This window comes from Trichosurus vulpecula, chromosome 2 (assembly GCF_011100635.1).
Source record: "Trichosurus vulpecula isolate mTriVul1 chromosome 2, mTriVul1.pri, whole genome shotgun sequence".
NCBI classification, from domain to species: Eukaryota; Metazoa; Chordata; class Mammalia; order Diprotodontia; family Phalangeridae; genus Trichosurus; species Trichosurus vulpecula.
Genome location: NC_050574.1, coordinates 443,291,367 through 443,418,760, shown reverse-complemented (window position 1 = coordinate 443,418,760; position 127,394 = coordinate 443,291,367). Strand labels below are relative to the sequence as shown.

At 36.0% G+C, this 127,394-nt stretch overlaps 1 protein-coding gene across 5 annotated transcripts; it reads left to right on the top strand.

Moving 5' to 3' along the window:
- Positions 1 to 18,464: 18,464 nt before the first annotated feature.
- On the top strand, positions 18,465 to 103,531 carry GK (glycerol kinase). 5 transcript variants are annotated; one of them, XM_036742989.1, is made up of 21 exons: positions 18,542 to 18,820; positions 33,231 to 33,304; positions 36,451 to 36,557; positions 39,188 to 39,265; positions 48,556 to 48,632; positions 50,660 to 50,797; positions 60,029 to 60,138; positions 61,032 to 61,098; positions 64,478 to 64,495; positions 66,034 to 66,069; positions 66,345 to 66,412; positions 71,647 to 71,689; positions 72,199 to 72,279; positions 87,146 to 87,224; positions 88,474 to 88,570; positions 89,085 to 89,169; positions 89,644 to 89,764; positions 89,891 to 90,034; positions 93,407 to 93,487; positions 99,504 to 99,593; positions 101,273 to 103,531. In XM_036742989.1, the coding sequence occupies exons 1-21, from the start codon at positions 18,743 to 18,745 to the stop codon at positions 101,281 to 101,283; spliced, it is 1,683 nt and encodes a 560-aa protein (XP_036598884.1). In that variant the 5' UTR covers positions 18,542 to 18,742; the 3' UTR covers positions 101,284 to 103,531. The 5 variants fall into 5 exon arrangements, with proteins under 5 accessions (XP_036598887.1, XP_036598886.1, XP_036598888.1 ...); XM_036742990.1 differs by having other exon boundaries at positions 18,573 to 18,820; positions 99,507 to 99,593; XM_036742992.1 differs by lacking the exon at positions 99,504 to 99,593 and having other exon boundaries at positions 18,465 to 18,820.
- The last annotated feature ends 23,863 nt before the right edge of the window (positions 103,532 to 127,394 follow it).

The following is a 127,394-nucleotide window of genomic DNA, read 5'->3' as shown; positions in this document are numbered from 1 at the left end:
ACTCAGTATCTTTTTTGGTTCCCCTTTCATAACTTTCTCACTCAGATTTTCATTCTTTCATTACTTAGTTTCATACTTAAAATCCTAAAGCCTTTTCACTTGTTCTCCTACCAAAAGCCTGTTCCTCTGATCATTCTTCTCTTCCCTCTAGTCAATTTCTGACCAATAACATAACCATTCTCAAAATCCATATTTGCATCAAAAGTATATGAGGTAATCTCTCATCTACAATTGAAAAATGATAAAGCTGTGATATACATGTGAATGGAGAGGGCAGTGCCATTCATTATGTCTCTGCCATGTATCTCTAATTAGTGTGCCCTTTCTATAATGATGTGGAGTCCCTACAAATTAAAAATATATGCTTTAAAAGTCTTCTTTAATATGTGCTTTTATTTGGTTGGTTGAATGTCTAATAACTCTTGGACTAAATTCTGGTAAAGAGAATTAAATAAATAATGTAAAATATATAAAAAAAAGAGAGGCAAGAATATAACTTCAACATTCTAATTATACTTTTTCCACTTTAGGGTCACAGAACTAATAAGCACCCAGTACTTTATCCACTGGGTCTTCTAACTAACTAAAATAAAATGTGCCTAACAGTTGATTTATGCATTTTAGAAGCTTGTTTGGGGACAAGTGCTTTGTTGTATAAAGTGGTATATAAAAATAAGCAAAACCTTTTGTTTTGTCTTTCCTTCCCTGTTGCCTAAAACAAGGCCCTTTACTTAATAAATATTTAATAAATGTTTGTTACATTAAATTTATCAATAAGCATTTGTTAAACACTGAGTACATACCACATGTGAGCTAAAAGCTGAGAATTCAAAGGAAAAGTGAAAACACCCCTTGCTCTCAAGGAACTTACCTCCTAGAGGAGGCAGAGATAGAGGAATGTACAAAAAAACAAAACAAAATAGAAAGTATATTGAAGGCACTAACAGGTACTGGGAAAGATCTCAAGCAGAAATTGACACAACTAGAATCTTGAGGGCAAAGAAGGCTTCTAAAAATAACAGATGAGGATGGAGACATTCTAGGCCTGGAGAATAGCCTCTACAAAGGAAGAGAGACAGGAGATGGAGCATCATGGATGAGGAACAGTACGTAGACCAATATGCATAGACAACTGAATGCATGGAGGGTAATACTATATATGAAGACAAGAAAAATAGCGAGAGGCAAGGTTATAAATAGATTTAAATACCAAATAGAAGATGCTACATTTGATCCTATAGGTAATAGGGAGTCACTGAAGTTTATTGAAAGAAGAAAGAGGTGAGAAATCAGGGAAAGAGATGGCAAACTTGGCACAGGGGCATGATCTAGTAGGGATGGCCAACCTCATTTATCCAGATATCTAAGAGTCTCTGACAAAAGCAGGGCAGTTAATAACTTTTTGCTTATTTTAGTGATTTCATCCTTCAAGAGTTGGAGGAACTAACAAGGGAGAAATTCTTTTCTGTATCTGACTCTCACTAACAAGGAGAATCTGTGTTGCTGGAATGGATATGCTGGAAACATTGGAGGGAATGACCATGCCATCCTAGAAATTGTCTGACATGCAACCTATATTGTGGGAAAGAAGATTTCAAAGGGTTCTGAGGAAAGATAAGGTAGGAGCCATGGACTAAGATGCTTCAGAGGAAGTTAACCAAGGAAGAATTAGATAGATATTCTCAAGAATGAAATTCTGAAGATGCAAAGGGAAGCAATTTCAGTGAGAGGAAAATGGGGTTTGTCTTAAAATACCAATTTGGATAAAAATCACCAATCAACTTAGATTTTTTTTAAAGAAAGGAACAGGACATGGAAGCAAGCCAGGTAATAGAAGATGAATCTAAGAGCATGGGATGATTCAGTAAAAATAGAATCAGGAATGAAACTATTGTTGGAATAGTAAAGCTTAGTTGAAGCTAAGGATGGGAGCTATGGGTGACAAAAAAGGTTCTTTTTTTTTTTCTTTTTGTTTATTTTTAGCTTTATTGAGAAAAAAGGGAGGATCAAAGAGAGATTCTTTGTGTGGGGTGGCTGGGATGATGATAACTAAAAACAGTGAGAATACAACATTGTTTAATTCTCTTTTTGTTTTCTCTGCAAAAGAGGTTGGTATATACACTGAAATGACAGAACAAACGTAACTAACTGACAGTTGATACCCAGTAAGTAAAGAGATGGTTAAAAAAAAAGAACATATCTATAGATAGCTATAGCTGTCCTTGAGGAATTCAAGTCACTTGACCCAGATGATCTATATCCTTGAGTCCTAAAAGACCTAGATGTAATTGCTAAGCCACTGTCAGTGATATGTAAGAGGATGGAAAATGGGAGCAGTGCCACAAGATGGGTGGGTAAATGTCCAGATTTTCAAAAAAGGGAAGAGAAAATGGTCTACAAACTAGTCCAGGGAGCTTGAGTTATTTCCTGGGAAAATTCTGAAACATTTTAAAGAAATGGTTGGTAAACATCTAGAAAGGGAAACAGCGATTGCAAAGAACTAGCATGTCTTTAATAGGAACAAGTCATACCAGATTAACCTCATTTCCATTTTTTAACACTCAGTAGATGTAGGAAATGCTGTGGAATTTACTCAAATTTTAGCAAAAATTTTTATAAAGTATTTTATCCTGTTCTTATGGAGGAGGTAAGGGGCAGATTAGGCAACAATATAATCAGGGAACCAGAACTGATTGGATGTCTGGATTAAAAAAGTATTGTTGTTAATGGTTCAATGTCAATGCGATACATCCCTTAATATCATCCCTAGGCAAACTAGGAGACAGGTAGTAGTGGAAAACAAAGTACAACTATTCCCATAGTAATGTTTCAGCATGGATCGGGGACCTCTTTTTGCCCTGGAGTACTCACCTCAGACCTCTTCCTCAGTGTCCAGATCTCTCTCTCTCTCCCCCCTCCCCTCTCTCCCTTTCTCCCTTTATCCCTCTCTCCCTCTCCCTATGCCAAATTGGGATAAAAAAGTTATTGACTGTAACTTTTTCTTGGATTTCTCCACCAGGACTCAGTCTGATATACTTTCTAGGTCTCTCTGCAAATTTGAAGGGTATTTTGTTTGTATTTGATTTGTTTTTTTGAGGGAGAAAGCTTAATGTATTTCTTCCTGTTACTCTGCCATCTTGACTCTGCCTTCTATATTATGCTTGAAGATACCATTGATAGAGAAAATACATTAATAATATCTATTTACCAAATGGCATATCATCTAAGAACTTAGAGGGACAGTAAATCAAATTACAGAGGAGAAATTCACAGCAAAATCATAATCAATAGGTTCACTGTGTCCCTTTCAAATGTAGACAAATCTAACAAAATGATCATCCCTAAAGAAGCTTAAAATTTGAATATAATTTTGAAAAACTAAGACATGATAGATTTTTGGAGATTACTGAATGAAATAAAAACAAATATGCCCAATTCTCATATTGCATGGTAACTTTAAAAATTGACTATGTGATAAGGCACAAAAACTTCACAAACAAGTTTAGAGTAGCAGAAATACTAAATATATTCTTTCCTGATCAAAACCTAACAAAATTATAACCAATAAAGGGCCTTTGAAGAAAGGATTAAAATTTAAATTGAGATTAATATATTTAAATAATTGAAAGGTCAAAAGAAAAATAATGGAAAGAAATAATTTCATTAAATAAAATGACAATGCAGCAATATACCAAAGCCACCTTAGGAGAAAATTTATATTTCTTGACACATGCAACAGAAGAAAGGAAAAATACTTCATTAAACTAGGCACATAACTAAAAAATTGGAAAAGCAACAAATCAAAGAAACCAACCAAGTACAAGAATAGAAATTGTAAAATTCAGTGATAAGCAAAATTTAAAACTAAAATTAAAAAATCGAAAACTAAAATTATAAGCTATTTTTAAAATAACTAAGTAAGTAAGCCATTGGCTAATCTGATTTATTTAAATTGGAAATCAAATTACTAATACAATACATGAAAAAGGACAACAAATTAAGAGTCATAAAGGAAAATATCATCAGAAAATAAAATGCACAAATATTTACAAAAATATAAACTAGCCAGGGTCACACAGCTAGTAAGTATCAGAGGCCAGATTTGAAATCAGGAAAATGAGTCTTTCTGACCCCAGGCCCTTCTGCTGCCAGATAACAACAATAAAGAGTTAACATTTAAATAGCTTTGCAAGATTTGGAAAACACTTTCCGGTTATCCCCTCGGGATGTGGTGGAGGTGTTATGGATGTGGCACCCCCAAGATCTGGAAAATCCATGTAAAATTTTTTGGCCCTCCCTCCATACCTGAGAAGAAACCTGAACTTTTTTCTTTTTCTTTTATGGGGTGTTTGCAGTAGCTTATTTTAAAATTTGGATTAATATTATACAATACTACACATATATTTTGTTCATTTCTGAGTTTCTGAAGTTTTCCTGTGTCATCTGCTGGCCTTCACATGTCCTCTGCAGCTTCTGTAAAACTCTCTCAAAATTCCCACTTTATTTCTTATGCCCACCTGTGATATACCAAAACCATGATGGGGGAAGTTGTGAGGTGGAAGGGATAAGTGTATATACATAAGCTTTAAATTCACAATGACACTGTGACATAGATACTGTTTTTACCTCAATATATAGATGGAAAAAACCAAAACCAAAGCAAAACTGAGGCTCAGAGAGGATGAGATTTATCCAAGGGCACAAAGCTGACAGTGTCTGAGGTAGAATTTGAATTCAAATAAAGAATCCAAAGAAAAGCGAGAAGACTTGCATGAAGTTACACAGAGTGACAAAAGAAAAGTCAAAAGAATAACTTTGCAGAACAATGAATGGAGGAAGGAATGAAAAAGCATTTAAGTGCTTAGTATGTTCCAAGCCCTGTGCTAAACATTGGAGAAAGAAATAGAAAAGAAGAGAATAAGACAGAAAAACTTTTCTCCAATAGATAAGTGGACAAAGAATATGAAAAAAAAATTTCTGAATTAAAAATCATCAGCTATTAACCAACATATTAAAGAATGGTCCAAATCACTAATAATAAGAGAAACACAAATCAAAACAACCAATAGGCAAATTGACAAAGATAACAAAACTTGGAATAGTTAATGTTAGAAAGGTAATACTTTTCTATTACCATTCTAGAAATCAATTTGGAAGTATGTGAATAAGTGTTTTAGTTAAGATGTCCATACTCTTTGGCCCAGAAGTACCTTGCTAAGCATATAACCCAAGGAGATCATTGATGAAAAGGCCATATATACACCAAAATATTTACAGCAGCACTTTTTGTGGTAGCAAAGAATTGTAAACAAAATAAATACCCACTGATTCAGGAAGCGTTAAACAAATTGTGGCACACTAATATCATGAATTATTAATGTGCTATAAGAAATAACAAATATGATGACTATAGTGAAGCAAAGAAGTCTTTAATGAACTGATGCAAAGTGAAGTAAACAGGGCCAAGAAATCAATATGCACAATTTATATTGATAAATTGAAAGAACCACTATAAAACCATAGAAAATAATGCCACAAAGTTGTAATGAATAAACTTGGTCCCAAGGATGAATTTTAAAAAGGTACCTCCCCTTCCTTTGCAATACTGGGGAGGGGGTCTATTGATGTGGAACAATGCACATATTGTCAGATATATAATTTTTTTTGAGATATTGATTGATTTTGCTGGGGTTTTTTTCTATTCTTCCTCTTTTTATTTAAAAAAATGTTTTATGTATGAAGTGGCTCTCCGGGAAAGGAAGGGGAGGGTTGCAAGGATAACTTTAGGCAATGCAGAAATAAAAGATATCAATAAATATTTACTTTTAGAAAAAAAAAAGAAATGAAAATCAAGACAATCCCTGATTTCAAGGAACTCACATTCTTGCTGGAGGAGACAATTGGGAGACATTTAGGAGAGTTAAGCTGCAGGGTAGATAGAGAGTAAGCTGCAGGCCTGGTGGGTGTAAGGGCATAGTCACAAGGAGAGTGATAAGCTCCAGGGAGCATTAGGATGTACCAGGGGGTCAGACAGAGGTGCCTGGGGTTCTGGAGGATGAATTGGTAGGACACATATAAAGGCCCAGCAGACCTTAGGACACGGTAGAAGAGCAGAGGGTAAGATCCTGTTGTTCACCTTACAGGAAGCATTATAGCTGATGACTCAATTCTTATCCAAGTGAAGTAACTGAATCATGTACATTCAGCCCACCACTGTTGGGAAGTAGAGGGAGATCTAGGAAAAGATGGGAAGTCAGAGTCCAGTCAGGAAAAGAAAGGGAACATTGCCAAGAAGAGCACTGGGAGAAAGAGCTCCCATAGATCCTGCCCCTCCTGGACCAGAGCTATGGTATCTAGCTAACCCAGTGAACCAATAATCTAGGGCAAAGGACAAAGAAATGTCAAGAGACTCTAATCAAATACAATGTTATCACCATACTACTGAAGTTAAGGGACTCATTCTTCCCAGAGGAATTCCAGTGCTTTGGCCAGAAGCAGGGGTGTGGAAGAGACCCTAGTGAATAACTGAAAGCCTGCTATTGGCTAGGGTGCAGAAAATCCCTGGCCTCCTGTTTTGTTGTTGTTCAGTTGTTTCAGTCATGTCCAGCTCTTTGAGACTCCATTTGGAGTTTTCTTGGCAAAGATACTGGAGTAGTTTGCCATTTCCTTCTCCAACTCATTTTACAGATGAGGAGCCTGAAGCAAACAGGGTTAAGTGACTTGCCCAGATTCACACAGCTAGTTAGTGTCTGAAGCCAGATTTGAAGTCTCTCTGACTCTAGGTCTGAAGCTCTATCCACTGGCCTCCTGTAGCTTTGAGGCATCAACCTTCACCAAAATCATATGGTCAGGTGAAGTTGCCCTAGGAAAGGGAGGCCAATTCCCTAGAATGCATGATCCTAAAAGCAGACAGAAGGTGGGGGAGGTAAGGTAGCCCTAACATCCTAGAGTTTAGCAAGAATGGTATATGTGGTATACGAATGTAATGAAATACTATTGCTCCATAAGAAATGATGAATGGGTAGATTTCAGGAAAACCCAGAAATACTTACATGAACTGATGCTGACTAAAATGAACAGAACTAAGAGAACATTGTACACAGTAACAGCCACATTGTACGATGACCAGCTTTGATAGACTAAGCTCTTCTCAGCAATGCAATGATTTCTAAGACTGCTCCAAAAGACTCATGATGGAAAACGCTATCCACATCCAGAAAAAGAACTGTGGAGTCTGAATGCAGATAGAAACATACTATTTTCTCTCTTTTTTTTTCTTTCTCATGGTCTTTCCCTTTTGTTCTGATTCTTCTTTCACAACATGACAAATGTGGAAATGTATTTAATATCTAATAGCCTGTATCAAATTGCATGCAGTCTTGGGGAGGGAGGAGGGATGGGAGAAGGAAAAATTTATAACTCAAAATCTTTAAAAAGTGAATGTTGAAAACTAAAAATAAATTAATTTAAAAAAAAAAGAACGTGCGGTGCATATGACAATAACTCACTGGGCCTTGGACAGGGGATGTAATAGGGTGAAGGATGGGTATTGGGGAGGTAAATCAAAGCCAGAGAAAAGGAATGGAAACAGTTGTACTACAAAACCACAGATGGAGAGAGGGGATAGATAGAGTACTCTGAGGTATGGCACCCAGGGCAAAGCCTTGGTTATTCAGTCTAGTTAATGTTTCTAAGTCTTCATTCTATCAATGAGAATGAACAAAAACAACAAAAAAAGCCTAGCTAAACAAAAAGACTTAATTAGAGGAAGCTGCCACTTGAAAAGTTAAGGTGACCTCTTTGGAGTGTATGTCTAATAGAGGGATCTCTGGGTCAAAGCATTTGGATATTTTAGTTGCTTTTTTTTAAGTGTAATTTCAAATAACCTTCTATAATGGTTGATCAACTTGCAGCTCCACCAACTGCACCTTAATGTACTTGCTTTTCCAAATGTCTTATAATATGGATTCTTTCTATTTTTTATCATTTTATCCATTTTGCTGTGTGTGACGTGAAACTTGAGAGTTGTTTTGATTTGGATTTCTTTTATTATTAGTGATTTGGAGCAATCTTTTTTTGCAGTTGTTAATAGTTTTCAATTTTCATTTTGGGAAATGTTTGCTTACATCCTTTGACTAAAGAATGATATGATTAGAATAAAATATTTAAATTAAAAAGTAGATTCTTGGTGAGTTAGTATAAGGAACTTAAATGTGAAATTTAAAGAGAATTCTATAAATAGGATTTTAATAAAAGACATAGAAAGCTAAAAGGACTACATTGTAAGAAGGTAATGACGTTTGCTTTCCATTCTCCCAGTCTCATGCAATAGGAAACTTTTGATTTAAAAATTCAGCAAATGATTGTATAGACAATATGTTGAATACTTCAAATTAATTAAAATGGTCAAATTAATTAATTTTAATTAAAATTAAAAGTCAAATTGAGGTTCCTGGTTGGGAACTCTGGATTTGGGGGCAAATAAGCAAATTAAAAAAGACAATCTTACTTTTCTTTCAGAACCAAGGGAGCTCAGATGTATCATTTTACTGTGATCTACTACAGGAAGGGAGAGAGATGGCCTAAAGAGCCAATGCATTAATTTCCCTTATTGGCAATGCGTTTGTTTTCAAATCCCACCTAGACACTTAAAAGCAAGTCACTTAACCCCCTTAGAGTCTCAGTTTCTTCATGTATAATGACGATAATGATACTTGTACCTCACAGGATTGTTATGAGAAAAGTACTTTGTGAACCTTAAAGTGCTATGTAGGTAGGAATTGTTATTTTTATTGTTATGGTTTGATATTGCTATCCCATAAAACTCAGGAACAGCTTGGAAGACAAAGATTATTGTACTAATTATAGGACTCCTGGGTTATTACTGTTCTCTATTGCATTTATTCAGAGGAGCAGCCCACTTTTGCCCTATAAACACCTTTAAGTAAATTTGTTCTGTTCATTGCCTTTCTGAATAAGTATTTTATGTTCAAGTGCCTTTGGAGCATCTGACAGTTTTCTGAAATGGAATCGGATACCCCTAGGGAAGATTCTGACTTTTCCCTAGGAGGGATCTGGCTAGGGGTCCAAGCCCCATAACATCACAGCAACTGTAGAAGTCTTCTCATTCCTGCTTATTTGGGAGAATGTTGTGACCACCATTTATGATTTTAAGGATGGTTTAGAAATGAAGAAATGTTAAGTCAAATCAACAAGCATTTATTAAACACCTGCAGTGTTCTAGGAACTGTGTGCTAAGTACTGAGGGTACAAAAAAAGACAAAAACAAACTCTGCCCTCAAGGAGCTTAGAATTTAATGTGAGAGAAAACATGTAAACAAGTATATATGAATACGATATATAAAGGATAAATTGAAAATAGTCTCAGAAGGAAGGCTTTAGCATTAAAGGGGATGAGGAAAAGGCTTCTTCTAGGTGGGATTTTAGATACAATTTGAAGGAAGCCATGGAAGACAAGGGGGTGGAGATGAGGAGGGAGAGAATTCCAGCCACGAGGAATAGCATAAGATTGGGAGATAGATGGTCATACACAAACAATAGCAAGAAGGCCGATATCACTGGATCACAGAGTAAATGGAGGGGTTGGTAAATAAGGTGTAAAAAAACTGGAAAGGTAGGAGGGGGGCAGGTTGGGAAAGGTTTTAAATGCCAAAGTGGAGATTTTCTATTTGATTCAAGGTGATAAAGGAGTGATAGGAGTTTATTTGAATACTGGGAGAGGGATTGTCATGCAGACTTGAGCTCTAGGAAGACCAATTTGACAACTGAGTGGAGGATGGACCAACCATCAGGATACTGTAACAGTCTAGGCCTGAAGTGATGATGCTACCATGATGGTGGCAATATTAGAGAAGAGAAGGGAATGTATATAAGACCTGCTGAGAAGATAGGAATTGGTAACAAATTACATATGGGAGGTGAGAGAGAGTAAAGAGTTGAGTATGACACTTAGGTTGTGAGCTGAGCAACTTGGAAGATGGTAGTGCCTTCAACAGTAAGAGGGAAGCCTGATGGGGATGGGAAGGGGAATGATGGGTTCAATTTTGGCTGATTACTTCGGATCACCAATCATTACCATCTGCTGTTTTTGTCATCTACACACAATCAGCACTTAGACAAACCTGGATTTATGCTTTATTCAATTTATTTTTTTAACTTTCGTTTATTTGAAGTAGAGGCATTGTTTTTAAAAAAAAATGTACATTGTGTAAAATAAAATTAAACTCATTTGAAAGAATTCCTTTTATTCTAATGCTTCTTAAACTCAAATTACAGTAACCTCCTACAGTTTTCCTCAAGGATCCCCATAGATGTTATTGTGTGGTATTAGATTACTTGTTAGTTAAATCTTATTTGATTAAGTGGAGAGATGCCCTCAGTGAATATTTATACATTTCATTTAATTATCTACCAACCAAAACAGAGTTAACTCTGGAAAAGATTACCCAAGCTGAATAAAAGAAAACCACATAAACTTTAAAGTGTGTGTGTATATGTGTGTGTGTGTGTGTGTGTGTGTGTGTGTGTGTGTGTGTGTGTGTGAAAGAGGTGTTGAAGGTACTGGAGTTTGGGAAAATCACTGTTATCTTTTAAAAACTAATAATAATTCTTAGAATTCCTAGTTCCCCATCAGTGAGAAATTTGTCATTGATAGTCCTTCCTTACCTTATACTTAGGAAAAAAAAAAGATAATCTTGTCTGCCACACAGTAGAGAATGAAAATGAATGTTTTAAGAGCACAGATTTTAAGTTGGAGGGGACCTTAGACATTATAGAGTCCAACCCACTCATTTTACAAATGAGAAAATTGAGATGACACCCAAAGGGTTAAGTAACTTATTCTGAGTCACACTAAGTATCTGAGAAAAGATTCAAACTCTTCCTGATTCCAAGTTCAACAACCAATCAATCCTCCCTGCCACACAGTTTAATAATAAGGCAGTAATTAGCTATATAATTGCCTCCTATATTCCATAACTAATCAAATGTTTAGTTAATATTTTCATTTTAGTATCTATCCTAAAACAATACTTGCCTTCAAGAAGTTTACATTCTAGTATGTTAAACAGAATATAAGATTGAAAAAATACAGACTGTCAACAACTTATTGTGGTAAGAGCAATGGATCTAAAGTCAGAAGTTATTGTTCAGTTGTGTCCGATTCTTCATGACCCCATGTAGGGTTTTCTTGACAAAGACATTGTAGTGCTTTGCCATTTCCTTTTCCAGCTCATTTTATAGATGAGGAAACCGAGGCCAATAGGGTTAAATGACTTGCCCAGGGTCACACAGGTACTAAGTGTCTGAGGTCACATTTGAACTCAGTTCTTCCTGACTCTGGGCCTGGACCTCTAACCACTGCATCATCTAGCTGCCCCTGAACAATTAGTCAGAGGACCTAAGTGCAAATTCTAGCTATGCTACATGCTACCTGTATGTCCTTAGGTGAGTCAGATGGCCTTTTAGGACCTCTGTTTCTCATCTTTAAAAAATCTGAGGAGTCATTGATGCCTGAGGTCCCTTCCAATTTTATAGCTATGATCCCATTATTTCTATGTAGCTTGTGACATTATCAACCATTCCCTCAACTCTTTTTCAGTCTCTTCTGCTGCATTCACCCATTTCTAACTATGGTAGTTCTCTGAGTCTCTTTACTCGGTCATCTTCTCATACTCCATATTAGCTCTTTCTTACTGATCTTATCTGGTCCTATAGATCCTATGGTTAGCTCTATGTAGACCCCTAAATCTGTACATCCATTCTTAAAGTCTTTCTTGAACTCCAGTTCCACACTGCCAACTACCTGTCAGACATATGCACCTGCATGTCCTGTACAACTCTCAAATTCAACTTATCCCACTTAGAACCTTTTATCTCCCCTCTCCCCCCACTTCCCTATACTTGATTCTTTCTGCTGAGGACATCATCCTTCCAGTCATTTAGTTATGCAACCTCAGAGTCAAATGTTACTCCTTCCTCCCCTTCATTTCCCATAACCAATCAGTTGCCAAGCATTGTCAGATAAGTTAGCCACTCACCCACAGTCACTATCCTAGTTCAGGCCCTTAGAATTCATCCTCATATTTGTTCTCTCTCTTTCTCTCTCTCTCTCTCTCTCTCTCTCTTTCTGTCTCTCTCTCTTTCCCTTGACTATTACAATATTCTCCCTGCTTCCATTCCAACCCTTCTCTTATCCATTCTCCATAGAATTGCCAAAATATCTTCCTAAAAGTCTGACCATGTGACTCATGCTCATACATCTTCAGCAGATTCCTTTTGCTTGCAGGATAAAATTCTAGTTCTTCAAAACTCTCTACAATTGGGCTCCAAATGGCCTTTTTACAGTTACAATACTCTTCATATAGTCTTTGTTTCATCTAAATTGGGCCTACTCAGTGTCCCCTGAACTTGGTATTTCATCCATCGTCTCCAAGCCTTCACACAGACCATCCTCCATGCTTGTGACATAGTCCATCTTCACCATTTACAATCCCTTGTTTTTAGTTAGTCAGCTAGTCAATAAACATTTATTAAGTGCCTATCCTGTGCGAGGCATTGTGCTAAGCACTGAGGATATGATACAGACAATTCATAGGAAGACAATACACAAAAGGCAGCTGGGAGTGGGGAGTGGGTGGGCCAGAGGGTACCTGGTGTAGTTTAGGAGCATGATGCTCCAAGTTGGAACCAAACAGAAATTAAGAGAATGGGAATTCTTTAGAGACTCCCCTCCATAAAGGAAGGCTTTGGAAGGAATAAGATTTCTGGTGTTGAGTTTATCCTGAGGGAAACATAATGTTCAGAGTCAAAATCAAGCAAAGCATCTCATGGGAAACACTTCATTTAAAGCTCTGCTTAGTGCCGTCTTCCAAACCTTTCCTGATCTTTCCAGTTGGTAATACTTTCTTCCTATTCAAATTAACTTGTTTTCACTTATTTGTGTACATATGACATCTTCTGGTAATAGATGAACACATGAGGGGCAAGGATTATTCCATTTCTTTCTTTGTATCCTAAATGCCTTGTCCAGAGCTTTACATGTAGTAGTTAATTAATAAATTCTAGGACTATAGGAAGGGATGAGCTAGCCTTCTAAATAAGGTCTCTTTAGCTTTACTTCTTCCATTCTGTGTTTAAGAAAGAAAGTCGTCAGAACATCTGCAAGAAGAATTATTTTGTCTACCTTTCCATTGAATTTTATATTGAGTAAGCAGCTATTATCTGTCAGACTCTTCTCTAAGCTTTGGTGAAACAATGACCAAAAAAAGAAAAAAGAAACAGTTCTTGCCCTCAAGGAATTTTACCTAATCTTCCCAGATTGTAATGCTTTCTTCCTGTTTGAATTACCTTGTTTTCACTGATTTGTTATCTCCCAGTGGTATGTAAGCACCTGAGGGGCAAGAATTATTTCATTTCTGTCTTAGTATCCCAAGTGTCTGGTATAGGGGCAGAAAACACATACAATGATACCAAATACAAAATAAAATACAAAGTAAATACAAAATAATTTCGGGTGTGTGGGGATTAGGAGATGCCTCTTGTAGAGAGTAGCTCTTGAATTGATCACTGAAGGCAGTCAGGAATTCGAAGAGGCAGCAGCATGGAGGTGACCCATGACAAGGCACCAGACTGGGAGATAGAATGCCAGGAACAAAAAGTAGCCCAGTTTGTTGAGTGTGTGTGTGTGGGGGGGGGGTGGGGTAGGATCATGAAATCACTCTAAAAAGCCAGACTGTGAAGAGATTTAAATGTTAAACAGAAAATGATGTGGAGCATGGATTGTTTGAAAACTGCAAAAAGAACAAATTTGAGAATTATTCATCAACTCATTTCTCACAGATGCTACAATTTCTTTCTTTACAGGTTCTACAATTCTTTTCTGAGTACTGTGTCCTGCTAAACAGGGAATAACTTCCCTTCACCAAAAACTAAAATGTATTACTGTCAAGAACCAAGTAATAGGGTCTGTTTGAATTTATCGAGCATTTTTACTGTTGGGATCCTAATATTATAGAACAGGAAATATGGGGCGGTGTAGTGAAAAGAAGAATGAATTAAGAGTCAGAGGATCTCTATTTGAATCCCAGCTTTGCTGCTGGTGACCTTAGGAAAGTCACTTGGAACCAACCTCCTCAGGTCTTGGTTTTCCTTACTTCTAAAATGTGGGAGTTGGATTAGATGATTTCTAGAGCTCCCTTTCAATTTAAAATCGATGGCTCCCTTGAATTTACAAATAAGAAAACGGAGGTCAAGACATATTAAATGGCTTGCTCAAAATCACGAAGATACTTAAAAACAAAATATATAAAAAGTAGGTACAAAATCATTTCTAGTGTGTGGGTGGGGATGGCGGCCACAATTAGGAAAGTGTGGGGTGGATCAGGAGAAGCCTCTTGTAGGACATAGCATTTGAACAGAGCTTTCAAGGGAGCAAGGGATTTGAGGAGGCAAAGAATAAATATGGAGACAGCCTATGAAAGTCATGGACGGGAGATAGACTATCATGTTCCAGAGAAGCACCAGAGCTGAGATTTCAACCCAAGTCCTCTGACTCCAAATTCAGAGTGCTTTATAGCACACCATATTAATGTACTGGATTTGACATTTTTTTCTTCCAGTATTTCCCAGGCTCAAGTAATCTTTTTCTATGTAAATCTTACAATTGAGATCTTTTGAAGTGTGAAAGGTCAAGTTGATCGAATGTTTCCACTTAACTCTCTCCCATTTGCAGCATGAAACTGGAAATACAGAGATGTTGGACCCACTGTTGTAATATCATACCAAATCTGCCATCTCTAAAGGCACATTCCGCAATTGTGCCTGGAATGTGGAATGAAATTCCCATAGTGAACTTGTTAAAGACAATGAGTTAAGAGAAAAAGGGGGGTAAGCAATAAGAAACAGGACCTTTAATTAAATAAACATTTGCCAAGAATCTACTATATTCAGTGAACTGGAAAAGCAAGAGAAAAAAGATGTCAATCAACAGAGGGAGTAGAAACAGGCTTTTTTTTTCTTTTGGGGGTCAGAGTCTGGAAGCAGTAATTAATGTGACAGAGAAGTGGTGCAGCAGATAGAGCCTAAAGTCAGGAAGATTTGAGTTCAAATATGACCTCAGAAACTTACTAGCTATGTGACCCTGGGCAAGTCACTTAACCCCTGTTTGCCTCAGTTCCTCATCTGTAAAATGGAGAAGGAAATGGCAAATTGCTCCAGCATCTGCCAAGAAAACCCCATGGACAAAGTCCAAGGAGTCATGTAGAGTCAGATATGACTGAACAACAATTGTTCCAAGTGATAGGGATAAGAAGAAAGGCACAAACAGTTCCTGCCCTCCAGGAGCTCACATTCTAAGGGAAAAGACTTGAGAATACACATACATATACATAAACATACGTATGTATGTAAACATATACAGGATATATATAGTAAATCCAAAGTAACTTTAGAAAAGAAAACAGTAGCAGCCGCCCTCTTGCAGAAGATGCCAATTGAGCCCAATATTGAAATGGAATAGAGATTCCAAAATGTGGAGACGTGGAATGCAGTGCGAAGGTTCCCAATGGGGAGGGAGGTGAAGTAACCTTTACTAGGAACAGCAGGTAGGTCAGAGTAAGTGGATCATAGATTTTCTATATTTTAGGAGTAAAGTGTAAGAAGACTGGAAAGGTAGGAAGGCAGGGTCTAGGTTGGGAAGTGTTTTAAATGCCAAAAAACTTTATATTTGATCCTAGAGGTAACAGGGAGACTGTGCAGGTTATTGAGTGGAGGTGGAAGGGAGTGGTATGGGTAGGCCTATTCGGGAGAATCACTTACAAGATAAATGGAGAATGGATTGGGGTGGAAAGAGACTAAGCAGGGAGAGTAATCTAAAGATTGGGAGGCTATTGTAATAGTCTGGGCAAGAGATAATGAGGACCTTCACAAGGGTGGTGGCTATATGAGAAGAAAGAAAGGGATTTATAGGAAATAGAAGAAGACAAGATTTGGCAACAAATCATATTAAATGGAAGGATGTTAAGGTGCTGAGGATAAACAAAGGATGTGAGTTTATTTTGTATAAGAGGAGGTTTGCTGTTTAGTCTTTCAGTCATATTGAACTTTTTGTCTTCAATTCTGTGTGTCCTCCTTTTATGGCTTTGGCAGAAACAGCTTGGCAGAAAAGGGAGTACAGGCTGTTAAGGATTACACAGTTTTTAGACCACCTATAAACATTAATTTTACTGTTTTTGTTGTTCAGTCAGGTCCAACTCTTCATGACCCCATTTGGGGTTTTCTTAGCAGAGATACTGGAGTAGTTGGTCATTTCTTTCTCCAGCTCATTTTACAGAAGAGGAAATTGAGGCAAACAGGGTTAAGTGACTTGCCCACTTAGGGCAAGTGTCTGAAGCCAAATCTGAATTTAGGAAGATGAATCTTCCTGACTTGTGGCTTGGCACTCTATCCACTCTGTGCCACCTAGCTGCTGCAAGAAGGGAGATAGGAGTGATATAAAATAGTTGGATGAATGTAAAATGAGTCTTCTGCCTCCACTGTCTTGAAAAAAGGGGGAGGGTGTGGGGGATGGGAGGAGATTGTTAAGTATCAACAAATGCTTAATATTTATTAGGCAATAGTAGCATGTATCAGATGCTATACCCAGTGTTACAACAATGCTACTTGCAGCTACTGTTGCTGTGTAAGGCCATTAATACCAGCACACAGAAGGGCTGCTAGCACAGATTCTTTGATCTGCTTTTCTAAGGAAAGCAACTTAAAGGGGTTTACAATCTTGTTTTAATTAAACATACATATATCATTCACTTAGTTCAGGGGAAAAATCCAGCACCCTGAACTTCAGAGCAAATACAAACAAATTACAAGCAGAAATTACATAAACAGAGCAAATAACCACCAAACAGCAGACAGGCTTCTAGCCGTCTGGCCAAAGCTATACATACGTAGTAACCAGAGAGAAGCACCAACATCTGGGTTTTCAAGGGGGGAGGTGCTCCTTAATGGCTACCCAGAGGCTCCACACCAACACCCTTCCAATGAGTGAGCCCCAAACAAAATGCTAACCTCAGACTATTTATATACTTCTTCAGTCAGAGCTCTTTACACCTCTGGAGTGCTTCACACCTCTCAAGGGTTTCACACATATTGTGACCTAACTAGCAAATGGGTGAGGGCTTTCCTACAAACAAAGGCAAGCCTCAATCAAAGGCACTTGATCGCTTTAGTGCTGAGAAGCACTCCAAAACAAAAGACAACAAAAACTCCCACTTTGCTTGCCCTTACACTGAGCACCTTATAAAAAATACCTTGTTTGACCTTCACAATTATTATAATCCCTATTTTACAGTTGAGGAAACTGTAAGGCTAACTAAACTATAAGGTCAGGTGACTTTCCCAGAGTCATATAACTAGAAAGTGTGCTAGGCCTTATTTGAACTGTCAGTCAATAAACATTTATTAAGTACTAACATTCAGAGAATTAGGGAAGCCTGCTAAGAACTTGTCCAGTTTTTCAGTCGATAAAAGGTTTTTGCAGTTTGGGGTGGGGCCTGAAAGGGCTTTACTTCGTTTTTATATGATATTCTATCTTAATAAATCCAAAACTCTCTTCTTTGAGGGGGGATAAATTATGTTTTATTATCTGTTTTCTGGAACCTTCATTGGTTCTTCTTGGTGAAAGGCCTTATCTTTGAGCACTTTTCTCAAGTGCTGCAAACACTGAATGATGTTCAGTCTCTGAGAAGACTGCTAAACACTGCGTGAGAAGGGGCGGGAGCTCATACACTAGATTATATGGAACACTTTGCAAAGCGCAGCGATATATACATGAGGTTTTGTTTTTAATCATTTCTATTGCTCCAACATCACAGGTACGCGAGTGGGAAGGATGCGGCTGGTCAGCCACCCTTATCTAGCTCAGAGTTCACAGGACTGATTTAGGGGAGAGGGGAAAGGTGGCCGGGAGGTCTCTGCTTTCTGTCCCAGGCGACCAGTGCGGTTTCCCACACGGGGACTTGCGCAGCGTGGCGGCGAGAACGGCTCGTTCTGCACTTTGGAAGCCGAGCTGCGGGCGCGTGCAGTCCCGGGCACAGCGGGTGCCTCGGGGTGGGGGGGGGCAGGTTCCGATCCCCGAGGCCATACTCTCCCCAGACCAAACGACCCCTCCACCTGCCATTTAAAAGGAAATGCTACTTAGCCTCCGGCATGTCCCCCCACGCCCCACCAGCCGCTCTGGCGCTTCTCCCGCCCCCCACCCCAATCCGTGACGTCCTACCGGAACGCAGGAGCTTCCCCCAGTCCCCTCCCCTCCCCCTCACGCCCCGCCACGCCATTGGCCAGCCGCGCTGACAGCGCCCCCAGTCACGCCTCCGGCCGGGCGAATTCGAGGCGGCGAGGGGCGGGGCGAGAGCTGAGCGCCAGCACTGGGAGCGGGAGGCTGGGGGGGAGGGGGCGGGGAAGGGGGCAGCCCGGCGCTCGGGAGAGGAGGCGGGGGGCAGAGGAGTGGGAGTGGGCCTCGTGGATAAAGGGGGCGGTCCTGACCGCGGCCCAGGATTCCGCCCGCCGCGGGAGAGGCTGAGAACTCGCGCCCGGCTCCGCCGCTGCCTCTGCCGGTCCCTCGCCCGCCGCCTCCTCCTCTCGCGTTCCACCTCCCCCTCCTCTCGCCCGCCACCCCCCGTCGCCCGGGAGACGCGCCGCGAGCGCCGGCCGAGTCGGAGCCGGCTTCATGGCAGCCGCGAAGAAGGCGGTCCTGGGGCCGTTGGTGGGGGCCGTTGATCAGGGCACCAGCTCCACGCGCTTTCTGGTGAGTCCCAGTACCTGGGGGTGGCATTAGGAGGATGCCAGGGCCCGGGGAGGAAGCGGGCGGTGGGGGCGAGAGGGCCTTGGAGGAGAGGAAGAATGACAGGGACGCGGGGGAGGGAGGGCGAGGGCGCAGGGACCGCTGACCTCCTGCTCCCTGCCGGCCTCCCCCAGTCCATCCTTGACCCCAGCCCGGGTCAGCGCCGGATCGCCCGAGGGAAGGGCTACCCTTGGGCAAGGAGGAGGTGACTCTCTGGGACTCACTGCCCCCTGCCCCGCACCGCGTGCTCTCGTACCCTGTCAACTCCCCCTCCACCCCACCCCTTCACAGCCTCCGCCCCTTTCCTGCACGGGCATGACACCCTTCCCTCCTGGGCACGCTTCTGTACGAAAGGGGCCTTGTGAAATAAGACTTTATCACCTCCCCCTTCCCCCCCCCCCCCACCATGCTGCATTGTTGGCTCCAGGAAACAGAGGATTACGGGGAACCCCCGGGCTGTGGGAAGGGTGTACGAAGGTGTGGGAGGGGGCAGGGAATCTCGCAGGGTGGCGTGTGAGGGAACTTTGCACCCGGATCCCTGCCAGGGCCACAATGTATGACCTGCAGATTGTCCTGCAAGGCGACTTTGGTTTCTGGATGTCCTTGGGTTGGGGGTGAAAACTGTGTCATTGACTGTGGTAGCCTAATACGGTGCTCCCCTAAGAGCGGCAGAAAGAATCATTATTGCACTGTCATGCTTGACGATAAGAAGGAATGCTGAGAGAGAATAAAATACGAATTTGGTCAGTGGCTGTTACTGTGCATTATTTATGTCTGACTTTTTAAGAAAACTCCGACACTTCGAAGGCTTCCATGAGTTTGACCGCTAGGAACAGATGATTTCCCTCTCGACTCAGGACAGCACTCCATAAATAAATAAATAAATAAATAAATAAGTGTTTTATTTAGCGTTTATGACATTTTTATGATACTACCCATTCTAAGATTAACCTGAGTTTTATACAGTAAGGAAACACGTCTTAAATGCCTTAAAACTGAACTGGTTGCAATGTTACTAAGTTTATTACACAAATGAGTTGTTTGAAATTGCTTATTGCTTTCAGTGATACTGTGTGACTACCAGCAAGTTAAAGTATGGATATTAAGTATGATCTTTTTTTTTTTTTACTTCCCCATTCAGTTTATTTCTTCTTCTACCACAGATTATTTTTTTCAATAGATAAGTATTAGCAAAAGTTTTTGTATAGTACTGTTTGCTATGTTATTGGAATTTGCACTTAGTTTCTTGATTCAAAGATCAGCCTCATGCCTTAATCTCTATCTTGATCCTAATAGAGAATTTCAGTCCAGTTTTTGTTTGACTAAGTTGAAACTACCAATAGATGGTCATACTGCTTTCCAGATCTCTTCAGTATTTTTTGGGTAATCTAATCTTTGGGTAAGATAAGCTTAATTTTTCATTTTTACACTTGCAGATACAATCCTAATTCATAAATAAGATATAGCTTTACAGTCAAATGTACGTTAAATTGAAATTGTTGGTCAAAACCTGATGGTTTATCTTCTCCAATGAACAGTTACTAAGTTCATGTTAATCAGGCACAGCATTTCAGTGGTGCTATAAATTTGAATTCATCATTTGTATTCTTAACTAAACTTTCTTATGTCTGCCGTATTGCTAAAAGAAAACTTGAATCACATTCTGCATTCAAGTGATAAAAAATCATTGTTTTTTGAAGTAACTGTCATTTTTGAATATTTCTGTAGAAGGGAAGGTAGTTAATCATTCTAAGTCTTTTCAGATAATCTATTGAAAATGAAGTTTTTAGGTCCATCAGGAAGACTTGTGTCTACTAATGTATACAGCAAATGGTTTTCAAAGAGGAAGATGGATTCTAAATTCCTATCTTAACTATAAGATACCATCTTCTATAGTGCTTTGCAGTCCTGTAATTTCAATGTATTTTTGATAATAGTTAACAAGAAGATTTAGAGCTCTTGTAGGATAATTGATAAGTAGGTGAGGATGATGCTTAACAGTTGATCTGCTGTGCCCTAAACAAGATCCTGCGGTACAGCTACTATGACATAGTTCTATATGTTGAATTGTTTTCTGAAAACATATTGAATGAGTCTGGAGCTAATTCCCAGAAGTTATTGCATTCAGTGTCCTGTGGTGCAATCATGTCTCAAAGTATAATTGTTAATCTCTTCCCTTGTTAAGAATGAAATGAGTAATAACAATCATGTATAAGGAAGCTTTTGAATATCAGGTATTTGCCAATCGAAGATTATAGTTTTTATTCCGTTTTCTTGATGGATTCAGTTTTTTGGACTCTTTGCACTAGTGAAGACTGAGAACATAGTGGTAACTGTAAGGTAGTTGAATTTTTTTATGGGTCAAATGAATTTCACACGTAGGCAAAGTTCTGTTTCATTTATATCACCTCAGGAAATCTGTTTATATTCTCTAACTAGATGTGTTAAGCTGAATTACTACAGAGAAATATAATAATTGATTCATAATTTCAGAAAGTTCTCATCTTCCTCAATTTGTTATTCTATTAAGTGAAAAAGAATTAATCTTGGGTCATTTTGCAAATGCTTTTTGTCATGGGAAGGATTTACAACCCTTTTATCTTTACAGTTAACATGTATCTGTTTGGCATGTAAAGTATGAACTTCTTGGAAAAGAATTTAGTGTGATAGATTTTAGGGAGGGACCATTTTGTTGTTGTTGTTGGGACCAGTTGGGTTCAGTAGAGATAGGTCATTGTTTAACAACTTCCTCAATTCAGTTCGGTCACTTAATTGTGTGGGTTTTTGTTGTTATCATGGGATAGATTTTTGTGCCCTAAAACTCTGGCATGGCTTACCAACCTGCAAAATGTATGCCTATCGTTTGAAGATCTGCATATCTTAGTTTAGAGAACCTCTTCACCAAGTTGGCTTCAGGGTGAGGAGATTTTTTTTTTCAGTCCTAGCAATTCTTGGAGACTATCTTATCTCCTAAGTCCCGAGAAGGATTTTCTCCATTGTTAAGGGAAATACGCTAAATTACATATGCTGGTAATATTGACACATATAAATGTTACTTGTGTTGAGGTTTGCTGAAAATATTAGTCAATTTTATTATAATAGTCTGAAGTTTAAACATTAACAGATGGGACTGTTTGTATGAAGCCATTTATTTTTGGTAGTATTTTATGATTTTGTAGTATTTTTTTAACAGCTCTCTATAGAGAAAAGTTGTTTACAAGTTTTTCTAGTTGCTATTTTGTATAATGGTACCTTTTTTTCTATTCTGGCCATTGTTTCTGTACTTGAATAACCCCTACTCTTTCCTTTCTTATTCCATATTTGCTAAGCATTCTATTTCCATCATCCTCTATGCAGGACTGGAGCTTTTTGTAGTGTGGCCAGAGCTTCATTAAAAAAAAAATTAAAATCCTCTACTGTCCCATTCTATGATATATGTCATCATAATTAAAGAGTATGGACTCTAGATTAAGGTATCTCTAGAATAATACAACAGGCCACAGTTACAGAATATCTGTTACTTGAGAGGGCCATCACGACTAGGATTAACACATTAGCATGGTGATTCATCATACTCATCATGGATATCACATTGTCCCTACCATTGTTCTTTACTTTCCTAGAGTAGGATACTAGAAAGATGAATTTTCCTTTTTTTTCGGGGGGGTGGAGGTAGTATTCTTTCTATCTGTCTGTCTGTCTATCTACAGAGAGTTGTAGTAGGGGATGCTTACTTAGAGATTGAGGCAGGGAGGAGAACTGTGCCAAATTTGACAGGAACAAAAGCCAGCTTCACAGTCTTTCCGAGATCTGTCTCTTAATAGATGTGGTTTTAGTATGAGAAGGAATACAGCTTAGGAGTCAGGCTGTCTAGAACTGGAGACTCGGCCCTGCCGCTACTTAATAGCTCTACATTTTTGGGGAAGATTTCATTTCTTTACTCACCAGAAAAATGGCAATAATACAATATAGCATATGAGATTTTTCTGAAATTGGGTACTATATATAAATTGTAAAGAACAATATAAATATGTGGCATTTTTATATATGGATTCTGTCTAGTGAATCGTTAGCATGGAGAAAAGCTCTTCCTAACCAGAGTCCCACTCTTTTACAGGGGATTTTTTTTTTTTTGCTTGAGTACTTACTCTACGAAGTATCTGTGGGAGAACCAAAGCAGGGTGAAAGGCATGGATGAGTTATAATGGAGGGATTATACACATTGATGAGTTTATAGATCCATTAAAGTACAGAGGAAGCAATTAGGTCGCATGGCAAGAGCACTGGCTGAGGAAGTTGGAGGACATAGGTTCTAATCTCAGCTCTATATGAATTACCTGTGTTACCATAGGCAAGCCATTTAACTTCTTTGGGCTTTACTTTCCTCATAAGTAGAATTATGAAGCTGAGCCAGATGATCTAAGGTCCCTTCCATCTCCAAATCTTATTCTAATTATTACTCTTGATAAATCAGTGAATCAAACTGCTGTAGTAGGTCATACAGCGCACAGGCATTACAATCACAGTGAACTATGATCATGGGTTAACTGTTTTCTCCTCAGTATGAAAATCTTTTGGAACATAAGTTCCATTGTCATAGTTTTCCAGGATCCAGAGCCACCTGCATGCCATGATGACGCTTTGGAGTTTGATCTCTATAGATGTGATGATACTACATGGCTGTGACCTAGAGAATATCACAGTCTTGGAATAGTCAACACTACAGGCAGTCTTAAGAACAATATGAAAAGGTGCATAATTTGCATAAGTGGTCTATAGAATTATATGAGATGTTATCAAGGACATTTTGACCTGAAAAAGAGTTGGGCTGTTCATGTTGTGAACATGAAAAATGACAGAAGCAGACTAAATGTTACAAGATACAAAAAGAACTAGAGAGAGGCCTCCAGCCTATTAATGAAGGATCTATGGAAACAGATGGAAAAGAATGACTAAGAAGTCATGGAAAAGGGGCAGTTAGGTAGCACAGTGGATAGAGTCAAGAAGACTTGAGTTCAAATCTGGTTTCTGACACTTGACACTTACTAGTTGTGTGACCCTGGGCAAGTCACTTAACCTCTATTGCCTCCCCCTTGCCCCCAACAAAAAAAAAAGTCATGGAAAGGTTATGATAGATATTTTTGTTGTAAATACCAAAACTGACGAAGTCACATATTTGCAAAATATCAAGTTAGGACTTAACTCTGTGTATCAAATATATTTACAGCTTTCTGGGTTGTAGGCAGATGTAGGCTTTATGGGTTATCTATATATTTTTTTTTTTTGTTTTTTGTTTTGGGTGTCCCTTTAGTGACACAATGTCTTTCTTTTATTTTCTATAAGTTAGCCACATGATCTAGATAAGATAGGTAGGAGTAGATTTAGAGATTTAGTCCCAGTATATACTTCAGTATATACTACTAGTGAAAATTTCTAGTTCTAAAAAGGAAGAATTTGGACTAGGTGATCCCAGATGTCCTCTAAATCCTAAAATCTTTTAGGTGATGGCAGTAATAGCAAACCACACCTACTCCCTAGGCTGCTAGCTTAGAAATTAGACTTTGCACTGTTATTCCTGTAAAGAATCCACCCCTGGGCCCTTGGTATCATTGACCTAAAGTCAGTTTTGCAAGAGTGGCAACCTTTCTTGCAATCAGGTGATATTTTCCTTTTGGCCCCTGGCTTTTCACCTTTGCTGACTTTCTAAACTTCCTTTGGTATTGAACACCAGCTTGAAGCATCTCGCCTCTTGGGCCTTGTCCTGAGTCCTGATCTGCTTCGACATTCTTGAGTCAGAGAGCAAATCCTAATTAACTGAACCTCTTCTTCTGCTCTTGCTACCATATCTAGATTTAAGCACATCTTTTCCACCTTTCCTTTTACAGCTTGTAAATTCTAAAAGTAGAATTTTTTTTTCTGACTATACACCAGGATAAGAGAAGAATAAACTGTTCAATCCCAGACCCAGGGGAACTTAGCTGAAGTTCTCTAGTCTTGGCTGGCTTGTGGTCCTCTCAAGGGTGGAAGGCACTGGATCATCAAGTTCTAATTACTTTTAGCACTATTCCTCCTTCCATACTAATTTTGAGATTTGCTTATCTGAGTTCTCTGGATCAAACTTAATACTTCATTCTTTAAAATTCTAGATCCAATTGGGAAACTTCCTAATCAAATGGTATCCATATTAATATATCATCTTTTAGTTTATTAACTCTTGAAATCCCCCCACTCTCTCCTAAGGGATAACCATGGAAATGAAACAGGTAAATAAATATAATTAAATGAAAACTCAGAAGAATCCAACTACTTAAATCATTTCCAAAGTTTACCATGTTCGTCAACAAGCATTTATTAAGCATTTGCTGTGTGTCAGACACCTAGTAATCTCTTTCCTCACCAACTTAATGCTCAAATATTTCTTCAGAGTAACCCTCTGATTAGTGGGTAACTGAGAAAAAGCATGTGAATGGCTGTATTCCTAACTTAGCCCTACTTACTGGTGGTGTAAAACCACCACCATGTAATTTCTTCAAAACATCATCATTTATAATTTGTTTTTATTCCTGCCTATTTCATTTAGCTCTGACTTTCTGTACTAAATAGAAGTATAACTATATTAATTCTTGCCTTAACAGTGTAACTGTTATGTATTAATGAAAAGCTTGATAGTTTATTATTTTTAGGTTCTGTTGGTCGGGCTTCTTTAGCATATTGAACAGTGCATACAGAATACTGAATGTTAAAAACATCATCTCTTCTACCCTTGCCATGGGTTGGAAAAATTCAGGACCTTCTTTATATAATGTAAACATTATTAATGGACTTTTTCTCTCCTATTCCAGCTTGTTGTCTCTATACATATACTTTGTCTTACTTTGAAAAATTCATTACACTAGAATTAGAGAACTCTAAAAATCACTTGCTTTACTCTTAAATAGTTCCTGAAGAAACATATGAAGAGCTTGCAGTGAATGAATTTAGATACCCAAAGGCTCTTATAGGTATGATAGAAGAGGAAGCAGTATTCCCTTATTAGTAGAGGAAGTTAGCTGATTAGAACTGCTGTCTGAGAATATTCTGATAAATTTTTTAGATGGGTATAACCACTCATTTTGGATGAAAGTATATTTATGGGGAAAGGAAGAAATAACTATTGCTGTAAACTTTCAAATACTATGGTGAATTACATCCTTTTTAATATAATATTAATATTAATAACCCTAATGCCACAGTTTTTTTACCTTCCAAGCATATACACATATGTATGTCTGTATTTATATGTTTGTATCCATATGAAGTTACCAACGCTAACTCTGACTTTTTATTTTCATAACATCCATGTTTATTCAAAGAAAATTTGTTGTTGGACTCCATGTCTACTTTACTTTTCTAGAATATGGAAGAAGGCCTTCATATAAGACTTCCTGCAAGCCAGGCACATAGTGAATGAATTTGAGTGTTTTGTAGTTCTTGAACTCTTCATCAGTCAAATACTATTTTGCTTTCCAGTTTTTGATCTTGGAAAATCCAGTGTCCACGATATGTTATTAGAGGAATGAAAAAGTCAAAGGGTATGCACATTTTAATGAATTTAATTTTCATACATTTTAATTTAAAGTTATAGCTCCTAATTGATTTCCAAAATGACTGGACCATTTCGCAACTCTATCAGCAGTACATTTCTGTGCTTGTCCTGCTGGATAGAACTTCCTCCTGTCTCAACAATAGTCATTTTCACTTTTTTATCATCTTTCTCAAGCTGATAGGGTAGAGATGGATCTTCAGATAGTTTATTAGTGATTAAAACTTTTTCATGTAATGGTTGGTAGCTTGCTTTTCATCTTTTGAAAATTGCTCATTCATATCCATTAACCATTTACCTATTAGAGAATTATTATTGAGCATATATTTGAACCTGTTCCTTTTTTATTTCAAAATTAAATACAAAATGAGAAAAGAAAAAAAATTATAAACTTAAATACAAAATAAGAAAAGAAAAAAACATTGCCATGTGCACAGTAGAACTTAAGAGAGGATTCATTATTTCTTGTATTATTATATCAAGGTTCTTTTCTTGATAGTAGCCCAATTTATTGTAGTACAGTTATTCTTATGTTTTCTTTATTTGTTCTCTAAATCAGTTGTTTTTCTTACAAGCTGTTTCACAAATATTTCTTGGTCTCTAAATTTTCTGGCTTCTTGTTGCCCAATTCTAGTTTTCAAGGAATTGTTTTCTTCCTTAAGATTCTGGATCTCCTTTTCCAATTGGTTGGCTTTCTTTTCATAATCTTTCTTGGATTGTTCTTATTTAAAAAAAAAGTTCCTCCATCTCTCTCATTTGATTTTTTTTTTTGGGGGTGGAGGGAGGCAGTCATGGTTAAGTGACTTGTTCAGGGTCACACAGCTAGTAAGTGTCAAGTGTTTGAAGCCAGATTTGATTAGGCTCTCTTGACTCCAGGGCTGCTGTTCTATCCACTGCACCACCTAGCTGCCCCTTTTGTTTGGTTTTTAAAGTCTTTTAAAAGTTCATCTATGAATTCTTTTGGGGCAGGTGACCATTTGACATAACTCTTTGGGGTAGGAGAAGCTTTTTTTTTGCTCCAGTATCCTCCTCTGAAGATGAACCCCAGTCTTCTCTATTCCCATAGTAACTTTCTATAATTGGGTTCTTTCTCCCTTGCTTGCTTATTTTTTTTTATTTGTAGCAGCTCATGGTACCTCTGGCCTTAGATCCTCCTTTTGTTCTCCCCTCTGGCCTGGAACAGAAACCAAGAACTCCACCCTCCTGTTAGTGTCCACAGCCAGTAGTCCCTACCCTACTGCCTCTGCACTCACTGGGGCATGTGCTCATTCCTTCTCGCCCAGGCCTGTATCTTGTCTCAGAGTCACGGTTGGGCCTGGTGTCTACCCATCTTCCCTGTTCAGACACTGATTCCCCACACCCGGAGGTGAGAATTTCTGGAGTGGGGTCTGAGGCTACCTTCCAACCCAACTAACCTCACTGCTTGGTATTTCAGTAGAACTAGCATGGAGGTGTTTACACTTCAAGGGGACCAAACTTAGGTCCTGGGATTTTTCTTCCAGTCTTCTCAGGTTGTCCCAGAAGAACCACTGTTCTGTCCCAGCTCTTGTTTATTTTTACTGCTCTACGTTTGCCCTGAGGTGCTATTTTTGCCTTGTTTGTGGGGGGAAATCTGGAGACCTTGGAATTTTCAGACTTACTCCGCCATCTTTCCAGAATCCTCTCAAGCCAGTTCCTTTTATCAAACCTTCGTCAGACCTTGCTACAAAGATTTTTTTCCCCCTGAGTTAACTGTTTTCCTTCTGTTTAACTGCATGATTTTGTTTGTGCAAAAATTTTTCAATTTTAAATGATCAAAATTGCCCATTTTATTTTCTGTAAGAACTCTTCCCTTCTCTGTAGTTGTGAGAGAGATCACCTTCCCCAGTCCTCTGTTTGTTTAGGTAGATAGGTTATGTATCTACTTAGAGCTTATTATATATGGTGTGATACAGATGAAACCTAATTTATGACAACTTTCCAATTTCCCCCTTTTTTTTAATCTTTTTGAGTCCTTACTTGAAAGAGTAGTTGGATTCTTTGGGTTTGTTGAACACTCTAGTATTATTTCCTTCCAAAAATCTTATGTACAGCATCTATTCTACTGTTTTTTAAACTAGTACAAAATAATTTGGATCAATGATTTGTAGTATGGTATGAAATCTGATCCTGTTACGTTCTCTTACTTCTCAATAAAAAAAAAAAATTTTTCCTTGAGAGTTTTGACCATTTTTTTCCTTCAGTTGAATTTTGTTATTTTTTTTCCTACTGATAGTAAACTTTGGTAGTTTGATATGGCACTGAATAAATAAGTGAATTTAAGTAGTGTCTTTTTTATTATGTAAGTATTGTCCAATCATGAACAATTAATATCTCCAATTATTTAGGGCTCTTCATTTCTGTAAAGTGTGTTTATAGATGTATTAATATAATTCCTGGTTTTCTGTGTCTCAATAGCTAGATTCCTATTTTAAAAAAAATTTTCAGTTCTTTTATATGGAAGTTCTACTTCCACCTGTCTTCTATTTTTTTGGAGGGGGGAAGGCAGGGCAATTGGGGTCAAGTGACTTGCCCAAGGTTATACACCTAGTAAGTGTGTCAAGTGTCTGAGGCCAGATTTGAACTCAGGTCCTCCTGACTCCAGGGCTGGTGCTCTACTCAATGCACCACCTAGCTGCCCCCTTTCTACCTCTTTTCACCAAGATTTTTGGTCCATATTGTATATCCTGGGAGGTTGCTGAAGTCAGTAATCATTTCAGTAAGATTTTTGCTGAATTACTGAGTAGACTATCGTATTATCTGCAAAAAAGTGATAATATTCTTTTTTGTCTGTTTATTGCCCTAATATCTTTTTCTTATTTTATTGCTACAGCTAACTTTTCTAATAGTGGTGTTGAAGGGTTTTACCCTTCATCTTATCGGAAAGAGTTCTGGCATTTGTTCATTGCAAATAATGCTATTTGTGGGTTCAAGGTATTACAGAAAGATCCTTTTTAATGTTATGAATGGAAATGTAAAGCCTTTTATTACTTTGCCATTAATATCGATTGTGTTTACATTCTTTATCATATTGTACAAATCCTACACTTAATTGTACAAATCCTATGCTTATTATACAAATCCAACCTGATAGTGTAAAATAGTGTAAAATCTTTTCAATGTTTTGCTGTAGCCTCTCTGCTGATATTTTGTCTGAGATTGGACTATTTCTGATTCTGTTCATTGTTATAAGTTTTGTTTAAATCTGTTTAGGCAGAATTGTTTCTAATGCTTTCCTTTATTTCCTCTTCATTAGGTATGAATGATAAGCAAATATTATCTTTTTTCTTCCTCCAAAAATTCCTAAATTTATTCATCAATTCAGCAGGTTTTTTCTTTCTTTTTTTTTTTGTTTCTGTTAATCTCTCCTTTGATTTTTCTAAATTTCTAAGCTAAGGAGCCCAGGAAAGGAGGATGATGAGGGAGAAAATTCAGGAATGGGCTATAACTAATGAAAATATACATTCAGAAGGGGGAGTGTCCTTTAGGAGAAGGAACAGTAAAGAGGCCTAGTGTTACTAGATCTCAAAGTACGTGGAGAGGAGAGCAAGGTGTTAGAAAAGAAAGGTAAGAATAAGAAAGGGAGTCGGTTCTGAAGAGCTTTAAAAGACAAGAATAGAATTTTATATTTGACCTTGTTGTTTGTCCTTCATTCTCGAAGAGGACTCTGACATCAGGGAGGTGATGCCATGACATACAAGTGAATTGAATTTAAGTGAGAGAGGCTGTGCAGAGTTACCATCCTTACTTTTCCCCATTTGGGCCATCTGGGTCCAGTGGCAAGATATGGATCAGGATGACTAGAGATGTCCCTGGATGCAGGGGAGCTCTTGGCCTTTTTAAGGTAAGGTCTTTCCCAGGTCTCAAGCCTCATTCAGTGATTAGGGCTAGGCAAAAAATGAGGCAAAGAGTATCCTCTTTTACCTAGTTTAAAAAAAAATCAATCTGGGAGGGGAAGGCCTTCAGGGTTTCTGGCCCAAATAGAAAAAAATTATTATTTATATTCACTCTGAGCTATCAGGGCCCAAACAATGACCACTCCATGAGGCTTGGGCTGAGACCTATTGTTGGCCAGTCTATGAGAGCCAAAGTGATTTGGGTTTAAGGCATAGTCCTTAAGAAAGAAAATCTAGCCCAGAAACCCCAAGACAGAGCTTGAGAGGTTTCAGCGATCAAAATTTATATCCCTTTGGGCAGAGCACCCACAGATAAGGGCATGATACCCTATGTGGGCAGAGGGAGAAGAAGGAGAGTTAAGTGAGTGAGAGTGAGGCTAGTGACTTTGTATAGCCCTCCCTCACTTAAATCTTTGATTTTAGAAGTAATAAGGAGTCATTGAAGTTTGCTGAGTATAGAGGAGGGGAGAGTGGCATGTTTAGATCTGTGTTTCAGAAAGATCAATTTATAGCTGAATGGAAGATGGACTGGATTGAGGAGAGGGATGAGGTAGGAAGGCCAACAGCAGACTACTGTAATAATTCAGATTTTAGGTGATAAACCTGAGAAATATAGTTCTAGACATCACCTATGTATAGCATATGTGTTGAAAGTGACTTTACAGGATTGCTATCTTGGAGTGATGTTTGTATACTTTTTTGTGTACCTCATCTAAAAGAGCTATGTAAGATTTGCCCATATTTTTTGGGAAAAGTAAAGATTTTGGTAGTAGTGATCAGTATTGTTAGGGAAAATGTATTGTAAATATCGCTAGATTTTAAGAAAACATGAAGACTCAAGTATTCACAAAAGCTATAGTCATGACGAATCCAGTTATTCCTGTTGTTGACCTTGGTTGCTGGTTGCAATGGCTTTTCAAATGAGATTGTACGTAAAGTGCTTTGCTCTTAAAGCTATGTAAATAGTAGGTTGGGGTGGAGATAGTGATGCTGCTGCTGTTACTGTTCATGAAGAAATGGACAGGATGAGTGTGGGGTCAAGGGTGTGGGCCAAAATCTTTGGATTCTGAGTCAGTGAGACCCTGGGGAAAGCAGAGCAACAGTATCTGCAGTAGATGGCACACATGATTTGCTATTGTATCATTTTCATGTAGTAGCAATACCATTTTTTTTTGTTAACCAAAATCATTGGATCTTAGGTTTAGATCTAAAGGAAGCAGCAGAGCTTTAATTTAACCCATCCACAATAAAGATGAGGAAACTAAGGTGCCTACAAAAGTTAAGAGACTTGACTTGGTCACATATGGAATAAACAGCTGAGACAGGATTTGAAACTATGTCTTCTGAGTGCCCTTTCCATTGTTAATACATTACAATTTTTCGTAAAATTATTACATTTATAGATTAGTACGTTTGTTTTTAGTATCTACAGATCAATTAAATTTGTCCCCTTTTGGATGCCCTTTGATATCTTAGAAAGAGGTAAAGTTTTATATACTAAAATCTGTGATTTCATCAATGTGGATATTCCCTCCAGTGGTGCAAATTGTATCTATCTATCTGTATGTATATGTATATAGGTGTGTATATACGTGTGTGTGTGTGTGCATGTATAGACATAAGTATATATGACATTAAATACAATAAACTCTTACTCTCTCTACCCCTTAGTTGATTGTATGACTATGAATACGTAATCTCCTGTTGAACTTGGTATGCATAAACCTGCCTGTTCGTAGAAGTTTTAATGAAGACAATCTTCAGTGACTGCATGCAGATGGATCTTTTAGGCATGAGAAAATAGATATTTGGGTTCCTGGCTGCCAATGTTGTCATGGTTGAATTATTTTTTAAAAGAACTGTTTAAGATTTTCCCTATTTATTTGAAATTCTCCTTTCCTTGAGGTATCATGTAATTCATTCCTGAATGCTTTTAAAATTGTTCTGTTTTCAGAATGAGTGTCTCATTATATGCATTTGGTCAGGTAAAACTTCCATTTTATGTTTGTTCTCAGTTCTCTCAATTTCATCTGCAAATCCCCTTGAGGTGGTCAGCTTAGCTCAGTTGTGCTAAGGTTTTGTAGGCTTTTTTCTCCCTCAACTGATTTTGGATGTCTTGTAAGGCAATAGTTGGTCAAAATCTTGTACCATCATCTTCTGTAAAATTTTTACAAATAAACTGTTACTCTAAACTGTTGTTGCCTTTGGATATTATATCTCTCTCTTTGGCAAGAAGATGAAGTGTTTTGGTGGCTTAGGTGGTATAGCAATGTAGAAGTTATATTTATAACCTTTACAGCACAATACTCTTTAATACTATCTAGTAAACTTAAAAATGGAACTAACATTCAGAAAAAACCTTTCTCATCTCAAAACTTAAAGTTAAGTATTGCTCTTAAATTTGGTCCCAGTTCTAAGGAGAAAGGAAAAGAAAAGCCCCTATTTGCCCCATACTTTTGTCCCTAATTTTGGTCCATTTTAAATGATCATAATTAAGCAGTTATTTCTAAGGCCAGATTTAGTCTTTGTATCTTTAAAGAATGTTTTAATTAAAGATATCCCAAATGTTAAGTCATGAATTTACAAACAGTAGTATTTCTGAAAGTTCACCATATTTTCACATGATATATTTGGTTTTCTTTAGTGATAATGATGTATAACTTCATCAATATTTCCCCCTCCCCGCCTCTCCAATAAGCAAAGCAGTGTATCTAGTATAAAATTTTGGCCTACTCGACTCTTATCTCTGAATAAGATGTTTTCATAGAACTGGATTTAGAACTGGAAAGAATTTTAACAGTTCATCTAGTTTGTCATTAACATCATATTTCACTATTTATTAACATCTTCTCCCTAATTTTTTAACATGTTTTTTCAGGTTTTCAATTCAAAAACAGCTGAACTACTTAGTCATCATCAAGTGGAACTAAAACAGAAGTTCCCCAAAGAAGGGTATGTTTGTAATTTAATGGCCATGAAGTTTTCACTTTTTATAATCATTTTTGCAACAAGATAAATTGATAGTTGCAACATTTTTGTCATATGTATTTATAACCACAGTATGAGGAGGTTTGAAGTCCCCAGGGAGAGAGACCCATTTGTTAGTTGTCCATTTTTGTTCAATAAAAGATATTTGATAGCTTAGCAGTGTTAGAGAATATGTGTTAAAGCACATTGAAAAGTACAAGAATATAATAATCGTAAGTGTAGGATTAGTGTTTCTAAATACTGTGCAGTTATGTACAGTCTACAGAGTCAGTGTAAACAGTACTATACAATTAGAATCCTGTTTCATTAATATACTTGTGACATTGAATTCTGAATAATAAGAGTTTCATTCTTTATTATACACATCTTATCTCTAACATTATTTTCAGAATTGTTTATCTTTGTATTTCCTACAACCTCTAGAATAATGCTCTTAAGGTAGCTATTCAACAGATGTTTATGTGAATGAATAAATATGTGGTTTCTATGTTCAATTGAACAGGTCATATTAATTCAACTTTAGTTCCACAGACATTTATTAAATGTGGGATCTGTGGGATCCATGGTCCTAGATGGCATAGATACAAAGACAAGACCTTATACTCTGCTGGGGGGATACATAGGTAACTAAATACAAGATAGTTTAAAGAGGGAGAGGACAGTGATAATGGGGGAAATCATGATGGTGGTATTTGAGGTGAGCTTGAGGGAAGGAAAAGATTCTGAGAGGTAGAGTTGAGAGAGCATTTTAGGTATGGGAAGCAGCACATGTGTGATGTGCGATGCTGAATTTGGTGACAACTCGAAGTCCAGTTTGACTAGAAGGTAGACGGCATGAAAGACAGTTATATGAAATATATCTGGAGAGGTTAATTGATTCTGAAGGGTCAGTAATGCCAGACTGAGTTTGAATTTTATCCTTGAGACCGTAGGGAGCATCTGAAAATAGGAAGTATCAGAGCAAAGACTCAAACCCAGTGATATAACACCACTATCCTTCCAGGTGCCCAAGCCCACAACTTTGGAGTCACCCTTGACTCTTCACTCTTCCTTATTTCTCATATTTCCAAGTCTGTCATTCTGTCTCTACAAAGTCTCTCTTATCAGTCCCGCTTTTTTCTCTCTTCACAGGACCACCCCCAGCCAATTCAGATCCTCATCATCTCTCATTTTACTACTGAAATAATCTCCTAAGTGGTCTACTCCCACCTCCCCTATGCATCTTTCATATAGCTGCATCTCTCACGTCTGTGCCTTTGCAGCAGCTTATCCTCCTATCTTGAATGCTTTATCTTTCCTTACCTATGCGTAGGTAATTGGAATTCCTATCTCCCTTCGAGGATCTGCTCAAGTGCCACCTCTTACTTCCTGATTCCCTTTTACCCATCACTACCAATTGTTTGTGCTCTTCCCTTCCCTGCCAAGGTTGTGAATATTGAACTGGCAGGTTTGGATTTTTGTTGCTGTTACGTGCTTTTTTGGTTACAAATTCCTCAGTCTCTGTGTAAGGTGGGTAATACAGTTATAGTTATCTCCATTTTACAGAAGAGGAAACAGAAGCTTAGGATACTGGATAGCTCAAGGTCACATGCAGTTAGTAGGTATCAAAATGTGGCTTTAGAATGAAGATCTCTCCTGACTCCCAAGTCTAGCATTCTTTCCACTACCTCATGGTATTTTACTGATCTAAGTACAACAGATTGTATTGAATGAGGGTTCCTGGAGGAGAATAAAAAGATAAATTGATAGGTTTGTATTTAGCAACCAATTTATTTAGCAAAAATGCCATCCTTTTGAGCACAGTATTTATATATAGTAATTGTATTTTGAATATAGTATCAAATATAGTGCTCTTAATAAAATTTTGTATGATTTTCCAACATTGGAATATGAAGTTTTCGTAGATTTACACAATTGTAAATTACGCAACTGCCCTGCCACGTCTCTATATGTTGTAGCAACAAGTTTCCATTTTAATGAGATTTGATAGCTGGCATTTTGATACCCTTTTGAGTTTGTTACATTCTAATGGGAAGAAAGATGAAACAGAATCATGCCATAACTTAATTAAAAGCTACAAATAGTTGATTCTTTTTAAATGTGTATTACTATACCCAGAAAAAAAATAGTACATTAATGTTTATACACTCTGCTTGTGACATCATTCTATATGTCCTTGTACTGAGAGGTCTTTCAATAAGAGTGTTCCTAGTTAGAAGATTTTCTTGAATATTTTATTTTTAAATTTCATTTTTAGAAGTTGACATGATAGTTCTTGCTTATCCATATGAAACAGAATTTCTTTTCCTCCCAGAATCACATTTTCAGTCTACTTAGGAATAACAAAAATTAATCTTTAAACATCTATTGAATTCTCACAGGGTTTATTGTCTTTTGGGCAAGGAATTACTTTCTTTTATTATTAAACTAGGTTTCAGAATCGGTCTTATATATAATTTATGTATTTCTTTTTTGCTTTGAATTAGTAATATACTTGTAGGGAAAAATCAGTTTTCTGTTTAATTTCTTTAGTTTATTGGATGTATTTTGTCTTAATCACAAACTAGAAACTGCTTTGATCCTGATTGTGGGTCTTTAGATGAATCAAGTACAGTTTTGTGCTGGTAAACGTTTAACAACCAGATCTCTTGGGCAGGGTTGGGGGGGAATGTATTCACAATATACTTTTGAGTTTAATTGGAATTATTAACATTTTCTCTATCACTTTCTTAAATCTAGACAATTAAAAAAACAATAAATCAGTCTCTTGATTTGTAATATTTGCCAATTTCTGAAGTTTAAATGCTCAAACTGAAAAATCAACACTTCGCCAGTTCAAGCTGTCTCCAGCACACACCTGGTCAAGTCACTCTGTAGATAGCCTTACTTAATATTGTGAGGACTGAACAATTTTATGTCAAAGCCTTGACCTTATAAATTATGAAAGCACTTTTCCCCCTTATATTCAGTTTTTAAAAACAATATATTTCCTGAATAGTTAGACATGTGGTACCCTTGTTAAAAGTGAAGTGATTTTTTTCAACCTCTTACTCAATTTTATTTGTAACAGATTTCTAAATAAATAATCAGATGTGTTTTTATGTTCAAAGATGGGTGGAACAAGATCCTAAGGAGATTCTCCAATCTGTCTATGAATGTATAGAAAGAACTTGTGAGAAACTTACCCAGCTGAATATCGACATTTCTGCTATCAAAGGTATTCTTTTTGGGGTTTGGAAATGGATGGAATGGGTCTTAACCCATCAAAATTATTCAATTTGATATGCTTACCTTCCATCAGTAACAGTAATAAGGAAATTAAAAGTTTTCTACAATGATAAAGTGAATCACTTCACTTTCAAAACTTCTATTGAAAAAAATTCCAGTTGACCATGATTATTTATGTGATCATTTGCACAATTCTGATTTTTTTTTACAAAGAATTCATTTCAGTTTAACTTTTTGTGTTGAAACAACTTTAATTAGGTTATTAATATGATTTGATTTGATGTCTAAATTAGAAAGGGATTTCATTCTCTGACTACCCAACACATTTCTTCCCCCACTGGAAACTTTTTTGGGTATCTTTAGGTATTTTGACTGTGGTAGCAGAGACCTTAACTCATGGTACCTTAATATTAACCTAATACCTAAAGTGAAACTGAATTTTTTAGAGCTAATGGTTCAACATAACCTTGAGCAATAGCTAGGTAATTACTACTGAAAATGTATTATAAAGATACAAATATATGATGAAATGTATATGATTTGATGTGTGTATAATGCAAGGAGCACTGAACTTGGAGTTTGAGTAATAGCTCAAAAACTGTGTGACAGTGGGCAAATCACTTCACCTTTGAGACTCAATTTGTTGTTATTTTTTTCAATTTAAAAGGTAGACAGTGTTAAATGCCCCCTCCACAATTTATTGTGAAGGAATCACTTTGGGAACTCTAAGTTGCCCTAGAAATACAACTACATTGTTAATAATACATAATCATGATAATGATACATTTGTTCATTAAACAGCCATTTAGTAAGTACTTACAATGTTTAAAACCCTCTCTGTTACTGGTAAAAGGCATAAAGATAAATAAGACTTGGACCTTGTGCAATTCTTTGTAATTACCATTCTTAGTTTAATGTAACTCTGCTCCTACCTCAAAATGTTGCATTTCAAAAAATTATTTTGAAACCATGCAGCATTTGATTTTAAATTTCCTCTGCATCCAAATACTTCCTTGCTGTTTTCTTTAGCTGCTATTAAATCCTTTCCATCTAAGACACATGGTCTGTTCATTTTGCTTTGTCTGTTAAAATTTAATTTTATCAAAATAATTTTTATTGATACTCTATATCAATCATTTCCTGATTTAAAATTCTTCTTACTCTTTAAAACCTTCCTTTTAACAAAGAGTTAAGCAAAATGAACCAAAAGAGTAACCACATGTGCGCTATATATGTAATGTTTCTTATCTATAGCTCTCTTGGCATTAAAAATATTCCTTTTTATTATAATGAACTTGATAAACATCAACAAGCACGAACATGCAAAGGAGAACAGAAAAAGAGAACTTACACATGAGGCCATGAATTTCCTCTATGTTTCAAGCTTAATAATATAGATATAATGCTGTTAGAATTCTTTACAATAATATGTAAATTTTTTTGTTCTAGTACCATATGTTCTTACTGAATATGGAAATAATATAGTTGGTTATAGCAATGTGTTTCAGAATATTTTCTGATTTTCCCCTTTCTCATTTTCAGCTAAAGAGGAATGGAACCTATTAATTTCTATGGAATTATTTAATCAACTAACATTTATTAATTGCTACTTATTTACTGTGTGCTGTATGTAAAGACAAAAAATTAAGCAGTTTCTGCTCTCAAGGAGTTTATAGCTGAAAGATATTTTTGTTTCTTTGAGATAGTTCCTAGCCAGTAATGTGAAGGTCATAGATCACTGAAGCTCATGTGATTCCTTCTGCATTTCCAAGTGGTCAGATCTTGTGGGGCCTCTGGAAGGTAGCTTATTTAGTCACACCCAAGTTCTGGCCTATACTTGAGAGGTGTATATTTGGTAACAGTGACACCAATATCACCAACTTTTGAGATTGAGTCTCCTGATTACACATCCAGTACTTGACCACAATGTCACACTCTTAATTAGGTTTTGCAAGCTTGCTGTATATATTTGTGTCTCACAATTGCTTCAAACGATTTAATGGTAGTTTGCCCATGTAGTTGTATGCCAAGAGAATCCTGTGAAAGATTGGCATCTTAGGAAAGGGGGAAAGCATTTGGACCCCAAAAAACAATCTTTGGTAGGTTCAATATGTGATCAATTCCAGTCACCACCATCCAGGGTAAGTTGTGATGGAAAAACCAAAACCACCCAAGAGCAAAACGGGCTTCTGTCTTTCACTTGGGATTTACTTGAACTCATTTTTTAGCATATAATATAGTAGAATCATAGATTTATAAGTGGGATAAGGACCTCAAAAGTCATCAAATACCATTTTATGGATGATGAAGCTGAGGCATGAGAGAATAACAGGTTAACCCAAGGACATGTATGTAAAAGGGGAGTTCAGGATTTGAATCCACATGCCCTGAATCTAAATCTACCATTCTTTCTATATATTTGTATATTTTGTTTACATTACAAAATCATACCCTTGGGTCATCACTAGTCTATTTCATAGGTCACTGAAGAGAAATAAACTAAATACATGATGTAATAATCACTTATCTCCAATTATGCTAACATTAGATTTAAAACGTACTTTATGCCAATTTTCTATTTATGTTTTTATGCTATCTTCTGCTTAATTTTCTTACAAGCTATTGGCGTGAGCAATCAGAGGGAAACTACTGTAGTTTGGGACAAATATACGGGAGAACCCCTCTACAATGCTGTTGGTAAGGTACTAAGTATATTGTTTTAGTTAACACGCACATGTGTGTATATGTATATATAATACAGATATTTATATGTAATATATGTATAATATAGATATATAATAAAACAATTCATGTTTTTCTACATTTATATTATGAGATAAAGGAAATAAGTTAAATCTCTTATTAAACTGTGATAAGTAGTAATTTCATTCATCTTGTAATTGTATTAAAGAAAAAATTCATTATCCTCTTTATTAAAACAATTTAAACTTCATTCTTATGTCTGCTTCCCTTTACTCTCCAGGTTTAGCACTTTAAACAGTTACAATTTAAGTAGCATCAGTCAATAAAAATTGCAAAAAAATTGTATAATTTTTGTGTGGGGTGTTGTCAAATGTTGAGTCACTCTTTGTGAAAGTGTTATATTATAATCACATATGACATTTTTGTATTCATCAAGATAGAACTTCAGATAGTGATTTCCTGACTGGTTTCATTTTGTAGTGTTTTAAGTATGTTTCTCAATTCTTTTTTTAGTTTTTGTTTATTTATTTATTTGAAAACCATAATGTAGTGAGGAATGGGAGGTTTATTCTTTTCCTATTTGCTATAGGAAAGAAAATAAAATCTAAAAATCCTTCTGGCTTCTAATACAAACCTGTATCTGTTAAATAGGAGTTAGCTCAAATACCTCATTTTTATTTGTTGGCTGTAATCCTATTCAATGGAAATGATTGTCAGTACCCTTTGAAATTTCTATATTAGCCAGGGGAATGCTGGTGCTGACAACCACTGTAGGTTGCTAGGAAAAAAGGATCGTTCCTAAGCTACAGCAGCTAATAATATTTATACTTTTAAAGTAATATCTCAATTCCCAGTCCTATCACTAGCAGTAATGTGTTTGTGGAGAAAGTAGGAGAAATGATAAGAATATGTGTAATGTGCAATTTGCACTATTTCGCATTTTAGAGTTAACTTCAGTGAGGGACATACTTGAGTATAGTTCAAATGGTAATGCTGTTAGCATATAAAATGACCAAAGTGGTAAGTACTTTTTAGCGTTGTAAAATTGCTATGAATGTTTGTACATATATACTTTTAAAAAATTAATAACTAATGCTAGTAGGATTCCTTTTCTTGTTTAATTGAAAAATATAGTAGTATTTTTGAAGATAAATTCTTAATGTATTAAAGAGCTAAGCAAATTTTAAAAGATTTTCGGTTAAAAGTGTTCTAGTTACTAAGGGATATACTAGGAGACATAAGACAATCCCTTTAAAAAGCTTTCATTTTTTTTTGTTGGAACCACAATGTTAGCACATATGAAACAGTCATTAAGCACTGATGTGGATTACTAAGTACAGTAGAAGTTAAAGATAAGAAACATCAATATAGAACAAATAGAACATGACCAGGGACAAAAAGAAGACAGGGTTGGTGTATACATGCCAGTGATGTGGGATGTGGAATGATTTGGCAAGAAGTGTCAAATTATATACAAATACAATAATTTTCCAAAGATGCCAGTAGGAAAGGAAAATATTAATATGTGGACATTAAGACACAGAGTATCTTTGTTCTGGTAGCTCTGTCTTTGGTACCTTTGTTAAAACTCCTGTTGTAGGTCTAGGATTAGCTAGTTATTTTAAATTTGAGTTGTGTCTTCAGCATTTTTTTTGGGTTAGAGAGATTAATTTTTTAAAAATCTAAATGGTAAATTATATTGATCATTAATGTTTTTAAAGAGGCATGATGGTATAATAGAAAAAATGGTCATTGGAGTTAGAGGATCTGGATTCTAATCTTGGTTCTGCCCTTTATCATTGAATTTCTTAGAAAGCTGTATTTGGGAAAGGGAAAATACAGAATTGGATAGTCTGACCTATTTCACTTAGTAATGTTTCTGCTTCTCGTTAGCTTTTCATTTCAGAAAGAGGTTTGATATTCTTTGGGTCCATTTTGAGAGTCAGGCTATGTTTTATATAATTGCTTCCTAAAATTGTACCAGGATATATCAGTTTGTCAAGACCTCATTACTCTACTGTAGCAAGCTGTAAAGCTTTACCTCTCAACCTGTATAAACTGCTGGACTTCTGAGCTTATCCCTTTACCTTTGCATCTTAATTTTTCTCTCTTCTCTCCAATTGTATTCTTAAACTTTCATTTTTGAAGGTTATCTACTCTGCCTTTTTCATGAGATTTCCTTCCTTTCCCATTCCCCACATTTCATCAGTACAAATAAAGATTCCCTTTTCCTCCAGATACCAAAGGAAACTTAGGAAGTTTTAATTTTGCCATCAGAAAGTAAGAAGACAGTGGACACAAAAGGGTGAATTAGTGATTCAGTGGTCATTAACATGCCCAGAATTTTCATGTTCATTTTCACCATCCTCCGAATCAATCAGTCTCAAGAATCAGACATATTAAAAACAGCAAAACTAATTTTATCTTTCTATTTCATAGGATCCTAGAACTGCAGATTTAGAAATGGAAGGGACCATAGAGGTTTTCTAATCAAACCCTATCTTTTTAGAGATGAGGAAATTCAGGCCCACAGAGCCTGAAACTTGCCATTAGTCACACAGGTACTAAGTAGCAGAGCTGGGATTCCAGCCCAAATTTAGTACCCTTTCTTACTTTTCCTCATCATTCTCTCTTTAATTCTCCCACTTCCTTAGTCTGTTTCCTACTAGTGGTTGATTGGCAGATGTGACAATGCAAAAGTTACATAAACCTCATTCAGTTCTTGCCACATATAAACAGTGCCGGTTACTAGGTAAAAAAAAAAATACCTTTGTAAGTTTTTCGGCGGTTTCAATTCCCAGAGAGTCAGAGATGACTGACTAAACTTCCACAATTTGAAATTTTACCCAAAATAACTTCATTTTGCCCTAAAATGTTCTTTTCTTGCTGTGTATATAACTTGTTATTTAAAAAAAAACTTTTTTTATTTTGACAAATGTTTGATTTTGTTTGCTGTGGTCTCAAAGACTGCTTACTAGTTTGTAAAGAAACTGTAGCCAGTATTAATGAAGTACCTACGCTGATGGAACCTTGAACCACTAACAGAGTTTGGTTTGGTAGCTCCAAATAGATAAACACTCTTGATTTAGTGTATTGAATATTGAAAGGTCTTTACTATATTATGTAGAGTGTCACAGTTCAGAAATTTGAGGCAGAAACTCTAAATCAGAGGTTCCCAAACTTATCTGGCCTACTACCCCCTTTAAAAAAAATTCCTCAGCTCCCCCCTGGAAATTTATTTTCTTTAACCCTTTAATGGTTTGGGTTTTTTTTTTTTTTTGAAATTTGCATCATTTCCAAAAAATATATATAAGATGTACTTTTAAAAATGAACATCTTAAATTTAATAGTTTATTGTAAATTTGTGTTTTTTTTCCTGTATGGAAATTTTGATGATGTAATATTTTGTCATATAACTGTATAGTATCTTGTTATAAACAAGTCATCACATGCACGTATTTCGTCTGATGGCATGGACACATGTGGCTCGCCTGCCAACAATTGCTTGTTAAAGCATGTCAGCAAACTTGACCACTGATCAGTTATAACTTGCATTTTTTTGTGTTTATTTGGAAAATATGATCACTATCATTTTAACTGTTAGCCAACAGATAAAACATGTACGAATGGTTTTTCAAAATTTTCTACTGTTCTCTTCTTTCCTTATGCTTCCATTGCCCCCTTATTTTTATTCAATGCCCCCTCAATTGCACAGAGGCTACTACCGCACCACCCAAATTGTTCCAGCAATATCACCTACTTGGGGAACCTCTGCAAATCATTCTTACTTTTTATTGCACAGTTGGTTAACCGGTGATTGTACCTGGCATAGTCATCAAATCAGGGCAAGAGAAACTTTGTGCTCCTTTCTCTTTTCTTTTACGCTTGAAACAGGACTGTGCTTCATAGTCTTAATATCAAAGAAAATGATAAAAAATACAAATGTTGGAGAGACAGAAGACTAACTTTGGAGTCAGAAAGACTGGGGTTCAAATCCTATTTCTGATATATCTTGTGTGACCTTGGATAAGCCACTTTGTAGTGCCTGCAGGCAGCTCTCTAAGATCGTATGTTACTGAGTTGTTGATCTGCCTTGGTAGGAGTTCCCACACTAGAAGCTCCCCACGCTGAGGAAAACAAAGGCCTAGACCCATCCCCCACCGAAAGTTACCGAAAGTTACCAAGTATCTTTGACTTACTTATTTAGCTCTGTCAGTTGTGTATTATATTGTACTTAAATTTTTTTGTTATGATGAGTAGGATTAGATGGACATTGGCATTCCTTCCATTGCATAAATTCTGTAAATTATAATACTCTTCCAATGCCACATATACTTTAGTCTTAAATTTGGTCCTAATTTAAAATTATTGCATTCTTTGATTCTAGGGAAATTTTTTTATTCAATTAGAAAAGTAGTTTTTGTTTTGAATTTGTAATATCTGCTCTTTGACTGTACTATTTATCTATTCAAGAAATGTTCCTCTTCAACTATTTGTAGTCACATCAAAAACATACTTGAATATGTTTATTCAGTCTTTCTAATTCAGATATAAAAGCGAACTATAAATATGACGGGCCATAAGCTAATTCCAGTTTTTCTAAGGCCATTTAGACATTTAAGAAATGAAGAATATTTTAGCCTTTGAAAATTTTCTGCTTTTCACTTGGCTCTGCTTCATTTGAGAAAATGAGAACAGGTGAATACCATGTGAAGTAATAAGGCTTCCCTCCCTATTCCTGTACTTGTTTGATCTAATTAAGCATTTCCAAGGACCATTTACTTGGGCTAAAAAGTTATTTATCTTTTGGTGATAGGAAACTAAGAAATGACTTTTGGCAATAGGAAATATACATTGGTTGTCTATATTGCTACCATTGTCTCACCTATGAAGAAATATGTCACAAGTAGTTATTTCATTGTTGTGGGAACTCCCTCTGTCTCCACATATCACACAACTTAGTGTCTTATAGAATTGCCTGAGTCTCCGCAAGATTATAACTTCCTGATAGTCATATAACTAAGTAATAACTGTTTAAAGGCAGTATTTAAACTCTTAAGTCAGTTTTCCTGATTCCAAGTTCAGTGTACTATCCATTGTCTACCTTCTCTCCCTGTAATGAAAGAAAGATTGAATTAATCTATAATCATTGTTAACTGTTCTACAATCTGTTACTTCCTTATCTTCATCTTCAGAGGCTGCTGACAAGCTTTTTTCATACATGAAAAGATTGTTTCTAAGATTGCATCAAAGCCAAATATATAAAGATCAGATTGCCCATATATTTTATTATTGCCATCTATTTTCCCTCCTATTACAAACAAACAATTGAATTCATTCACTTCATTTTAAGAGATATAAATGCCCACTAATTTAAAGTTCTATGCTTTATGCACTGCAAACTACTAAAGATTTAAAATAATTTCTTCTGTACATGTGCCACAGCTCTAAGTGATATAATGTAACCATATACATAGATGAAAGACTTATTTGACTTTATGAAGTAAAATACAGAATATATGTTCCAATACATCATTAGCTACTAATTAGGACTGCTTTGGTGTGATATGAAATCTTGTCCAATTTTGTCCTTCTGTCATAGTTTATTCGAAGGTTTAGAGTAGACCTTTAAAATTTACTTATTTTTAGAAAATTTGCATGGCCTTCATTGTTGGCACACTCTGCAGAGCTTTAATACCTTCTTGGTTTCAAAGGGTTTTCTTTTCACTTTGGCCAATACTTCTAGCCTTACCAGATGAATTCATTCTTAGAGATATTACTTTGTTAGACCATTTTTACAAATTTCCACACCAGAAATCTTGGCAAAATACTTAATGTTCCTTTCCAGCATAATATTCAATTGGAATGTGCTCCTACAGTGTTCTATTAATTGTTTCATTACAATTGTATTTTTTAAAAATAATATTTTATTTTTTCCAATTACATATTATGATAGCTTTCGACATTGATTTTATAAGATTTTGAGTTCCAAATTTTTCTCCCTTCCCCCTCCTCTAACAGCAAGCAATCTGATAGTCATGTTGTGAAAGAAGAAACAGAATAAAAGGGAAAAGCCACAAAAAAATGCAAAAATTATATGCTTCAGTCTGCATTCAGACTCCATAGTTCTTTCTCTGGATGTGGATAGTTGTCTTGGATCATTGTGTTGCTGAGAAGAGCTAAATCAGAGTTGATCATCACAGTGTTGCTATTACTCTGTACAATATTCTGGTTCTGCTCACTTCACATAGCATCAATTCATGTAAGTTTTTCCAGGTTTTTCTGAGATCTACCTGCTCATCATTTCTTATAGCACAGTAGTATTCCATTCCATTCATATACCACTTACATTCATATACCACAACTTGTTCAGCCATTCCCCAATTTCCAATCTTTGCCACCACAAAAAGAGCTGCTATAAATATTTTTGTACATGTAGGTCCTTTTCCCTTTTTTATGTTCTCTTTGGGACACTACAATTGTATTTTCACTGATGGGAGATAATCAAGCCCATTTCTTGTGCTTTTCTCTTATCATTTAGCTAAGATATACATTTGCCTTATTTCATAAGGAAAGTTATATCCCTCCTGGGACCACAAAGAGACTGGTCCTAGTCAGCAGTTTGGAGGGCTATTAAACAGGAGAGATTGTGCTTCTCCAAAGTTTTACTTGTTTTCCTTTCTTTTCTCTCTCTATGTAAATTTATCTTAGTTAATTCTTCTATAAACAACTTACTCAACTAGTAATTCGGTAGGTGGTGGACAGATGAGCTCTCAGGCCCTGAACCTGGCCCATTCTAGTTAGAACTGCCATTATTTCTTCTAATGCTCTAGCTGCTCCAGTTTCTCCTGGTCCTTCAGTTCCAGTTGCTGTTGTTCCCTCTGGTTCTTCAGGTCCAGGTGCTGTTACTTCCTCAGGTATTGGTGCTGTGGCTATTGCTGGTTTGTTTATCTTTTTCTGAGCTTCAAACTGGCTGGCACTGGATCTGCTTTTTCTTAAAAATCTACTTACTCAATGATGTAATGCACTTTGCTCTCAGTCTTGCAACTTGGGTTCTTCTCATGGTTTTGGTCTATTTGACTTCCATTTTGTGAATCTTACTTTTCTATTCAAGCTTCTTCCATAATTAAAAAAACAAAAAAAAAAAAACAAAAAAACCCTAACATCCATTTCTGATTTCTTGCAGAGTTCTAATTCAATGAATATTTGCACATCCATGAAGTCTACCAATTACTATAGCAAATAATCTTTTTCTCTTGATAGTTCTACTAATTATTTCACATTCTCTTTCCTAAATCAAATATCATTGCCACCTTCTATAATGCTAATAGCTATGTTCCTTTTGGCGAAGGATTCTGGATCCCACTACTTTTGGTTAGTGCAGAGCAATTGAGAAGGCAGGTTCAAAGAGACTTAGATCTTAAAGTAGTCCTTGATGAGGAACAACAGGCCAGTCAGTGAGGAAATCTAGAATCCATCTGATGTCTAGAATTTCATTAAAGGAAACAGCAGAAACTTCTAGAACCTCGAAGACCATACTCTAGAAGGAATTTTTAAGTCATTAAGTGATAGGAATAGAAACAAAACTGTACCTTGATAATCTTGAAGTTTATTTTCTTGTTCTCTAATTATTCCACTGATCACTGAAGCAAGTAATATCTCTGTATGTATGAATCTAGCCAATAGGAAAAGTTCACATATGCTACACTCTTTGCATAGTTTAGTGCCAAAACCATTGGGCAATTTTGCGTAAACTGCTACTACAGTACTACAGTTTCTTGGTTGTGAAATTTCTGATCATGTCCATGATCATGTTCCCTATTTTTTGTAAAAATTTCCATTTATAGGCACATTATACTATTGCTTCTTTTTTCATATACTAGGAAACCTGTGAAAGAGTCCCTAAATCCCATTACAATCTTAAGAGGAAGTAAGGGTACTGTCAAAGTTAATCACCAGTTCTTAGGAGATTACTTTTTAAAAAGTAATTTAAAAGGACTAAATAGAGTACCCCATGGGAAATAGTGGATTTTTAAAGGAACTGAAAAATAAAGGTTGCTACACTTAATCAAACTAGTTACCAGTTAATACCCAAATGTATTCTAGGAAGCTTGTAGAATCTCCTTCCCTGGAGTCTTTTAGAAAGAGAATAGACAATCATTTGACTAGGATGTTGCCATTATTAGGATGGTAGGGTTAGCAGTATGTACTCGATGACTTAATATCATAAAAGATGGAAGAGATCTTAGAGATCAATAAGTCCAAACCCCTATTTTTTTGATAAGGAAATTGATTCCCAGAGAAGTTGTTACTTAACTTGAGTCAAGAACCTAAATTTCCTGCTTCTAGGTCTAGCACCCTATTTACTATATACAACAGTGCCTCTCGGTATATACTTCAAGGTATATTATGAGTATAGAGGGTGTCCTAAAAAATGTTGTCTTGTATGATAAAAGTAATGAGAAGTAATTGTAAAACTTCAGTAAAACTAGAATAGCTTGGGGAATTCTATTTACCACTTTTCGTAGTTGCTTTATGCAACTTCTGGACTTTAAGTTACCTCTCATGAACCAACGTAGAGATGCCTCTGACCAAAGTGAGATTTTTGTTTAGTGAAAGTGATTTTGCTGTTTGAAAACACGAATAGTTTCTAAATTCTAATAATTTTTTTTTTAGCTAGTAAAAAGGAATGAACTTTGACTCTTATAATGACAATTCTGTATGCATGTTGTTTAATGGGTCAAGAGACCAATATACTCAAGAATGTTTAATGTTTGAAAGAGTGAATGGCATGTTTCCTTCTCTAAGTCTGCTAGAGTGATCCTTAGAAATTAGAATTCAGTAAGAAATTTTGTAGCACTCCATATACTTGTTGGTACTTTGTACAAGGCATTGACCTTTGGCCAAACTGGACTGCTTAGCCTTTTGTATTTATTTGAAATTTGGCAAATCCAGTGTAGATAAAAGACATATTCTATCTCTTTTTTTAACTACAGAAGACTGACAAATATCAAAATGTTATTTGGGACCTGATATATCAGTCTTCTAACTTGAGACTGTAAATGTGTATGAAAAACTTTAAAAAGATTCTTCATAAAATGCTTCCATTCTGATATATTTCCTTTCTTGATAAATTTCTAATTCTTAACTTTAAAAAATTTTGTAATTTTAAGATTTCTGTAATTTATAGAAACTAATTAGTATACTACTTTGGACATTGATATAAAAAAGCTACTACTTTTATTTATAATGATCTTTCATATATATTATATTTTGATTTCTAGTGTGGCTTGATCTAAGAACCCAGGGTACAGTTGAAACACTAAGTAAAAGAATTCCGGGAAATAATAATTTTGTCAAGGTAAGGGGTGTTTACATGAGTATCTTTTATAAAAGGTATATTGCTTGAAATGAAGATTCACAAATTTAATTAAGAGGATTCCTTTATAGGTCCTTTTATTTTTCACCTGATTGTCTGAGATAATAAAGGATGTTGCAACAGTTTAGACTACTAACACTTAAAACTTCACTAAGACTTTTGCAACACCTTGGATGTAGTACAAGAGGCAGGTTCCCTAAAGGTAACCAAGACCAGGTCAGACTCAGTTAAAGTCTTACTATAAATGCTGATGATTTGGAGAACAGAAAACTCTTAACATATGAAAGATTAAAATACTGAAGGAGATCTGAATCTGGTCCTGATGACTGTATACTTCACCATGGATACATCTAATCATTTAATTCCTGTTTTCATCTGTTACTGACTGGAAAAAAGAAAAAAATGTGGGTTTTGATTAGGCCTGCATATCTCTTGGTTTCAATGTTTTGATTTGCCCTGTTCTAGGCAGGCCAAAGAAAGCAGGGAAGTTAGAAGGATTTTAATCCTTTTATTGGATTCCTCTTGTTTTTCTTTCGGTTTCTGTCTTGCTGAGACACCTGAGAAATAACTTTATTATTTTTATTCTTTACCACAGGGTAGGAGATGTGACCATGCCAGCATAGACTTAAGAAGATAGCATTTTTCCCCAGAGATTAAGTTCTGACCTTCAGCCAATTTAACCAAATGACAATTTTCTAGTGGGTACTTTAGGAATAGTTTTTGGTTTTTCCCCCTTTTCTTTCCAGTGGCAATCTTTGGCATTTTCTTTGGTTCCATGTTCTATTATTAGGGCTCATAATCAGGGTAGGCAGTTTTCTCCTTAAAAAAAAAAGACCCCCCCACCCCCCAGATATCTGTTGTGACTGAAGTTCTATATTACTATTTGGTCCACTATGGTTCTTTCAGATTAGAAACTGCTTTCTGCCCCAGGTCCTAAAATAAGTATTAACCACCCCCTTTCAAAAGACAAAAGTTTTTTTTTTCCCCTCTTGTCATTTTCAGAATCTTTTGCATTTTCTTCTTGAGTCATGAGACTAAAAAATGGTGTGTATCATCTTGCTTCTTCCCTCTCTTAACCTTGTTAAAATCTCCTATAGGATTTCCCATCTATGATTGTTTGCCCACAAAAACTTTTGTCATGTTTTTGAACATTTTTTTCCCAAATAAAATTCAGGGTAACCTAGAATGAAAGCATCTTAATTTTAAAATTGCATTTCTGTGATCCATTACATTTGTTTACATCTTACACTGAAGCATAACATTATGAAATAAAGGATAATTTGAAATGATTTGGTCAAGTGGCCAAAAACATCCTTTATGTATTTCACAATGTTGAGCTAGTACATGGAAATTATAAAAGAGATGGACCTCACTCTTCAGGAAGATGGACAAATATATGTGTTTAATATGTTATATATCAAATAATATGTATTTAATAACCTTGTTCACTGAAGTAAAAGGTTTTATATATGAACAGCTGATTTATAATCTGTTGTATCTAGTTGATTTTCATTTAATTGTTTATACCACTTACCACCTATTAAGTATTGTTTAAGGCACTTAGCATACAATAAACACTATAAACTATATTATTAGATTTTCTGGTTATGATCATAAATTCATCTTGTAAATTAAATACAACAAATTATAAATCAAATGTTAGTTTCATGAAATGTATGACAAGAACATATCAATAATTCCAAAAGAAATATAGAATACAAACTTGATACAAATAAAAAGTGCTTGCTTACTCTCAAGATTATATGAAGCCAATGTCCATTTCATTTTTTTTTCTTTACTGCGTGGATGATCTTTGAACCACAAACATACCATAACCTTTGTCCATGAACATGCTTGCTTACCTGTGCATGAAGTGGAAACACCATTTTTTCTACTCATTACTGTTGCTTCAGTGAGATGGATTGTTACTGTTTTACAGGGCTGAGTTTCTTTTTTTTTTTTACTTTTCTAAAAGAATCATGCTAATTGGTTTTTCTCAAATTTTACAGTCCAAGACTGGTCTTCCACTTAGCACTTATTTTAGTGCTGTGAAACTTCACTGGATCTTAGAGAATGTGAGAAAAGTTAAAAAAGCGGTTGAAGAAGAAAGAGCTCTTTTTGGTACCATTGATTCATGGCTTATCTGGGTATGTTTTTATATATAAAATGTACATAGCATTGGGTCCCCCTTTTGGGCTATTCAGAATTTCATCTTACAATATTTTACATTCTCTATTGTTTTAAAGTAATTTAGTAGGCATGACACATGCCTAATTTATTTGTTTTAAATATTTTAAGCACTTAACCTTTGTAAAATCCTACTTTGATGCTGTATCATGGCCCATATGGAGGTGATTAGGTTCTTGTACTCTACACTATAGGACAGAGTAAGTTTTAACAAATTGTACCAATTTATCAGCAAGTATTTATTAAGTGGCTACTATATGCTCAGCAACCTATAACCCCTGAAGATACAAGTACAAAGAAGGAAGCATTCCCTGCTTGTAAGCAACTTATATTAATGAGGAGACAAACACACACACACACACACATATATACTTTTTTTTTTTACTTTTTTTTTTTTTTTTGCAGGGGGGAAGGGAGGGCAATTGGGGTTAAGTGACTTGCCCAAGGTCACACAGCTAATGTGTTAAGTGTCTGAGGCCAGATTTGAACTCAGATCCTCCTGCCTCCAGGGCCTGTGCTCTACTCACTGCACCACCTAGCTGCCCCTATATATATATATATATATATATATATATATAGACAGCATAAGTATAAAGAGAATAAATGCAATATGCCTTGTAATTTGGAAGGGAGGCCACTAGCAGCTAGGAATATCTGGAAAAGTTACATGCAGAAGATGGTGCTTGAGCTGTATCTTAATGGAAAAGAGAACTTTATGAGGCAGGGGTAAGTAAGAAGTTTATTCTAGGTATGTGAAATGGTCTATGCAAAGTCAGGAAACAGGGTATCATGTGTGAGTAGGAGGAGAGCATATTGCAAGATGGAGAGTTATATCTAAAGAGTCTGCAAAGAACCATGGCTGCATGTATATAATGTGTATTAGATCACTTGCTTCTTCAAGGAGGCAGGAAGGGGAGAGAGAATGTGGAACTCAAAATTTTAAAAAAATGAATGATAAAAATTTTTGTTTATATGTAATTGATAAAATAAAAGTTAAATGAAAAAAGTCTGCAAAGAGAATATATAGCTAGTAAATAAAGTTTTAAAAGCTTAAAAGAGGCATTTATATTTTAACTGAAAGGAAATAGTAAGCCACGAGAGTCGATTAAGGATTTCATGTAGTCACTTGAGGAAAATTACTTTGGAAAGACTTTTGAGTACACTCCTGGAAATTTTTGATGTTTATCTTAATTAAATTTGGAAAGGTTTGTCACTATCAGGGTAGATACTTGGTGATGAGTTCTTTGGCCATGGTCATCCATGAAACAAAATATAAAGTGTTCCTCAATCCTCTGTAGCTTCCAGTAATAGTGGCAGAAAAGGAAACAGATAGTACTAAGAATCACATCATTTTGAGACAATCTATGGACATTAACCTGGATGTTAGTATTTTAAACATGAAATCCTTGCCTGGTTATTGAGTGGATATATTTCTGAAGGAACTGAATTGAAGGAACTGACATTTTTGCTATAAATTAAACTAGTAGATAAAAGGAAATTAGAATTAAATGGAAGGTGTGTCCTAGGCTATCCTTGGAAGGCAAATAATGGAGTTAGAATGGTTAGTTTTGTCTTGCATTCAAATGCAACAAGAATCTTAAGACTTGGTCATTTCATGTGGCAGCTTAAGATAAGCATTACTAAAAGTAAGTTGTGAAAATAAGCTTATGTCTTTATTAATGCTAACACAACCTCTCATCCTTAGGATTCCTCATCTATAAAATGAGGGGAGTTGGACTCAATTACCTCTAATGTCCCCTGTAGCTCTAAATGTGATTGTCTGTTGCATATGATAAGGAAGTAGAGAAATTCTATGAAAAACTTCAGAGGCTCCAGTTCAAATCAATATATACCTTAATACTTGGCTGACTTTAATGGAAAGGGAGGAAAAAGCACAGTGAGAAGTTTCTTGCTAATATAGTTCAGAAGCAAGAAATGAGAGACCAAAGCTTTGTGGACTATATAGAAGCATTACCTGCATATATATCATGAAAACTTTCTTTAAGAAAAATCAGGATATGACAAAAATATGGAAATCTATTTTAGTTCGACAGATGAGATGACTCAATAATGTGCCTACTCTGAATGAATTGTGTACCATCAGAGAACCAATTTGTTAGAATAAATATCAAAATAAACATGAATTTTGAAGCAATAATAAAAATGAGAAGATGTGGGTACAACTTGACCTGTTTAACTAAAATGTTGATGCTGAAAAATGGGAGATAGATGAAAGACCATATTGACACAAACTATTACCATTTTTGAAGGATATTTAGTTGATGAAAATCATTTTATGGTCATCATGAGACCAAGAAAACCTACAGATTGCTTCAGTGAACTGATTTCCTTGCCATGCAAAGAAATGACTTTCAAATGCAATATTAGTTTAAAAATATAAGCTTGTTTACAAAATCTTAGAAATAGGGTAGTGGAATATTGAATAATAATCTCCTCATAGAAACAATGAAACATTGAAGGGAAAAGTAAATTTACAGAATAGTAATATTTGGAAGGCTGAAGACTAAGACCAGCTGAGCAAAGTAAATTACTAAGGGCATTTTAATGTGAAATTGGAAGGGTAATGGCCAAAAAAATGGAAAGAGCAAAAAACTTTTACATATTTTTGCAACTAACTCTTTTCATCCTCAATGACAGTGGAACCACCACATTTGGATTCTATGTAACAATTGTGCATGTGCTGCATAAAGAAGTTAGAAATGGACCTAAAGAAAAAAGGAAGATGAGGAAATGTAGCCAGGCTAAACCAAATATAAAAGGAGTCTTTGCTAGAGATGGCATAGTTGTGAGGATATTGATGTTTATTGATATCTAAAAGAGGGCAACAGAGGCTTGAGAGGAGAACTTAAAGGTTACTACTAAAATAAGATGGCTACTCAACATCAGTAATTTCAGCTCACTTGACTACTTTTCCATCTCTACAAAATTTTTGTGGAACTATAATCTACACAGGCATCGAGTGAATTTTTGATGGGAAGCATGAGAAGGGAACAGATGAACTTTTTCCAATGATGTGTCCTCTTTTAGATCCCCTGTCCTGACTGTCACACATTTTACTGAAAGGTGTAGCAAGTAACCACAAGGGCCCACTATTGATTTGATTCCGTAGAGCAGCATGTTCTCTACGGTTGCTCCTCCAATAAGGTAAATCCCATGCCATGTCAAAATCATACAATTTTCTTTAAAAGATAAAACAGAAAAAGACTTTATTCCTCTTTCTGTAGTAGTACATGAAGATTATTTTCCACCATCATAGAGGTCTGGAACAAAGTCCAACTAAAGAGTTTTCCCCATTATTGGTAAGATCTTCCAGATGTCCCTATTTGTGAATCATATTGTCATCGTTACAGCAAGCACTAGAACTGGTTAGAGCTTTCTAGATGAATTCTATAGCTACTAAACTGTTTGGCTTGAATAAAATTAAGCAAGACCAAATTGATGAAGTACTCATTGTCTAAACCAGGGCTTCTTAATCTTTTTCTACTCTAGATCCCTTTAGGGACCTCCATATGGGGTTGTGACCCACAGTTTAAGAAGCACTAGACCATGATATGCAATTAGATGGACAATTCATAGAATTGGTTCCATCAATACATAGATACTGTTTATGGAGATGTGATGGGTTCAGAATGGAATAGAATCCTAAGTAGACTTCTGGGAGAAGAAGGGAGAGATAGGAAGAACCAAATTAACTTTCCTTGGAAAACGTAGGTATTAATCAGAGTTACAGATTACGCGGCTTCTTAGCATAGGAGGATATGGTCTATGTCAAGCTTGTTGACATGGATCACTTAATGGGTGACACTGAAGACTAGGTTTTGGTAGAGCATTCCATCTTCACTTCCCCTTTAGCCTTCTGTATTTCATTGTTGTGAAATTCAGAGAGCGTGTCTTTGTATATGTATCTGTGTATATTCCGTATACATATATACATATATAACTATTCATCAATGTATCAAGTACAAAATAATATGTAATAGTTACAGCTTATTGTACACAGGTGCCTGCCATACAGTAGGCATTTATAAATGTTTATGGACTGATGTGACTGATTTATAGAATTACTGGTTTAAAAAGCCAGCTGCTTGATTAAATAATGTATAAAAGCAAAATCTTTGTTAAAATTACTTTAATTGGAAATTATATTTTTAGCTTCTTTAATCAAAATTAGAGACTTTGTAATTTTTAGCTAATTTCCCCTGAATGGCTTTACCATTCATTTTACCATTCCATTTGAGTTTTCTCAGTCCTGCAGTCTTTAGGAAATACAATAAAACTTATGAAAATTAAAATTTGGCAAAAGGAACCAGCTAATAGAGAAGGTTGCTACAACTTTGAAAGTCTCTCTTCTTAGCTTTTTGCTTTAAGTCCCCCTACAGAAGAGAGCAAAAATGTTAAAAACATGACAGAATACCAAAAAATACTTGTTTTCTTGAATCAAAAGGAGTTCCAGGGAAAGATGAGAATTGTGTACATAAACATATATGTGTATATGTATATATGTGTATATGTATATGAGTTAATTTGAAACTCTGCAAGATGTGTTTTCCTACTGCCTGCTCCCAAGAAACAATAGCCCTTTGCCTTTGAAACAATTGCCTTTACTATTAACATTAACATATTGGAGAATTCTTTTTTCTTCTTCTATTATGACTCCCAGATCTACATACTTAGTATGTGTCTTTCTCCTGAGCTCTAGTCTTATATCACCAGTTGCCTGTTGGCCTTTTCCAACTGGATACCACATAGTCATCTCAATTCTAACATTTTAAAATTTTAATTTTGTCACCCTACTCCTCACTTCTCTTTTTTTCAGTTGAGAGTACTACCATCTTTCTACTCACCCAGTTTCAGTCAGAAGGGCACCCATATAATTTCAGGGTTTTCTTAAAACTCCTTACTCCTTTAGCCCACATGTATAATTGGTGGTCAGGTGCCTAATATATATAGTAAGCACTTAATAAATGCTTTGCATTCATTAATTTCATTCTTGTCAACCTTATTTGACATCTGTGATATGTCTTGTATCTGCCCCCTTTTTTTGACTTGGTCACCTTTATTACCTTTATTACCTTTCCCCTGAACTATTGCAATAGCTTCCTAAATTGGTTTCCTTGCTTCAGGCCTCTCCCCTTTCCAATCTGTGCTCCACACAACAGTGGCAAAAGTAATACTCCTGAAGTACAGGTTTGACGATGTCACTGCCTGGTCAATAAGCTCCAGTGATTCTCTGTTGCCACTAGCATCAAATACAAACTCCTTTTGAGGACATTTAAAGCCCTCCACAATCTTGTTCTGATAAACCTTTCCAGGCTTATCATCCATTACTTCCCTTTTCACATTATATAGTCCAGCCAAGATGGCCTTATTGTTGTTCCTAATACAGAGACTCCATCTCTCATATCTGTGCTTGTGCATATCTTAAATGGGCTTCTTCTTTACTTAGAGTTCTTAGAATCACCAGTTTCCTTCAGGACTGAGTCCAGAATGAACCTTCTGAAAGAAGCCTTTCCTGTTCAGTCCAGCTTCCTTTCAAATTACTTTGTGTCTATTTTTTTTTTTTTTTTTTACAAAACTTTATACTTCATATTATCTTACTGGGCTAGATTGTAACTTATTAACGATAGGGATTTTGCTTCATTTTTGCTTTTGTATCCACTGGCACTTGATAAGTGAATGCTGATTGATTTCCAATCCCATCTTTTCCCTGCCTATAATGTTAATATATAGTATGCATATTGTTATATAACATAAATGCTTGTTATCACAAAATCAAAACTTTATTTTAGAGCCTCACCAACTTAACTCATTTCTGTGTCTGTCCTTCAAAAAAAAAAGAATTAAAAAGGTGGAGGAAAAAGTCTTGTATTTAAAAATCACAGGTTACAAAGGTTGTCTTCATCTTATCTCATTTAAATGCTTTCTGATTAATACCAGAGTTCTTTTATAAAAAGTTTACTTTAAAAGAAGTCATTCTAAAAGGGAGGAAGGTTTATACAAAGGCGAGGAGGCTACAGGTTGTATTTGGGAGACCAAATAGACTGGTCTGGTTAGAACAGAGGGTTCATGTTAGAGTAGTGGAAGAAAAGTTTGAAAAGTTAAATGCCATGCCCTATCCCTGGTTGCCTGAAATCCAAGTATTAATACTTAGTTATAGCCAGGCCCAAGAGGAGCCAGGGTCATATTTGATAAAAAGGTAGAAGCTAGAAGAGCTCCAAGTAAATACATAGAGGTTGGGAAAAACCAAGTCAAAGTCAAAATATGGGGTTAAATAGATCATGAAAAGGGTAAGATCTAATGAAAGCTAATAAGCCAAGTTGGAATGTTTAAAAAAAATTGGGAATAGAGTTGAGAAGGTGTAAAACTCCAATGGTGAACTGGGATTAAAAGTGCTTTAGAAGTAGTTTTGTCTTAAGTCACAAGAAATTACTTTGCTTCACAAAGCGATCTTTGAACAGCATTGTTTTCAACCGGGATATAACAGTTGTTAGCCATGCGCATTCCTACTTTCTAAAAGGGGTTAGAATCTGATTCTCAGTGCAAAAAAGATTGGATTTTTCCACCTATAGTCCAACAGTAGGGACTGACAAGGGCTTTTGTATATCTAGAGGTGGAAGGATCCTCAGAGGTCTCCTATAATCAGAGCAATTTTGGGAGAGACCAGACAGGCAGCAATATTGAAAGGATGGATTAGAATCACAAAATCTTTCTTTGGCCAAGGAGACTAGTTGAAGTACCGTATTTGTTAAGTTAGGCATAAAGTTTGAAGGTCTAAAATAGGGTGGTAGTAATAGTAACAGAAATGGAAAGGAAGGATATTCAAGAGTCATTGAAAAGAAGAAAATGAATATTGACAAGAAAACTTCAACATCAGAAGACTGTCAATAACAACTGAGGAATAGGGACCGGTCCTGTGATTCCATTAGTATAGGTAACTCTTAGGGGATAAAACTCCTACCATTAGTGATCAGCATACCATTGAAACTTGGAGCCCCAGGGAGTTTCGTAGAATCTGGAGAGATTAAATGACTTTTATCCAGAGCCACATAGCCAGTGTATGTCAGAGGTGGGACTTAAACCCAGGGCTTCCTGGCTCGAAAGTTAGTTCTCCATGAGCCACAATGCTTCTCATAGCAATTTCTACATGTGGACATATTAGACATATTATGAATGAGATGTTATATGAAGGCAGACAGTTTTACTTTTGTCTTTATATCAACAGTGCTTAGCACAGTGCCTGGCATAGAGCAGGCACTTAAATGCTTATTGGTTTATTGATTAATACATCACTTTAAGTTTTGCAAAAGCACTTTAAATACATAATTTGATCCTCGCAACAGCCCTGTGAGATAGGTACAACTAGCATCATTCCCATTATATGGATGAGAAAATGGATTCAGAGAAATCTTGACTTTATAACTTCCCATGATTATGAAGTTAGTAAGTGCTAGATGCAGTATTTAAACCCAAATTTCTTCTGACTAAAAGTTCGGTGCTATTTCCACTCTTCAACATCGCCTCTTATGGATGAGGAGTTCTATAACATATTCCTATCTGTTGTGGTTGGAATGGTTTAGTTTTTTATTCCCTTCAAAAAGATATAAATATGGGTCTCTTTCCTGACTGTCAGGTAGAATGTTTTTCCCCCATATATTAGTAAAGCTTCGATTAATTAGAACGCAACAAAGTAGAATTTTCTTTATGTAATCTTTTAGGAGAGATACAAATGACAAAAAAACAAAACAAACAAAAACCAAACAAAACAAAAATCCCCAGATACTTGGGATTGATAAGCAGTTTAAAATTTAAATTGGAGTTACATTGTAAACCTCTTTCTTGACTATCAGTTGTTTAGAATAGGATGATCTATTTTTTCCATGTGTAATTAAGCTTCAATTAATTAGAACCCAATAAAGTAGAATTTTCTTTTAAGTAATTTTTGTTTGAGAGAAACAAATAATAGGAAAAGCTGATATCTAGAGGTGATTCTAAAGCTATGTCTTGGAGTCAGATTCTGACAAATTCTGGACATTATATTCAAATGATGTTTAGTAGAGATCCCAGGTTACTGAAATGTCCTAAATCATCAAAGAAATTCAATTAGATTCTGTTTACTGAGTCAAGAAGATGAGCTGATAAATGCCATATTTCACCATGTAATTGTCAGTTTTATACCAAATTTTTGCAAAAAAGCAGGATGTGACCATTATATGAAGCTTTAAAAATTTATGCTGGTATTGTTTGTCTTTTAGTTTCCACCAGTCTCACACCAACTTCACACTCACTGCAAACTGTCTTTCCACAGCTCTGTTTCCATGCTGTTCAGCAAATGCAATCACTTTCAGCTTAAAGCTCACAGAATAGTTTTTATATTGACCTAATCAGAAAGAAGTGCTTCTCGTGTTAATATATCATTGGCAGACGAATTGTACAATTTAGCTAGTTGTAACAACAATGTTACTAACAGCTGCTGTGGAGGGATAAGACCAATAATACAGGATACAAAGCATACAGGAGGGCTGCTAGCATAGATTCTTTGATCTGCTTTTCTAAGGAAAGCAACTTTAAGGGGTTAACAATCTCACTTTAGTTAAACATACATATATCATTTAGTTAGTTCAGGGGGAAAAGTCAGCACCCTGAACTTCAGAGAAAATACAAATAGAAATTACAAATAGAAATTATATAAACAGAGCAAATAACACAAATCATCAGACAGGGTTTCTGTCTGTCCATAGCAATACATATATAGTTACTAGAGAGAGAGAGAAGCACCAACATCTGGGTTTTCAAAGCCAAGGAGGCTTCTTAAAGGCTACTCAGAGTCTCGTTTGGTCAAATCACAGGAACAGTCTTCCAGTGAGTGAGTCCCCAGAGCAAAATGCTAACCTCAGAGCCTTTAATACACATCTCTTCAGGGTCAGAAGGTATTACAACCATGTGACTCAAACTCATGTGACCTAGGCTTTCTTGTAATTTAAGCAGGTCATCAAAGACTCTTGATGCAATCAAAGACTCTTTATTCAAACAAGGGCAAGACTCAACCAAAGGCAACCAACCTTAGTGCTTAATCAAAGTCTTAGGTAGCTGTGATTCTGATTAAATACTTCTTAGAGAAATCTCAATAAAACCAAAAATAACAAGAAGCAATTTTTTTCTTATCTTTACAGAGTTTGACAGGAGGGCCTAACGGAGGTGTCCATTGCACAGATGTAACAAATGCCAGTAGGACAATGCTTTTCAACATTCATTCTTTAGAATGGGATATAGAACTGTGCAAGTGAGTTCTATTTGGGGTTATATTAAGTATACTTTTTAAAATTACTTGCAAAGATGTACTTTTGCCATGTTTATAATTTATTTGTTCCCATGATTTGATTATATTAACATCAAATTACTCAAATATAATGACACCTTGTCCATGTTTAATTACTGGGATATATATTATCTAATTATGGTTCTATAAATATAAAGCACTGCATGGTGACTACTTTTTAGGGAAGATTCTTTTAGTATGGTACTTCAATCTGTGTGTTCCTTTTAAATATTTGTTTTGAAGATGAAGTAATAAATGCATAATAATGTATAATGATAACATGTAACACTTAATTATTCACACAGTGGTCACAACAATGCTGTGATTTGGAAGAGTACATGTATTTTTGTCTCATTTTGTAGGTAAGGAAACTGAGGTACAGAAAGGTTAAATAAACTTCCCAAAGCCACACAGCAAGGCAACTAGGTGGCGCAGTGGATAGAGCGCTGGACCTGAATTTCAATCTGGCCTCAGATACCTACTAGCTGTGTGACCCTGGGCAAACTATTAACCTCTGTTGGCCTCAGTTTCTCCAACTGTAAAATGGGAATCATAACAGCATCTTTCTCACAGGGTGTTGTGAGGATCAAATGAGATAATATTTGTGGAGTGCTTAGCACAGTGCCTGGCACATAGTAGGCCCTATGTACATGCTTATTCCCTTCCCCTCCCCCTAGTAAATGACATGACCAGAACTGTGCTATGAGACACTGTCTTTTGACTAATCATGCTTGGTTAATTCCTTACTGTACAACTTCATGTTCAAATACATTCCATATTTTCTGGTTTTTAGGTAAAGTGTTGCCAAGTATTAAATTGTCAATGACATATACCCCTAAATATTTCATTGTTTTTAGGTTTTTTGAGGTTCCTATGACAATACTTCCAAATATCCGGAGTTCTTCTGAGATCTATGGTCTAATGGTAAATAATAATTTTTAAACATCATTATTCTGGATTTGAAAGCCAGATTTAGCTAAATCAAGTTTAACTAACTTAAGTGATTTGTAAAAATTTTAGTTACTCCTTTTGGGTAGGGTATGAGTAGCAGTGGCAAACTGATGAGTTTAGTGAAAGCCTGAGTTCTACTACCAAATCATTTTGATCAGTAATTCATAAATTTTGAATGGCCATGATGAATATAGATCCTAAACCTTTTCACGGCATTACCAAAATTGTAAAAGTTGCCATAAGAGCTTTTGGTAGTTAGCTTTTGGATTCTGTTTCTCGAATTCAAATAACTTAAATGATTGTGGTTACCTCTCCTAAATGACAAGAGGGAGTTGCTGCACTGTAAGAATGCTTTTCTCTAGGCACTTGCTTTTAAGTGAACAGCTTCAAGTTATGTATTGTGAACTTAGTAGGTCTGGACAAAACATTCACCAAAAGTTAATATCAAAAGAGTTTTCTGATTTCTAGTATCACCATTTAACTGATCATCTTATTTATTAAATGCCTACCATGTGCACAGTATTGTGGTAAGCCTTAAGGGAGATTTAGATATGACAGTCACCACTCTCATGGAGCTTACAGATTAACTGAGAGATAATTCATAAACATAGATTATTCTAGTACATCAGAGAGTGCCTTGTGGGGTTCAAGATATGGGAGGAGTTTACTAACTTACAGCAACTATGGAAGACTTAAAGAAGGAAGGAGCATTTCGAATGTGATAGGTAGGAATGCAACAGGTAAAGAAGAGGGGGAGTACATTCTAGACATAGGGGATAGTGCAAGACAGGTAAGAGCAGGACTTTTTGGGGGGCAGTTTAAGTGAAAGAAAAGGGCCTTATGAAGGACCTTGAGTGCCAAGGCAAATGCATTTGAACATTATTTGGTAGGCAGTGAGAATTTTTGAGCAGAGAAATCAAATAATAGATGTATTCACTAAGAAGATTATTCTGGCATGAATATGTAGGAAGTATTTGAGAAGAGAGAGAGGGGAGATGGGAAGACCTTAAAGGGGGAGTGATTGTGGCAGTAGGAATAGATGGGGGTGGGGTGGGGAGTAGAAGCAAGAGATGTTGCAAGGGTATAATCAATTGACCTTACAACTTGATATAATAATAGGATTAAGAAGAGAGGAATCAAAGATAACCCCAAGGTTTTGAATGTGAGAAACAAAGTAAATGGTGCTGCCAGAAGTAAAAATAATGAACAGAGGAAGGTTGAAGAACAAAACCAACAAACACGAATTCTGTTTTAGATATGTCTTTATGTTGGTATCACATGTGAAGATACCCTGGAAGCAAGTAGAGATACAGACTGGAGCTCAAAAGAGAGGTCAGGACTGAAAATGTGGATTTGGTAGTTCTGTGTAGAGATGGCTGTAGAAGTAATAGGAGTGAATAAGATAGTCAAGGAAGAAAGTGTAGGGAAAGGCAAGAAGAACCAAGGAAAGATCATTAGGGATCACTGATTACAATTCAGGACACAAAGACAAGCAAAGCAGTTTTGTTATTGTCATGTTAAATTTGACATACTTTTTGAAAAGTGTACAATGTACTTAAGTGCACAGTTTCATATTCAGTCTTTTCTGTTCTTTGTAAAAATATATTGAAATGTTCATGCTTAATTCACAGTAAGATAATTTAATTTTTCTTTGATGGTTGGGTGAAAACAGAAGAATTAGGGCAGGCTTTAAAAAAAAGGATTTGGGACACTGTTCTTATGTTTGGAGGCAGATTTTTTTAAAGGAGGTCCAGTAGAGAGAAAGGGTCACTCATTGTTACTCATTGCTGGGACAAGGTCCTGGAAGAAGAGAAGTGAATCAGATGTAGGACACAGGAAAGAATGATTATTCTTAGTGAAGAATAGGTGTGCAGTCTGTACCCAGATGGGAGATACTGGATGCTAGGAAGTTCTTAGGATTACTGAAGGGCAGGTAAGGGAATTGATGTCAGATGACTTCAATTTTCTCAGTGATTTGGGAGGCAGCTTCATCTAATTGTGGGGGAATTGAAGGTATGGCAGGAAATGAGATGAGAAAGACAAATTTCGAACAGGTGCTATGGAGAACACTATAGAAAGTTGATAAGAGAATCTAGAAGGATTTTCTAGCAGCAGAAAGGCTTGGGTACTATAAATATGCATGAAATTGGTTTAGTTTACTGATTTTCTTTATTGATATATAGTAGCGTTGAAGGTGAAATGGAGAAATTGGATGGCTAGAGCTGCCCAGAAATAAGGATTCATGAGTCTGGAAACAAAGGTCAAGTGGACAGAAATTATAGAATGGCCAGGACACATTAAAGTTGCAGACTTTGAAATTGAGGCTGGGTATGGAATTGAGTGACTCCAGAAGAGGAGATTAGCTGAGAGAATAAGAATGACTCAGACTTTGTGTGTGTGTATTTATGCAGTGAGAGGGTAGAGAATAGAGAGAGCATGATAGATGGAAGGACAAGAAGTTGTGATCAGAGAATATAACTTTCAAGTTCTGGATTTCTAAAAATGATGGAATTCATTTTTACAGCTTATGAAGTCAAATCAGCGAGCATTTGCCTGGCACTAGGGATACAAAGATAACAATGAGACAGTCTCTGACCTCAAGGAGCTTACATTCTAGGGAGAAGGGGTGACTGTTTACTACGACCAACATGTGCAGAGCTATATGTATACACAAAATAAACTTAAGATGCTATGAAAAGGCAGCTTTAACAATTCAAGACAACAGGAAAGGTCTCAAGTGGGAGGGGGCATTCAAAGGATACCAGGAACTCTGAGAGGTGGAGGTGGAGGTGAAGGAGTATATTACTACCATGGAGAACAACCTGGGCAGAGGCACAGAGACCATAGACAGTGTTATCATTCAGGAAGAGCCCTGGTTCAGCCAGTTTGGCCCAACCCATCAGCAATGAAATGTTCATGAATGTATTTTTAGTTTTTAAAGGAAGTTTTCAATTACAAAAACCTGAAATTCAGTTTAGAGATGGAATACAATTATGATTGTAAGAAGTTATTATAACATTTCATGCTATTAGAAACTACTCACAGGGTTTTACTTTGATAATAGTGAATTGAAGTCCTAAGTTAAGTAGATTTTAAAAAGTCATCACTTATGTGTATAAATCTTTGGGGGAATCGGGAGGAGTATACAGTTGTTAAAAATGCTAATTGCTTATCTACATACCGTTTATGAAATTATAGAGGAGCTGTCACTGAACCAATCAAAAGTCAAATACATAAAACTGTACACATGAGAAATAGTTTCAGAGAGGTTGAACAACATTTAGATTAGCTAATTTTTCTTTTGCATTTGAAATGTGTCTCTATCCCTTTTCTCCCTTCTTGCTGGCTGTAGAAAATCTCTCATAGCCTGGTGAGTAGGTCATCTAACAGTTATCTTCCCCATCCATCCACTTGGTAAAGATAACAGTGTATTTCCACTTATTTTAGGAAGACAAATATGTTTATGAAATAATTGGGTGTATTTAGAATTTTGCTTGAGCGAAATTGCAATGAATTGTACTCAGGGATTTTTTAACCAATCAAGTATTTAAGGGGTTTTTGTTGCTGTCCCTAAGTTGAAAGGATTAAGAGTCATTCTGTAGTAAATGATTATTGGTAGCTTCCTATTGAGATTCAGAAGATAAATTATAAATACCTTAGTTATAAGAGTATTATAAAAATTGAAAGTTGTTATTTTTCCTTTTTTTACATTAGATGTAAATTGTTTCTGGATGCCTTAAATAATTCTCTTAATTTTACCTGAATAAAACTTTGTATCCAACATCTAAGATGTGCCAGTTGGAAATACACTGTCGCTTTCTATGCATGCTTCACCAAAGTTAGATTCTTACAGTCCACAAGAGAATTACCCCAAGAGAACATACTAGCTTTAGGGAGGCAGAATTTTTCTCATGTTATTTACTGATGTAAGATTTTTTTGTTTTTCTCTTTATTCTTTTTTTTTAGACTTTATTAAATTCACATCTTATCATTGAAGTGTAAAGGCATTACTTTTATTTTTAAATGACAGCTCATTAGCTAACCAACAAGAGTGATCTAAGTAGTATTTCTTCTGTTCCTATTAAGAAAGTTTTTTTATCAAATTTGTGATTGGGCATATTGAAAATAAATGAAACTGACATTTGATAAAGTGCCAAGTTATTCACCATAGATCTCAATTTAAAATCTTGGTTTGGTTTTTGGCTATATTTATAACATAAAAAACTACCCTGTTCAATAAATATATTTTACTTAAACTAAGCCAAGGAACAATGTGGTCAAACATTTCAGTCAACTTCTGGAAACAGTTATTATTATCTTAAAAATTGGAACAATGAGTTGGATATAAATCCTCAAAAGTAAATAATGTATCACATTGGTTTAGCAAATGGTCACGTATTTATTGAAGTTGTGTTTATTACACTCCCAACATTTTGTAAATGTTTTAAAATAACATTTGACTTTTTAAATGAAATTTGTTTTTTGATAATGGTATTAACCATATGATAAAATCATAGAATCCTAGAATTTTAGATCTGTAGAAAACTTTATAGGTAACTTAGTCCCACCTTCTCGTTTTAAAGTGAGAAAACTGAGGCCTAGACTACTTAAATGACTTGCCCCAAATCACTCAGATAATTTTCATGGAACCCAGATTAGCACTCATGTAAAGTGAAAGTTTGAGTCTCGTTGTGGTGTTCTCTCACTCTGCCATACCATGGTACTGCTATTATTCCAGGTGTACTTTTAGGACATAGAAACGTACAGCCTGAGTAGTCAGAGCACTGCTTTGTCTTGTCTGCCTGTGCACCAGAGCATGTGGCTTTTTTATGTTGTTCCTTTTGTAACACATTAGTAAGGTAAATAATTTTAAATTATATCGTAATTGTATTTTTTGTATTTCATTAGAAAGCTGGGGCCTTGGAAGGTGTGCCATTATCAGGGGTAAGTTTTGTGCTAAATATTTTATTTTACCTTTCTTTTGATAAACCTTTTCTGCAGTTAGACTACAAAAGTAATAAACAGCAAAATTGACTAATTTTTCTTGTCTTACCTTCCTTTACCAGTTAATGGTAGTATTGAATAGTAAAATACTCAAAACATGGAATGCAGGAAAGGCTTTTTAATCCCTTTAACTTTTTGTATATGTGATCTTCGAGGAATTATTTACGTTGTTCCCATTAATTTTGTTACCCTTACTTACACATTTTTGCTTTTAGTGCTTGGGAGACCAGTCTGCTGCTTTAGTTGGACAAATGTGTTTCCACGATGGACAAGCCAAAAATACGTAAGTTGTAGGGACAGAACTAAAACCTCAATTATATACTAGTTTGGAGTTTGTTTATTGTTGTTGTTTGGCACTTTTGGCTTTGAACTGTATCAATACTGAAAGTAGTCCACAACATCTGCAACATAAGAATGTTCAAATGCTTTTGTCTTTTTCTTCTTGATTTGTACTTTAGATATTTAGTTTCATAAATCAAAACATCTGCAAGTACATTATAAATAATGAACCCAGAACTATGATTTAATTAGTGTAGGCAAGTCCACGAATGCAAACAAGCAACTTGTGTTCCATTTACAATTTTAGGGAGTTTGAGATTCAGTGATTTGTTCTTGGTCACACATCTATTATATGTCAGAGGCTCTTCCTGATGACAAGACTATGGCAAGCTGCCTTTAATACACTAAAAATTCGTGAATGCCTTTAAAGATATTAATTAACTGCGGGGATTAAAATTGTCCAACTTCGAATAAAACAAAGCTCTGAGCCAATGACACTTTGTTAAAGTGTCCATGGTGCCCTCTAATGAAGTGGACCTCAGATCTTCCTCATGACCTGAGATGCCCCCGCTTCCAGGACCTTGTATTTGTAGAGCTTGATGCCCAGATATGCAAAAGAGGCATGGCAACATACAGAATCTTGTGCTTGACATATGACGCATAAGGTAATATAAGCAAATATGATCTGTCAGCAGGGTCACGAACTGGTGGAAGCAAGGAATATCTCCACTGACTGGGTGTTCCTAAGGCTCCTCCTCAGGGTTAGGAGGAGATGATAAAAGCTCTACATATGAACGTATCAAGGGGACTTTCTCCACCATGCTTGGTTTGGTCATGGACTTGGAGCGAAACAGGATGAGATCTCTTTGGTTTCATTCTTATGGTTGCAGAAGTGAGCTCCATGGTCGATTAATGTGGTTTTCATTGCTTGGTTAAGTCTGAGGCCGGTTATATGGCCCTTCTGTTAGGATCCGTGTTCCTATGTGGCGTATACAAAGAGTGGAGTGATACATTGCTTATTCTTCTACCTATTATACCTTTTACCTACCTACTACATGAATGATCATTACCCCTTGTGAAATCACAGTGAACTGATTAGAATTTGAGTAGGGGTCCTCAATCAATCATTTCTCTCACTACAATTTTATCTCTCCATGGCAAAATTTTGGCTTTGGTATATTAGCAAATAGAAGCAATTTTTTTAAAAGCGCGAGACTTCCCAGTGAAGGCGAATCACAGTTTAATAGTCACTTTTTGATAGATTTACGTTTTTATGGGATTTGTTAGTGTTTGATTTCTATTAGTGAACTTTACTTTCAAATTTCTTCAACTTCGAAAGGAGAGAGTAAAGTAAAAGGCCTATTCCAAGTTTAAAACAATAATATAGTTCTTTCTCAGTCTTAAAACTCGTAGATGTGGAACTTATTTCAGTGTGTTTGTGATATCTTCTTGTAGGACGATGTTTTTATTTGTTTTTGCTTTTAATGCCGCTATAGAAATGTATAATGTTTATGGTCAGAATATCTTTTGATTTATACTTGTTTATTTACATTAGCATATGATAACATATGCTTATCATCAGAAGCATATTTAATCTAAAACTTGGGTAAGATATTAAATAAATTGGGGTTTACTTTCTTATAACTGGAATAAGTACTGGCTGATAAAGTATAACTACTGCTTAAGTGTAATTACATATTGCTTATTTTCTTTATTTTAAAATTAAAATTTGCTAAAATAAGACAATTAAAAATAAACTTTCAGGAAGGAAATAATTAGTTTTTAATTTATAACATTAGTTGGGACCCTTTTAATGTTCTTTTGTTTTTACAAAGTACTTTTCTTAGAACAACCCTTTGATAATAAGACAGGTAGGTAGTACAGTGGATGGAACACTGGGTCTGGAGTTAGGAAGACCTGAGTATAAATCCAGCTTCAGATATATACTAGATGTGTGACTGTGGGCAAGTCACTTAACCTCTTGTTTGCCTGTTTCCTTGACCGTACAATGGGGATAATAATAGCACCTACCTTCTAGGGTTGTTGTGAGGATCAGACAGGATAATATTTGTAAAACACTTAGCACAGCGCCAATGAGGAAGTTAAAAATCAGCTAAGTGATTTTTTTCATAGTCACACAGTGAGTAAATATCTAATTCGGGGCTCAAAGTCAGACACCTGATTCCTAACTTATTCCTTGTTGGGTACACTGACTCATAGGACAAAAATAGGATTTCCATAGAAAATCTGACCAATTACTCTGCTTCTAGGTAGATTTTATTCTAAATCTAATCATTGAAGTATTTATATAATTTAATATAAAATATTAGAAATATTCTGTATTAGAATAACATAGAAAATATAAATACTTCTCTAATTTCTTGAGTAACTATACATAGCAAAATAGTTGACTTTCTTCCTCATATCTAACCTAATCACTGGGAAAAGGAACAGTCAACATTTGGCGCTAGTGTGAAGGATGTGACAGATTGGTGATTGGGTAAAACAAGCTTCACGGTTTTGACCAAGGCTAGCTTACTTAGTTTTAGGTTAGTACTAATTAGAATCTATTATGAGGTTGTCTGCTTCTGCTCTATGTTATCCTTTTATTCTTCCTACTATTTTACTATTTTCTTCTTTGTTGAAGTTGGGAGAAAAAGACACTATCCTTCCCCAGGGAGCTATAAAAAAAAGTTAGACTGTCACTCTTCTGACGACAATGCCTTATGGCAGTAAGAAGGATTGATCCAGGAGGCAGCTAGGTGGCGCAGTGAGTAGAGCACTGGCCCTGGAGTCAGGAGGACCTGAGTTCAAATGCGGCCTCAGACACTTGACACATGTACTAGCTGTGTGATCTTGGGCAAGTCACTTAACCCCAGTTGCCCTGCCAAAAAACCAAGAAGGATTGATCTGTCATCTATGATCCTGATCCTATGTAGCTAATTACTGCTTACAACTCTATTTTGAATGTGAAGAATGTGAATACATAAGAATACAATCTTAAAAGAACTATTTTACTTGTGAATCATCTTGAAAGTTTTATTTTCTGAATGTAACGTTAATATGTTGAGAATAATTGTTAATCATTCAGGAAAATATACTAACATTTTGGAATTTTTATTATTTAGAGTTTTTGATCTTTCTATCTTCCTTGAAATTATTGCTATTTCATCTGAGAATCAATATGTAAAACTTTAATATTAGTAATCATTTTTTAGCTCATTAAGCAAAAAATATAGGTGTGTACTTGACCCCTGAAAAACATTCAGCAAATGAAATTCAAGTATAGTATCTTTGGGATATAGCAATTGAGGTAATGATTTTTAGATGCATTTTAAATACTAAATGCTCTCTATTAGTAATTATGGGGCATCAGGTAGTGTAGTGGATAGAGTTATGATCTTTCTGTCAGGAAGACTCATCTTTTCAAGTTCAAATCCAGCTTCAGACTCTAACTCTGTGACCCTGGACAAGTCACTTAACCATATTTGCCTCAATTCTCCAATCTGTAAAATGAACTGGACAAGGAAATGGTAAACCACTCCGGTATCATTGTCAAAAACAAAACCCTAAATGAGGCCACAAAGATTTGAATATGACTGAAAAGTGACTGAACAACCAACAACATTAACGATTTATAGATATCTACCATCTGTTTGTCTTTTTGGCTGTGCAAGCACATTAAGATTTCCAAAGTACTTTACAAATATCTCATTATATCCTCGCAAAAACCCTGGGAGAGGTAGGTGCTAAAATCCTCATTTTATAGGTGAGGAAACATAGTCAGGTGGAAATTAAGTGGCTTGTCCAGAATCACATAGCTAGTAAGTGCCTGAGGCAGGATTTGAACTCGGGTCTTCCTGATTTCAGATCTAAGGGCTCATCCACTGTGCCACCTAGCTAGCTATTAGAGCAAAGTAGTACCAGTATGAAATTTGGCAAGGTTTTGTTTTTTTTTTTGTGTGTGTGTGTGTGTGTATAAATTTTTAATATTGTGTAACATATACTCAATTTCACTGAAAGACTAAAAGAGTTAATTGTTTAAATACTGTGAATTTCCCATTGGTGGAAAAGCAAGCTAATCCTAGTTGGATGAGAAGAGATAATATTTGTCCCTGTTTTTCTTTATTCTTATTCAGAACGTTGATCTCAGAAAGTTGTACTCTTGAGCTGATAGCATAAAAGTTCAAAATAAGGTTGAAAAATTAAGCATACATTGGAATTTGATTTAATGGTCTGTCAGCTAGAATAAGCTTCTTGTAAATTCTGACAGCAGCTTTTGGCAAGACTTCAACTGCTAGAAACAGCTAGGGACTTTTAAGGAGCCCCCTTCTCAACCTCGTTTAAGTGCATTAGCAGAAAAATGAGAGTAGCAGCAAAGTAGCAGTGGTGTTAGCTTAGAGCGACTCTGTCCCTGAGACTTCTAGGAACAGAGTACACAACTTGCATCGTTGACTGTAGATTTCAGTTAGCTTCCCCTGATTTCTATTTGCATTCTTTTCACTTTATTAGCTGCCTGATGTAGGTGGAAGTCACTTATCAAGATGAAAGAATCAGGCTTAGGGGGGAGTTTTGAAGTTAATATTGATGGATATTAGCTGCCACCCAAGATCTTGACCCTTTTCTGTTTCTGTTTGAATCTGCTATAATGCTGCTGAACAAGGTAGTTCTCAAACACCTTACCCTGACTCTTGTTCCGTGATCCAGGTGGCCACAGTTGCAGGGAGCCCCTATTATGTCACAAATGTAATACTAGAACCCAGAGAAGTAGTTCTACTGCTGAATAAATCTACCAGTAATAATGTTTGTTTTATGTAAATTGGCAGCCAAAAAATCCCTTTGTGATTGAAACTTAGTTGTTATTCAGTAACATAAATGGCATAGATACCTCAGATTATGATTAATAAGGTAGCTGATATTTATTTGTTTGTTTTTGATAGTTGATATTTAAACACAGTATTCCTTTGACAAAGAAATTAGAAGTAGCCTTTAGGAAGTTTATCTCAAAAATATATTACTAAAAATGGTAGTTGTGTTTTTCACAAAGAATGGTTCCCCTAGCTTTTCCCCCAAGATGATCTTCAAAACTTTCACTGAAAGATGATTAAGAACTTTAGAGCTTAGCAAGGGCTTTAATAAAAAATTTTATTGTGACAATAAAATAAATGTTGGTTTGGTTAACTTCTTGGGATTTGTCTTAAGTAAAATTATTATATTTTTCCTTCCCACCAACTATAGGTATGGAACAGGTTGTTTCCTACTGTGTAATACAGGCCAAAAGGTTAGTTATTTTTTTCTTCTTCTTTATTATCATGGCCTCCTTTTATTCGTGAAAGCAATAAACTATTAAGCATAATTTGTTACAAAGCTTTTTAAGTGTTTGGATGTTTTAGGTGTCAGTTAATATCATTTTAAGGTGCTGACACTAGTCAAACATAAAAAAATCACAAAATCTGTGTTGGGAAGAACAAGCATTTATGTACTTAGATTTTTATTTGTGGAAAAACTAGAAAGTAAGGGGCAAAGATCCTTTATTGAAACTGATATAAATAAACCGAAATGTATTTCACTTATGTGTTATTCATAATACTGTTTTTTTAAAGGAGCCAAAAGTAAGCTTAGTATGGGGCAATATACATATATATTTATATGTGTGTGTGTGTATGTATGTGTATATATGCGTGTGTGTGTGTGTGTGTGTGTGTGTATATATGTATATATATATATATTTCACCATTCCTTTTTAAAAAATAAAATTCTTTAACCTTAAAATATTTCTCTTTTGTCTAGTGTGTTTTTTCTGATCATGGCCTTCTTACCACAGTGGCTTACAAACTAGGCAGAGACAAGCCAGTGTGCTATGCATTGGAAGTAAGTTTATTTTCACAAATTTTTATGATATAATTTATCCAAACATTGCAATATATAGCGATTTCTAAAGTCTTACCAAAAATCTTAGTCAATCACTTTGGAATGTTGAGATCTGCTTTAAAAAAGGATTTTTGAAAGATAGCTTAAAAAAAAAAGTGGCTCTTGATGTAGTGCTCTGTGCCCCAAGCAAGATCCCTGCAGAGACAGAAGGCAGTTCTCCTTACTTGTCTCCTTGTGATAATCAACTAACTACAGCACTTAGTAATTTAAGATGTGGAGAAGGAAGTCAAGAAATTTTAAAGAGCCAACACATATAAACAAGTGGTTTCTCCAAGTATATTTAAGTTGTAGTAGAAAAATTAGGGAGCAGACCTGAGTACTTGGGTATGATTAGCTCTTATTATACATATTGCTGCAGATATATTAAAAACAAAACATGTTTGCTTAAAAAAATTCAAATGATTCCTTTATGAATTACTCTTAAATTCAATATTGCTTTATTAAATGATTTATGCAGCTGACCTAATAAATAATTGAATTCTTATACCGTGACACCTATATCCAATCTAAAACTTTAGAAATTACCACTATTTTAAATACTCTATAATTTGCAATCATTCCCTAGGTGTGTGAGAGCTTTAATTTGTATTTTATATCTTTTCTTTTTGTCACATTTTATATAGCGTAATGCTTTCATATATATGGCAACTCCATTGAAAAGTTTATTCTTCCCCATATATTCTTTGTCCCTACAATGTATACAGATCAAGCCTATACAACCTGTAGCCCACTGGCCACTTGTGGCATGCCAAAGGATTTTGGGCGGCCCCTGAAATGTAGAGGATCCTCTACATTTTTCACCGGCCGCCCAAAATCCTTTGGCATGCCACAAGTGGCCCATGCACCGTAGGTTGTACAGGCTTGATATAAATTATATTGACTTCAGAATAGATTGTTGTTGTTCACTTATTCTCCTGCTCACATGTTCACTTTTTTGCTTCTATTTAATTTCTTTCCATATATGTTGTGTCTATTTAGTACATAAATCAACAACAGAATAACTGAATTTGCTTTGCAAGGGACCTTAGTTGCTGGTCATCTGGTCTAACCTCTATCCATTCTCTTACTTCCAGTCAACAGGTGACCCACCATCTCCTGAGGGACCCATTCCCCTTCTGCATACTTCTGATTATTAGAACATTTTTGCTAAAATCCATCCTAAATTTCCCCTTTGTAATTTATGCTCATTTCTCTATGTCCTGTCCCTAGGAGCCAAACAGAACAAGTCTAATTACCCTTTTCTATGACAGCCAACTCCGTGTTTTTTAAGATGACCGTCATTTGCCCCCTGAGGCTTCTCTTCTTCAGACTATATATCCTCAGATCCTTCAACTATTCTATACATGACATCACCATCCTGGTTGGTCTCATCTGCATATTCTCCAACTTATTTTTTTTTAAAATTTATTTAACATATTTAGTTTTCAGCATTGATTTTCACAAGAGTTTGGATTACAAATTTTCTCCCCATTTCTACCCTCCCCCCCACTCCAAGATGGTGTATATTCTGGTTGCCCTGTTCCCCAGTCAGCGATCCCCTCTGTCACCCCACTCCCCTCCCATCCCCTTTTCCCTTCCTGTCTTGTAGGGCAAGATAAATTTTTACACCCCATTGCCTGTGTATCTTATTTTCTTGTTGCATGCAAAAATATTTTTGTTTGTTTTTGAACATCTGTTTTTAAAACTTTGAGTTCCAAATTCTCTCCCCTCTTCCCTTCCCATCCACCCTCCCTAAGAAGTCAAGCAATTCAACATAGGCCACATGTGTATCATTATGGATAACCCTTCCACAATACTCATGTTGTGAAAGACTAACTATATTTTGCTCCTTCCCAACCCATCCTCCTTTATTGAATTTTCTCCCTTGATCCTGTCCCCTTTCGAAAGTGTTTGTTTTTGACTACCTCCACCCCCATCTGCCCTCCCCTCCATCATCCCCCCAATTTTTTTTTTATCTTCTTCCCTCTTCTTTCCTGTGGGGTAAGATTCCCAATTGGGTATGTATGGTATTCCCTCCTTAGGCCAAATCTGATGAGAGCAATGTTCACTCATTCCCCCCTCATCCGCCCTCTCCCCTCCTCCCACAGAACTGCTTCCTCTTGCCACCTTTATGGGGGATAATCCATCCCATTCTCTCTCCTTATCTCCCTCTCTCAGTATGTTGCTCTCTCATCCCTTAATTTGATTTTATTTCTTTTAGATATCTTCCCTTCATCTTCAACTCACCCTGTGTCCGCTCTCTCCCTCTCTCTCTCTCTCTCTCTCCATATATATATATATATATATATATATATATATATATATATATGTATGTATGTATGTATGTATGTATATACACATACACACATAGATATATACATACATACACATTCACCCATATATATACATAAACATATATGTATGCATATTCCCTTCAGCTACCCTAATACTGAGGTCTCATGAATCATACACATCATCTTTCCATGTAGGAATGTCAACAAAACAGTTCACCTTTAGTAAGTCCCTTGCAATTTCTTTTTCTTGTTCTTTTTCTTGATTACCTTTTCATGCTTCTCTTGATTCTTGTGTTTGAAAGTCAAATTTTCTATTCAGTTCTGGTCTTTTCACTGAGAAAGCTTGAAAGTCCTCTATTTTATTGAAAGTCCATATTTTGCCTTGGAGCATGATACTCAGTTTTGCTGGGTAGGTGATTCTAGGTTTTAATCCTAGCTCCATTGACCTCCGGAATATCGTATTCCAAGCCCTTCGATCTCTTAATGTAGAGGCTGCCAGATCTTGGGTTATTCTGATTGGGTTTCCACAATACTCAAATTGTTTCTTTCTGGCTGCTTGCAGTATTTTCTCCTTGATCTGGGAGCTCTGGAATTTGGCGACAATATTCCTTGGAGATTTCTTTTTGTGATCTATTTGAGGAGGCGATCGATGGATTCTTTCAATTTCTATTTTGCCTTGTGGCTCTAGAATATCAGGGCAGTTCTCCTTGATAATTTCTTGAAAGATGGTATCTAGGCTCTTTTTTTGATCATGGTTTTCAGGTAGTCTAATAATTTTTAAATTATCTCTCCTGGATCTATTTTCCAGGTCAGTGGTTTTTCCAAGGAGATATTTCACATTGTCTTCCATTTTTTCATTCCTCTGGTTCTGTTTTATAATATCCTGATTTCTCATAAAGTCACTAGCTTCCACTTCCTCCAATCTAATTTTTAAAGTAGTATTTTCTTCAGTGGCCTTTTGGACCTCCTTTTCCATTTGGCTAATTCTGCCTTTCAAGGCATTCTTCTCCTCATTGGCTTTTTGGAGCTCTTTTGCCATTTGAGTTAGTCTGTTTTTTAAGGTGTTGTTTTCTTCAGTGTATTTTTTCAGTATTTTTTTGGGTCTCTTTTAGCAAGTCATTGACTTGTTTTTCATGGTTTTCTTGCATCCTTCTCATTTCTCTTCCCAATTTTTCCTCTACTTCTCTAACTTGCTTTTCCAAATCCTTTTTGAGCTCTTCCATGGCCTGGGACCAGTTCATGTTTTTCTTGGAGGCTGTTGGTGTAAGCTCTTGCACTTTATTGACTTCTTTAGGCTGTATGTTTTGGTCTTCTTTGTCACCAAAGAAAGAATCCAAAGTCTGAGACTGAATCTGGGCGCGTCTGCCTGGCCATATTCCCAACCAACTAACTTGACCCTTGAGTTTTTCAGTGGGGTATGACTGCTTGTAGACTAACGAGTTCTATGTTCCATGTTTGGGGGGGAAGTGCCAGCTCTGTCAGACCCGCACTACTCCTTCCCCAAGAACCCCCAGTCCAGACTGGGCTTAGATCTTCAGCAGGCTGTTGCACTCCTGCTCTGATCCGCCACTTAATTCCTCCCACCAGGTGGGCCTGGAGCCAGAAGTAACAACAGCTGTAGCTGCCCCACCTCCGCTGCCCCCCGGGGCTGGAAGCCTAACCGCGAACTCCTTCTACTCCCACAGCTTTTCCCACTAACCTTCTCTGTTGTCTTTGGTGTTTGTGAGTTAAGGAGTCTGGTAACTGCTGCAGCTCACTGATTCAGGGCGCTAGGGCCCCCTCCGCCCGGCTTCTGGTCTGGATGGTCGGCCCCCTCCGCCCGGCTTCTGGTCTGGATGGTCCACATCGTTCAGGCTGGGTTGTGCTCCACTCCGTTCCCAGCTCCCAGCTCCCAGCTCCATGTGGGATAGACCTCACCCAGAGACCATCTAGGCTGTCCTGGGCTGGAGCCCTGCTTCCCTCTGCTGTTTTGTGGGTTCTGCCGTTCTAGAATTGGTTCAGAGCCATTTTTTATAGGTTTTTGGAGGGACTCCGTACGGAGCTCACACTAGTTCCTGCTTACCACTTCTCCAACTTATTAAATCACTGTAATAGCGTGAACCGTGATGGCCAGAGTTAATAAGCAAAATACTCCAGATATGGTGTCAATAGGGCAGAACTCAGAGCACTCACCTTATTCCTGGACCTCATGCTTCTCAGTGCAACCCACATTCACATTAGCTTTTTTGATTGCTACATCCTGCTGATGACTCTTTGAACTTGTAGTCCCCTAAAACTCTTCTTTTTAAGGGCACACTACTTTCTGCTCCCAGATTTCCTCTCTACTTCTTGTACTTATGAAGTTAATATTTTCAACACAAACATAATATTTATATTTATCCTTGTTGAATTTCATCTTATTAGATTCAGTCCATTTCTCTAGCCTCTTTTTGGCGTCCTGTCATCTAGTATGCTCTTCCAGCTTTGTCCCATCTGCAGGTTTGATGTCATCTGTCCATTTATCCAAGTCTTTTAATACAATGTTAAATAGCACAGGGCCAAGCACAAATCCCTGGAGTACCTGCCATGTTGACCTTAAACCATTAATAACTACTCAATGAGTTTAGCCATTCAACCAGTTTTGAATTCATCTTACTGTGTAGTCTAAATTTTCTACCTTTTCCATGATAATAATATGTTCTTTATCAAAAACTTTGCTAAATCTAAGTAAACTATATCTTCAGCATTCTTCATTCCGCTGATAATCTAGTAGTAACCCTGTCAAGAAAGGAAATGAGGTTCATACTTGTTCTTGTTGAAACCATTCTGGCTTTTTGAAATCACTGCTTCCCTTTCTAGATGTTCATCAATCATTTCTTTAATCGTCTGTTGTAGAATTTTTCCCAGGATTCAAAGTCAAGATCACAAACTATTCTCTTCCTTTTTTTTCTCCCATAACTGGAACAACATTTTACTTTCTACAGTTCTGTAGCACTCATCTCATTCTTCATGATCTTTTAACAATTACATGTGGTGGCTCAGTAATCACGTCTGCCAGTTCTTTCTGTATCCAAGGATGTATTCCATCTATTCTAGGTGACCTCAGTTCATTAAAGACAACTTATCATCCCCTTCTTTATCTTGACTATCAGCCATTAGCAATTTTTCTTAAGTCATATCTTGTACAAGATCTCCTTGGCAGAGAAAGCAGAAGCAAAAAAAGAGAATTCAATATTTCAGCCTTCTCTTTTCACTTGCTCTCATTCCCATAATCCCAGGCACTGGCTCTTTCCTTCTTTCATCCTCAAGAAAGAGCTATTAGCTTAAAAAAAAATAACAACAAATACTTTATTATGCTTAGCTTTCCTCATCATCTTCCTCTCATTTTGAGTTTTAGCATCTCGACATTGTTTTTACTGGACCCTGTGCCCAGGTCTTCTTACTTCTCACATCTGTTTTCCATCTCCATATTTTTTAATGTAAGTTGTTTGAAATCTCTAAATCCATATCCAGTCTCAGATAAGTCCTGTTTTTCCTCATTGAGTTTTTTCCCTTTGTGTCTTCAGAATTTCATTCTTGAGAGTTTCCCATCCATCCTCAGGACTTCCCTATATCATTTAAGTTCTTGGGACCTTATCTGCCCTTCCTTTGAACCCTGTGAGATTTGCTTTCCTAAAATTTAGGCTATATCTCAAATTATGCCTGACTTTCGTCTCCTTTTTTATTCCAAAGTTTAGGAGTAACTGGTCTTTTCCCCCTACAAGTTTCCACCATTGGTACCCTATTAGTGACAATTAGATCCAGTATAGAATTTCCCCATATTGATTCTTCTTTGCTTTGAAGGATGCAATTATCATTAAGGTAAGTCAAAAGATATTAGTTCTTTTTTTGACAAAAAAAGGCCTCTAGCAGATGTCTAGAAAGTCTAATATCATGATAGCATGCTTCCAGGTTAGGCTTGTGATCTGGTTTAGACTCCTGGTTTGCTTCCTTCCTTTATCTGGTTAGGTAATCTGTAGTATATTCCTATGACAAAATAGCTTCCATTTTTCCCTTCATTGATCTTTGCCCAAATGTTCTTCACTATGCTGCCCCCTTCTGGTTGTTACTCCCACTATACACTTTTTACTCAAACTATTTCTTTAGAATAAGGTATAAACAGAATTTCATCCCACTAAATCACAATGATATGTGTAAGATCAAACTTGCTTCCTCAGGTTATGACCTCTAGTTCCTATTGCTTGTTGCATAGATTTTAGGCATTGGTGTATAGACTTTTGAGTGTCCATGGGCTTTAGTTCTGGCCTTTACTGCCTTGGATTTTGTCTACTGTGAACTTGTGACTCATAGAGATTTGCTGGTGTTAGATACAAACATCACAAAGTCATTGAAATTCCTGCAAAATACCACCTTTTCTCCATACTAATTTAGACTCACCTTTTTTTTTTTTTAAAGATTTGTCAATCTAACCATCTAAGTACCTCTTTAAGATGTTTATTTAGTCTTTTTACACCTTTTGGTAATTTAACTACTGCTCTACATTTCCTTTTCTTTTTCATACTAATTCCTTTGTTTCACCAGTTTGTTTTTCTTATCACCTTACTTTACCGTATTAAACCTATCAGTTGTTTGCTTACCTCTTCTTACTTGTCCAGCAAAACAACCTTCTTGAGTCTCTGTCTTATGATCCCTATTACTTGTGATCATGTCTGATGCTGCTTTTTTTTTAACCTTTTTTGTACAGAAGCCAGAAATAGAATCTGAAGCTGGATATTGTTCTGTCTCAAATTTTTCTCAATTTCTCCAAATCTCAATCTCTACTTCTTCATTATTCATCTTTTTTATTTTGTTCAGGTCTTCTCTCTTTTCCCTCTCTTTTTCGGTGGAAGTTGGAAGTGAAATTCTTCTCTCAAAATAGAAATCTTTTCTGCTACAATGAAGGCAAATAATTACCTATCTTGGCTTTACTGGACACTTGGTTTGGGGGAGTGAGATAGCAAATATCTTTTTTTCTTTTCTTTCAGTTTTCATTAGTAGAAAAGTACTTACTTTACATTGAGCTTAAATCTTCCTACCTCTACTTTGCATCTATGGGCCTAGTTCTAGTCTATACAGAATAAACTTATTACCCACCCATGCAAAATAATAATCCTACAGATATTAGAAGAGCTTTCTTCCTTTGTCCATGATACCCCTCTCCCCACCCCCAACTCCATCTTCTCTAGACTAAATATCTTGAATTCCTTCAGTCTCTTTATGACTTGAATTTGAGTTACGTCACAGTCATGATTATCTTCTTCTGGATACGTTCTGTTTGCCATTGCTCCTCTTAAAACTGTAGTGCCTAGTATATGAAATGGGACTATTGCCTGCCTCAGTATGATTTTATCTTTCTGTCATGCAGCTTAATACTAAATATGTGCTCTCTCATTTGACTCTCACAGCAACTCCAAACATAGATACTATTACTGTTGTTGCTGCTGCTTGGTTATTTCAGTCATGTCCAAGTCTTCATGACCTCATTTGGGGTTTTCTGGGCAAAGATACTGGAATGGTTTGCTGTTTCCTTCTCTAGTTCATTTCACATATGAGGGAACTGAGGCAAACAGGGTTAAATGATTTGCTGAGATTAAGCGACAAGCTTCCCCGGCTAGTAGTGTCTGAGGCCAAATTTGAATTTAGGAAGTCTTTCTGACTCCAGCATTAGCACTCTAACCGCAGCGCCACCTAGCTGCCCCATAAGCTTTGTACCTTATGCTTAATACTGTTGGCTCATACTGAATTTGTCGGTATATGACCTACTGTTGAGTCTACATCTGTCCTGTGCTTGTGCAATTGATTACTTGAACCCAAATGTTTAAATTTTATCTAATTAGCTCAGAATTTCAGCTTGTTGAAAATTTTTGATTCTGTCATCAAATATATTATCTATCTTAGCTTTTTACCATCAGAAAATTTCATAAACATTTTAGATCTAGATACTTATTGTTAAAACACACATACACACACACACACACACACACACACACACACCCCAAGAGCTCTTTGGCATCAATTTTCTTATTTTAAAAATGAAGTAGTTGAGCTACATGATCTTTTCCACTTTTAAAATTGTTTGACAGGACAAAGGATAGAGTTTCCTCTCTAGATTGGTATTGATTCATTAATCAAATGTTAGATAGTTGTTCATGTAGCTAAAACTTCATCTAACACATTTTCCATCCTACATTCTCTTGTCTGAAAGGTTTTAATAATGGAAGGCTCTGTCAAATGCATCAGTGAAAGTTAATAGAAAATTAGGTTATATCTATTGAATTCCAATTTTCTACCAATTTAATAACCCACTTTGTTCAGGTTTCCTGTGTTAGTACAGGGCATATTATTCTCTTTGATAGGTTTTCGCAGAGCATTTTCTTTATTAATCCAATTTAATATCTTGAGAGATGTCATCATACTACATAGTTTTGAAGTATGATGATTGAATCAAAGATTTTTTTTTTTCTGGAGTCACATATTTTGTTCATAGTGGATGCTTAATAAATGTTTCTGAATCAAAGTAAATTCACTTCACTTAAGATGTAGCATCATGTATTAGCACTACACTGGGTTGAGCTAAATTTGCCAATAGTTAGTTGTGTGGCTTTTTACAAATCACTTAATCTCTCTGTATCTTAGTATTTTTCATTATCAACTTGAGAAACTTGGACTAGAAAAAAATAATGGATCCCTTGTAGCTCAGATTGTTCCCAAGCCTTTGTATGTCTTCAAAAGATTTAGGATATAACTAACCTAAGATGTCTTATCTATCCATTGTAAACTTTGTTAGATTAAGATATACCACCTTTGAAAATAAGTTTTTTTAGTTCTGTCTTTGGAGTAAGAGTTTCATGCATTTTCTACATTGTTTAACATTTTTATTTCTTCTTAATATTTCTTTAAAATTTGGGGAAGGGTATATTATTTTATTCTAGGATCTAATAAGTAAAGTTTACAAATCTCTCTCCATGGCTTTACAAACCCAGTTGTCATCTTCCCAGACTGGAAAGTTCTTTTTTTTTTTTAAAAAAACTTAGTATTGCATACACATCTTTATCTGGTGCTAAAAATTAGTTCTATTATTTCTTTCTTGAATTACTGAAACTAGAATTATACCCAGTATTTTAGGTTTCTAGTAACTTTTGTGTAAAGGTAGGGTGTTTATTATTTTCTGCATCTTTCCTGAGGATACTTCCAAAGCAGCACATTTGGTGAATCTCTGCAGCAGGCAGAGTTCATTTACTTAGATCCTTTTAGAGATGTACTTTCATCAAATCCATTATAGAATCACTGATTTTTTTTTAGATCATTTAGTTCAGCTGCCTCATTTAAAAGATGAGGAAACAGACCCAGAGTAGTTAACTGCCTGGTCTAAGGTGGTTTTGGATTCTTTTTCTTTAACGTACTTCATACAATCATTGGCTTCAGCATTAGTTAATGATGGTCTATTGAGAACACTATGGAAGTGTTCAGCCCACCTCTCAAGGATCACGTCCTTATCACTGATCGCTGGCTCCATCATCAATGAGTAATTGAGATACATCAGAAGTCTTTGGTCCATAAATAGTCTTCAGGACATCATAGAAGCACTTCAGATTATTACTGTTGGCATAAAACTGTATCTCCACTGCCTTCTTTTACTGAGCCAAGAATCGTGCAGCTCTCTAAGCATCACTTGTACTTTACTTTTGATTGAGTTAAATGCTCCCTTCTTGTGTTCTGCTGGTAAATCCTTTGGAGTTTCATTCTCATTTCTCACTTAGCAGCTTCTGAATTACCTCATCATTTTCATCAAACCAGTCCTGACGTTTGTGAGTGTTCTGGCCCAGATGAGCAAATGTGGTGCTGTACACCAAGTCTCTGAAAGCTGCCCGTTCCTTTTCTTTCTACTATTACTGTGTGCTGACTCAGCTTTCCCTCCAAGGTCAGCAATAAATTTTTCACTCGTGGAGAAGCACTCCAATCTTTCCTTTGATACTGTCAGCAATGTGGTACAGGCCCATACCACCTCACACTTGGACTGCAGTAGTAGTCTACTGCTTGGTCCGCCTCTCCAGAAGTGAGGAAGAATTTCCTCACTCCAATCCATCCTCCATTCAGCTGCCAGTGATTTTTCTAGAGTTCAGGTCTGACCAGGTCTGTCTGTCTCTCTCTCTGTCGCACATACACACACATACACACACACACACACACCCCTTCTCTCTTCCCCTCCCCCCAACTCTGGTGGCTCCCTATCACCTCCAGCATCAAATACAAAATCTTCTGGTGTTGGAAGTGCTTCATAATTTATCCCACTCCTACCTTTCCAGTCTTCTTACACTTTACTCAATGGTTTCCTGGCTGTTTCATGAACAAGACACTCTATCTCTCAGCTCTGGGCATTCTCTTTGGCTGCCTCTCATGCCCAGAATGCTCTTTCTCCTCAACTCCAACTACTGAATTCCCTGGCTTCCATAAGTCCCAGCTAAAATAATATCTTTTACAGAAAGCTTTTTCCAATCCTTCCTATTTCTCTAGTGCTCTGTTAAACTCTGTTAATTTATTTCCTTTTTTTCTGTATGTAGCTTGTTTGTCCTTATTTGTTTGTTTGTTGTCTTCCCCATTAGAACATGAGCTCCTTGAGGGCAGGGACTGTCTTTTGCCTCTTTTTGTTTACCTAGAACTTACACGGTGCCTGCCACATAGGAGGTGCTTAATAAATGCTCATTGATTAACTGACTGAAATAAATTGCCCAAGTTGACACAAGTAGTATTTAGCAGGGCCAGGATTTGAACCCATCTTCTGACTCCAAATTTGTCACTCTTCCCACCATACCATTCAGTCATGCCATCCAGTCTAGTATTTCAAGCCTGTTGTTTGGAAAAGAAAATTTGGTGGTAGCATTCACCCTGTCTTACAGATTAAAGATTCAGTGAGTCTTCCTGTCTCATTGTCAGAACTCTTGATCAAATAAATCTGATGACTTTAAATAAAAGAGAGGAAGCCAGCTGAGAATTTTTAATATTGTATTTAGAGTTCCTTACAAGGGAATGCTAAATTCATTTTTCACTGTCCTAATTGTTTGAAGGCCCAGAATTTACAAGAGATTCAAATCACACATTTGTGTATATGTATGGCATCTGTTTACACGCGCACGCGTGTGCGTGTGTGTGTGTGTGTGTGTTTGTGTGTGTGTGTGTGTGTTAAATCCCAGAGATGGGATTTAAACCCATCGAAGCTGATGAGATATCTAAGAGAAAGTGTAGCAAGAAAAAAGGGGAAAGAGCCCAAGAGGACCTTCATAGTAAAGGACAGGAGAGGGATGATGATCCAGCAAAGAATACTGAAGAAGAGGGGAAGTATCAGGCAGGAACAGTGTTACACAAGCCAGATCAGGGAAGAGTGTCCTGTCCAGGAGGACCTTCATAGTAAAGGATAGGAGAGGGATGATGATTCAGCAAAGAATACTGAAAAAGAGGAGGAACATCAGGCAGGAACAGTGTTACGCAGGCCAAATCAGCGAAGAGTGTCCTGTCCAGGAGGACAGCCTAGCCAGCAGCATCAAAAGCTGCAGAACAGATGAGGTGTGATAAAAGGCTATCCCATTGAACAATTCAAGAGACCTTGGAGCCTTAAAGTAACCTTTGGGGGAGAGCATTTTCAATAGTTATGGGATGAGTCACGGCTTGTTTGAGAAGTAAAATGAATTGTGAGTAAATAGAAATATAAATGATTTTTTGTCCAGGATTTTGGTGTTAAAAGGGAGAAGATAGAGGATGATCACCGCAGGGTGAAGTAAGGGGCTTTTTTCCTAATGTTATAGAAACCGTGATTCAGAAGAACTGATTACAGATCGTCTTCTGACAAATGATGGATTCAAGATGTAGAATGCATCATATTTTTGGATATGGCCAATTCAGGAATTGGCTTGACTGGTTTTTTACCTGACTATTGTATATCCATTACCAAGATTTTGTTTTCCAACTAGTATAGCGATGAGGGAGAGAAAATAAACTTTTGCTAATTGAAAATTAATTAAAATGTGATACATTAGTACTTGTAGGCAATTAAGAAAAAGTCAATAGATAGGAGATATTTAATATGATAAAGGCAACGAGTGATGGGGCAAGGTCCTAAGGGAGATGAGATAAAGGGCAAAAGAGAGCAATTGACATTGACAAGAAGACCCATCTTCCTCTCAGAGACAGGTGGTGAAGAGAAGATGATAAAAAGAATGAGTTGGGAGCTTGAGAAGAGAAGATCTAGAATTGTTTTCAGCTGCTTAGGGCAGTGGGATAGAGTCAATCAAGGATCAATAAAGGTTGTGCCCTGTGGCAGTGAGAGCCCCACTGATTTTTTTTGTTCAATCATTCTCAGTTGTGTGTGACTCTGTGGGACCCCATTTGGTGTTTTCATGACAAAGATGCTGGAGTGGTTTGCTCTTTTCTTTTCTAGCTCATTTTAGATATGAGGAAATTGAGGCAAAAAGGGCTAAGGGACTTGCCCAGGGTCACACAGTAAGTCCTAAGGCTAGATTTGAATTCAAGAAGATGAGTCTTCCTGACTCCAGACTCTTGCTCTATCATGAATTTGTAGTAGATACAGTTAACAGGATTATATAATGGTAGTTCAGGAGTACAAGTGAAGAAGGCAGACAGTGAGGGTGATGGAGGCTGCTCAGTGCATAAACAAGAGAAGGAGGGGGTGTGGAAGAGATTCAGACATGGAGGATAGTCTGTTATTTAATTTGTCAACTTGGTCAGGAGTATGAGGAAAAGAAAACGGTGAGGTATCTGAGGTGATGGACTAGGAGAACAGAAAGGAACAGAGTGACAATCAACACTTATTATAATCCCTGCTCTCAAAGAGCTCATGTTCTCATTGGGGAGGCAGTGTGCAAACATTAGGAGCAAGACTGAAGAAGACATGGAAGGAGAGGAGACTGTGATGAGAGAGGGGAATGGGAGTTCAATAGTAGTTATGAGCAGTGGTGAGATAAAAGAGGGGCACCAGCATGTGTATTAAAGCCCCTAAATGTGAAAGTGCTTCTTTTGGGGGGTAGGGGGCACTTAGGAGGGAAAGAACAGCCACCTGGAAGCCAAGAGATCATAGCAACAAGAAGATAGACTGAATGTAATAAACAGAGTAAACCTCGAAGGAGAAGAATTTGCTGAGTGGTGGCAGAGAAAGGATTCAAAAACTTCAATGGAAATAAGAGTATAGGACAGAAGAAAGAAGAAGAGACAGTATGTTAAAGGGCCTGAGAAATGGGACGATCAGTCCAGGGGAGGGTCTCCAGGGATGTTATATTTTCCAGAGAGCCAGATTTTTGTAATGTAAGATGGGAAACGTATGAAAAGAAGATACTCAGGATGAAGGGAAGTTGAATGATTTGAGCAGGAGTTAAAGCCCACAATGCAGGTTGAGGACTGGAGAATGGTAGAATTGAACTAGGTGGAAAACAAGAATGCAAAGGAAGTTGTTGCAGAAAGTTAGAACTGAATCACTGAAGTTACATATAAACAATTAAAATGCACAAAATAGAAAAATCTATTAGCAAATTTATAACTTAGTTATATTATAGCTCTTTTGTTATAGGCATAGTCATTTTTTTAGCCTTTAAGTCCCTATACCTTCTTCACTTGATTTAAGATAGACCCCTGCTAAGAAGTGTAAATCAGTTGGTATTGAGTTATGTTAGTAAAAATTCATGGACCAGAAGTCTTAACAGACAATAGTTGTGTCAATAAATTTATAAAGTTCTTGAAACATGTATTTATTTGAAAGTTGACCTGTAAATGTCATCATAATTAATGAATTTTCTGTTTTGGACATTAAACTACCCCTAAAAAGGTGCATATATTTATTTGCACATAAACGTGTACCCAAAACATACACACACAGTGTACATACACAGGTGACTTTAAACATATCTTCAATTTTCCAAAACACAGACAAAAAATTACCTTATATTCAGACAAAGTAACAAAGGTGTAACAAAGGTGTGTGCTATAAATGTCTGCGTACAGTGAAAATTTATCTTATTGACTCCCCTTTGCTAAAACATATAATATGTATTCAGCTCAGTCGCTTTTCAGTCATGTCCTATTTTTCATGACTCCATTTGGGGTTTTCTTCACAAAGATATTGGAGTAGTTTGCCATTTCCTTCTCCAACTCATTTTAGAGATGACGAAACTGAGGCAAACAGGGTTAAGGGCCTTCTCCAGGGTCATGCAGCTAGTGGAATGTCTGAGGCCAGATTTTGGCTCAGGAAGATAAGTCTTCCTGACTTTGGGCCTAGCACACTAAGATATACAGATATAACTACATACCTACATACATATGCACACACATACATATATGTACATACACATACAATAGTTATGTGAATTTTATTTCACTAGTTCAGTGCATTGACAGATAGTCTCTACTGTGGGGAGGGGGAGGGGGAGGGGGGAATGCCTTTTTGATAGTAATAAAACTTCCCCTCCTGCACCTTAAGAATAAATTCCATTTAAGATCTTTTTTCCCCTTAGGGATCAGTCGCCATAGCTGGTGCTGTTGTTCGCTGGCTAAGAGACAATCTTGGTATTTTAAAATCTTCAGAGGAAATTGGTGAGTGTGGTTTTACTTTTTGGTAGTCCTAAAATAAATTGTTAGAAAATCTGATTCAGGATCATAGATTTTGAGCTGGAAGGGACCTTAGTGGTCATCTAGTCCATCATTTTAGAAATAAAGAAACCAAGGCATAGGAAGCAGTAGAGGCAGAATTCAAAACCAGACCTGAGAATTACACACCCAGCATTCTTTCTACTATATTGCAGGACATCTATAAACATTTTATTATAAATATTTATGCTAACATTATTCCAAGGTTTGGATGGATATGCATACATTCATGCATACATACAAGTATATATTATATACAATGCATAGCCATCAACTGTTTATTTCCACATATATAATTGTATGGGGGTAATTCTGTTCCATTAAATTGATATCGGTTTAATCCAATTTAAGATTTGATAAAGTATGAAAATGAATGTTTCATGAAGTGTTATAATGAGCAGAAATTATTAATCTGTAGTTGTTAAATTGATGATGGGCTATAAACTCTAAACTTAAAAAAGTTTATTATGATTACAATTCAAGGGTTTCTAAAAATAAGCAATATTCTAAAAACTCAGAGCTCAAAGAGCCTAAATAATGTTGATTAAACCTGCCGCTTTTTGTTCTCTTTTTGAATAACTCTCCTCATGTTAGCCTTATCAATGTGCAAAAGCCCTACTTTGTTGCCTCGTCACTGTGTTAATGTAACCCTGGGCTACCGAAGGTTATATCAGGGGAGGACCAACTATCCAAATACAATAGCTGATAAGTTCTTTGGTGATGGAAACCTAAGGAAAAAACTTTTGATAAACTTATGCATGCTTCAATCCATTTTTTTGAGTTTGATATAGGAATAGGATAGGATATATAAGATATATCCAAAAGTATGTTGCTGGCTAAAGGATTGATAAGAAATGAAAAAATTAAATATGACTAGGGCACACTACACTCAGTAACTTGCAAAGTAGAAGGAACAATCCAGGTTATTGAAGACAAAAGCAGGAACCACCTAATACCTCACCTTTTACTTCTGTAGTAACATTCTTGTCTGGAGTGGGGTTGGAGGCCAGGGTTACATTGTTAGATAGAATAGTAGTTATTTAAAATTCTCTAAAATAAAGAGAATACCATTTGCTGTACTAAATGATAGGAAACAAAAATTTTTCATACTAGTTGCATAAGGGCAGCGAGCAATACTAAATAGCCATCTTTTCTATAGATTCTTTTAATGGATTTTTTTTCCTCCCCATATTAGAAAAGCTTGCTAATGAGGTGGGCACGTCTTATGGCTGCTACTTTGTTCCAGCATTCTCAGGATTATATGCACCATACTGGGAGCCCAGTGCAAGAGGGTATGGATGAAAATACAATATAGTTATTTCTGTCTTGATGCTTTTACTGAATTGCTTTAATGTCATAGCTCCCTCATTTTAAAGGTATTTTAGAATCAATTTTAAGTAATTTGGGGGAAACTTTTCAGACATAGTCAATGGAAAAATGGGTAGGGTAATGTAATTCTAGGAATTACCAGTGCTAAAGATATACAAATCATTTAACAAGAGCTTCTTGTTAAATCTTTCTTTCAATGTCTTTGGTTCATCATGTTTGTAGAGAAGTTATATAGCCTGGGACATTACCTAAACTGGAGGAGTTTCAACTACTTAGGCTACCTATTTTTTCTTTATTTTGTAGGTGTAAAACTAGGTAATATAAGAAATGTCATTTCTTCAGTGCTATCCCAGTATACTCTCCTCACCAAATTCAACCCCATCTCCCTGCCAAAAAATTGTCTCTTCTGGAAATTTTCAGTCAGATAAGACAATCTTCTAATATTCTGATCTTTAAAACTTTTGTTTATGTTTTCAGGATTATTTGTGGCCTCACTCAGTTCACCAATAAACAGCATATTGCTTTTGCTGCATTAGAAGCTGTTTGTTTCCAAACAAGAGAGGTAAAAAATATCAGGCCCAGGTTTATCATATTTTCTTTTCTTCTTACCATTTAATGAATGCATAGTATTTTGTATATTAATCTTGACCAAGGAATGCTGTAGAGGTTTCTTTATATTTTTTCCCAGAACACATTGTGAATGTGTTCACACTGATATTTGTATATTATACATTAAATGAATGTATATATACATATATATATTGCATATGTATATAAAAAGTTAGCTGTGAAAGCAGTAGATTTTGCCCTGAATTGTTTCCTTTAAGCTACTACTACAGTTAGTTTTTACAATTGATGGGATAGTAGAGAAGAGAGGAGTAGATAATTTTTGTACAGATATTGGTGGTTGACCTATATTTTCAACTTTAATTCCTATCTCTAGAAATAGAAAACAATTTTTCTTTATGAATGCTACAAAGCTTATTTACAATATATCTGATACTATATTTTAATTAGAAAATTATATTGATTTAAGATTTTGGATGCCATGAATAAGGACTGTGGAATTCCACTCAGCCATTTGCAAGTAGATGGAGGAATGACCAACAATAAAATTCTCATGCAACTTCAAGCAGATATTCTTTGTATACCAGTAGGTTAGTAAACATTTATGCCTTAAAATTTTGAGCCCCAAAATTGATAGGAATAAAAATGGTAAATTTAAAAGCTATTTTAAGTATATCTAACTGTTGCTTATACTGATCTGCGTATTTTTGCCTTAGTAAAGCCTTCAATGCCTGAAACAACAGCACTGGGTGCTGCCATGGCAGCAGGGGCTGCAGAAGGAGTAGGGGTTTGGAGTCTTGAACCTGAAGATTTATCAGCTGTCACAATGGAACGGTTTGAACCTCAGATCAATGAAGAAGGTAAAGACAAACTCTTTTAAAGAATATGCTTTAAAGCAGAGATGTCAAACTCAGGCAAGCTGCCACAAAGTTCCCAAAGTATGCCCAACTAGGTTAAAATGTAATAAAAATACTGTACAACCTAGATGTTTATTTGTGGTTCTCTAAGTCTATAGGGAGCCCACCGGAAATCCATCCATTTCTGAGCTTGACACCACTGCTTTAAAATATGTACATATGTATATATATTTTATAATATATGCTTATATTGATTTAAAATATGTATCGATACATGGGATCTTATTGATATTAATTTGCATTTTTACATCATATGATTACAAGCATTATACGTGTATGAATGTGTGTGTTTGTGTGTGTGTGCGTGTGTAAATCTCATTTGACCTTCACAGCAGGCCTAGATGTACTTGCAAGTGTCATCCCTATTTTATAGATGGAGAAAATGGAAGCTTAAGGGTCCTGGGTCATACAGTTAGCCAGTGGCAAAGCTAAGACTTAAATTTCACATTTTCTGACTTCAAGTTCAGTGATTTCAACTACTTCTATAATGGGAATAGCAAATCTTACTGTTACATCAATCAATTAACATTAAGTACCAGGCACTGTGCTAAGCATTTCTTGACTTTTTTTTTCTGTTCTACTTCAGCAAAACTGAGGTTCACTCAATAGTTTAGAAAGGGTGGGGTATTTTTGTTTTTAAACTTATAAAAATATTTGGCTTTTTAGTATTAGAGCACTGTTCTTCATACGAGATGTATTTTGGAAGCATCCTTCCAAATATATTGATTGATTTCAGATCCATTCATCCACAGTGTCTTAACTCTTCCCTCTGACACTAACAGCGTACACTGTTGTGAAATAATTGTGAGGTTAAGGACATTTTCTGGGACTGGAGGATAGCAGCAAAAAGAGTAGAACTAACTATTCCATCACTTGTCCTCATCAGCGCCTGCTTTAATAAATGGAATTAAGTCACAGACACTTGTATATGAGAGATATGTTAAGTAATATTGAGAGAGTAGTGTGGCAATTAGATTCAACTCAGGATGAGAATATCCAATAAGAAAGGTTCTGTTCACTTAACTTAGAAAATAACAGTTGTTTTCAAATCACTTTCATTATTTATATTTATTACAGTTTGCTTCGTGCTTTACATACCTGAATAGTTCTAATATGTCCAGTTTTGCTGGGACCATAACAAAATTTTGTAGAAGTTTTCAGGAGTTTATAAAGTTCACAAGTTGCAGAATAAAACCACATGGGGTTATGAAATATTTAGCTAAGTAGCTTTCTGACTAAAATGTATTCCAATTAAAATCTAATTACTGGTGATAAAAATGTTTTATCAATGCATTTTGTTTTGACACAACAATTACTTTCCGGTAATTTCCTCTCTATAGTAGCTTCCCTTTAAAACAAGTTATGTATGGTAGCTTTATTTTTACAGCCTGTTGTATCTAGGAAATTGAGGGCAATAAAGTAATAGAGTGACTTGAATTCTATTCCCAGAAGAATCTCCTTATAGCCCGTTTTGCAGAGCCCAAGACCCAGTGTGCAGCACTGAAAGCAAAGTGCTTGCCTGACTCCCCAGAGTGTATCCAGTTTAAAAAAGGAAGTTCTTTACTTAATTTTCTGTAGCTAACATGACTAAATAGACGTGTAAGAAAGATATATGAAAGATGTAGAAGTAGAATTCACAAGAGTTGGCAACAGAGAGGGAAGTAGGGAGGGATAGAGACAGACTGACAGACACCTGGGTGCCTGAAACAGAAGCAGGGAAATTGAGGGAGAAAAGCTTGCTTATGGAGGAAAGTAGTAAGTTCCTTTTGGGACATATTAAATTTGAAGTTCCAGATGGAATTTTCCCCAGGCATTTGGTGTGATGTAGGTTAGGAAAAGGATTAGGGAGGTTCACATGAAGTGGGGATTCATCTGTATATAGAGAGATTATAGTTGATTCCATGATAGATGACAAAATCATCAACAAATGTCATGTTAGAACTTAGATGGAATAGAGATTATAATTAAGCTCAATTAATTAACTAAATTCACATAGCCCATACAATCATCAGATCATTCATTAAGCGCCCATTATGATGTTATGCACTGTGCTGGGCAATGGAAACAAAGACAAAAATGAAACAGTCTCTGCCTTCCAGAAGTTTGTGTTATATTTAGTGTAGATTTCTAATCATGTGAGTTATTACTGAAAATCTTGGATATCTTCAGAAGAATTCAGATGAGGGCCAGCTAGGTGGCACAGTGGATAGAGTATCAGGCCTGGCACCAGAAAGACTCCTCTTCATGAGTTCAAATTTGGCTTTAGAGACTAACTAGCTGAGTAACCCTGGGCAAGTCACGTAACCCTTTTTGCTTCAGTTCCTCATCTGTAAGATGATTTGGAAAAGGAAATGGTAAACCACTCCAGCATCTTTGCCAAGAAAATTCCAAATGAGGTCACGAAGAGTGAGACATGACTCAAATGACTGAACAACATATTCCTGTCCTTATGCCTAGAAAAGGACGTGGGCTGTTCATATTGAGAGAGAAAGACAGCAGACAGACAACCCAGGAATTAGGTTGGTGTCCATGAAATAGTAAAAGGGTCTAAAGGGTCTCATGCTTCCTTGGGAATTTTTTTTGGAAAGAAATGGACAAGAATTACATAAAAGTCAGTCAACAAGCATTTATTAAGTGCTTGTTATGTGCCAGGTGCTAGGCTGTGTGTAGGGAATACACACAGAAGCAGAAAGAGAGACAGCTTCTGACCTCAAGGAGCATACATGACTGAAAAACGACTGAACGACATTTCACATGGTGTAGTGTAGGAGTGGCATAAATCCTGAAGCCAAAATATTTTCTATAGCAATGAATTACTCAGATTATAATGATGCCAGTAAAAAGTTAATATACACCTATTTTTGCTTTAATATATAAATTGAGAAACTTTTCCTAATGCAGGTAAGCCAGTGTGACAGTATTTGAAAAACAAGGTTCAAAATGAAATTTTGCTTATCTTTCAACAATGTTAGAGTACATTCCAAAATGTTGAACTATGTATTGATTGCAATCTCAAATAACTTTACAATTTACACAATTTATGGCTTCCAGATTCTCCTCTAGAGAAAAAAAAAAAGAAAGTATTGTTTGAAGTTATAGCATTAAGGGGCATAAGTAAATTTTTTTCTTTTTAATTATTTCATTGTGATAATAAAGCTTTTTCTCTATTAAAAAAGCAGACTTGATAAATGATTATAGTTTATAACAGAAGTACCAGTTTATCATGTACGATAATTTGGTCAGAGTAAAGGGCAATGTTGATGCTTTATGGCTAAAACATCACAGTAAAAATTAAATTTTCCTTTTTGATTTTAGAAAGTGAAATTCGTTATGCCACTTGGAAAAAAGCTGTGCAGAAATCAATGGGCTGGGCTACAGGACAGCCTTCTACAAATGGTAAAAAGTTAACTATTGTCACTATTAATGCTGATTTTGATTTATTCAAAAGTAACTTAATTGGCTTAGCAGATATCAGGCAAAGAAGAATGCTTAGTTACAAAAGAGGAAAAGTTAATGTTCTAGATTTTCCCCATTTTTTCTAAACAATCAAGATTAAATTTTTAAGTGTTCTACTATATCAGTCACTATCTTACTACTTCTGCTATTACAGAGAAAAAGAATTTATAATAGATTTTTAAAAGGAAAAAAGACAAGAAAATTAATGAGCTTCATTTTAAAAAATTATTACTATTTATTACTTTAACTGATGTGGGTATGGCATGAATGAAGTAAATGATATGCTGTATTATACTATATTGCAATTTCAGAATATTTTTCTTAAAGGGGAGCAAACAATTTCCTAGGCTGCTTCAAAGGATTTGGGCATATATAACTTGGTTGGAAAATAATTTCTTCTAATTTCCAAAGAAATCTCAAAGAGGAAAGTTACTAAATGTCAGGGTGCGTTTAAGTAGGATCTGTACCTAAAGCAAACTATTTATAGACAGTCCTCTTAAGTTTAATATTTCCTTATTTTCAAAGTGATATTCAGAGCATAGAGAAATAAGCTAATCATAAGAAAATTTAGTAAAAGTAGTGTGAACACATTCTGTTCATATTCCAAAACACAACCTTCACAGTAGAGATAGTAAAAAATTAGCATAGGATTTAGCATTTATCTTTTCCTCCCTTTCCCCCCACTTAAATATTATTTTATTTTTTCCAATTACATTTAAAGATGTTTTCAATATGCACTTTTATAAGATTTTGAGTTCCAAATTTTTTCTCTGTCCACCCTCCCTTCCCCCTTCCTCCCCCCACCCAAGACAGCAAGCAATCTGATATAAGTTATAGATGTGCAATCATGTTAAATATATTTCCACATTAGTCATGTTGTGAAAGAAGAATCTTAACAAAAGGGAAAAACCACAAGAAATGAAAAAAAAAGTGAAAATAGTATGCTTTGATCTGTATTCAGACTCAATAGTTCTTTCTTTGGATTTAGATAGCATTTTCCATAGGATTTATCTTTTTAAAAGACTTTAATGAAGTGATTTTTTTTTTAACCTTTTGTGTGTGTGTGTCATGGACTCCTTTGGCAGCTGGAGAAGCCTTTGGACTCTTAGCGCATAATGTTTTCTTTTTTTTAATTTTTTTTTAAATTTTTCAAAATTCACTTCTGTAAGATTTTGTTCCAAATTTCCTCCCCATCTCTCTCCTCCTCCCACCTCAAGATGGCATGTAAATTGATATAGGCTTAACATGTACATTCATATTATACCTATTTTCACATTAGTCATGCTGTACAGAAGAACTAGAACCAATAGGAGAAACCATGAGAAAGAAGAAACAAAAAAAAAAGACAGAGCAAATAATATGCTTCAATCTGTATTCAGATTCCATAGTTCTTCTGGATATAGACAGCATTTTCTATAATGAGTCTCTTGGAGTTATCTTAGGTCCTTACATTGCTAAGAAGAGATAAGCCTATCAAAGTTAGTCATCATAAAATGTGGCTGTTGCTGTATACGGTTTCTCCTGGTTCTGTTCATTTCACTCTGCATCAGTTCACATGAGTCTTTCCAGGTTTTTCTGAAGTCTGCCTGCTCATCATTTCTTTTTTTATTGATTAATTTTTTTTTTAGTTTACAACACTCAGTTCCAACACTCAGTTTTGAGTTCCAAATTTTCCCCCTCTTTCTCCTCCCCCTACCTCTTCGCCCCCCAAGGTGGCATGTAATCTAATATACGTTATACGTATACCTTCACATTAAACTTCTTTTTCCAATAATCAAATTATAACCATGAGATGAACCATGAGAAAGATGTAACAAAATAAAAAATGACATTAAAAAAAGAGAGAGAGGAAATTGTTTGCTTCAATCTGCATTCAGATTCCATAATTCTTTCTCTGGATGTGGATAGTCTTTTCCATCATAAGTCTTTTGGACCTGTCTTAGAACCTTCCATTGTTGAGAAGAGCCTAGTCTATCAAAGTTAGTTATCACAGAAGCAATGTGTCTGTGGTTGTGTACAGCATTCTTCTGGTTCTGCTCCCTTCACTCATCATCAGATCATATAAGACTCTCCAGGTTCTTACGAAGTCCTTCTGCTCCTCATTTCTTATAGCACGATAGTATTCCATTACATTCATATACCACAACTTGTCCAGCCATTCCCCACTTGATGGGCATCCCTTCAATTTCCAATTCTTCACCACTACAAAAAGCACTACATAGATACTTTTGTACATGTGGGTCCTTTTCCTGTTTTTATGATCTCTTGTATTGCTGGGTCAAAGGGTGTGCACAGTTTTATAACCCTTTGTGTCTAGTTCCAAATTGCTCTCCAGCATGGTTGGATCAGTTCACAACTCCACCAACAATGCACTAGTGGTCCAGTTTTCCCACATCTCCATCAGCATAATGTTTTAAAGTACAAAATAAAATATATAAAATTACAAAGAAAACCAAGTCTGTTGAAAAACAATTGGTTGGTTTTTTTTTTAAGTTCACAAACCCCAGGTTCAGAAATCTTCCCTTGCTGTTTTGCCATCATTAACTCTGTTCATTTTTGTAGTGTCTAACATGGAATATTCCTTGCATTTTTATCAGTATTGCCCTGAAACCTTTTTTTCACTGTGTCATCCATTAAGGGTTCATTTGAATCTATTTTTCCCTTTAAATCAGTTTTTTCCCTTAAATTTATTTAATTTTAGTTTTCACCATTCACTTCCATAAGTTTTAAATTTTCTCTGTTTCCCTCTCCTGCCCACTCCCCAAGATAGCATGCAATCTAATAAAGGCTTGACGTATTCATTGTTATTAAACATATTTTCACATTAGCCATGTTATAAAGAAGAATTAGAATGAATGGGAGAAACCACGAGAAAGAAAAAACAAAACAAAACAAAAACAAAGAGCAAAGAGTCTGCTTCGATCTGCATTCAGACTCCATACTTACTGCTCTGGATACGGACAGCATTTGCCATCATGAGTTCTTTGGAGTTGTCTTAGATCCTTGTATTGCTGAGAAGAGCCGAGTCTATCAGTGTCAGTCATTGCCCAATGTGGCTGTTACTGGGTACAGTGTGCTCTTGTTTCTGCTCATCTCACTTAGTGTCTCTTTCCAGATTTTTCTGAAGTCAATTAAATCAATTTAATTCAAATCAAAATTCAATCAGTTTAATACAAATCAAAATTAAATCAATTTAATGCAAGTCAAAATTAAATCAATTTAATTCAAATCAAAATTCCAATTTCTTTAAGTCTTAAATTTTGATAATAAGCTTTCTGTATCAAGACAGTGGCAATCCTGTTTATTGCAAAGATTACCTGCAGTTTTGATGCTACTTGAGTATTAATAATCAGTGTTCACTGAATGTCTGTTATAAGCCTAGGCTTTGGGCCATGTAAGAGTGTAAGACATTGCTCTTGTACTCAAATAACTTAATCGAATTTTCATTTATTGTTCTAAGAAGTTTACTTGTGTGTAGCTTTGTTTTTTTACTAAAGTAGAACTCACTCATGGTCTTTAATTAGCACCATCCTCTTTATTTCCCTTAGCTCATGTGAGGACAAGATTATAAATAATCATGTAGTTTTCTTGTTGGAGACTTCAGCTGCCAACAAAAATGTCTCCAATTTTATGTTCAAAACTTTTATTGAAGACAAAGAATATTGCTTAGTTTGGTCATTTCCACTTGTCAGTGTTCTAGATGGTATAAACAGTTAAATTTCTTGAGTTTATTTTGTTTTTTTAAACTGCACTTTTTTTTAATGCCATAGCAGATTAAGACCCAATTTATAAAACTGTTTTGCAATGAACATATACTTTTGGTTAGGACTTTCTTCTAGCCAAAGTCTCCAGATGTATGACATATTCAGAATGAGAATCCTAAGTGAAGTGTGAAATGCTTCCCTTTTAAACCATTTATGTTGATAATACCTAGATATACAGGTAGAATCCTGTTTGGCTTGGAAGGGCATTTAAACTGCTACCTAGTATCTGACTGTAGAAACTTGAAGCTTATTTTTATAATACGGGACAACTATATGCTAGATGGCTTTCTAATTTGTCAAACTGTTTTGCCATTATAATGCCTTTCCTGTGTTGAATCTTTCTGGTGAAACTGCATTTGAATTCGTTATCATTTCCTTCATAGAATTTGACAAGGGTTTTCAAAACACCATGGAGGTGATTCTTTATAGCTATATAAACTTTATGGAGTTTTTCTCTTTTGAAGGGGAGTGGGAGAGAAGAAGAATATTTGGTAGTATTTCCTGACTTGCTGTTCCACCATTGATATCTCAAGATCTTGCAAGATAATAAATCGTGCAGAGCACTAGGAACTACTTTGTAAATCACCATACTGTACTACCTAAAACACATCACAAATTTTGATGACTGAATTAACCCAGGCACTTTTTACTTTACATACTTCTAGGACAGGCAAAAATAGCCAGAAGAACATGCTAAACAAATTTCTAGAAATTCACCAAAGCAACATTTTGAAACAAATGTCTAATTTATCCAAAATATTTAACATATTGTAAATATATTCAAGGGCAAGTGTTCTACCTTGGCAAAACGATAACCTCTTCCTTAAATAGATGCTACTAAATGAGAGGCTTACTAGGTTGGCCAGAGTAATGATTTTTTAGCCACATTAGCTCCTGTACATTGTCTACTAAGTTATAGAGAAGGGGAGTAATCAGTGTTTTCAAGGAATTATTCACACAAGAGATCACAACCTTCTGAATTATCAAAAAATGGGGATTTGTGAATGTATAAATGTCTTAGGATTCCTTCCCCAAACCGAATTTATTGTATCCAATGCTTAAAACAGTATTTTTGGGTTGTAGAGATGTTGGTAGTTTTGTGAGACAGGACAAACAGGAACACATTGTAAAGGGTAGTCACTGAGACAAGACTCTTCTGTCAAAATAATTTGTCTCATCTGATCATGTTATTAACATGTTGAGGTTTTTTTTTAATTGACTATCCCAACTTTTCATGCATCGGCAGTTATTTTTCCCTAGATATTTTTACATATTGCTTTATTTACTAATAGCCCTCATATTAATTTGGGGGTGGGAGAATATTGCTTTACCATTTGGTGTACAAATAAAATGGGAATTTTTATATTTCCTTTTGCTTTAAGTACTTCTGTCAGACTTTCTTTTCAAGTAACTTCTTTGTAATAGTAAAATATTCTGCAAATGGCATTAAAAAAATACAGCTAAATCTGATCAAGTGAGATTTCCTCATTGTCCCGGAAAGAGTATTGTATTATCTGTTTAAATTATTGTTTTTGTTACCCAAATTAAAGACGATCTTAACATTACCAAATTTCTCAGGGAATTGCACAACCCTTCATTTAGGTTGTCTATTTAAGCAACCATATCCATTTTTCAGTGCTCTGCTAAAGTTTCAATTATAGTAGCAGTTAATTCTCCTGAGTATCCAAATCCTATTTTAGTATTCATTTAAAAAGAAAGTCTTAATATTCTCATAAAATGGACCATTATTTTAGCCAAAATAAGGTTTAGTGTCCATTTTCAGTAAGTTAATATAACTATCCCTGGAATCCAAAGTATTGCCATTGTGAGAGTGATTCAAGCTTTTTTTGGGAAAACTTTCATCACTCATTTAAGTGTGTTCTATAATTCAGCAGCAAAGCTAAACTTATAATTTCAACTCCCCCAAGATTCTTTTTGGATTTGCCTAGCTCATATGAAGTATATTCTTGGCTTACTTATTGTTGCATGCTTTGTGTATTGCCAACTGTCATAAGCTTTCAATATTGATTATATTTTTGATTTAATATAACCTTGCTAGCTTTTGAAAATATACTGTATGATTTCGTGACTCTTGTTTTGCTGTTCATGTGATTCTTAACACAAATTTGCACTTTTTAATGTGTCTCTCTTTCGGTTTGCTTGACTGGAATTTCCTCTTCCCTGGATGACAGCAGGTGACCCTAATATCTTCTGTAGTGTGCCATTGGGCTTTTTTATAGTGACTAGCATGGTAATGTTAATCGGAGCAAGGTACATCTCAGGTTAGTTATTATTTGAATTAGAAAATTTTACTAGGTAGTTTAAATGTATTTGTCTGTGATAACTCAACAGAAAAGGTTTTCAGTTCTTTTTGATATTTCAGTATAGAAGAACCTAGAAAACAGATCTTAGGTCTATCTAGTTAGACCCATTGTTTCTAGGGAAAATCAGAAGAAGAGAAAAATAGCTTAAATACTATTTTAAAGGAGAGAAGAATTATACTTTGGGGGCAAAGATTGGTGCATCCCAATATCATATACAGAAACCAAGCAAAATTGATTATTATTACATCTATGAAATGAAATTCAGGGTGGTTGCTGAAAGTTAGTATCTAATTTTGTGAGGAAAATATTGGTACACTTGAATCTTTTTTTTTAAATAGATGTTGAAAACTTGCTAAAGTAAATCACTTGAGAAGTCTTTTAATTATGCTGGGTTGTTGTTATAGTAACCCCAAATGTAAGGAGGTGTTTCTTCTTAATTATAACTACTTATTGTTTTGGGTGAAATTCTCTAAATTGTTGCCCAAATTCCTTGTGGCTAAAATCTGAAAGACTATTTCACTGCATTATCTTTTGCAAGTGAAAGCTGAACTATTAATAATGTCTTTTAAAAATGAATAATAGCTGACCGTCCTTGCTTTCAGAGCAAAATGAATCAACAATAATGAATCAACAGTAAATAACCTTACAAAATAATTTAAAAAATTTAATAATCTTAACTGTGATGATTTTTTTCTTGTACCAATAATCGTGATACATTTCCTTAATCATTTAACCTCCTAAATTATGAATGATAAATTTTAAGTTTTGAGCATATAATCAGTTCAGCACTGTATTTAAAGTTAGAATAGAAATTATTTAAATTAACATTATGTAAAGGGAAAAATTTTAAGCTTTATACTTGAAGTTTTAAAAAAATAAATGCCTTCATGGTATCATTCCAAGTGACTCTTTCCGAAGCATTTATTCCATTTAATTACTGAGAAAATTGTGGATAAGTTGCACTTGCATTTAAGAGGTAAATATTATATTACCCATTACCCAGATTCAGTATACACTTAGATTGTCTTGCTTCTACACGGCAATGACTAATACCTTAACCCTTTTTACCTTACAGAGGTTTTGTGAATGTTCTTGAGAGAGCTCTCTAAATTTAATTTGATGCACCTTTAGGAGCAACTCCATTGTTATTAATAACTGTATATGGTAAAGGAAAAAGAAATTGAGAAAAAAATGCTGAGGAATAATTGTGTCTATTTTCCATCCAATACTTCAGCTCAGTATGTTAAGATCTTATAATTTGTGGAAGATTAAGATTTATAGCACCTCTTTAAAGTCTGAGTTAGATTACCAAAACAAATATGGTCACGATCTTCATTGTTTTAGTGATGTTATTGTAGTCACATCACATATATTTGATACCAGAAATAACATCAGTGACTGAGTATTATTAAATGCAATGTGAAGTGCTTTAAGAGCAGCTATTAACTTCATTCAGTTTGCATGAAATTTTTGTGCAGTTGAGTTTAATTTACATTGCCTTCTATTTTTGCTATTAGAAAACAGAAAAATCATATTTTTAGTATATACTATTAATCCATCATCATTGTTTAGGTCTTGAATATTCGGTTTTATTGACATGTTTGGTTTTTTTTTTTTTTTTTTTTTTTTGGTTTTAGGTGTTCCATAAGTACCTGAAATATATTCCATGGACTCCCCAGAGGCAATCTATTTTTATGTACCAAGAGAATCTAGCAATTCTTTCTCTTAATGTGTTATACTACCTAATAGAACTTTATTTTTATTTATAAGCCACATGCTGCATGTCTCATAAGAACCCAATGGATAGTCTTGTGGCTTGAATTAAAGAAAACACAGCAGAAAGAACTATAGAAACATGTAGTGTATTTTTTTTTTTTTAACATCGGCAATTAAGGTTGGGCTGGTTCTTTACAGGACTGAAGACGCTCAGTTATTTTGGTCATCTTGTCTTCTTCCCCTCAGGATCTAGTCATTTATGAGGACTTCTCAAACATTTTCAAATGCTGATGGATTAGAAATTCTGTACTCTGGCTGCAAGTACTCTATTGAGATACTTCTATACTGCTTTAAAAAAAAAGGTGCATTTTTGTCATTGGTCCCCAAAGGGACTCTTTCCTGTGTAGTAGGAAGGCCAAAGGCTCTATACTTGAACAATTCTAAATTCTAAAAAAGGGGACATTTAACAATAGCATAGTTTAAATATATTTCTGTAAATTATTTCACCTAACTGAAATTCTTCAGTTACTTAAATATTCTCACCAATATAACTAAAACCTCTGGTATTTTTGCTTGGCTCTTGTGGGGAAGGACTGTTTTCTTCCTTTTTGTCTCCTTTTTTCACCTCTCCTTTTTGTGTTTTTTACCTTGTATGGCCACAGATTGTACATATACAGTGTAGCATTTGAAAATAAAGAGTACATTGCACTCACTTCGTCAAAATGGGTTTGAGTTTTAAGTAGACTACCATGTACACAAATATTTTGGGGATAATGACTATGTACATTATGGGAGAGTTGTTATGCACATTAATTTCCAGGAGGTACTTTTTCTTGAAGAGCTAACAACATTTATAATTGAAACACATATTCCATGTCAGTAGATGAAAACACATCCTGTTCTAGATTCAACTATGTGTCATACTTTTCTAACTTCGATATCATAATTGGATAAATGCTGAACATTGTTTTAACTTCCAAGTATTGGTCCAAATAAAGATTTTTATCTGACTGAATTTTAGCTATATTGGAAATCATTATTTAAAAAAAAAACCTGAAGAAAAAAATGAATTTGGACGGAAAGTCAAAATATTTTGTTAGGCCCACATGTGTTTACCAACTTCACAGTACATAGTAATTTTTACTTTGGAAGACAGAATTATTCCTGTTTATGTCTTTTAAAGATTTTATCTAGTCTTTCTTTGAAACTAATTAAAACCATCTTAAAATTAATTTAACTGTGTTTCTTCTTTAATGACAATGAGAATATTTAGTAACAATATAGACAGTGAATTTCCATACAACATTTAATTTAACTGTATTTTTATAATCAAGTACGATGAAGTCTAAGAATGTGGTTTTAAATAATGTTCACTCTTAAAAGCACTTTTCCTTTATTGAGTATGTATGTGGGTGTTTGCATGTTTGGGGACAGGGAAGTAAGTAATTCTACCTTTACTATTAGACGTACCCATAATTCTTGGATGTATTTTTTTTGTGCAAAATTTTTTCTTGTAAATAAGATACAAAATATTAAGCGATAATCTAATAAGTAAGACCTGTTTTTATGTTTATATTGAGTCTTGTTTGCAAAACAGCATAAAAAAGGGGCCGGCCAATAAAATGTGAATTTCTTTTTCACAGTGTTTTCTGTATCTGAATCTTAACTATTTACTGATCTATTGCTAACATGTTTCCCACTTCACTTAAGTGAACCTTGGACAGTTACAACCCATGTGAAAAAGTATTTTCAAGCTTTTACTTGTTAAATATTACCTCCCAATTATTTCATCATTTGATGCTCAAAACAAAGCTTTTGAAAATTATCCTAACTTTTAAAAATTGGTGATACTCATTTGCAATTCTGATCATGCTACTCTTCTGCGTATTTAACTTGTTACTATGATTGTTCGAATTCTAACTGACAGCTGATATCAATGATGCTATCATAGTAAGTTATTGTGAAATTATCTTTTGGGGGAATTGGGAAGAGGGAGAGCTACTTTAACACAGTTACATTTCTACCAAGGTAGGTTGAATTAATTGTAAACAATAATGAAAAAAATACTGTTTAAACTATTTTTAGCACCTTGTGAATTTTTCTATGAATTACATAATTTATAATTGAGATTGTACACAATGATATCAAAATATGATTAATAAATTTACTTTTAAAAATTGTCCCCATAGTTCTTACTTGCACTTTTCATTTACAGAATAGAACCTGGATCAAAATTTAAGAATATATATGTGTATGTATATATATGTATATATGCATATATACATATATGTATACACACACACACATATATATATATATGCATGTGTGTATATATACACATGTATATATCAGGAAATATGAAATTCAGATTTCCTAATTACTCTATGCAGTCATTTTGGCCATCTAATCTACTCTGCAGAACTTATTAACTAACCATTTCTGGAAATGGTGAGTAGCTTACAGTCTTTATAAGAAAAAACTACATGATCTCACTTCCTTGCTTTTAAGAAATACATTGACTAGAAAAAGATTTTGCATGCCTACTGACACATGCAAATACAATTAATATAAGATACAACTTTTCTCTAGTATGAGATTATAAGAGACCTCTTGATAGCTTCTTTGCATTGAAATATTACTGTCATGAATAGAACACAGGATAAGAAACATCTCTTGGTCAGCTTTTCATTTCTGTAATTATTGCTTTCAATTTTAAAATATTTTTTTAAAGAATACTAAGAGTTGTAGGTGTTTTCTTTCAGTCATCTTCATAAAACTGAATAATGATGAAATTTAAAAGCTCTTTTAGCACTTTGAGCAATACTGAAAAAGGATGAAATTTAAAATACACTTTGAGCTTTTGGTTGAGAAAGCATTCTGCAAACACGTAAAATATTTTACCACATTGGAGCTGTAACGTTTCTGCCAAAGAATACAGTATAATTCAGTAAAACATTGTAAACATTTAGACTGTTTCATAATTACTGTTCAACTAATTCTAGCATTAAATGCTCAATAAGCAGTTTGTCCATCGTAGGTATATTCTGTCCCATCTTCAACATAAGTGAAATTATAATTACATTTAATCTTCAGAAGCATAAAAGTTCAAGATGGAGTTGCTGAACATTTGGAAACTAAGTTGCATACCTGGACCAGTACATTTAAATACCATTTTCAAAAACCACAAGGAGTAAAATAACTGAAATTAGTTAAGCCAACAGAGAAGCATATATGGCATTGAAGGATGACATAGTGAGCAACCTCAAAAGCTTATGTAATCATTATTTTCAAAGCTGATTATTTGTAGATAATGGACAGATTTCAGCAGACTTTTATAAAAGCTCAAATTAACTTCTAATAAAATGAAATTCATTTTATTTGGGGGCAGGGAATTAATAAATTGACTTTGTTTTTCACCACTCAGACTTCATTTCAGGTATTGATAAGGAAGTCGATGCAAAGGAAGCATTCTTGGGGTCAGGAAGACCTAGATTCAAGTCCCACTTTTGGGGAATAGTCAACAGTGAACAGTCAGTAAGCATACATTCCAGGCACTGTGCTAACTCTGTGAAGGGGGAGACAAGGCAAAGGGGGACAGTACAGATATGAAAAAGACAGCTCCTTCACTCAGGAGCTTACAGTCTAGTGGGGAAAGACAAAGTCCGAATGAGTACATCCTGGTGGGAAATAAGATGTGTCCTGTGTGCCTTCCTTAAGGGAAGGGAGTTCATGGCTCCATCCTCTAATTGGAGGTGATTGTGGGATTTCTTAATGATAAGGTTCCTGAGGGCATAGTGGAAAATTACAAAATGAGTGCAGACAGGTGGATAATGAGGGAAATGAGTCCCTGGGCAAGTCATGTAACCTTTCAATGCCCCAGACAAATCTCAAGGACCACATATTTTAAAAGACTTTCTCATTTCCATTAGTAGAAGAAATTTCCCTAACAGGAGTTCCCAAGTATGGACCACCTTCTCACTGTTTCAGTAATCTGGCTAGCAGCTGCTATGGGGGTATAAAACCAACAACAACCTGCTCACAGAACGCTGCAAGCCCAGGGCCTTTTGACCTGCTTTACCAAGGAAAGCAACGTTAAGGGGTTAACAATCTCAATTTACTTCAGCATACAAATATCATTCACTTAGTTCCGGAGAAAAAGCCAGCACCCTAAACTTCAGAGCAAATACAAACATATATTTATAAACAGACCAAATACAATTCATAGTTATCAACATCTGAGTTCAGCCGGGAGCTTGACAACAGCTGGCTTAGAGTCCCATGTCACTACTACAGCTCATAGCTCTGAAAAAGGAAAGCCAACCCCTGGTTTTATCTGTTTTGTTCAGGGTCAAAGGTGAGTCACACATGCGATTCACCCACATGACCTAAAATTGTCACCAAAATGCAACTTAAACCCATGTGGTCTAAAAGCCTCTGATGTCACAAACATGTCACCCATGTAAACTAGGCTTTCCCTTGAGGTAAGGAGGTCACCAAAAACTCCTGATTTAATCAAGGAAACAGGCCAAACTCTTCAAAGGACACTTTGTTGAATAAGTGCTAAGAGCCCATCTTGATTCCCAGTACACCCACCTACCCCTGTCCTCCAGTTTCTTACACTTGAAGTAGGCGTAATGAAACAAATTTATCCTCCTATCAGTCTTCAGGAAGGCTTAACTTTTTATAGGTGGTTCAAAATTCAGATTTCATATTTATGAATTCACCTACTTAAATTTATTTTTAACCCCAGAATGAAAACTTGTGATGCTTTCATGGTCATTCATGAGCAGCAAAAAATTTGGGTCACCTGCACGTATTCCCAGCTGAGGTTGAATGAAGTTATGCTCTTCCCTCTTGTTTCAGTTTTCATGCTGTAAACAAATGTCCTTTTCACAGCATTTTATTTTTTGCATTTTGATGCTTCTTTTTTAGCGATTCCTTTATTTAAAATGTATGTTGAGCATAGTGCTGAAGTACTGTCTAGTCTAAGCACAAGAAGCCTGTAATGACTCTTACAGAGAAAATACATGTATTAGATAAGCTTTATTCAGGCTTGAGTTATAGTGCTGATGGCACTATATAATTCAATTTATATAATTGGCACTATATAATTCAATTATATAATTCAATGTTAATGAATCAACAGTACATTTGAAAAAGGAAGAGGAAATTTGCTGATCATTCTGGAAGGTGCTAAAGTAAATATTGCGACCAGACGTTAACAGAAACCTAACTCTTTTGTTTGTGACAACTTTATAGATCACACCTATGCTAAATGATGAGATAGACTGTATGCTATTAAATATTTTATGTAATATTTTCTGCTGCTACATTAAAATAATATAGTCCCCTACAAATATCAGCTGTAACTCCATGACCTCAATCACTTTAATGGAAACTTAATAGTTGAATGCTAAGAAAGTACCCCATAATGGATGAACTGAATGATGATACTGGGTCATGGCAAAAAGACAAAACAAATCAACTCTGTTATATCTTTGCATGGGAAGGTTAGGACAAAGTGGTCACCAAGCAACTGAGACACAGGACAAGTAAGGAGATGACTAGAAAACATCTAGCCTCCCTTATTCAAGTCCCTAGTCCTGATTGAGTTACATTTTACACCACCAAAATACTCAGGAAGGAGATGACTCTGAACAGTTGTGGAGAAGAGGTATGCAGGATTGGAGAAAGGCAATGGCTAAATTTTCAAAAGAAATGAGGGTAAAACTGGCAAGCATGACACTATTTCCTGGAAAATTCCAGAATATATTGTAATGGGATAGTGTGAGCATTTAGTAAAGGAAGTGATCCATGCTAAGAGCCATCTTAACTTTCATGAAGAATGCCAGTCTAATCTCATTTCCTTTTTTTTATATATATATGATGCTAGACTACTGAACTAGGGAAATGTAGCCAGAGCTTCTTAACCTTTTTGTGTAATGGACCCTTTTGGTAATCTAGTGAAGCCATTGAACTCCTTAGAACATTTTAAAATATAATAAAACACCTAGAATTACAAAAGAAGCCAATTACATTGAAGTAGTTATCAACATTTTTTAAAATGTTACAGACACCAGGTTAAGGACCCCTGCTATAGACATTAATATAACTAGATGATAGCAAAGTATTTGACAAAGATACTCTTACCATCCTTATGAACAAATGGAGAGAGGTAGGAAACTGTTTTTTAATGAAAGCTTGTATATACACTACTTGAAAATATTACAGAAGTAATTTGTGACTGGTTGAAAGAATGGACCCCCCTCAAATAGTCATTAATGGGATACGGCTACCAGATGGAAATCCCTAATGGAATGCCGTGGGATCTGTCTTTTGCCTCTCTGATAGACAACATTTTAATCAGTGACTTTGGATGAAGGCATAGATAACTTGTTTGACAAATGAGAAGATGACCATGGCATATATGGCATGTTAGATGCCAGAGACAGGATTGAATGAGATTTTGATAGATTAGAATGACGGCCTACCCTTTTTGAAACCAAGTATAAGATGAAAGAGATGTAGCTGGCTCTTCAATAGTTAATGTGAAAAAAAGATCTCCGAGTTTTTTGTTTGTTTGTTTGTTTTTCAATTTTTTTTTTTATTTTACAACACTTAGTTCTACATAATTTTGAGTTCCAGATTTTCTCCCCTCCCTCCCACCCTCTCTCCCCAAGATAGCATGGAATCCTATATAACTTCCACATATAACTTCGCATTGAATTAATTTACGAGTTATGGAGAAGAATTGTGATCAATGAAATGAATCATGCAAAAGAAGGAACAGGACCAAAAAAAAAAAAAAAACCAACCCAAAAACAAAAGAGAGAAAAAGAAAGAAAAAGGGGGTGGGGAGGGAAAGACTAGCATGAAGCGTGCCTCAATCTGCATTCATACTTCATAGTTCTTTCTCTGGACATAGATAGCGCTCTCCATTGTGAGTCCTTTGGAGTTGCCTTTGTACCTTGTGTTGCTGGGAAGAGTGAAGTCTGTCAGGGTTGGTCCTCACAGAATCCATATACCTGTGGTTGTGTATAATGTTCTCCTGGCTCTGCTCCACTCACTCAGCATTATGTCGTGTAGGTTTTTCCAGGTTGTTAGGAAGTCCGTATCATCCCCATTTCTTATAGCACAATAGTATTCCATTACCTTCATATACCACAGCTTGTTCAGCCATTCCCCAATTGATGGGCATCCCTTTGATTTCCAATTCTTAGCTATTACAAAAAGAGCCACTATAAATATTTTTGTATATATGGGTCCTTTTCCCGCTTGTGTGATCCCTTTGGGATACAACCCTAGAAGTGGTATTGCTGGGTCAAAGGGTATGAACATTTTTATAGCCCTTTGGGCATAGTTCCAAATTGCTCTCCAAAATGGTTGGATCAGTTCACAACTCCACCAACAATGTAACAATGTTCCAATTTTCCCACATCCTCTCCAGCATTTATCATTTTCCTGTTTTGTTATTTTAGCCAATCTGACAGGAGAGATGTGGTATCTAAGAGTTGTTTTGATTTTCATTTCTCTAATCAGTAGTGATCCAGAGCATTTTTTCATATGCCTACAGATAGCTTTAATTTCTTCCTCTGAAAACTGCCTGTTCATATCCTTTGACCATTTCTCAATTGGGGAATGACTTGTATTCCTATATATTTGACTCAGTTACCTGTATATTTTAGAAATGAGGCCTTTATCGGAGGCATTAGTTGTAAAGATTTTCTCCCAATTTTCTGCTTCCCTCCTAATTTTTGTTGCATTGGCTTTTTTTGTGCAAAAACATTTCAATTTAACATAATCAAAATTATCCATTTTTGCATTTTGTAATGTTCTCTATCTCTTGTTGGGTCATGAATTAGATCTCAGAGTTTTAATAGATACTCAGATACTTAGTAAATGTGTGAACCTGGACAAGTCACTTAACTACCCTGAGCCTAATTTTCTTCATCTCTAAAATGGAGAAAATAAATAACTCTACCTTCTAGGATTTTCATGAAGATTAAATGAGTTAACATTTGCAAAGTGCTTTGCAAATCTCTGAAACACTATATAAATGCTAGCTATTAATATTACCCATCTGACTACTCCAACTAAGCCTCACATGTTCTAGCATCATCCATATTCTGCTTCCAGATGTCTCTAAGGATCTGCATTTTTTTTGGATTTTGTTTGTTTTCTTTATATACACCTCTCTTGATGATCTCATGAGTTTCCTTGGAGTCAATTATCATACATAGACAAATGAGTCTTAGATGTCCTCCTCTCTCCCAAGCTTCATGTTACAAATTGCCAGGTGAACATCTTATGAGGCTCCTCAATGTTCTTTTAGGCATCTCAAATTAAACACTTGCAAAACACCTCATTCTCTACCCCTGAAAACTGCCCCTCCTTCAAATTTCACTATTGATGATAGCAACATCTTTTCACTTACTTAAGTTTGTGATCACTGAGTTATCTTCAATTCTTTTGTCTCAGTCACTCCACCCCACATATAATCTGTTGTCAAGTCTTTCTGATTTTACTTCTATCACTTCTGCATCTTTTCCTCCCTCTACACTAACATGTTTATCTCCAATGTTCAAGATTTAATCACATTTTGCCTGGCCTTTTGCGATAGACTCCTAAATGATCGCTGTGTTTACAATCTCTGCCCTCTGTAGTCTATTCATTTGTCCAGCCAGCATTTATTAAATGCAAAGCACCATGCTAGGCAGAGGGGATGCAAAGAATATCCCCTGCCTTCAGGGAATTTATATTTTATTGGGAAGATAAAAAATATACACAAATAAACCAATACAAAAATGCATACAAAGTAAATACAAAATAATCTGAGGGGAGAGTACCCATAACACCAGATGGTTAAGAAAAAGCCTCACATAGGAAGTAGCTCTGGCTCTGACCATTTAATGAAACTAGGTATTCTGGAGTGGGGGAGGGCAAGAAAAGGGACATCCTAGGTATAGGGACAACCTGTGCAAAGGCCTCAAGATGAGAAAGGGAATTCAGCACCGCAAACGGCATTTAGGCCAGTATGTCTAGAAAATAGAGTACGTGAGACGTACTATCATGAACTTTAACTCCATAGAGCTACCAAAGAAATCTGTGAAGAGGTGACTTGCCAATCCATTGCTCAAGAACATCTGGTGGCTTCCTATTTCTAGGGCAAAATATTATTCAATAGTACTATACATTGATTTCACTAAATCCTAATTCAATTCTTTGTTGTTGTTTTTGTACCAGTCTTACATTCAACTTAATTCAGCATTACAAAACACCCTGATTCCAATATTTAGGGCCTAATTATCCAGTTTGTGAATGATCCAGGTCTCCCAGTTCTCTGAATCAAGGAGCCTTTTGCTTATTCCACTGATTGCCAATACCTGTTTTGCTTTCTTAGGGATAGGGTATGAACTTGACATTTCTCTGGTATAGAAAATTTCCAGGTTAGGAAACTCCCTCTACCAGTGCAGATCATCACCTTCTCTGGAATTTTGAGTTTTTTTTTAATTTAAATTTATTTATTTAACATATTTGGTTTTCAGCATTGATTTTCACAACAGTTTGAATTACAAATTTTCTCCCCATTTCTACCCTCCCCCCCACTCCAAGATGGCTTATATTCTGGTTGCCCTGTTCCCCAGTCAGCCCTCCCCTCTATCACCCCCCTCCCCTCTCATCCCCTTTTCCCTTCCTTTCTTGTAGGGCAAGATAAATTTCTACGCCCCATTGCCTGTGTATCTTATTTTTTAGTTGTATGCAATAACTTTTTTTGTTTTTGAACATCTGATTTTAAAACTTTGAGTTCCAAATTCTCTCCCCTCTTCCCTTCCCATCCACCCTCCCTAAGAAGTTGAGCAATTCAACCTAGGCCACACATGTATCATTATGTATAACCCTTCCACAATACTCATGTTGTGAAAGGCTAACTACATTTTGCTCCTTCCCAACCCATCCTGCTTTATTGAATTTTCTCCCTTGACCCTGTCCCCTTTCCAAAGTGTTTGTTTTGATTACCTCCACCCCCATCTGCCCTCCCCTCCATCATCCCTCCCCTTTTATTTTTTTTTATCTTCCTCCCTCTTCTTTCCTGTGGGGTAAGATACCCAACTGAGTATGTATGGTAATCCCCCTCAGGCCAAATCTGATGAGAGCAAGGTTTACTCGTTCCCCAATCACCTGCCCTCTCCCCTCCTCCCACAGAACTGCTTCTTCTTGCCACCTTTATGCGAGATAATCCACCCCATTCTATCTCTCCCTATCTCCCTCTCTCAGTATGTTGCTCCCTCATCCCTTAATTTCATTTTATTTCTTTTAGATATCTTCCCTTCATCTTCAACTCACCCTGTGTCTGCTCTCTCTCTTTTACATATATGTGTATATATATATATACACACACACATACATACATATACACATAGATATATACATACATACACATTCACTTATATATATACATAAACATATATATATGTGTGTGTGTGTGTGTGTGTGTGTGTGTATATATATATATATATATATATATATATATATATATATATATATATATGCATATTCCCTTCAACTACCCTAATACTGAGGTCTCATGAATCATACACATCATCTTTCCATGTAGGAATGTAAACAAAACAGTTCAACTTTAGTAAGTCCCTTGCAATTTCCGTTTCTTGATTACCTTTTCATGATTCTCTTGATTTTTGTGTTTGAAAGTCAAATTTTCTATTCAGTTCTGGTCTTTTCACTGAGAAAGCTTGAAAGTCCTCTATTTTATTGAAAATCCATATTTTGCCTTGGAACATGATACTCAGTTTTGTTGGGTAGGTGATTCTAGGTTTTAATCCTAGCTCCATTGACCTCCGGAATATCGCATTCCAAGCCCTTTGATCTCTTAATGTAGAAGCTGCCAGATATTGAGTTAGTCTGATTGGGTTTCCACAATACTCAAATTGTTTCTTTCTGGCTGCTTGCAGTATTTTCTCCTTGATCTGGGAGCTCTGGAATTTGGCAACAATATTCCTAGGAGATTTCTTTTTGGGATCTATTTGAGGAGGCCATCGATGGATTCTTTCAATTTCTATTTTGCCCTGTGGCTCTAGAATATCAGGGCAGTTCTCCTTGATAATTTCCTGAAAGATGGCATCTAGGCTCTTTTTTTGATCATGGCTTTCAGGTAGTCCAATAATTTTTAAATTATCTCTCCTGGATCTATTTTCCAGGTCAGTGGTTTTTCCAAGGAGATATTTCACATTGTCTTCCATTTTTTCATTCCTCTGGTTCTGTTTTATAATATCCTGATTTCTCACAAAGTCACTAGCTTCCACTTGCTCCAATCTAATTTTTAAAGTAGTATTTTCTTCAGTGGTCTTTTGGACCTCCTTTTCCATTTGGCTAATTCTGCCTTTCAAGGCATTCTTCTCCTCATTGGCTTTTTGGAGCTCTTTTGCCATTTGAGTTAGTCTGTTTTTTAAGGTGTTGTGTTCTTCAGTGTATTTTTCAGTATTTTTTTGGGTCTCCTTTAGCAAGTCATTGACTTGTTTTGCATGGTTTTCTCGCATCCTTCTCACTTCTCTTCCCAATTTTTCCTCTACTTCTCTAACTTGCTTTTCCAAATCCTTTTTGAGTTCTTCTGTGGCCTGGGGCCAGTTCATGTTTTTCTTGGAGGCTTTTGTTGTAGGCTCTATGACTTTGTTGTCTTCTTTAGGCTGTATGTTTTGGTCTTCTTTGTCACCAAAGAAAGAATCCAAAGTCTGAGACTGAATCTGGGCGCGTCGGCCTGGCCATATTCCCAACCAACTAGCTTGACCCTTGAGTTTTTCAGTGGGGTATGACTGCTTGTAGACTAACGAGTTCTATGTTCCACGTTTGGGGGGGAAGTGCCAGCTCTGTCAGACCCGCACTCCTCCTTCCCCAAGAACCCCCATTCCAGACTGGGCTTAGATCTTCAGCAGGCTGTTGCACTCCTGCTCTGATCCGCCACTTAATTCCTCCCACCAGGTGGGCCTGGAGCCGGAAGTAACAACAGCTGTAGCTGCCCCACCTCCGCTGCCCCTGGGGCTGGAAGCCTAACCGCGAACTCCTTCCACTCCCACAGCTTTTCCCACTAACCTTCTCCACAGTCTTTGGTGTTTGTGGGTCGAGGGTCTGGTAACTGCTGCAGCTCACATATTCAGGGCGCTAGGGCCCCCTCCGCCCGGCTTCTGGTCTGGTTGGTCCACGCCGTTCAGGCTGGGCTCTGCTCCACTCCGTTCCCAGCTCCCAGCTCCCAGCTCCCAGCTCTGTGTGGAATAGACCTCACCCAGAGACCATCCAGGCTGTCCTGGGCTGGAGCCCTGCTTCCCTCTACTGTTCTGTGGGTTCTGCCATTCTAGAATTGGTTCAGAGCCATTTTTTATAGGCTTTTGGAGGGACTCAGGTACGGAGCTCACTCTAGTCCCTGCTTACCAGCCGCCATCTTGGCTCCGCCCCCTGGAATTTTGAGTTTTAAGAGAATTGTCTAGAGCACTTAGATGTTATGGACTTGCCTAGGGTTACACAAACCACTATGTCTCGGCAGTTGGATTTGAAGCCAGCTCTCTACCCACTAGACCATGCTGCCTGTTGTCAATTTCTAATGAAAGTGAAATTAAGAAATTTCATGTTTTATTAAGAAATACTGTTAAGAAATCCCTATTTATTGATTACTGAGAGAAGAGTGGCTATCAAACTCTTAGGCAAAATGAGGACCAAGGATATTTAAGGGATTTGTCCAAGAGCATACAAGGTTTGAACCCAAATTCTTTTGTATTCAGAGGAAATGCTTTTCCCACTGTTGCACACTGCACCCCACCCCATCCTATACACACAGCTTCCAATTATAGTCTTTTTCTTTCTTGATTTTGCTTGAAACTAAATTCTTAAAATAATGAATGGCATTGAATTTTCACTGATTCGGTTTATATAAAGTAGAAAAGCTTCCTTTTCTTTGCGTGTGAGCATTACAAAACACTCTGATACCAATATTAAACAAGAGCAGTATTTATGAACACTTTGCTTAACTATCTCTTCTAATTTGTGTTTCAAATTTCTCTACCGTCATGTTTTTGTGGTCCATATGTACATTAATTGAGTCTGAAATCTCTGTTGAAGTATGCTGAAGGCTCTATTGAACCTGTTAGAGTCAATCTTAAATACGATTCAAAAGGTAGATTACCCTTTAATCAACATTTGATTTTCTATTAGGAATATGTGTGTCAATATACAAATAATTTTCACATATCTATCTATCTATCTATATCTCTACACATGCATACATACATATGTATGATGTAGAAACATATCTCAGCCACCAGATGGTGCTGTTTTCCACCTTAAGGCTTTTTGTTTCATCCTCTAGCAAACCCCCCAACTTGTGTACTTTTTCCTGTCAGTTTGACATGTGTTATCAAAGTTGTTACCTTGCTTAGTTTTTGAAAGCCACCAATGCTAAAACAGTATTCAGGTGTTCATTAAATGTTCAGATATTGCCAAAACACTCTTGTGGTCCTTGAACACATACAACTCTATTAATACAAGTGGGAGAGACATGTATGAAAGCAACTCTCAGGACAGAGATCACAGAATGTGGTAGGATGAGTAGTACTCCAACAATTTGCTTGATTTCCTGATTTTGTTTTTCCTTGACAACTCTTAAGCTCATTAGAAAAATAAAAATGACTATTTTCTTCATGATTGGCAGTTAGATATTTTTAGTGCTCAAGAGCCAATTAAAATACTTCAGTTCATTTAACTATTTTCCCAAAGTAATATACAATAATATATACGTATATTATATAAAAGTAATATGTAACAATATAACTATGCCATCATATGACATTCTAACAGATTTGTAGTCAAGGAGAAACTAATGTTACATCTTATTCATAATCTCTTTTATAAAAATACTTACTATTTATACTTGCCTATTTAGAAGGATAACAAAGTCATCGTTCTATCAACAGTTTTGGCTGTATAGGCACAGGACCTGATGTTTTACATTTTTTCACTTGGAAAAGTAATCTGTGAATATTCAGTAAATATTAATGGCCGAAGATGATGATATTTGGTTCTCTATTCATAAAATAGATGCATTGTTTAACTTCATACATGAGACCTCAGGAATTTAGTGACTGAATATTAGTCTTATGTTGGATTCAGTGACGGGATTCAGCTGGCTCACACTGGTTCAGTAGAATCAGTACCTAATTTCAGGTTGAGTTATGGGAGCAGTGCCTGCACCCACCATGTCAGCGGTGGTGGTGGCGTGTTGGCTCAGTTCCATGGAGAATGGGTTGTTAATTTATTTAAATCCCACCAATGATGGAATTCCTATGCCATGTTTTAAGAGAAAAAAGACATTAAATAGTTCAGCTCTCTCTACTATAGATACAAGGCTTTTTAAAAAAATAAAATTCTAAAGTATATCCATTTTTAAATTTTATTATTAGAACTTTTCTCACATGTCCTTAAAATAAGAATGTCCTCCCACCTCACCTTCACTGCAAGTTACCATTCATCCCAGGGTGAATATTATTTTGAGGGTAAGGAAAGCTATGTTTAGCCATGTGAAAATGGTTAAAAGGACAATATTCAAAGTAGAAACACCATTAAGAGCTGCCCTATCCATCCCTGGCCCACAGTTTCATGTATAATTTAATTAAGTTCTTGCAAATTCCTAGAACATAATACTAAAGAGATAGAGAACACCTTAGAAAGTAAGCAGTGATTCACAAAGAGTCAGCATAGCTTAATCAAGAAGAGGTGTTGCCAAATTAACCTTATTTCTTTTACTGAGTTACTGGACTTTACCAAGTTCTGTCCTGGATCCTCTTCTTTTCCCCCAGTATCTTATTTTGCTTTTTGATCTCATCTGCTACCATAGATTCAATTATTATCACTGTGCAGATAATTCTCAGATCTATTTAGCCTCAATTTCTCTCCTGACCTTCATTCTTGCATCTGCAACTACCAATAGGACATCACAAAATGGTTGTCTCATAGATATTATGTACTCAGCATATCCAAAACTGAACTCGTTATACCTTTCCCCCAACACCCTCTTCCTACCTCCCCTCTTACTGTTGAGGGCATCACCTCTCACTGCTCTTGTCCCCCAAGTTCGCAACCTAGATGCCATGCTTGACTCCTGTCTCTCACCCTAATCCCTATCCAATCTGTTGCCAAGTCCTGCCAATTCTATTTTGACAGCACATTCCATATATGTTCCCTTCTCTCTTCTAATACTACTATCATTTGATACAGTCCCAAAGCAGTAGCTCTTCACTCTTCTATTACTTACTATCTTAATTGATTCCAATGACTCCCAACTTTCACAGAAACTACTCTGGTTGTACCATGGGTATATGGAAGTCAACATTTATTCCATCCCCCCCAAAAAACTGCTTCAGATCCTTATAGAGGATAGGCCCTCAGCCATTAAATCCTACCAAGTTATTTTAAAAATGAATGCTCTTTTTAAAAAAATCTATGACCTGTGATAATTTTCAGTTTTATGATATTAAGAACACTTTTTATTTAAAATTATGAAAAGTAAATTATAGAATATTTTTTAAAGAAAATGTTTTTACATGTAGTAGTATGAGCCAAGGTGCTTGTATTTTACAGCCCTGAATTTGTAAACTGCTTTAACATCCATTCTCTTATTTGACCTTTAGAAGAATTCTCTGAGGCAGAGTAGGTATGCCCATTTTACAGATGAAACAAAGGCTTTGAGAAGCTGTAATTTGCTCAGTTAAAATCGAAGAATAAATCACAGAAGATATACATCATAACATGTCACAAAAATTGAACTCATTGCCTAGGACCCACAAAATCCCATATTTCTTTAATACTTGGTTTTTAAGTTATTCATTCTAAAACTAAATTGTTGTCGTTCAGTCATGTCCATCTCTTGTCCGTGGGGTTTTCTTGGCAAAGTATACTAGAGTAGTTTGACATTTCCTTCTCCAGTGTGTCTCCATTTTACAGATGAGGAATTGAGGTAAATAGGAATTAAATAACTTGCCCAGGGTCACACAGTAAGTCTCTAAGGCTGGATTTGAACTCATCTTCCTGACTTCAGGCACAACTCCATGTGCGCTTCTCCACATAGCTGCCCTAAAACTAAATTACCCTTCCTCATAAGAACCTGATGATTTTTCAGAGGAGGAAATTACTCTGAAATTTAAAATGAAAATTTGTATGATTTCTATTGAATAAATTGTGAAATCTAGATGAAGTAGCATATAAGTAAGTCAGAAGTCTTATTGCATACTTTACTTTCTTCAATGTACCCCTTTAAGCTGTCTCGTTAATGAAAAATTTAGGGATGGGTGCTAAAAGCGCTAAAAAAGAGTGACTTAAAAGTAGCACTCCTAAGCAAACAACATTTCCAGGTGGTAGAGTAATAAAAAAACTGCATTTTGCAACTTTTATACCACATAAGAGAAAGTGATAGCTATCTATCTATCTATCTATCTATCTATCTATCTACACACTACACATACACATGTACATATATAGACACATATGTGTATATATACATGTTATATATATACATGCACATGTACATATAGAGTTAACCTGAGGTTAAAAAAATCAGTCCAGGCTTTGGAGAAAAGATGTCTTTTATCAAATTCTTCCTTTCTTTCATTTAAGCAAGCTACCTGCCCATTTAAAGGAATAATCACTACCCTCGAGGAGCCATTTTTATTTTGCTTGTCATCCCCATCTTCTGGTGGAAAATGTCATAAGCAGGTTGGAGTAGTGGTAGAATCACCATGTGTGTATGTTGTTTGCTATGTTCCTTCGGGGGCAGGGGGGCGATTTCATTTTGGCACACAGTAGATGCTTCGTAAATTTCTGTGGATTGGCTGATCAACCATCTCTATTTCCATGGATGGAGTCCACTCCTTCACTTCTCCTCTTGGAATTCCTACCTATTTTTGAAGCATAGCTCGTTCCACATCCTCAAGAAAGACCATATCGATCTCCATTTGATAGTGACCTTCATGTGGAAATTATTTTGTAAATATTTTGTTTTAAATTTTTTTATGTTCATGTTGTTTCCCCAGAAGAACATAATTTTCTAGAAAACTGGGAATGTTTCATTTTTGCCTTTATATCCCTAGCACCTCACAGTAGCTTAATAAATGCCTGCTGAATCAGTAAATTAATGCTGATATGTCCCAGTTTACTTCCTATTAAACAGACTACTCTTACAAGATAAGGATAAAACTTTGCCTACTTAATGGGATCAGTTTAAATTTCTGCTCCATTTTGAAGGAAAAAAAAATTGGAATTGATGATTTTGGAGATCCAAAGTAAATAGTTTGCAGTGGAAATAATGCAATATTTGTCATCACAGGATCTGTGGGTTTGAGTCCTGATTCTGCTACTTATTTCTTGTGTGAACTTCAGTTCTTTAGGTCTCAGTTTCCTAATCTGTAAAATCAAGAAATTTAACTAGGTGACTTCTAAGGTTCCTTTGGGTCACAATCTGTGATCTTATGATCACAAGAAGACTGCCAAACTGGTTCGATCCATATGTACAATAAAATAATTTTGTTGATTAGCTTGATATGAAAGAATAGCAGTCTGCATGGAGATTTATCAAAATAGCAGTATATATCAAAAATCAGAAATATCAATTCCCCATATTTTGAAAATTCTTTAGTACAGATGGTACTGACCAATAAAGCAAGAAATCCCATAAATATGCATGCAATGGACTGAAAATATTAATGCGCTCATTAGAGGCCAATAAGACATCATAAAAAATTAGAAATAGGTCTTACTAGTTGTAGTAGTAGACAACAGCTGTCAACAATAGCCTTTCCTCCAAGTTACACAAAAATGTATCACAGGTCAGTAAAAGGCACTCAAAAGAATTAAGTTCTTTCTTAAACCCATATTAGATGAAAGGCCAGAAATTGAAGAATTACTTAAATTTGAAGAGGGAAAGTTGAAGGAACCTGAGAAACTGAAAATCTATACTTCACAAATTCCAGATTATTAGAAATAATAACATGAAGTGGATGAAAAATAATAGCAATACCTCGAGTGAATTTTGAAGATGAGAGAGAGATACTTGGAATGGAATTTCAAATAGCTCTTTTTAAGTTTCACAGAATTCCCAAATGGACCAACCCATACCAAAACAGGTATTTTAAAAAAATCTGGCATCTGCTCTAATCATCATGAATAAACATTCTCCCACAATGCCTGAAGAATTTTAAAACATTTCAAGACCTTCATACAATGGCATATGTTTCACTACCGCAACCTAAGGAGTAAAGGCAGAGGTCTCTAGGAGTCCTTCTAACTACCCATATCACAAACCACCAAGGTAAAATTGACTTAAGAAAACTGGTGCAGATCCACAGTAAGACAATGTAAGATTACATCAGTCAACAAGCTTTTTTTTGGAGTTTTTTTCCTTCTTTATTACTAAAACTTAAATATACAATAAGAAAAGAAAAAGAAACCTTATAAATTTAAATACAAAATAACATTTTTAAAATGTCATGTGCACAGCAGAACATTAGAGAGGATTCAAAATATTTAAGTTTCCACTTCAAGAAGGCCTATATAATAAATACTACACGTTGTGTGTATCTGTCCATCTTTTCTTTGCTTCCTTGTAAGTTTTAATGTATTCTCTGCTGTACACTTTTTGTTTTGTTCTTTTTTCCTGCTTCTTCACTCCGCCCACTGAAGGGTACAATTAAGTGTGGATATATGTGTGTGTGTGTGCATGTATGCATGTATACACACATACACATGTGTATATGTCATACACATAAACATACATGTACACACATACATAAATACATATATAGACATATACTTTATCAAATTCTACTCCTGATCTTTGCTTTTACATTTGTGCATATTTCTTATTTCCTGTCCCTCCTGATTCCCATACTTTACTTCCATCTGCTACCTTGCCCTCCTATTACTTAACCTATGCCCTCCACCTCGAAGGATCCCTCCCTTATTCTCCCATTTCCATTAATCTAAATACCCTTCTATGAACCCCTTTAACTCCCCCTCCCCCTCCCCTCCAGAGATCCCTCTCTTATCCTCTCCCTCCTTACTATCCCCTTAGCATCATATTTCTTTCTGAATTTTGAAAACTTTTATACTCTTCTAAATATATATGTACTGTTCCCTCTTGAACCCATTCCTGATGAAAGCAGGCTTCTAGAACTACCAGTCCTCCCCACCTAATTCCTCTGTGTTGGTTCTTCCTCTCACCCCTCATTACTCTTTTTAGCTGTTCCTAAGTGGTTTTACTTTTTATAGTCATGTCATACTCAGGTCTACCCCAATCTTTCCTACAAACTATCCAGTTACTAATAACAATCTTATGCACATGTTTTATATTTCATATACTTAAAAGGGAAACAGTCTATCCTTACCAAGTCCCTTGTGATTAGTCTTTGGTATGTACCTTATGTTTCTCTTGGCTCTTGTATGTTAAATCTTCTATCAAATTCACGTTACGGGTTTTTGTTGTTGTTTTTTTAACAAAGTCCTGAAAGTCTGACAGTTCATTAAGTGTCCATTTTTTTCATTCAGGATTACACTTAGCTTTGCTGGGTATATTTTTGGCCAAAACCCCAGTTCTTTTGTTCTTTCATATATATATATATATATATATCTGTATAGTGTTTCAAGACCTGTGATCTTTTAGTGTCACTGATGCTAGGTCTTGTGTGATTCTAATTGTGGCACTGCCATATTTATTTTTTTTTCTTGTTGCTCATAATATTTTATCCTCGAGTTGGGGTTTTTGGAATTTGACTGTAGTGTTCCTGTGGGTTTTTCTCATAGAATCTCTTTCAGGTGGTGACTGGTGGATTTTTTATATATATTTTTACTTTCCCCTCTTGTTCTAATGCTTCAGGAAAATTTTTTAAAATTATTTCTTATATCGTTGTATCAAGATTCTCTTTTTGATCATAGCTTTCAGGTAGTCCAATTATTCTTGTGTTTTCTTTTCTTGATTTATTCTCCAGATCAATTGTTTTTCTTTTAAGATATTTCATTTTCTCTTCTATTTTTTCATTCTTTTATTTTGTTTTATTATTTCTTGATCTCTTATAACTTCACTGACTTCCCCTTGCCCAATTCTAATTTTCAAGGAATCATTTTCTTCCTTAAGATTCTAGATCTCCTTTTCTAATTGGTTGACTTTCTTTTCATAATCTTCTTGTTTTTCTTGGATTTTTTTTTGTTTTTTCTCAATCTCTCTCATTTGATTTTTAAAGTCTTTTTAAAGTTCCTCTATGAGTTCTTTTTGGGCATGTGACCATTTGCTGTTACTCGGGATAAAAGAAGGTTTCTTTGCTTCAATATCCTCCACTGAAGATGAACCCTGGTCTTCTCTATTCCCATAGTAACTCTTTATGGTTGAATTCTTTCTCCTTTGCCTGTGCATTTTTCTTTGTAATAGCTTTGGTTTTTGCAATTACCTCTTGTCCTGGAGTTTGGGGAATCTGGCCTCAGATCCTCCTTCAGTTCTCACTTCTAGCTTGGAACTGGAACTTGGAACTCCAGCCTCCTGTAAATGCTCACAGCCAGCCATGTCCCTGCCCAGCTGCTTCTGCACTCACCAGCATGTGAGTTCCTTCTTGCCCACACCACACTTCTGCTGCACAGCTGGGTTGGGTCTGGCATTCTTTGTCAGCAGTGGTTCCCTTGATCTTCCTGGGCTCAGACTCCCAACTCCCCCACTGTCCCAGGGAGTATAAGTCCCTGTGGTTGGAGTCAAGGCAGCCTCTCAACCCAGCTAGCGCCAGGGCTTGCCCACTTGTTGTTTAAGTAGACCTAGGACCTAGCCTGGAGGTGTTTACTCTCACAAGGGCCAAACTTCATTCTAGGATTTTTCTTTGGATCTTCTACAATCATCCCAGAAAGACCCCTGTTCTGACCCTACTCTTAATTATATTTACCTCTCTGTGTTTGCTCTGAGGCACTATTTTATCTCTTTATCCTTCCAGAATCCTCTCCCAACAAACTTTTCTTAAATGCATGTGCAAGGCACTATACTAAGCTCTGGGGCATATGAACAAAGGCAAAAACATGTTCCTTTGTGATACCTGAGTAGCCAGCTATTGCTAAAAAACCCTGCCCCAGCCCCTTATTGCAAACTCCAGTCTGCATATAAAAAACGGACTGAGTTCCTGCCATTCGGCAAGGGGCCTGGGCCCCTAAGACTCTTCTAAGGAATGTGAGCTAATTGCCAGGTAAAAGGTCTAATGCCTAATGACCTTCCTCTGGCAGAGTGGGCTCAGAGATGTCTCTATCTTATGTCAACAGATGGAGCTAAAACATCTCTCGGTCTGTCCATGGCCATTAAGTATGGAAGCCTTGGCCCTAGACATTATCGTGAATTATATGACTTTTACCTTATCTTGAGCCTTCCTAGCTTCAAGAGTTATGGCAAAAGTTGGAGACGGAGATCCTGGGTTGTAATTCCAATGGACACTTTGTCAGCTATCTGGTATGTTGTATTTACAATCTATTCAGGAGGTTCCTCTAATGTATCATGGTCATAAAAAGTGAAATAACACAGGCTTGCTGAGTCTGCAAAGTAACATATGTAAACTTTAAGAGATAATTAAGCACTGAATCCTGTATTGTCTATATAAACTACCCTGTCGCTTCAAACGTGGTCATTTGCTTTGGGAATTTTCCCCGAATGACCGCCGGCTAATAAACTTCTCCATTCAAAACTTATACTCTGTGGCGTGTCTCACTCGCTTCTGGTATAACACCTTGCTCTCAGAGAGCTCATATGCTAGCCTAGTCAATATGCACAGTAGAAAACCTGAATGACATCACACAACTGAAGGAATCAAGAAGGAAATATATGCAATGGAATTGAAGGTACATAGAAAATTTTCAAAACCCTTATTCAACAACTGCCAATGAAAACCAAAAGGTTAAGGTGACTACAAGAAGTCAAAACAATAAAGAATGAAATAAGCAATTTGACATCAACCAAAAGCTATGCTATAAATACTTGAGAACAAAGGAATTAGAGAAGCATGAACACCTCCAAGAAGGAGATTGTGGAAATTTTCCTGTGCAAAGAATTCCAACAAAATGAAAATGTTAAGTCACATCAAATGTAAAACAAAAAGCCATGTGCTCAGGAAGGTGACCAGAGCTAGCTTCTCTGTAAAGCTGGAAAGTGGTAGGTTCACAAAACTGTTGACCCATATAATTCACATGGATGAGGAAATTACTAGCAAGGCACTTGACCAGCATCCTCTCTGATGCAAGTGGAATATCATCTTTCCTGGTTGAATGCATCAGATATTTCTTAACAAAAGAAGAAAATACCGGTGATCCTTCCAAATTTAGGCCAATTTTGTGTTTATGTATTTTATTCAAAGGATTCAAAGCTTATGTAGCTTAGATTGTTTTCTTGTTTGTATAAGTTTTCTGTTAAATTTTTAAAAACAGAGTGCTAAAAGGCCCTAGAAGTAAAAGTAAAACACATTATTGATTCAGAGATTATTGCACAACATACTTAACAGCTTCATAACATTTACACTATATATATTTATTAATTTCCACAAAGACTTTGACAATTCCACAGTCATGGCTTACTCATGTTTTCATCAACAGGAGGAAAAGAACAGAACAAATTTAGCGTGCAAATGAAAAAAATTGATAAAATAAATAAAAAACAACTAAATACCAAAATAGAAATCATGACAATCAAAACAAAAGCAAAATGGAAGCTATAAAACTATCATATTAATAAATAAAACTAGGAGTCATTTTTTCAGGGAAAAAATAGATATGCCATTAGTTGATTTAATTTAAAAAAAAGAAAACCAAATAAACAGTATCAAAAATGAGAAAAAGCAAATCCACAACCAATGTAAAAGAAATAAAAGAAATTATTAGGAGCTATTTAGCTCAATGCTAATACCAATAAAACAATCTCAATGAAATGGATGAACATTTTAAAAAATACAAGTTTCTCATACTAAAAGAACAGGAAATAGAGTAGTGAAATAAATCTTAGAAAAAGAAATTACAAGCTGTAAACCAACTCAAGGGGTTAAAAAAAAACCCAACCCAGCACCAGATGGTTTTATAAGCAAATTCTACCAAATATTTAAAGACTAATAACTCTAGTACTATAAAAACCAAAATCATTTCTATGACACAAATATGATCTTGATATCTAAACTAGGGAAGATCAGAACAAAGAAAGAAAACTATAGGCCAATATCTCTAATAGATATTGATGTGAACATTTTAAATATTAGCAAGAAGACTATAGCAACATATCACAAAGATTATACACTATGACCAAACTAGATTTATACCAAGAATGCAGGGCTGATCAAATATTAGGAAGATTGTAAACATAACTGAAGTAACAAGAAAAAACAAAAATCATATGATTATTTCAATAGATGCAGAAAAAGCTTTTGAAAAGATACAATATTCATTCTTATTAAAAACTCTAGAAAGCACAGAAGTAAGTGGAGTTCCCTTTAAAGTGGTCTTTCCAGTAAGATCAAGGGTAAAGCAAGGATGTCCATTATCACTATTACTATTCAAAATAGTGTTAGAAATTCTAACTGTAACAATAAGGCAAGAAAAAGAAAGTGAAAGAATAAGTGTAGGCAAAGAGGAAATGAACCTTGGAGAGTCAAACTTAAACATTTCATCAATATTGCAGAATATAAAAAAAAACAGACATAAATCATCACCATTTCTGTATATTAAAATCCGGTAAATAAAGAGAAATCCAGAGTTTGGGGAATTTCATTTAAAATAACTATAGGCAGTATAAAATACTTGGAAATTTATCTGCCAAGATATGCATAGAAGCTATATGAACATGATTAAAAAACAAACAAACAATAAAAACCAAAGCCCCAACCTTTGCAGAAATAAAGACATATCTAAATAATTGGGGAAATATTATTTGCTCATAGGTAGACTGAGACAATACAGTAAAAAGGAAAATAATACCTCAATTAATTTACATATTCAGTGTCATACCAAACCACCAAAAGATTACTTTATAGAGATGAAAAAAAATTTTCCTGTAGGAACAAAAGGTCAAGACTATCAAGGGTATTAATGAAAAAAAAGTAGGGGGAAATGGAGCCCAGCAGTACCAGATTTCAAACAATCCTATGAAATTATAACCATCAAAACAATTTGGTACTGGATAATAAATAGAGAAGTTGATTGATGAAGCAGATTAGATGCAAAGTATACAGAAGCACAATTGTTTGTTAAAGCCCATAATCCCGGTTATTGGAGCAAGAATTCACTATTAAAAAAAATTGCTAGGAAAATGGGAAGGCAGTTTTGCAGAAACTTGATATAGACCAACATCTCATGCTATATCCAAAATAGGTACATGATTTAAACATTATTGCTAGCATTATATACATACATGTGTATGTATGTACATCTATCTATCTATCTATCTATCTATCTATATATCTATATCTATATCTATATATACATGTGTACATATACATATATATATTTACCTCATGGTGGCAAGGTTGCCAAAGCCTTGAAAAAAATATTTCTTTAAAATAAAGATTGGATTGGAGAGCAATAGACAGCAAAATTGTGATATCTCTAGAGAATATTATGTGTCCATTACATAAAAATGTAACATGTTGGGGGCCTCAATATGTTCCTTTTGGATAAGACAAATTTGACAATATAAGAAGAAATTAAGGACCTGAACAGAATTTTAGAAAAGTTAGATACAGTAGATCTTGGGTGACTAGTGAAAAGGAACTGAAAAGAGTAAACAGATTTCTCAGCTATGTAAAAAACTAACTACCCCATAAACAAATATAGAAAATCAGAAATACATAACCTCTAGAAACCACAACTCAATGCAAATTATTATCTATTTTTAAATATCTATTTTAAAACCATGCTCAGTCCATTATGCCTCAGCCCAGGTTCCATCTGGCCTGAATCATCAGGCTATAAATTCATCATACACTAACCCCTGGGAAAAGGAACAGTAAGTGTGGTATCAGTTACACATCAGGTACACAAGTATCAATTTCTAAAAGCCAGGCAGAGTTGGCTCCACAAGGTATAACTAGGATCAGCCTACCCTGGCTCATCAGTCTACACAGCCTCTACCAGGAACTGACCTCTCATTTACAATTCCATCAGGGCTAGGCCACCAGCCTGAGTTTTCCCTGCATCCTACTTATCAGGCTATACTTCCTCAAGTCCCGGGCATTTGTGTTAATGTACCATTGTTCTTCTGTCATGAGTACACAGCACCCTCAGCTTGGACTACTAGACTGAGGTTAAATTGAGGCCTGATGCCCAGGACACAACTTCATTGAGTCCTAAAAACCAAGAAGAAGCTATATTGGACCTTGACTTTAGGCCAGTGGTGCAGATTACCCAGCCACACTTTAAGTAGGACCGGACCACCAGATGATACTTCCACCAACCCAAATTTATCAGGTCATATCTCTACTTATAGAGAAGGAAATGACAAACTAGTACAGTATCTTTGCTGAGGAAAGCCCAAATGGAGTCATGAAGAGTCTGAAAAACAAATGAACAACAAAAATATCTACTTACCCAGCCACCAGACCACACTTCCCTCTAGCCCTGACCACCATGCCAAGGCTTTATTAGACCCAATATCCAGGCCATACTGAAATCAACCTGTGACCACTCAGAAACAGTGCTCCTGTTACCAGTCCACCTAGACATCCTACAACCGATGATGGTCAGCAGGCTGAAACTACAACAGAACCTCTTCCTTGAATCACACTCTAGGTAGTTATTTCTGAGCCACTGGGAAACAAACGTTGAAACAAAGAAAATCAAGAAAACCAGGTAGTACCTCTATTCGGCAAAGACTCATAGGCTGACACTGTTGAGGACTCTGACAATGTGCAAATCAGGCCTGTAACAGCCCTGGAGCACCATACAGCTTCTATACAAGGCCCTGGCCACTGGCCCATAATGGTATCCAAGTCTGAAGCT

What these genes read in the sequence shown, in the direction of transcription:
- GK (XM_036742989.1), top strand. Translation starts at nt 18,743, where the DNA reads ATGGCAGCCGCGAAGAAGGCGGTCCTGGGGCCGTTGGTGGGGGCCGTT. An exon ending in GAAATAATAATTTTGTCAAG is followed by an intron (nt 48,633 to 50,659) that starts GTAAGGGGTGTT and finishes CAAATTTTACAG; the next exon opens with TCCAAGACTGGTCTTCCACT. An exon ending in TATTCTTTGTATACCAGTAG is followed by an intron (nt 89,765 to 89,890) that starts GTTAGTAAACAT and finishes TTTTTGCCTTAG; the next exon opens with TAAAGCCTTCAATGCCTGAA.